This window comes from Dryobates pubescens, chromosome Z (assembly GCF_014839835.1).
Source record: "Dryobates pubescens isolate bDryPub1 chromosome Z, bDryPub1.pri, whole genome shotgun sequence".
NCBI lineage: Eukaryota > Metazoa > Chordata > Aves > Piciformes > Picidae > Dryobates > Dryobates pubescens.
This window is the reverse complement of record NC_071657.1, coordinates 137689598-137831677: the sequence shown is the minus strand read 5'-3', so window position 1 is coordinate 137831677 and position 142080 is coordinate 137689598. Positions and strand designations below refer to the sequence as shown.

Genomic DNA, 142080 nt, shown 5'->3' with positions numbered 1-142080 from the left:
TGAGGGAGGTTCCTGCAGCAGCAGCAGCTCCACAAATGTGTGCTGTGTTTTCCTGTGTGTTTTTGAGCACAACCTCTGTGTTTCTCTCCAATTCAACTAGAGCCTCTTGGTTTGTTACCTCCTTTGGGAGTAAAATGATTTCTGTCTGCTCTTTAAACGAAGACAACTGCCTGCTCAGAGGGCCTCTTCCAGCTCTGACCACCACCCACACACTGTGGGAGAAAGCACTTCCATTGCTTCCCAGTTTTCTCCCCTTTCATGGAAGCTTTCTGCTCCTTGATTAGAAACTACAGCCAAGAGCATTAAGCATTAAGTTCCCACAATTAAGTTCCCACTCCATTATCTTTCTCCTGCAGATGACCATCCCCTGGTTTCACATTCAGAGATCATAGAATAGCTATCAGCTTTCTCCTTGGGGGCAAAAAAGAGATCATAGAATGAACCAGCTTGGAAAAGACCTCAGAGATCGTCAAGTCCAACCTATTACCTCATACCTAACATCTCCTGACAACTAAACCATGGCTCCAAGTGCCACATCCAATCCTTTTTTGAACACCTCCAGGGGCAGGGACTCCACCACCTCCCTGGGCAGCACATCCCAATGGCCAATTCCTCTTTCTGGGAAGAACTGTCTCCTCACCTCGAGGAGATGAGCCCCACTGAATTTAGTTTCTGGCTTATCTATGTTTACAGCACTAAACCACCCCTTTGGTGCCAGCCATAAAACCTAGAGCACAGGCCATGACCGAGTGAAGTAAAAGAACTGAACTGAATTCTCCTCATTCCATGTCTCACCAAATCTCTCTGTTACTCTTTCTTGGATCTTTTCTATGTTCTTGAGATCACAGAATCACAGAAACATTCAGGTTGGAAAAGAGCCTCAGGATCACCAAGGCCAGCCCAGAACCCTGCTCTGCAAGGCTCACCCCTAAACCACAGCCCCAAGCACCACAGTCAAACCCCCTGCAAACACAGCCAGGCTTGGGGACTCCACCACCTCCCTGGGCAGCACATTCCAAGCCCTGACCTCTCTTGCTGGCAAACAAAAATTACAATAGTGAAGAAAACATTCCAGGTACATGATTTCTCTAGAGACACACACACCTTCCCCTTGTACTGCTCAGTTCAGGAGGTGCTCTCTCTATTTAATGAATTTTAGGAGTATTTAACATCATTAATGCATGATAACACAATCACAGAATGTTAGGGGCTGGAAGGGACCTCCAAAGCTCATCCAGTCCAACCCCCTGCCAGAGCAGGAGCACCTAGAGCAGGTCACACAGGAACACATCCAGGCAGGGCTGGAATAGCTCCAGAGAGGGAGACTCCACAACCCCCCTGGGGAGCCTGCTCCAGGCTTCTGTCACCCTCACAGGGAAAACATTTGCCTCCTGTTTCCAGGGCACTTCCTCTGCCTCAGCTTCCACCACTGCCCCTGGTGCTGGCATTGGGCATCCCCCAGCAGAGCCTGGCTCCAGCCTCTGGGCACTCACCCTGCACAGCTTTATCAGCAGCAATGAGGTCACCTCTCAGGCTGCTCCTCTCCAAGCTCCAGAGCCCTCAGCTCCCTCAGGCTCTCCTCATAAGGAAGATCTTCCACTCTCTTCAGCACCTTTGTGGCTCTGTACTGGATTCTTTCAAGCAGTTCCCTGAGGTACTTCTTGAGCTGAGGGGCCCAAGCTGGACACAATATTCCAGATGTGTCCTCAGCAGCGCAGAGCAGAGTGAGGAGAACCTCTCTGGACCTACTGCCCACAGCCCTTCTAATCCACCCCAGCCTGGCCTTGGCCTTCTTGGACATTACAACACATTGCTGGCTCATGGTCATCCTGTCACCCATTAGGACCCCCAGGTCCCTTTCCCCTTCACTGCTCTCCAACAGTCCCCAACCTCTCCTGCTCCATGGGGCTGTTCTTTCCCAGGTGCAAGGCTCTACACAGCTGCTGTACACCTCACTGATAAACAGTATTAAGAAGTTCTGGGTTCCCTAGCTGTGCATCACCCTTTGAAACAGGAGGGTATGTATGAGAAAGGAAAACAGAGCACTCTGAGAGCTTCCTAAATGGGTGAACAAGTGAGAGGAGTTGGAAAGCAGGAGAAGAGAGGAGTAGGAAGAAGAAGCAGTGGCTTTTTGAGATGAGAAAGTCACTTCCCTGAGTGCTGTGCTGCCCTCAGAGGTGCTCACACTGACAGTGCTCAGGATGTCAGTTCACTGGGCCAGAGCTGCTCAGAGCAGTGAGCTGTGGCACTGCTGCTTCCTGCAGTGTGACCTGCAAGGCAGGCAGGCTCCATCCTGGGACTGCTTCATTCTGAGCCCTGCACATCAGCAATTGCCACGACTGCAGGTGGACTGAGGGCTGGCTGGTCACAGGGACAGGGCAAACAACCAAAAGCCATGAAAGACAACACTTGGATGTGAAACAGCAGCTTGATTCTCTCCATGCATTCCTCAAGGTGACTTTGGATACATACCCTCTGTAAGATGCTTTCTCTCTGCACCTTATGCCTTTGGGGAGACACCAACTACAGGCACCTAAAATGCAGCCATCTGAGTCCTACCCTACAGGGGCTTCTCACAGACCCCTACTGTGGGCACAGTCTGCAGGGTGCTTCACTTAGACAGCAACTTCAGTAGAGCCCAACAGAGGCAGTCAATACTCCTGGTAAGCAGCAAGGCACAGAGAGACAGAGACCTGCTGGGGAGAGTCCAAGGGAGAGCCAGGAGGATGCTTAGGGGACTTGAGCATCTCCCCTGGGAAGAGAGACTGAGAGCCCTGGGGCTGTTGAGTCTGGAGAAGAGAAGGCTGAGAGGGATCTGATCAATGTCTATCAATAGCTGAGGGCTGGGGGTCAAGGGGAGGGGGCCAAGCTCTTGTGGGTGGTGCACAGCAATAAGCCAAGGAGCAATGGAGACAAACTTGACCAGAGAAGGTTTCAGCTCAGCATGAGGAGAAACTTCTTTGCAGTGAGGGTGGCAGAGCCCCGGAGCAGGCTGCCCAGAGAGGTTGTGGAGTCTCCTTCTGTGGAGCTTTTCCAACCCCACCTGGATGCATTCCTGTGTGGACTGCCCTGGGTGCTGCTGCTCTGGCAGGGGGGTTGGACTTGGATGATCTCTGGAGGTCCCTTCCAACCTCTCATGTACTGTGAGACTGTGCTACTGTAATGCATGCACCCAAAAGCCTGGATGCTAAAAATATGGACAAAAAATTAATTACTTCCTACTGGAAGGAGTTCTGCACCTCAGGGATCCTCATCAGTATGGATGGAGAGGAGGATTCATTGCAGAGGAGAGACATAACCCAGGGCTCTCAACAAAAGCTCCTGCAGACACGATGCTCAAACATGGATTTGCCAAAGCCACTTCCTTGTGCAAACACCAACTCCATCACACTCATTACACTGAAAATTCATGTGCACTGCCTCAATATTTGCAAATGATCTCCTTGCAGCAGAATCCTTCCTCTCTGTCTTTGCTCTTTCTGAACTGCACACACCCACAGAGTCACTTTGTGGCCAGAGAGGTTTCAACAGCAGCTGGCCCAAGCTCACACACATGAGGAGGGAGCTGCAAGAGAAAAAAAGGAGTTTAAAGAGCAGCTGGCCCAAGCTCACACACATTTGGAGGGAGCTGCAATTTCCTCAGCTGAATTCATTTCCCAACAGTGTATTTAAGGGCAGAAAGCAATTTCAAGGTCTAACGGCTGATAAAGTTAATGTGCAAGGGGGGGAGAAGCCAAAGGTGCTGCCGCTGCTGCAGAGGATTCCAAGGCAGATGCTTTCCACAGTCCCATGCTGAGATGTTTCTCAAACACACAACACACTCAGCCACCTTCCCTGAAGGGTGCCAGGGCTGTGGAGGGAGATAGGGAGCTTGCAGTGACAGGACAAGAGGTAATGGCTTTAAACTAGAGCAGAGCAGATTTAAAGTGGATGTTAGAAACAAGTTCTGCACCATGAGGGTGGTGGAACACTGGAACAGGATACTCAGGGAGGTGGTGGAAGCCTCATCCCTGGAGATACCCAAGGTGAGGCTGCACAGGGCTCTGGGCAACCTGAGCTAGTTGATGATGGCAGCAGGTTGAGCGAGGTGATTCTCCCCCTCTACTGCACACTGGTGAGACCCCACCTGGAGCTCTGTGTCCAGTTCTGGAGCCTCTATTACAGGAAGAATCTGGAGGTGCTGGAAGGTGTCCAGAGAAGGGCCATGAGGGTGAGCAGAGGGCTGGAGCTGCTCTGCTGTGAGGACAGACTGAGGGAGTTGGGGTTGTGCAGTCTGGAGAAGAGAAGGCTCCCAGGAGACCTCATTGTGGCCTTGCAGTATCTGAAAGGGGCTCCAAGAAAGCTGGGGAGGGACTTCTGAGGGTGTCAGGGAGTGATAGGACTGGGGGGGATGGAGCAGAACTAGAAATGGGTAGATTCAGAGTGGATGTTAGGAAGAAGTTGTTCCCCCAGAGGGTGATGAGAGCCTGGCACAGGTTGCCCAGGGAGGTGGTGAAAGCCTCCTGCCTGGAGGTGTTTGCAGCCAGGCTGGATGTGGCTGTGAGCAACCTGCTGCAGTGTGAGGTGTCCCTGCCCATGGCAGGGGGGGTGGGACTGGCTGAGCCTTGAGGCTCCTTCCAGGACTGACAATTCTATGGCTCTCTTATGCCGGACGTCTGCCTGCCTGAGGGGGAAAGTCCTTGGTACTGGGCAGGATATCTTCTTGGTTTTCAGCCTGTCCCTTGCACAACCCTGGCTTTGTCTTCCATGAAGTTTCTAAGTGCTACAGCCAGGTACCTGAGTGGGGAGGGGGGAAAGAACTTCCTCTCTGCTGCTGAGATTCACAACGAGACATCCTAACACTGCAAACAGTGCAACAGCCTAGGGAGACGAGTTATGCCATAAAATAAGCAAGTCATTAAGATGTTACATTCAAAAGAAAACCCCTTAGCCCTTGAAAAACTCATTAAAAAGTCATTATTAGGTGGGACCATCGCAGCAGAGGGAGGCGGATGTTTGGGTAATGGCCCTTGATGTGCGCAGAAGGACCTCCTGGCGATGCCATTAGGAAGCAGGATTACAGTGGCTAAACAACTTCACTGCCAGCCTGCAGGGACCCCATCCAGTTACAGAAGGGGAGCAGTGTTCTGTGTGCAGAATTCCCTCTGCTGATGACAAAAATAAGAAGAAAAAATAATAGCATCACAGAATGTCAGGGGCTGGAAGGGACCTCAAAAGCTCATCCAGTCCAACCCCCTACCAGAGCAGGAGCACCTAGAGCAGGTCACACAGGAACACATCCAGGCAGGGCTGGAATATCTCCAGAGAGGGAGACTCCACAACCCCCCTGGGCAGCCTGCTCCAGGGCTCTGTCACCCCCACAGGGAAAACATTTCCCTCCTGTTTCCATGGCACTTCCTCTGCCTCAGCTTCCACCACTGCCCCTTGTGCTGGCATTGGGCATCCCCCAGCAGAGCCTGGCTCCAGCCTCTGGGCACTCACCCTGCACAGCTTTAGCAACAGCAATGAGGTCTCCCATTAGTCTCCTCCTCTCCAAGCTACAGAGCCCTCCACTCCCTCAGTCTCTATTCCATTCCATTATATTCCATTCCATTCCATATCACCCATCTAAATCACAGAAGTAACCAGGTTGGAAAAGACTTCAGAGATCATCCAGTCCATCCAGCACCATCTAACCAACTAAACCATGGCACCAAGTGCCTCATCCAATCTCTTTTTAAACACTTCCAGGGATGGTGACTCCACCACCTCCCTGGGCAGTGCATCCCAATGGCCAAGCTCTCTGTCTGGGATGAACTTCTTCCTCACCTTCAGCCTAAACCTCCCCTGGCACAGCTTGAGCCTGTGTCCTCTAGTTCTGGTGCTGGTGGCCTGGGAGAAGAGACCAACCCCCACCTGGCTACAACCTCCTTTCAGGGAGCTGTAGAGAGCAAGAAGGTCTCCCCTGAGCCCCAAATAGAGCTGGACACTTGGAGAGTGCACAGAACAGAAATAGAGGGCAGCACAGTTTGCTAACACCGAAGTGCTTTCCCTGTCCTCATTGAACACTGAGCTGGGAAACAGTTTTTTTGGGAGCATTTGAGGGGGCCTTTTCCCTGTCCTCATGGGAAGATGTGTGCACTGCAGTGAACCTGCCAGCAGCTTGCTCAGAGCCCACAGTAGCCATGGAGCCTCCTGTTCTGTTAGGCTGCTCACAGCCCAGGGCCCTCTTGCAAAGCCTGTGCTAAAAGCTGGCAATTTTCTGTCCACCAGATTGTTTGTTGCACACAATCACACTCGGATTTAGTGCACTTTAGTGCCTTTTGGTTTCTGAGCTGAACACCATTGAAGCTGCAGAGGTTGCTGGAGGGAACTGAGGGCCCTGGAGAGCTGCAGTTACAAGGTATGGAGCCTCGACTGCTGTGCCAATGCTCCCAGCTGTGACCCTGCTGCTTGTTCTGGAAATGCTCTCACTGAAATGAGATAAAGCATCTTTGATTGAGACTGCACATCCACAGGATGCCAGGATGTCAGGGGCTGGAAGGGACCTCTGGAGATCTTGGAGCCCAACCCCCGTGCCAGAGCAGGAGCATAGAATCCAGCACAGGTCACACAGGAACACATCCAGACAGGGCTGGAAAGGCTCCAGAGCAGGAGACTCCACAACCTCTCTGGGCAGCCTGCTCCAGGGCTCTGGGACCCTCACAGTCAAGAAGTTCTTCCTCATGTTGAGCTGGAACCTCCTGTGCTGCAGTTTGCATCCACTGCCCCTTGTCCTATCCCAGGGCACAGTGAGCAGAGGCTGTCCCTGTGCCTTCCTTCCTGACCCCCAGCCCTCAGCTATTGACAGACATTGATCAGATCCCTCTCAGCCTTCTCCTCTCCAGACTAACCAGCCCCAGGGCTCTCAGCCTCTCCTCCCCAGGCAGTGCTGCAGTCCCTTCAGCATCCTTGTAGCCCTCCCTTGGACTCTCTCCAGCAGATCCCTGTCCCTCTTGAGCTGGGGAGCCCAGAACTGGATGCAATACACCAGGAAGAAGTTCTTCACTATGAGGGTGGTAGAATACTGGGACAGGTTACCAGGGAGGTGGTGGAGGTCCCATTGTTGGAGACATTCAAGGTCAGACTTGATGGGGTTCTGAGCAGCCTGACCCAGCTGGGGTTGCCCCTGCTGACTGCAAAGGGCTTGGACTAGCTGACCTCTAGAGGTCCCTTCCAACCCAGGGCATTCATGATTCTAAGGTGTGCAAGTGTCTAGCCTCAGAAGTTCCTGAATCATTAAAAGGTAGGGCAGCACATAACCTTTTTCTTCCCTGCACTGTGACTGGGGCTGCTCCATTTGCTCCCTGCAGCTGTGGCAGCCCCTGCACAGCAGCAGGAAGCCCAGGATCTGGCTTGCTGGGTTTATTTCTGGGCACCATCTGCTTTCCATTAGCCTGTAGCTGAGAGTTTACCTCTGTCTTGCAGAAAACCAGTAAGCAGACCATGGTGGTAGCTGGAAGAGAGTCTGGTAAATAATATCCACTTCCCTGATAGACAAACTGCAGAGTCTTTGCTTTTCTATTTCCATCCAGCTGCAGTCACCAGGGGGAAAAAAAAACAACAAACCAAACCAACCAACCAACCAAAACCCAACAACTTGCAAAGGTCAGGCAGATCTGCTGTTAGATCCAGAGGAACTCCTGACACCACCCCCCAGCTCACAGGAATATTTTCCCACCCATTTCCAAAGGCTCTGATGCTTTCTGTCCTGTGAGGACAGACTGAGAGAGTTGGGGTTGTGCAGGCTGGAGAAGAGAAGGCTCCCAGGAGACCTAACTGTGGCCTTCCAGGGGGCTAAAAGAAAGCTGGGGAGGGACTTTTGAGGGTGTCAGGGAGTGATAGGACTGGGAGGGATGGAGCAAAACTAGAAATGGGTAGATTGAGATTGGATGTGAGGAAGAAGTTGTTCCCCATGAGGGTGGTGAGAGCCTGGCACAGGCTGCCCAGGGAGGTGGTGGCAGCCTCATCCCTGGAGGTGTTTGCAGCCAGGCTGGATGTGGCTGTGAGCAACCTGCTGTAGTGTGAGGTGTCCCTGGCCATGGCAGGGGGGTTGGAACTGGCTGAGCCTTGAGGTCCCTTCCAGGACTGACAATTCTATGGTTCTGTGATCCACAGAAAACGCTGCCAGAGGCTGCTGGGTTGCTCACCCACCTGCATTGCACTGAGCCTTGGCCCTCTGGCCAGCCAAGATGCCTGTGGCAGCAGCAGTTTGGGGGACAGGAACTCACTTCTCGCTGTGTCCACACGGGAGAGGCTCTCTCCAGGTGTCAGAAGGGTTTCATTTGCTCACAGAAGGCAAACATCAGCCGAGGTAAGGCGCTGCCAGGCTGCACTCTGTGCTGTTCCACGTGCAAACAGTTACAACATTCCAATAATGGTGTAACTAAATATGCAATTAGAGTGGAGCCAAGTTTCTTGGAGTGCAGCTTCCCAATTTAGCTTTGCCTATAGCCCGAAATAGCTGCATGCAGGCAAAGCAGTGTTTGAGGAGAAAACATTTGCTCAGAGGGTTTGCCTGGGAACCTCCCACCTCAGGCAGGCAGCTCGGAGGGAGGGCTGACCACTTGCCAGGGCTTGTCCTGTTCATTGGATTGATTCCCAGAGCAACTTCAGGAAACTTCCTGGCTCTTTGGCATCACCCTCCCCTCTCCCTGTAAAAGGCTAAGCTTTACAGTACCCAGTGGGGAACGGTAAGGGCAGGCTCCCCTCTCACAGCCAGCTTGCCTGTCTCCTGCAGGGACGTGTGAGTGGCTCTCTTAAAACTCTCAAGTTGTCTACAACTACCTGAAGAGAGGTTGTAGCCAGGTAGGGATTGGTGTCTTCTCCCAGGCAAGCAGCACCAGAACAAGAGGACACAGTCTCAAGCTGTGCCAGGGGAGGTTTAGGCTGGTTAGGAAGAAATTCTTCACAGCAAGAGAGATTGGCCACTGGAATGTGCTGCCCAGGGAGGTGGGCATCACTGGAGGTGTTTAGGAAGAGACTGGATGGGGTGCTTGGTGCCATGGTTTAGTTGATTAAATGGTGTTGGATGATAGGTTGGACTGGATGATCTCAAAGGTCTTTTCCAATCTGGTTAATTCTATTCCATTCTATTCTATTCTAGATCTGGGAAGTGGGTGACAGCATAGAGCAGCAAGGAGGAAGAGAATGGCAGCAAGAAAGAAAATCCCTCCTTGCATTTCCTGGGCCCCCTCTCTTTCCACTTGCAAGAAATGAACTCACAGGGCTAAGCTCAGCCAGCTCACCTGGGCTTCCTCTGCTGCAACCACTGATTACAGTGAGGGGGTGAGCAAAGCTCTGACCTCAGCCAAGGTTATCAGCATGGACAAGCTGCTGACTGACAGCTCGCCAGGCAAGTTCTGCTTGGATCAGGGTGAAAGGCAGCACTCTGCACATCTGTAGGGGGCAGCTGGTTGTGTGGACCTGGCTGTCATGTTATAGACTCATAGAACTGTCAGGGTTGGAAGGGACCTCAAGGAGCAGCCAGTTCCAACCCCCCTGCCATGGGCAGGGACACCTCACACTATAGCAGGCTGCTCACAGCCACATCCAGCCTGGCTGCAAACACCTCCAGGCAGGAGGCTGCCACCACCTCCCTGGGCAACCTGTGCCAGGCTCTCACCATCCTCATGGGGAAGATCTTCATCCTAACATCCAATCTGAATCTACCCATTTCTATGTTCTTTTCCATTCCCCCCAGTCCTATCACTCTCTGAATCCCTAACAAGTCCCTCCCCAGCTTTCTTGTAGCCCCCTTCAGATATTGGAAGGCCACAACTAGGTCTCCTTGGAGACTCCAGAACTGGACACAGTGCTCTGCCCATTGCCCCTTGTCCTATCCCAGGGCACAGTGAGCAGAGGCTGTCCCTGTCCCTTCCTTCCTGACCCCCAGCCCTCAGCTATTGATAGACATTGATCAGATCCCTCTCAGTCTTCTCTCCAGAATAAACTACCCCAGGGCTCTCAGCCTCTCCTCCCCAGGCAGTGCTGCAGTCCCTTCAACATCCTTGCAGCCCTCCCTTGGACTCTCTCCAGCAGATCCCTGTCCCTCCTGACCTGGGGAACCCAGAACTGGATGCAGTATTCCAGGTGAGGTCTCAGCAGGGCAGAGCAGAGGGGGAGGAGAACCTCCCTGGCTCTGCTAGACATACTCCTCTGAATGCACCCCAGGACCCCCTTGGCCTGCTTGGCCCCCAGGGCACATTGCTGTCCCATGCAGAACTTGTTGTCCCCCAGCACTCCCAGGTCCTTCACAGGGCTGCTCCCACTGGAATACTTAGCTGCATTAACTTTTGTTACTGTTAAATGTTAATTAACAAAAGGGAATAAATGGGTCCTGCTTGCATGCCCTTAGGGGTGCAGGTGTGCAGTGATTAGTACATAAAAGGGGCTCTAGATGCAAATGCAAGCTTGCTGCTCTATTGGGACATCCTATATGCAATATGCTATACTTAAAGGCTTCCACATTATGAAGGAAAAGGGTAAGCTTTGTTTTGCCTCAGCTGATAGTGGGGGTTCTCCCTCTGTTCCTCCTTATGAGATCTGCCATGGGTCACAGGGCAGCCCACTTCAGGCAGAAGTGTCCCTACAGGTGCTGCTGGCAAGTTCCCACTCACAGCTCCCATAAGGCAGCAAATTTAACAGCCAGCTGAAGGTCTTCCCAGTGCAGAGCTTCCACAAAGGCCAAAGGCTTTTGGCTAAGCTGCTCACAAGACACATGATAGAACAGAACAGGCTGGAAGAGACCTCAGAGATCATCCAGTCCAACCTATCACCCAGCACCATCTCATCAACTAAACCATACCACCGAGTGCCTCATCCAGCACCATCTCATCAACTAAACCATGGCACCAAGTGCCTCATCCAGCACCATCTCATCAACTAAACCATGGCACCAAGTGCCTCATCCAGTCTCTTCCTAAACACCTCCAGGGATGGTGACTCCACCACCTCCCTGGGCAGCACATTCCAATGGCCAATCTCTCTGTCTGGGCAGAATTTCTTCCTCACATCCAGCCTAAACCTCCCCTGGTGCAGCTTGAGACTGTGTCCTGCTGAGAGTGCAGGTCTTGCCATTAGTGTATTCTAATTCACCACATGGATTTGGCTTGGACTTCATGCTAAGGAAAATGTGTTTAAAGTTTGGAAAGCTTAGGCAGTGCAGGCCTTTGGCAGTCAGACTCGAGAGGAGATGATTTGTGACCTGTGCAGAACATATCTATTGCTCTCAGCCTGCCTTGCACTTCAGGAATGGGTATCAGCATGTAGAAAGGGCTCAGGATCACCTCCTTGTCTTGTCTGTTGCATTGGTTAGGCCACAGTTCTGGGCTCCTCCATTCAAGAAAGATGTTGAGATGCTCAAAGGTGTCCAGAGAAGGGCAACAAAGCTGGGGAGGGGTCTGGAGCACAGCCCTGTGAGGAGAGGCTGAGGGAGCTGGGGTTGCTTAGCCTGCAGAAGAGGAGGCTCAGGGGAGACCTTCTTGCTCTCTCCAACTCCCTGAAGGGAGGTTGTAGGCAGGTGGGGGTTGGTCTCTTCTCCCAGGCAAGCAGCACCAGAACAAGAGGACACAGTCTCAAGCTGTGCCAGGGGAGGTTTAGGCTGGAGGTGAGGAAGAAATTCTTCCCAACAAGAGAGATTGGCCATTGGGATGTGCTGCCCAGGGAGGTGGTGGAGTCACCATCCCTGGAGGTGTTTCAAAAGAGTCTGGCTGAAGCACTTGGTGCCATGCTGATGAGATGGTGCTGGGTGCTAGGTTGGACTGGATGACCTCTGAGGTCTTTTCCAACCTGGTTAATTCTGTATGCTGTCCTTGAAGAGGAACCATTCCCATTCCTGCTTTTCACTGCTCCTTTACTTTCTTGGTTGTCCTGGCAGCTCTGCTGAACTCAGACCCCATTCAGGTGTGCAGCTGGAACGACCCTGCAGCAGCCAGGGGCCTTGCCCCAGATTTCCAGGGGTGTTCATGAAATCCAGAGCTGGGCCTTGGGGATTTCCTTTGCTCAGAGTCAGGGCAGCAGCAACTGCATGAGAGGGGGGCGATGCAGTTCCCGAGGCAGAAGTCAGTTCTAATAAGTAACTGCTATTTTCACCCCTCAGCAGTTCTTTGATCTTTCTGACAGTGCTCAGCAGGAAGAGCTAAGGTCTGGCACAGCTCCAGGATCCACAGGCACCCAGAGACTTTGCCTGGTGCAGCCTCTCACAGGGGCTAAGCTCCAGCCTCAGGGACAGCAGTGGGGACTTGCTCCTACCTCTTGCAGAGCCTGGAGCTCTCGGGGCATCAGATGCCCCACCAGAGCTGGGCAGGAAAAGGAGAAGCTTCCCTTCAGGAGCTCTCCCTGCTGCAGGGGGCACCCAGACCCTGCTGTTCCTGCTGGAGGCGAAGTACCAAGGGCATCGTGCTCAGGGAGAGGCAATAATTCCTAACCCAACCTGCTCCAGAGTGCCTGGGAACAGCAAGCCAGGGCACACACACCACTGAATGCCTCATCCCAGACCTAGGAGTGTATTCCCTTTCAGGCAGCAGCAGCATCCTCCTGCCACATTCCCCCTCCCTGGAGCCCTGAACCCCACTGCACTGGATGCTGTCCAGGTCCAGACAGATGCCAGCCTCTCACAGAAGTCAGCTGGCAGGAGCTGCATTGTGCAATGAGGCAAAACGTGCCTGAAAGGAACTGATCCCCTCTGGTCTCCAGGCTGACCAAAGGTGGTTTGCTGGACCCCTAGGACAAGAAGAGGGCTTGGAGTGGATGAGCTTTCAAGGTGCCTTCCAGCCCCTAACATTCAGTGATTCTGTGAAGAAAAGCTCCATCATTCAGCTGCTGTTTGCTGGAGGTAACTTGCCTTTTTAGGACACCCTTGCAACGTCTGCTTAGCTTTGGTCGTGCTGAGAAGCTGTAATAGAATGCCAAGCTACCATGGGCATATGCTGGCACTCCATGCCAGACAATACAGGAGGGCAAATGAAAAGCAGGGAAGCTGCAATCCAGAAATAAGAAGGAAACAAAAAATACCCCAAGTGTTTGGGCCACCAGAGCCAAGCTATTGTGCACCACACTGCTCTCTAAATGTGTTTAAAGGTGGTTTGGAGGTGGTGCTTGGGGATATGGTTTCAGGGTGAACCTTATACAGTAGGGTTCTGGGTGGGACTTGATGATCCTCTGTGCCAGGAAGGATCTGGAGGTGCTGGAAGGTGTCCAGAGAAGGGCCACGAGGATGAGCAGAGGGCTGGAGCTGCTCTGCTGTGAGGACAGACTGAGGGAGTTGGGGTTGTGCAGTGTGGAGAAGAGAAGGCTCCCAGGAGACCTCATTGTGGCCTTCCAGTATCTGAAAGGGGCTACAAGAAAGCTGGGGAGGGACTTCTGAGGGTGTCAGGGAGGGATAGGACTAGTGGGGATGGAGCAAAACTAGACAAGGGTAGATTGAGAGTGGATGTTAGGAAGAAGTTGTTCCCCATGAGGGTGGTGAGAGCCTGGCACAGGCTGCCCAGGGAGGTGGTGGAAGCCTCCTGCCTGGAGGTGTTTGCAGCCAGGCTGGATGTGGCTGTGAGCAACCTGCTGCAGTGTGAGGTGTCCCTGCCCATGGCAGGGGGGTTGGAACTGGCTGAGCCTTGAGGTCCCTTCCAACCCTGACAGTGCTGTGATTCTATGACCCTGAGGGTCTTTTCCAACCTGAATGTTTCTGTCATTCTTCATGAACCTCCTCAAAATGCCCTATGAGGAGAGGCTGAGAGCCCTGGGGCTTTTTAGTCTGGAGAAGACTGAGAGGGGATCTGACCAATGTCTATCAATAGCTGAGGGCTGGGGGTCAAGAGGGAGGGGACAGGCTCTGCTCAGCTGCACCCTGGGACAGGACAAGGAACAATGGATGGAAACTCCAGCACAGGAGGTTCCACCTCAACACAAGGAGGAACTTCTTCACTGTGAGGGTCCCAGAGCCCTGGAGCAGGCTGCCCAGAGAGGTTGTGGAGTCTCCTTCCCTGGAGCCTTTCCAGCCCTGTCTGGATGTGTTCCTGTGTGACCTGTGCTGGATCCTATGCTCCTGCTCTGGCAGGGGGGTTGGGCTTTACTATCTCCAGAGGTCCCTTCCAACCTCTAACATCCTGTGAGCCTGTGTAAAATCAGGAGAGGGTCCATCCATACCTGAGATGTTGGTGTGAACTGACTGCCCCTGAGCTGCACCAAAAAACCCAGCAAGGTAGTCCTACAGAGATCAAACAAAAGTGAGTTGCACTTTTCATCTCTAATGAGTACTTTCATGTCTGCAAACAGCCCTAGCAGCACTGGTTCCCACTGGAAAACTGTGTCTGCAGTCCTAATAAAGAGCTCAGTGAAATGGTTCTGTTTGCTGTTTTTCCTCTCCAGTGTGGAACAGATCAGAGGCTGCACCAGGCTGCAGGGGAGGCAGTGAGCTCTTACAACATGAGCAGCACAAAACCAGCACCAAATGTGCCACTCCAAGGCAGCCATTTAGGCTATGCTTCTGGAGACAGACAGCTATTCTGCTCTTGGTTTTAAACAGGACCCAAGCCCTGCAAAATGACGGCCTCCTCATGTTCATAGAATCAACCAGGTTGGAAAAGACCTCAGAGGTCACCAAGTCCAACCTACTACCTAATCCCAAACACCTCCTGACAGCTAAGCCACGGCTCCAAGTGCCACATCCAAGCCTTTTCTGAACACCTCCAGGGATGGGGACTCCACCACCTCCCTGGGCAGCACATCCCAGTGGCCAATCTCTCTTTCTGGGAAGAACTTTCTCCTCACCTCCTGCCTAAACCTCCCCTGGCACAGCTTGAGGCTGTGTCCTCTTGTTCTGGTGCTGCTTGCCTGGGACAGGAGACCAACCCCCACCTGGCTACAACCTCCCTTCAGGGAGGTGGAGAGAGCAAGAAGGTCTCCCCTGAGCCTCCTCTTCTGCAGACTAAGCAACCCCAGCTCCCTCAGCCTCTCCTCACAGGGCTGTGCTCCAGACCCCTCCCCAGCCTTGTTGCCCTTCTCTGGACACCTTCAAGTCTCTCAATGTCCTTCTTAAACTGAGGAGCCCAGAGCTGGACACAGGACTCAAGGTGTGGCCTAAGCAGTGCTGAGTAGAGGAGCTGAATGACTTCCCTGCTCATGTTAGTCCAAGAAAGGCTTCCCAGCTGCTGGCACTCATCCAGCTCTTCTTTGAGAGCCCTGCTGTAATGACCTCTGTGTCAGGAGGCACAACACTAGCAAATGTCATTTGGAAACAGGACTAGGGAAAAGGAGCCACAAGTAAGCAGAGCTCATCATTTGGGATCTCTACTGCCCTCCTGAAAAGACTTTTATCCAGGTGGGAATTAAGAGAGAATGCACACCTTGAGGAGTATGGCAGAATCACAGCATCAGGGAATCACACAGTTCTAGAGTCATAGCAACATAGAACCCTGGAACCCTGGCATCAGGCAACATGGCATCAAGGCATCACAAAGTCATGGAATCATAGCAACATGGCATCATGGAACCACAGCTCCATGGAACCACAGCTCCATGGAACCACAGAATCATAACCACAGAATCACAGAATGGTCCAGGCTGGAAGGGACCTCCAAAGGTCACCCAGCCCAACCTCCCTGCAGTCAGCAGGGACAGCCCCAGCTAGATCAGGCTGCCCAGGGCTTCATCAAGTCTCACCTTGAATATCTCCAGGGATTGAGACTCAACTGCCTCCCTGGGCAACCTGTCCCAGTGTCCCACCACCCTCAGAGTAAAGACCTGGTTCCTAACATCCAATCTCGATCTGCTCTGCTCTAGTTTGAAGCCATTGCCCCTGGTCCTGTCCCTGCAGGCCTTTGCAAACAGTCTCTCTGCAGCCTTCTTGTAGCCCCCTTCAGGTACTGGCAGGCTGCTATTAGGTCTCCCCTGAGCCTTCTCTTCTCCAGGCTGAACACCCCCAGCTCCCTCAGCCTCTCCTTGTAGCAGAGCTGCTCCAACCCCCTGATCATTTTCATGGCCCTCCTCTGGACCCTCTCCATCATGAGAAATCATGTTAAAAGAACAGGCATGCCCAGAAAAACAGGCAATGAGCTCCAAACTCTCAGCTGAATTCCCTGGGGTGTAGAAGGGGAGCAGCAACCTGAGAGGTGCTGCTCCAGGGGGGGCATTTGGCTGCTCTGGTAGGAAAGACAAAGTTCCCTTTCCCAGATCTCTGGGAGACATTCTGCACACTGCACTCAGTGCTGGTTTCTGAACTCTTGCTGATTACAGGGACTAAACGATTGCACCCTCCAAGCAGCCTGTTGAGAGTGGCAGCAAGGTGCCTGAATGCTGCTGACAGTGCCCCAGACCACAGGATGCTTGCTGCAAGGCAGTTTTTCTTCCCTTCCCTTCTGGTAAGTCAAGCAGATGCCTGAGTGAATGAGATCATCCCTGACTGAGCTGCAGCCCTGAGAGCCATTTGTGAAAGCAGTGCCAGGAGGCCAGCAGGTCTCAGGAAGGACAGTTGTAAGTGGCATTGCCACCTGGCTGGCCTGACTTGCTGTGTGAGGCATGCCAGGCAGTGGTTTCACAAGCTGCCTCTGACACTTGTGCTACAGGGCATGGATCTTGTCTAACAAGTACCAAACACACACTGGGAGCCAGGCAGAGTCACAGAATCAACCAGGGTGGAAGATACCTCCAAGATCATCGAGTCCAACAGATCACCCAACCCTGTCTAATCAACCAGACCTTTCAGCAAAGGGCTTTGGACTGCCAAGCTTATTATTAATGACCTGGATGAGGGCATTGAGTTCACCCTCAGCAAGTTCCCCTATGATAAGAAACTGGGGAGGGTGGCTGACACCCCCCAGGCTGTGCTGCCATCCAACAAGATCACAGAATCACAGAGTGTTAGGGGCTGAAAGGGACCTCCAAAGCTCATCCAGTCCAACCCCCTGCCAGAGCAGGAGCACCCAGAGCAGGTCACACAGGAACACAGCCAGGCAGGGCTGGAATAGCTCCAGAGAGGGAGACTCCACAACCCCCCTGGGCAGCCACTTCCAGGGCTCTGTCACCCTCAGAGGGAAATAATTCTTCCTCCTGTTTCCATGGCACTTCCTCTGCCTCAGCTTCCACCACTGCCCCTTGTGCTGGCATTGGGCATCCCCCAGCAGAGCCTGGCTCCAGCCTCTGGGCATTCTGGACAGGCTGAGAGCTGGGTGCAGGCAAACCTCAGGAAGTTCAAAACAGACAAGTGCAGGGTCCTGTATCTGGGGAGAAATAACAGCAGGCACCAGGACAGGTTTGGGGCTGCCCTGCTGGAAAGCAGCTCCATGGAGAAAGGCCTTGGAGTGCTGGGGGGCAGCAAGCTCTGCATGGGACAGCAATGTGCACTTGGGGCCAAGAGAGCCAAGGGGAGCCTGGGGTGCAGAAAGGAAAGTGTGGCCAGCAGGGCTGGGGAGGTTCTGCTGCCCCTCTGCTCTGCCCTGCTGAGACCACAGCTGCTGACTGCAGGGGGGTTGGAGGGGATGGCCTTTGAAAGTCCCTTCTGGTCTGCACCATTCTATGATTTGGTGTTTGGTTGGTTTGGGTTTTGTTTGGTTTGGGTTGGTTTGTTTTGTTTTAAAAACACCTTTGTATCTATCATACTTTCCCTGCTAGCTGAAAGAGTCACCTTGGGAGTCCAGCAGAACATGTAGAACACTCATTGAGCTCTTCCAGGAACTGAATCACTTGGATTTAGGCACTTAATTATGGATTTAAAAGCTTAGCTCCCAACATGACTGACTGGAAAGTGCAGCTATCTCCTTCCTGGTTATACAGAGCAGCTGTGAAAAGATAAAAAGGAGACAAGAGAATGTCCCTGAGACTGAAAGGCTCTGGGTTTGGCAGCCAAACCCAGCTTCTTCCAGGTGTGCATGGGCTGTATCTGTGCCTAGCTGCCTGAAGTGAACTGGCTGGATGTGAGACACTGAGGGTAGGAAGATCATAGAGTCACAGAATTGTCAGGCTTGGAAGGGACCTCAAGGATCAGCCAGCCCCAACCCCCCTGCCATGGGCAGGGACACCTCACACTACAGCAGGTTGCTCACAGCCACATCCAGCCTGGCTGCAAACACCTCCAGGGATGAGGCTGCCAACACCTCCCTGGGCAACCTGTGCCAGGCTCTCACCACCCTCCTGGGGAACAACTTCTTCCTAACACCCAATCTGAATCTACCCATTTCTAGTTTTGCTCCATCCCCCCCAGTCCTATCCCTCCCTGACACCCTAAGAAGTCCCTTCCCAGCTTTCTTGCAGCCCCCTTCAGATCCTGGAAGGCCACAATGAGGTCTCCTGGGAGCCTTCTCCTCTCCAGCCTGCACAACCCCAACTCCCTCAGTCTGTCCTCACAGCAGAGCAGCTCCAGCCCTCTGCTCATCCTCATGGCCCTCCTCTGGACACCTTCCAGCACCTCCAGATCCTTCCTGCAACAGGGGCTCCAGAACTGGACACAGAGCTCCAGGTGGGCTCTCACCTTGTTTGTCATGTCAAAGCCAAGCTTCATGTGAAATTTGTGTCCCAGATGAATCCACTGTTTCAAGTAGCCAATGCTCAGGCACATTAAAGCCTTGGAAGCTGAACTGCCCACTCCAGAAGAGCAGAAGGAAAGCAGGAGGACACAACACCTCCCTGCTGGCCTCTGGAAGCTCCATCTGCCCATTTTCCCAATTACAGAATCATTAAAGCTGGCAAAACACTCAAAAAGAAGCCTCATCCCTGGAGGGTTTTAAGGCCTGGCTGGATGTGGCTGTGAGCAACCTGATGGCACATTGCTGTCCCCTGCAGAACTTGCTGCCCCCCAGCACTCCAAGGTAGAATACAGAATAAACCAGGTTGGGAAAGACCTTTGAGATCATTGAGTCCAACCTATCACCCAACACCAATCAACTAAGCCATGGTACTAAGTGCCTCATCCAGTCTTTCTCCATGGAGCTGCTTTCCAGCAGGGCAGTCCCTAACCTGCCCTGGTGCCTGCTGTTATTCCTCCCCAGATGCAGGGCCCTGCACTGGTCCTTGTTGAACTCCATGAGGTTTGCCTGCCCCCAGCTCTGGCTGGCTGGCAGCACCCTCTGTCGCTGCATTTATCACTTGGGAAGTGTAGGAAACTGCCTGAGTCCTGATCTGATTTAAATGGTGATGTTGCCTAGTGAACCTCATCCAGACCAAGCACCTTTCAAAACCCCAAATCCCATATGCCAAGGATCCCAGACCAAGCTGGAGCTTGCCTGGGATGCCAGGACACCAGCCTGTTGTGCTCCTCCACAGCAGCCTGTAATTGTATCTGTCCCCAGACTGCTGCATACACCATGGAGGGGGCTGATCCATAAATAAAAAGGCTGCATTAATTTCAAGCTACATTAGGATCACAGGAGTAAACATAACCAGGGGCAGAGGGAGAGAGGAAAAAAAGAGACAAAATTAGAACCACCCTGACTGGGAGGTTTCCAGGGGAGTTACAGAGCAAGGAAGGAAAAGAAATGAAACTGGGGGAAGGCAAAGAAAGTTTGTTGTTGCTGCAGGATTGCATCCTGCATGTGGCTCGATGGCTTCCTGCTGCTCTTACACTTGGAGGTGTTGAAGCTGGAAAAGACCTTTAGGATCACCAAGTACAACTTGTCTCCCCCTCTGGAGATACCCAAAACCTGCCTGGATGTGTTCCTGTGTGATCTGCTCTAGGTGCTCCTGCCCTGGCAGGGGGGGTGGGCTGGATAGTCTCTTGAGGTCCCTTCCAGCCCCTAACATCCTGTGATTCTGTGCACTGTTAACCCAGCTCTGGCAAATCACCACTAAACCATGGCCCTGGGCACCAGGGCTGGAAAGCTGCTGGCAGAAAGGGACCTGGGGGCTCTAATGGACAAGCAGCTGAAGAGGAGCCAGCAGTGTGCCCAGGGGGCCAAGAAAGCCAAAGGCCTCCTGGCTGGGATCAGCAATGCTGTGTCCAGCAGGAGCAGGGAGGGGATTATCCCCTGGCACTCAGCCCTGGGGAGCCCACACCTCCAGTGCTGGGTCCAGTTCAGGGCACCTCAATCCAAGAGAGATGTGGAGGTGCTGTGTTTGCAGGGGGTTTGGCTGTGGTGCTTGGGGCTGTGGTTTAGGGGTGAGCCTTGCAGAGTAGGGTTCTGGGTTGGCCTTGGTGATCCTGAGGCTCTCTTCCAACCTGAATGTTTCTGTGCTTATACAATCACAGTGCTGGAAGGGAGGTTTTGAAGGCCAGGCTGGATGTGGCTGTGAGCAACCTGCTGCAGTGTGAGGTGTCCCTGCCCATGGCAGGGGGGTTGGGACTGGCTGATCCTTGAGGTCCCTTCCAACCCTAACAATTCTATGATTCTAAACCCCTCAAGTCCAAGACCCATTAAGCCACATCTCAAAGTGCCATTTCTGCACATTTTTTACCCCCCCTGGGGAATGGTGACTCCATCCCATCCCTGGGCAGCCACTGGAGGTCTCAGCTCTGTGGCTTCTTGTTGTTTTTGGAGGCACCCAGACTGAGCAGCCACGAGCTTTCAGCTGCATTTCCTGGAGATCCTTCCTGCTCTCATTAATTTTTATTGCTGGGTTCAGAGCCCTCTCTGCTCTGCTGAACAAGAGGCAAACAGAACATGTCCCAGTTTGAGCTGGGTGCCTTGAAAAAGGAGCCACAAAGTGCAGACCTCCTGAAGGCACAGAGTGTCCAGGAGGTGTCTTGGAAGGGGTAATCTTTGTATTTCCTCCCAGAAGTCCTCCAGCTCTATATAGCTGACTGCAAAGTTGTTGTCTTTCTTCTCCCTGGATGCAGTGAGCTCCCCTATGTGGTGTGGGGGGAGGATGGTTCCAGCCTTATCTGCAGCCTTCAAGGTCTGACTAATTTTCAGTGTGCAATCTTGGCCTCCCAGGGAATAAGGGAGGCAGTTTCAGCCTGAATCCAGCCTAGCAATAGGGGGGAAAGAGTGAGCCTTGGGGCAGAGGTTAAGCCCCAGGTGGGGTGAAAAGGAGTACTGGGTTTGTTGTCTGATGTGGTGGAGGTTTTGTGTGAAGGTTTTGGCTTAATCAGTGTCCAGTTCTGGAGCCCCTATGACAAGAAAGATCTGGAGGTGCTGGATGGTGCCCAGAGAAGGGCCACGAGGAGGAGCAGAGGGCTGGAGCTGCTCTGCTCTGAGGACAGACTGAGGGAGCTGGGGTTGTGCAGGCTGGAGAAGAGAAGGCTCCAAGGAGACCTCATAGTGGCCCTCCAGTATCTGAAGGGGGCTACAAGAAAGCTGGGGAGGGATATTAGTCCTGTGATTCCTAAGGAGTGAGTCTCACGTTCCAACCTGCCCCTCTTCCTGGAGCCTTCCTGTTCAGAGCTGATGGAGAAGTGAATGCATTTCCCACAGATGCTTTAGTGCTTTTTTTCCTCCTTTCCTTCTTTGTTTCTGAAAGGAAGCAGTGGCAGGGCAGGGGGTGGGGGTGTGAAGAAATGAGTCTGGAAATGAGGCACAGAAGCAGAGATGTATTGAATGATGAGAGCAGACTCCAGGGGCCTCCAGGTAAAAACAGTGAGGTTAGCATCACATCATCTGGCTGAGCTGCTCCACCACCACCATTCCTGCACCCATCCCACAGCCAAGACCCTCACCAGCCAAGACACCACCCAGAGGAGCTCAGCCCCAGTGAGGACACCCAGCCAGCACCCAGGGATGATATTGGAGTAGTCATCAAGCCTGGTCCTAACAGCCGGGGGGCCACCAGGCCCCCCGGCCTTTGTTGTCACCACCACCAGCACCCAGTGTGCACCAGGGGCACTCACCAGGGATGAGAGGAGGATCCTCAGCCCAGAAGGGCTCAGCTTGGGGCTGCTGCCCTTCCTGGGGGGGATTAAATAGGTGAGTGGGTGGGGAGGGCCAAGTGGCCACACCTGGGGTGGGAGGAGACGCCAACAGAGCCCAGGTGCTGTGGGGTTTGAGGGGAAAAAGGGCAGGTGAGGGACTTCAAGGGTGTCAGGGAGGGATAGGACTGGGGGGGGTGGAGCAAAACTAGAAATGGGGAGATTGAGATTGGATGTTAGGAAGAAGTTGTTCCCCATGAGGGTGGTGAGAGTCTGGCACAGGCTGCCCAGGGAGGTGGTGGAAGCCTCATCCCTGGAGATGTTTGCAGCCAGGCTGGATGTGGCTGTGAGCAACCTGCTGTGGTGTGAGGTGTCCCTGCCCATGGCAGGGGGGTTGGGACTGGCTGAGCCTTGAGGTCCCTTCCAAGCCTGACAATTCCATGATTCTGTGACTGTAAGTCAGTTGCCTCTTGGCTGTGGGTTGCTCCAGTGAGAAAGCACTGCTGATGGGATGGGGCAAGGGAGTGGGAGGGAGGTGAGTTACCTGCTCCTGGCAGGTTAAAGCTACAGCTTTTTTCCCCCTGCAGCCTTCACCATGCTGACATTGATGTCACCCTGTGCCAGTTTGTTTTCTCACAGTGCACACAAACAGCACTTGATGTGCATATTGTGATTTTCACAGCCCATATGGTGTCTTCTCATCTTCCTCAGGTGCCTGGCTGAAAGGGGCTGTTTAATCAGCAGCAGCTTAATTCATGACTCCTTGGGTGTCAAGGGATGCTCTCCAAGGAGGGTGAGTAGCTAATCCCAAGCCTAGTAGCAGCCTCCCTCTAGGATGGTTGATAATTGGCAATGGAGGAGCCTGGGGATAATTTAAGGGGAAAAAATAATAAAGAACCTCTCTGAGAAAAGAACAATTCCTGAAGTTGCTGTAATCATATGACAAACAGCTGCATGGCCATGGGGGAGCCCAGCTGGATCTACTGCTGGGGCCATAGAATTTTAACCCCTTAAACATGAAACTGATGCTGCTTGTCCAGAGGAAAGGGCACCAAAATCACAGAAACACTCAGGTTGGAAGAGAGCCTCAGGATCACCAAGGCCAACCCAGAGCCCTGCTCTGCAAGGGGTCTTCTTGCAATCATCTCCTTTCTCGTGCTTGACTTTGCAAGGTTGGGATTTATTTCCCTTCTTTCTGCACGGAAAAAAGATAAACCCACACAGAATCACAGAAACATTCAGGTTGGAAAAGAGCCTCAGGATCACCAAGGCCAACCCCTGCAAGGCTCACCCCTAAACCACAGCCCCAAGCACCACAGCCAAACCCCCTACAAACACAGCCAGGCTTGGGGACTCCACCACCTCCCTGCCCAGCACATTCCAAGCCCTGACCACTCTTGCCCTGAAAAAAGCTTTCCTAATGTCCAGTCTGAACCTCCCCAGGGGCAGCTTGAGGCCATTCCCTCTTGTTCTGTCACTACTGACCTGGGAGCAGAGCCCAGCACCAACCTCTCCACAACCTCCTTGCAGGGAGCTGTAGAGAGCCAGGAGGTCTCCCCTCAGCCTCCTCTCTTTCCCACTAACCATCCCCAGCTCCTTCAGTTGCTCTTCATCAGATTTCTTCTCCAGGCCCTTCCCAGCTTCCTTGTCCTCCTCTGCCCTGGCCCAGCACCTCCACAGCTCTCTTATATTGGGGTGCCCAAACCTGGATGCAACACTCAAGGTGTGGCCTCCCCAGAGCCACCATTTCCTTCTGCCTGGGGTCAACCCTCTTAAAAAGTGAGACTCTCTGGCTGAAGGAGCCCAGGAGGCAGGGGAATTTCTGCCAGGGGAGAGAGGCTGAGTAATCAGCCACATTAATTTGGGCTAAGTGAAGCATGAATGAGGCCTTTACCATTCATTCAATGTTAATCATATTGTTAGCTAGAATAACAAACCTGACTCTGTAGAAATCCACTCTAATTTCCTTTTGTTGTAAAGTTAATCCAACCATGTTGTTATTGCCTGGAAGCTCTGTCTTCCTCAAAGATCTTTGACATTGGGCTTAGCATCTCTTTCATACAGCTTAATTCTCCTGATTGAATACTGCTTTGGCATTTAGCAGGCAACTGCTCCATAGATTCTGAGCAAACAAACTGGTAATCATCTCCATCCCCTTGAGAAAGGGTAGACCTGAAACTCTGAAAGAATAAGCAGCACTCAGATGAGAAATAAGTCATGTGTCAAGAGGGAGGGGACAGGCTCTGCTCAGCTGCAACCTGGCATAGGACAAGAGGCAATGGATGGAAACTGCAGCACAGGAGGTTCCACCTCAACATGAGGAGGTGCAATACAGGTTGGAAGGGACCTCCAGAGATCATCCAGTCCAACCCCCTGCCAGAGCAGCATCACCCAGGGGAGTCCACACAGTAATGCAGCCAGGTGGGGTTGGAAAGGCTCCACAGAAGGAGGCTCCACAACCTCTCTGGGCAGCCTGCTCCAGGGCTCTGCCACCCTCATTGCAATGAAGTTTCTCCTCATGCTGAGCTGAAACCTTCTCTGGTCAAGTTTGTCTCCATTGCTCCTTACTGCTGTGCACCACCCACAAGAGCTTGGCCTCCTCCACTTGACCCCCAGCCCTCAGCTATTGATAGACATTGATCAGATCCCTCTCAGCCTTCTCTTCTCCAGACTCAACAGCCCCAGGGCTCTCAGTCTCTCTTCCCAGGGGAGATGCTCAAGTCCCCTCAGCATCCTCCTGGCTCTCCCTTGGCCTCTCTCCAGCAGGTCTCCTTCTCCCTGGAACGGGGGAGCCCCAAACTGGGCACAGGATTGCAGCTGTGGTCTGAGCAGGGCAGAGCAGAGGGGGAGCAGAACCTCCCCAGCCCTGCTGGCCATACTTTTCTTGCTGCCCCCCAGGATCCCATTGGCTCTCTTGGCCCCAAGGGCACATTGCTGTCCCCTGCAGAACCTGCTGCCCACTATATTATGAAAATACAGTTGGGAATTGGGCTGTTTTGTTTAACAGGGCTGTTAGCAGGTGGGATTGAATGTCCAAAGCTCTTTGAGTTCTGATTGAACGGGACCATAGTGCAAGGTTAATTGAGTGCCAGCTGATGTTTGCAAACAGTATGGGAGAGCAGGGATCCTGAAACACAAAAGCCAGCTGCAAAGTTATTAACCTTCCAATGCTTTTAATTAGCTGGCTTTTAATTAATCTGCAATTGTTACATGTTAAATGTCTTGTGATTGCTAAGTTCTAGTTAAACAGCAAATGATTGCTTAAAATAGAAGAGGGGAAACCAATCTGCTCCTGATAATGTCTTCCTCGAAGCATTGGTGTCTGCTGCCCTCCCTGTGCCCCTGCCAGCACTGTCCCTGCCTGAGAGCAGCAATATTTTCTGCTGGGGGCAAGGCTGTGTCTCACTGAGATGTAATTACACAGTAAATTAGTGCTGGTCACACAAAGGATGAAAACTCTGGAGCCCTTTGCTGGTGTGTGTGTGGTGAAAGCTGTTCTTGGCTGCTGGCTGAGGGTGTCTGCAGCTCTGCCAGCCCTGCTTGGGCTGGCATGGGAGATGAAGGCTTCTCCTGTGCCCACCCTGCTTAGCACCACACTATCCTTCCAGGACCAGGATGAGGAAAGTGCTTTGGCAGTGAGGAGTGTGGCAGACCTGGGGCTGACTTGGTGTGGCTGGAGATCCTCTGCCATGGGGACAGGCTGAGAGAGTTGGGACTGTTCAGTCTGGAGAAATGAAGGCTCCAAGGAGACCTACTTGTGGCCTTGCAGTATCTGAAGGGGGCTACAAGAAAGCTGGGCAGCCTGTTCCTTTGCTCTGGGACCCTTACAGTAAAGAAGTTCTTCCTCATGTTGGAGTTGGAACCTCCTGTACTGTAACAGTCACAGAAAACATCCAGTTGGAAGAGACCTCCAAGCTCATCCAGTCCAACCTTCAACCCAGCACTGAAGGGTCAACACTAAAGCATGTCCCTAAGCCCCAGCTCCACAGGCTGCTTAAACACCTCCAGGGATGGTGACTCCAGCACTGCCCTGGGCAGAGCATTCCAATGGCTGAGAGCCCTCTCTGGGAAGAAATATTCCCTAGCATCCAGGCTGAGCCTCCCCTGCTGCTGCTTGAAGCCATTTCCTCTGGTCCTGTTGCTTGATGCCAAGGAGCAGAGGCTGCTCCCTCCTTGCTCCAACCTCCCTTCAGGGAGCTGTAGAGAGCAATGAGATCTCCTCTCAGCCTCCTCTTCTCCAACCTGAACCCCCCCAGCCCACTCATCGCCTCCTTATAGCCCAGGTGCTCCAGGCCCTGTATTTTAGAATAGAACAGAATAGAATAGAATAGAATAGAATAGAATAGAATAGAATAGAATAGAATAGAATAGAATAGAATAGAATAGACCAGGTTGGAAGAGACCCTCAAGATCATCATGTCCAAGCTATCATCCAACACCACCTAATCAACTAAACCATCCATTGCCCCTTGTCCTATCACGGGGTGCAACTGAGCAGAGCCTGTCCCCTCCCTCCTGGCCCTCAGATATTCATCAACATTTATTAAATCCCCTCTCAGTCTTCTCTTCTCCAGCCTAAAAAGCCCCAGTGATGAATGAGAGCCAGCCCTGAGCATGCCTCCTGCTGGGAGACACAGTTCCCAGGGTGGTATGGCCCTCGCTGGGAGACAGGACCCAGCCTGGCATGGCACCAAGCAGCTGTGTCCCTGAGGTGACAGGGTGTGGGATCAGTGCTTGCCCTGGTGAGCCAGCCAAGACCTTCACGAGCTGCTGACAGGGATGATTTGAATGACAGCTTTCCCCCAGGGGACACTGGATTAATTTGCAGGAGGGATGGAGGGGAAAAAGCTGGAGGGGAGTGCTGGCAGGGCCCAGCAAGCGCTGAGCTGATGTGTACAGTCATGTAAACAGAACTGCCTGAGTGGCAGAGTACCTAAGGGACAGAGCTGGGGGGCTGGGGGGGGAATAAATTCCATGGGATTGTTGTTTTTCCTTTCAAGGAATTTGCTGCCCAGCTTACCAGAAAGGTGACTCCTGTCCTGTCATGCTTCATATCCAGAACTAACCAGGCTGGAAAAGACCTCAGAGATCACCCAGTCCAACCTCTCACCCAGCACCATCTCATCAACTAAACCATGGCACCAAGTGCCTCATCCAGGCTCTTTTTAAACACCTCCAGTGATGGTGACTCCACCACCTCCCTGGGCAGCACATCCCAATGGCCAATCTCTCTCTCTGTGAAGAATTTCTTCCTAGCATCCAGCCTGAACTGTAAAATTGTTTTAGAATCACATAATTGTCAGGGTTGGAAGGGCCCTCAAGGATCAGCCAGTTCCAGCCCCACTGCCTGATGGAGCTGTCTCTGTAGCTTGGAGAGGTGGTTGTAGCCAGGTGGGGGTTGGTCTCTTCTCCCAGGCAAGCAGCACCAGAACACGGGGACACAGTCTCAAGCTGTGCCAGGGGAGGTTTAGGCTGGAGGTGAGGAGAAAGCTCTTCACTGAGAGAGTCGTTCGTCATTGGGATGTGCTGCCCAGGGAGGTGGTGGAGTCCCCATCCCTGGAGGTGTTCAAGGGGAGATTGGATGTGGCACTTGGTGCCATGGTCTAGTCATGAGGTCTGTGGTGACAGGTTGGACTCCATGATCCTTGAGGTCTCTTCCAACCTTGGTGATACTGTGAGAGGAGCAGCCTGAGAGGTGACCTCATTGCTGTTGCTAAAGCTGTGCAGGGTGAGTGCCCAGAGGCTGGAGCCAGGCTCTGCTGGGGGATGCCCAATGCCAGCACAAGGGGCAGTGGTGGAAGCTGAGGCAGAGGAAGTGCCATGGAAACAGGAGGAAGAATTATTTCCCTGTGAGGGTGACAGAGCCCTGGAAGGGGCTGCCCAGGGGGATTGTGGATTCTCCCTCTCTGAAGATATTCAAGACCTGCCTGGATGCTCTGGCAGGGGGGTTGGACTGGATGAGCTTTGGAGGTCCCTTCCAGCCCCTAACACTCTGTGATTCTGTGTTAATGTCTTCCCTTAGTTACTTGTAGTCCTCACCACCAGTAGCTCCTCCGTAACAGTGGTTTGAGTCTCCCATGGATCTTCCTGGCATCTGCAGTGCACACATCAGTGGCAACCAGCACTAAATCAAATGCCCCCTGGGTGCTCTAAGATGAATGAGAGAAGAATGGGCAAGCATCCTAATACTCTTCCTGGCAAAACTCAACCCAGGCTTAATTTTCATTACTATCATCAAGATTATCTCTGCAAGGGAGAAAAGAAAGGGAGGGAGAAAAAAGAAAGAAAAAGTTTCTCCAAGGACATGCAGATAATTTTCATGGCAGAGCAAGACCTTGAGACATGCAAAGGACAAAGCTGTGATCAAGCTAAAGCCCTGGGGCTGGTTAGTCTGAAGAGGAGACTGAGAGGGATCTGATCAATGTCTATCAATAGCTGAGGGCTGGGGGTCAGGAAGGAAGGGACAGGGACAGCCTCTGCTCACTGTGCCCTGGGATAGGACAAGGGGCAATGGATGGAAATTGCAGCACAGCCCCAGGGCTCTGGAACAGAGCACCATAGCTTTTTCTGAGGACCAGGCTCAAACGCTGGGTGCTGGCACAGTGTTCCCCAGGCACACTCCAGGATGCGCAGCCCCAGGGCTCTCAGCCTCTCCTCCCCAGGCAGTGCTGCAGTCCCTTCAGCATCCTTGGAGCCCTCCCTTGGACTCTCTCCAGCAGATCCCTGTCGCTCTTGAACTGGGGAGCCCAGAACTGGATGCAATATTCCAGGTGTGGTCTCAGCTGGGCAGAGTAGAGGGGGAGGAGAACCTCCCTGGCTCTGCTGGACACACTCTGAATGCCCCCAGGATCCCCTTGGCCTTGTTGTCCACCAGGGCACATTGGCAGCTGTGCAGCCCCTCTGGATGTTTCAGTGACCTATTTTCCCCTGTGCACCCCTGGCAGAGCAGCACCAGTGCTGTGCCAGCGTCGTTTCTTCTGCTCACTGCAGCTTTCCACGGTACCCGCCGGTCACGTTGTGCATTGCAGGCAGGACCATTTCCAGCACATCCTCAAGCCTCAGCTGAAAGCACAGACCTTTGGCTGAGTGCTTGGGTGTCACCTTGGCTCTGACAGCCTCACCAGAGGGGTGTGAGGGATGGAGCAGCACAGCTTGGCTCAGCAGATGCACGGCTGTGTCTGCACAGCAGCGGGCAGCACGTGAGGCACGGCAGGAGCTCCCCGAGCAGGCACACTAGCCAGGAATCTAGGGCACTCTGCCAGTTAAATTATTCACCTCCAGGCATATTTAAACACACTGAACACACTCAGCTTTTCCAGCTTTGCTCCTTTTTGCCACAGTCATTAACACACACGAGTCACAGCCCTGTCCATGTCCAAAGGGGCTTTGTGCAGCCAGGGAAACAACTTTACAGAATACAGAATTAACCAGGTTGGAAAAGACCTTTGAGATACCAAGTCCAACCTAGCACCCAGCACCATCTGATCAACTAAACCATGGCACCAAGTGCCTCAGCCAGGCTCTTCTTAAACACTTCCAGTGATGGTGACTCCACCACCTCCCTGGGCAGCACATTCCAGTGGCCAATCTCTCTTGCTGGGAAGAATCTCTTTCTCACCTTGAGTCTAAACCTCCCCTGGCACAGCTGGAGACTGTGTCCTCTTGTTCTGGTGCTGGTTGCCTGGCAGAAGAGACCAACCCCACCTGGCTACAACCTCCCTTCAGGGAGTAGTAGAGCGCAGTAAGGTCTCCCCTGAGCCTCCTCTTCTCTAGGCTAGGCAACCCCAGCTCCCTCAGCCTTTTGTAATGGAAGGAATGTAAAGAATCACAGAATCAACCAAGTTAGAAGGGCCCTCCAAGATCACCAAGTCCAACCCATCACCCAACCCTATCTAATCAACTAGACCATGGCAGTAAGTGCCTCATTCAGACTATAAAGATTAAGTCCTGTCAGCAAATCATAGACTCATGGAATTGTCAGGGTTGGAAGGGACCTCAAGGAGCCTCAGCCAGTTCCAGCCCCCCTGCCATGGGCAGGGACACCTCACACTACAGCAGGTTGCTCACAGCCACATCCAGCCTGGCTGCAAACACCTCCAGGCAGGAGGCTTCCACCACCTCCCTGGGCAACCTGTGCCAGGCTCTCACCACCCTCATGGGGAACAACTTCTTCCTAACAGCCAATCTGACTCTACCCATTTCTAGTTTTGCTCCATCCCCCCCAGTCCTATCCCTCCCTGACAGCCTCAAAAGTCCCTCCCCAGCTTTCTTGGAGCCCCTGCAGATACTGGAAGGCCACAGTTAGGTCTCCTCAGAGCCTTCTCTTCTCCAGACTGCACAACCCCAACTCCCTCAGGCTGTCCTCACAGCAGAGCAGCTCCAGCCCTCTGCTCATCCTAGTGGCCCTTCTCTGGACACCTTCCAGCACCTCCAGATCCTTCCTGTAATAGAACACAGCAAGTAGCAGAGGACACAGCTCCCAATTCACTATCCAGTGCTCTATCCATCACATCACATTTCAATGTAGAGATGTCATTGCATGTGCCACCTCCCTCCTGCTAAAGTTGTGTGAGTTCAAACAAAGAGGCTAAGTGTGCAGGCTGTGCTTGTAGTAGAGGTGTTCCAGGCCCCTGATCATTTTCATGACCCTCTTCTGGCCCTCCTCTGGACTCTCTCCACCAGCTGATGATTAAGTGGGATTTTTCCCTAAGAGAACAATCTCCTTGCTTGAAGTTCAGCTTTGTACGTGGGTGAAGTTATTTGCACCTTAAAGTCATTGATCAGGGGCTTGGAGCACCTCTGCTAGGAGGACAGGCTGAGGGAGCTGGGGGTGCTCAGCCTATGCATATCAGAGTATCACAGTGAGGTTTCAATGGGCAACTGAATAGGAGCCAGCAGTGTGCCCAGGAAAGCCAACAGCATCCAGCAGGAGCAGGGAGGGGATTTTCCCCTGGCACTCAGCTCAGGGGAGGCCACACCTCCAGTGCTGGGTCCAGGTTTGGGCACCCCAACTCAAGAGAGATGTGGAGGTGCTGGAGCCAGGGCAGAGGAGGGCAAGGAATCTGGGAAGGGCCTGGAGAAGAAATCTGATGAAGAGCAACTGAAGGAGCTGGGGATGGTTAGTGGGAAAGAGAGGAGGCTGAGGGGAGACCTCCTGGCTCTCTACAGCTCCCTGCAAGGAGGTTGTGGAGAGGTTGGTGCTGGTCCCTCAGGTCATTAGTGACAGAACAAGAGGGAATGGCCTCAAGCTGCCCCTGGGGAGGTTCAGGCTGGACATTAGGAAAGCTTTTTTTCAGGCAAGAGTGGTGAGGGCTTGGAATGTGCTGGGCAGGGAGGTGGTGGAGTACCCAAGCCTGGCTGTGTTTGCAGGGGGTTTGGCTGTGGTGCTTGGGGCTGTGGTTTAGCCTTGTAAAGTAGGGCTCTGGGTTGGATTTGGTGATCCTGAGGCTCTTTTCCAACCTGAATGTTTCTGTGATTATATTTGACAGGGCATTTTGAGAGGCCTGGGGAAATACAAACTACTGTTACAGAGGCAGAGCAAAAGCAGCAGGCAAAACCCGGTGTTAAAAAGCTTCTAACAGTGACGAGTTTCCCTTACAGTCTCTCTCATCCTTGCCATGCCTGTTTCACACAGCTGTTGGGTGAACACCATCTCACTCGTAGGCTCTAGCACCACCTAGCTTGTGCCTAGGATAGCTAAGCTCCATCACTTTCTCCTCAAGTGGGCAAATCCTCAGTTGTGTCATTTCCTTCACACACAACAGCCTGTACTTCAGTTGTTGCAGTTACTTTGACATTTTAATCCAAACTAAAGTTAAAACCAAGGCAGCCTCACAGGATAAAGAGGCTCCTTCACAGATCTGTTCCTTCAGTTGCATTCTTCTCCATATGTCAGTCTCAGAATGACAAAATACCTGAGGCTGGAATAGACCTCTGAGACCATCAAGTCCAGCCTATGACCTAACACCACCACACCAACCAGACCATGGCACCAAGTGCCACATCCAATCTTGCCTTAAACACCCCCAGTGATGGTGACTCCACCACCTCCCTGGGCAGCCCATCCCAGTCTCTAATTCCCCTTCCCATCAGGAAGTGCTTCCTGACATCCAACCTAACCCTCCCCTGGCACAGCTTCAGGCTATGCCCTCTCCTCTTGTCACAAGCTGCCTGGCACAAGAGCCTGACCCCCACCTGACTGCAGCTTCCCTTCAGGGACTTGTAGAGAGTGATAAGGTCCCCCCTGAGCCTCCTCTTCTCCAGGCTGAACACCCCCAGCTCCCTCAGCCTCTCCTCATCACTCTCCCTCCAGTCCCTTCCCCAGGCTGGTTGCTCCCCTCTGGACCTGCTCCAGCACCTCAAGATCTTTCTATTCCCTCTTATTTGGTCTGTTCCTACTTACCTGGGCTGGGCTCCTGCCACAAATACACACATCTCTGTTAAACAGTAAAATTAAGATTTCAGATTTTGATTGCTTAAATAATGTTCCTTAGAGGAACTCCCTAAGAATAACAACAAACAGTGGGACAAGATAACACAACACTGATTCTTCATTCAAAAGGAAGTCCACATCCAGCCTGGCCTTCAAAACCCCCAGGGATGAGGCTTCCACCACCTCCCTGGGCAACCTGTGCCAGGCTCTCACCATCCTCATGGGGAAGAACTTCTTCCTAACATCCAATCTGGAGATCAGATACCCACCTTCTGTGTCTCTGGAGCTAAAAGATCTCCTCTTCCCATGACTGCATTTGCAGGGAGCATACCACACACCTGAGCAGGGAGATGACCTTCTGTGTGGCAGAGCTGGTGTCATGTGTGGTCAACAAAACACGTGCAGTGCTTCTTCCTGGGGGCCTTGCTCCTCTTCTTTCTTCTTTAATTCACAGAATCACAGAAATATTCAGGCTGGAAAAGAGCCTCAGGATCACCAAGTCCAACCCAGAGCCCTGCTCTGCAAGGCTCACCCCTAAACCACAGCCCCAAGCACCACAGCCAAACCACCTGCAAACACAGCCAGGCTTGGGGACTCCACCACCTCCCTGGGCAGCACATTCCAATGCCTGACCACTCTTGCCCTCAAGAAAGCTTTCCAGTCTAAACCTCCCCAGGGGCAGCTTGAGGCCATTCCCTCTTGTTCTGTCACTAATGACCTGGGAGCAGAGCCCAGCACCAACCTCTCCACAGCCTCCTTGCAGGGAGCTGTAGAGAGCCAGGAGGTCTCCCCTCAGCCTCCTCTCTTTCCCACTAACCATCCCCAGCTCCTTCAGTTGCTCTTCATCAGATTTCTTCTCCAGGCCCTTCCCAGCTTCCTTGCCCTCCTCTGCCCTGGCTCCAGCACCTCCACATCTCTCTTGTCCTGAGGTGCCCAACACTGGACCCAGCACTGGAGGTGTGGCCTGCCCAGAGCTGAGTGCCAGGGGACAATCCCCTCCCTGCTGCTGCTGGACACAGCATTGCTGACCCCAGCCAGGATGCCTTTGGCTTTCTTGGCCCCCTGGGCACACTGCTGGCTCCTATTCAGTTAACCCTGCTGTTTCTGACTCAGAGTCCACACACAATGTCCATGTCCTGCCTGGGGGTGCTGGGTCCCTGAGGGCACTGCCATCCCTGGGTAAGCAGCTCCCAGGGCACGCAGCCAGAGCAGAGTGACAGACAGCTCATCTCCTGACGGCGTTTGGCCGTGCAGGATGATTTCACAGAGGCTGCTCCATCTGTCACAGCCTTCTGCAGCAGAGCCTGACCTCCCTGTCAATAAGGAAGTCCCAGCAGATTAACATTTAATGATGCTTTCAGTTTCAGCCCTTGTAATTTTTCATCTTACAAGGGAGGGGGGCAGGCATAGCAGAGGAAGTCAGTCATCTGTGATGTACAGCACAGGGGTCTTCTTGCAATCATCTCCTTTCTCGTGCTTGACTTTGCAAGGTTGGGATTTATTTCCCTTCTTTCTGCACTGAAAAAAGATAAACCCACACAGAATCACAGAAACATTCAGGTTGGAAAAGAGCCTCAGGATCACCAAGGCCAACCCCTGCAAGGCTCACCCCTAAACCACAGCCCCAAGCACCACAGCAAAACCCCCTGCAAACACAGCCAGGCTTGGGGACTCCACCACCTCCCTGGGCAGCACATTCCAAGCCCTGACCACTCTTGCCCTGAGAAAAAAGCTTTCCTAATGTCCAGTCTGAACCTCCCCAGGGGCAGCTTGAGGCCATTCCCTCTTGTTCTGTCACTACTGACCTGGGAGCAGAGCCCAGCACCAACCTCTCCACAACCTCCTTGCAGGGAGCTGTAGAGAGCCAGGAGGTCTCCCCTCAGCCTCCTCTCTTTCCCACTAACCATCCCCAGCTCCTTCAGTTGCTCTTCATCAGATTTCTTCTCCAGGCCCTTCCCAGCTTCCTTGCCCTCCTCTGCCCTGGCTCCAGCACCTCCACAGCTCTCTTGGACTGAGGTGCCCAAACCTGGACCCAGCACTGGAGGAGTGGCCTCCCCAGAGCTGAGTCCCAGGGACAATCCCTGCACCAGCTTCCTTGCCCTATAATTCTCTACATCTATACATCTATTTTACTGCAGAAACAGAACATCAGCAGCTTCTTGTGTACAGAGCCCAGCCTGACTTTGATTTGTGCAACCACAATGCCTAATCCATTTCAAATAAGTGAGCACAGGGCATATAGGCTCTTGGGAGGTGCCTGAACACAAGCAGGGAAACCAAACCTCAGCAGGACAGATAGCCTGAGAGAGAGCCTCCAGGTCACTCTCTGTGGTGCCTTGAAAAATACATCACTTATTGCAAAAGGAGATCCTTGAGGGACAGTAATGTGACCCAGAAATGCAGAGTTTGCTTTCATTTTGTGAAGCAGTTCTGTTCATTTTCCCCCTGTGAAGCCTCCAGCTCGTACCCTGTGCTGAGCAGCATGTGGGCAAAGCAGCCAGAGCTGTGCTGTCCCTGAGGCCTCTTCCTTCATCCACAAGGAAGAACCAGCAGTGCTTCCTGGAGCACCACAGGCTCACAGGATGTTAGGGGTTGGAAGGGACCTCTGGAGATCTTCCAGTCCAAGCCCCCTGCCAGAGCAGGACTACAGAATCCAGCACAGGTCACACAGGAAGTCAGTGAGGCCACCCACAAGCACAGAAACCCACTGAGGAAACAACTACACTAAGAAAGCTCACAAAATATAGATCTGATGGATGGCTGGGCTGGACTTCTGGTCATTCAGCTCAGTAGCTGCAGGAAACTGTGAAGGAGAAGAGGGAATTGCATGAGAAAGCAGAGGGGGGAAAAAAAGCAATGGCCCTTAAAAAAAATGATGGCCCCAAAGGGAAGGAGAACCACAAGATCCAGCAGAAAGATCACAGAATTGTCAGGGTTGGAAGGGACCTCAAGGCTCAGCCAGTTCCAACCCCCTGCCATGGGCAGGGAGACCTCACACTACAGCAGGTTGCTCACAGCCACATCCAGCCTGGCTGCAAACACCTCCAGGGATGAGGCTTCCACCACCTCCCTGGCAACCTGTGCCAGGCTCTCACCACCCTCATGGGGAACAACTTCTTCCTAAGATGCTGGGGGGGGTGTTGGAATTAGATGATACCTGAGGTCCCTTCTAACCCTGCCCATTCTGTGCCTCTATGATACAGGCAGCATAACTACAGGATGCAACCACATTGACCATCCCTAACTCCAAAGACACCCAGCCCCCTCAGCAAGAGTGTCTACAGTCTTAATTAAGCTTCTGAGGGATCAGGGAAAGATAGGCTGTGCTTAGTTACTGCCTCATTTTGTTAACGAGGGCTAATTGAAAAAGCACATGCCAAAGTGATTGCCTAATCAGCACAGCAAATTAGTTTAGAAAATCAATTGCTAGTGATCAAATGTTTACAACAAAAGCAACAGCAACAGCATGCAGAGCTCATGATTTGTTTGGGGTAAAAGCTCTGGACAAACAGCCCCTGCAGAGCAAGGAAGATTGAGGCTGAGTCCAAGCAGCCTGCATGAAGTTTAGGAATCACAAATCACAGAACTGTCAGGGTTGGAAGGGACCTCAAGGAGCAGCCAGTTCCAACCCCCCTGCCATGGGCAGGGACACCTCACACTGCAGCAGGTTGCTCACAGCCACATCCAGCCTGGCTGCAAACACCTCCAGGGATGAGGCTTCCACCACCTCCCTGGGCAACCTGAATCAGAGCATCCTTCTTGTGGCTCCATCACCTTCCATGTGACAATGTTTGCCAGCCCCTGGCTGTGCATCCCAAGGAGCCTCTGACCCCTGGATCATTGCTCCCCCTTGCAGCAGTATCACAGTATCACTAAGGTTGGAAGAGACCTCGAGGATCATCGAGTCCAACCTGTCACCACAGACCTCATGACTAGACCATGGCACCAAGTGCCACGTCCAAGACCTCGTCTATTCTCCAGCTGCCATCAAGGTAAAGGCAATAAGGGTCCACACAAAGAGCTTGCATGAATAGCAGGATGAGGCTTGCTTCCCCTCTGCTCTGCCCTGGTGAGGTCCCACCTGGAATATTGCATCCACCTCTGGGCTCCCCAGTTCAGGAGGGACAGGGATCTGCTGGACAGAGTCCAACAGAGAGCTACCAAGATGCTGAAGGGACTGCAGCACTGCCTTAGGAGGAAAAGTCGAGAGCCCTGGGGCTGTAGAGTCTGGAAAGGAGAAGACTGAGAGGGATCTGATCAATGTCTATCAATAGCTGAGGGATGGGGGCAGGAAGGAAGGGACAGGGACAGCCTCTGCTCACTTGTGCCCTGGGGTAGGGCAAGGGACAATGGATGGAAACTCCAGCACAGGAGGTTCCACCTCAACATGAGGAAGAACTTCACTGTGAGGGCAACAGAGCACTGGAACAGGCTGCCCAGAGAGGTTGTGGAGTCTCCTTCTGTGGAGCCTTTCCAGCCCTGTGTGGATGTGTTCCTGTGTGACCTGTGCTGGATTCTATCGTCCTGCCCTGGCAGGGGGGTTGCACTGGAAGATCTCCAGAGGTCCCTTCCAACCCCTAACATCCTGGGATCCTCTGACAACAAAAAGTCCTCTGTCTCCCCTATCCTGCAGTGACACTCTCTTAATCCAGGTTTCCACAGGCTCCCAGGATGTTAGGGGTTGGAAGGGACCTCTGGAGATCTTCCAGTCCAACCCAGTGCCTTCATTGAGGAAATGTGTCAGCCAGATGCACAGTGCATTGTGTGTAAGCACTTGGAGCTGAAGAGCTGTGGCCCAGACTCAGGGAAGGCTCTGCAGATGTAGCAGAGTGTTCAGGACACAACTTGCTCTAGGAACCAGCAGCATGGCTGCTTTAGGCACAAGTCTGGATTGGTAAACACCACAGTCTGGCCCAGCAGATTTCCTTCCTGATAGACCATGACCAGTGCAGCATTCCTGGGCAAAACCCAGGCAGATTAATAAAGGGGTAAAAAAAAGAAGCAGAGAGAGGATTTTAATCAACACAGCCAGCTGGTCTGGGGGTTGGATTATGTTGTGGAAGGGAAAGCATTAGGAATGAATGAAAAATGCAAAGCACCCTTTACCCTGCAGAGCTTCCCTAGCAGCTCAATTAACACTGAACTCAAACTGGCAAATCCTCTGCTGAAATTGCTGCATGGAGTCAAGTGCAACATCTCTCACATCAACCAAGAAATTGAAACATCTGCCTTCGTGCTTTGTTTTTAAGTCCTCTTCATAAAGGTCACTTTCCTTCCTGCTCATCACCAAGATGCTGACCTATTTTGGGCCTCAGCCTGCGAAAGCGTTGCAGGCTTGCTTTGCTGGAGGGAGTAAAGCAGGGCACAGGATGGCTGGAAAGGGGGAGAGGAGAGAGAAGGGGGGAGGAGAGAGAAGGGGGGAGAGGGTAGAGAAGGGGGATGGGGGAGAAGGGAAGGGAGGGGAGAGGTTCGGGGAGGAGAGAGAAGGGGGGAGAGGGTAGAGAAGGGGGATGGGGGAGAAGGGAAGGGAAGGGAGCGGTCCAGAGAGGAGAGGTTCAGAGAGGAGAGGTTCGGAGAGGAGAGGAGAGGTTCGGAGAGGAGAGGTTCGGAGAGGAGAGGAGAGGTTCGGAGAGGAGAGGTTTGGAGAGGAGAGGTTCGGAGAGGAGAGGTGAGGAGAGGTTCGGAGAGGAGAGGAGAGGAGAGGAGAGGAGAGGAGAGGAGAGGAGAGGTTCAGAGAGGGGAGGAAAGAGGGGAGGGGAGGAAAGAGGGGAGGGGAGGAAAGAGGGGAGGGGAGGAAAGAGGGGAGGGGAGGAAAGAGGGGAGGGGAGGGGAGGGGAGGGGAGGGGAGGGGAGGGGAGGGGAGGGGAGGGGAGGGGAGGGGAGGGGAGGGGAGGGGAGGGGAGGGGAGGGGAGGGGAGGGGAGGGGAGGGGAGGGGAGGGGAGGGGAGGGGAGGGGAGGGGAGGGGAGGGGAGGGGAGAAGTGAGGGGAGAAGTGAGGGGAGGGAAGAGAGGGAGGGGAGAGGAGAGGGGAGAGGAGAGGGGAGAGGGGAGGGGAGAGGGGAGGGGAGAGGAGAGGGAGCCTGCTCAAAGCCTGGGAGCAGGGTGATGAAGGCTGCATTGGAAAAGTGGTCTGCAGGGCATCAGCCCTGGGTGCCTGGGAGAATGCATCTCTGGGAGAACTGACCCAGAGAGGCAGCAGAGGCTTGCAGTCTGCCTGTCTCTGGCAGCAGATGTAGGCTGCTGCCAGCTGCTGCAGGGGGGAGGAAGAAGGGAGGGAAAGGAGCTGGCTGGAGCCAGGCCAAGGAGCAACAAAAGGCTTGTGTGCCCCTGCCACATGGCCCTGCCCCGCTGACCGCCCAGCCTGCGGGGCGCCATAGCAACCAGGGTTAAAACTGGGTCAGGACTGCCGGCGTGAGACCTGATCTGATGAGTGTGGGGCTGGGGATGACACTGGAAATGTTCATTCGTGTGCTGTTTGGACAGGAAACATCCCCTGGGGGAAGCTGGAGCCAGAAGAGACTATTTGTAAGGATCTCACAGGATCCCAGGATGTTAGGGGTTGGAAGGGACCTCTGGAGAGCTTCCAGTCCAACCTCCCTGCCAGGGCAGGAGCATAGAATCCAGCACAGGTCACACAGGAACACATCCAGACAGGGATGGAAAGGCTCCAGAGAAGGAGACTCCACAACCTCTCTGGGCAGCCTGCTCCAGGGCTCTGGGACCCTTGCAGTAAAGAAGTTCACATGAGTTGAGGTGGAGCCTCCTGTGCTGGAGTTTCCACCCATTGCCCCTTGTCCTATCCCAGGGCACAACTGAGCAGAGGCTGTCCCTGTCCCTTCCTTCCTGACCCCCAGCCCTCAGCTATTGATAGACATTGATCAGATCCCTCTCAGTCTTCTCCTTTCCAGACTCTACAGCCCCAGGGCTCTCGACTTTTCCTCCTAAGGCAGTGCTGCAGTCCCTTCAGCATCTTGGTAGCTCTCTATTGGACTCTGTCCAGCAGATCCCTGTCCCTCCTGAACTGGGGAGCCCAGAGCTGGATGCAATACTCCAGGTGGGGCCTCACCAGGGGAGAGTCAAGAATGGGCTTATTTTCTTTACACACATACACTCCACTGGCTCACATCCTTCTGGAAGCAGCTCCTGCAAAGGTACAGTTGCAGTCCTTGTCACTTTATTTTTCTCCCCTTTTTGTTTATTTTCAAAGTGAAACAAACAAGAGAGTTCCCTGCAGCTCTGCAAGAGGCTGGAAACCAACACCCAGGTCCAGCCACACATCTCTTCTTTCCCTTCCGAGAGGCTCTGTGTCTTCTCCTCAAGGAACAGAACAGACTGATCAGCGACACCTCAGTTACACTGACGGTAAAAATAGAAGTAGTAGTCAGTGAAAAACAGTCCAGCAAAGTAAGGATCTGTCAGGCAGCTTGCAAAACCCTGCAGAAGACAAAAACAAAGGAGAATGCAGGTAAGGATCTTCCCTCCTTTCAAGCGCTGTTTGTCCTTTGCTGTGTCGCTGTGGTAGGTTCAGGCTGGTGCCTAGCAAGAGCTCTGCAGGTCTTGAACAGAAGGTGATAGAATCTAAATAATTAGCATTAAACAAATACCACTGGGTGTAACAAAGGGAAAATAATAATGTGCTGCCCAGGGAGGTGGTGGAGTCCCCATCCCTGGAGGTGTTCAAAAAAGGCTGGGATGTGGCACTTGGAGCCATGGTTTAGTTGTCAGGAGGTGTTGGGTGATAGGTTGGACTTGATGACCTTTGAGGTCTTTCCCAACCCTATTGATTCTATGATTCTATGATAAGGTCTAAATGATCATAGTACCAGCCATTAGCCATGAGGTTATGAGGAAAGGAGGACTTGCAGAACCATAGAATTGTCAGGGTTGGAAGGGACCTCAAGGCTCAGCCAGTTCCAACCCCCAACACCTCACACTACAGCAGGTTGCTCACAGCCACATCCAGCCTGGCTGCAAACACCTCCAGGGATGAGGCTTCCACCACCTCCCTGGGCAACCTGTGCCAAGCTCTCACCACCCTCATGGGGAACAACTTCTTCCTAACATCCAATCTCAATCTACCCATTTCTAGTTTTGCTCCATTCCCCCCAGTCCTATCCCTCCCTGACACTCTCAAAAGACCCTCCCCAGCTTTCTTGTAGCCCCTTTCAGATGCTGGAAGGCCAAAATAAGTTCTTGCAGCCTTAGATTGTAGTTTTGCTTGTAAATAGAGGTTCATTTGCTTTCTAACAGAGCTGGCCTGGCAATGTTGGGGGTGGGGTGTGTAATTCCCCCCCAGCAGAGCAGCCATAGGGAAAGGCTTACCGGTAGAGCCACACGGAAGTGGTACGCACTGTCATACAGCTGAGCCACGGGGAGAGGCCAGATGTGCTGATGTCCCTAGGTGATAAAGGACAGAGAAAGGTTAGATAACCTTCTGTCACATCACACTGGAGAGAAGGAAGAGCTCTGGAAATATTTCAGAGTCACAGAACTGTCAGGATTGGAAGGGACCTCAAGGACCAGCCAGTCCCAACCCCCCTGCCATGGGCAGGGACACCTCACACTACAGCAGGTTGCTCACAGCCACATCCAGCCTGGCCTGCAAAACCTCCAGGGATGAGGCTTCCAACACCTCCCTGGGCAGCCTGTGCCAGGCTCTCACCACCCTCATGGGGAAGAATTTCTTCCTCACATTCAATCTGAATCTACCCATTTCTACTTTTGCTCCATTCCCCCCAGTCCTATCCCTCCCTGACACCCTCAGAAGTCCCTCCCCAGCTTCCTTGTGGCTCCCTTCAGATACTGGAAATCCACAAGAATGTCCCCTCAGAGCCTCCTTTTCTCCAGACTGAACACCCCCAGCTCCCTCAGCCTGTCCTCATAGCAGAGCTGCACCAACCCCCTGATCATTTTCATGGCCCTCCTCTGGACCCTCTCCATCAGCTCCATGTCCTTCCTATATTGAGGGCTCCAGAGCTGGCTGCAGTACTCCAGGTGAGGTCTCTCCAGAGCAGACTAAAGTGGCAGAATCACCTCTCTGGATCTGCTGGCACTCAAGAGCATCATTCCAGGGATCATTACATTTTACTTATGAGGCTCCTATGTTGTTTGTGGAAAGCAAAGAGAAGCAATAGAAGGAAACACCATTCTGGAGAGCAAGGGGAAGTCAGTCACTAATGACTTCAGCACTGCAAGGCTTCAATCACCAAAAGTGCCAGAAAAGAAATGAGCAAAGCTCAATTTTCTTTCCACTACACTGCACCTTCAATGTGAGAGATGAGAGAAGGGCCACGTGCTGGGCAGTATATAACAATGATCCCCACAAGCAAGAGCATTGCTCCAGAAACCTTACCTGTGTGGTTGCTAGGAAGTTCTTCCCACCCTCTTGGCTTGAAGAATACCAGGAGCAATAATTGCCAAAAGTGACTTTGCAGAGGAAGATGATGAGAGGCTCTGTGGTGCTTCAAGAAACACAGGCAAATGAGGATCTCTCTGATTGCTCCTGGCACTTAACATCTGCCAGGTGCTGCACTTTGGCCACAGCAACCCTGTGCAGTGCTACAGGCTGGGGACAGAGTGGCTGGAGAGCAGCCAGGCACAGAGGAACCTGGGGGTACTGGGTGATAGTAGCTGAACATGAGCCAGCAGTGTGCCCAGGTGGCCAAGAGGGCCAATGGCATCCTGGCCTGCATCAGGAACAGTGTGGCCAGCAGGAGCAGGGAGGTCATTCTGCCCTGTGCTCAGCACTGGTTAAGCCACAGCTTGAGTCCTGTGTTCAGTTCTGGGCTCCTCAATTCAAGAAGGACATTGAGAGACTTGAATGTGTCCAGAGAAGGGCAACGAGGCTGGGGAGGGGTCTGGAGCACAGCCCTGTGAGGAGAGGCTGAGGGAGCTGGGGTTGCTTAGCCTGGAGAAGAGGAGGCTCAGGGGAGACCTTCTTGCTCTCTACAACTCCCTGAAGGGAGGTTGTAGCCAGGTGGGGTTTGGTCTCTTCTCCCAGGCAACCAGCACCAGAACAAGAGGACACAGTCTCAAGCTGTGCCAGGGGAGTTCTTCCCAGCAAGAGAGATTGGCCATTGGAATGTGCTGCCCAGGGAGGTGGTGGAGTCCCCATCCCTGGAGGTGTTCAAGAGGGGATTGGATGTGGCACTTGGAGCCATGGTTTAGTTGTCAGGAGGTGCTGGGTGACAGCTTGGCCTTCATGATCTCTGAGGTCTTTTCCAACCTTACTGAGTCTATCATTCTATGATTCAGAGTTTAGCTATGCACAGACTTGTCCCATTCCTCAGAACAGAGTCTAATGCATGTCACAACAGAAAGCAGGCAAGAAATTACTATCAAATGAAACTGACCATTCTCTTATTGTCCATGCATTATCCTTAATTGTACTTACTTTAGTTCCAGTGAGATTTCTACATCCATGGGTGTGTATTTGTTAACAGGAATAACATAGCTGTAATTTCCAAACCTGGAAAAGGGGACATTACATTACAGAGGATTTTAATGCACTTAGACAGCACCTTTAAAGAAACATAGACATTGCATTTCAGTATAAAAAACAACAACAAAGATAGTAAAAGGTAGAAAAACCTCCTGCATGCTAAAGGAAACAACTGTGAAAGGGAACCAGGCAAATAGCCATGATCCATTAATGACATTTTATTCCACCATAATCATAGAATCATAGAATGGTTTGGGTTGGAAGGGACCCCCAAAGATCACCCAGTCCAACCCCTCTGCAGTCAGCAGGGACATCCCTAACTAGATCAGGTTGCCCAGAGCCCTCTCCAGCCTCACCGGCTGGCCCCAACCACCTCCCCGGGCAACCTGTTCCAGTGTTCCACCACCCTCAGAGTAAAGAACTTGTTCCTCACATCCAATCTAAATCTGCTTCTCTCTAGTTTGAAGCCATTGCCCCTGGTCCTGTCCCTGCAGGCCTTTGCAAACAGTCTCTCTCCATCCTTCCTGTAGCCCCCTTCAGGTACTGGCAGGCTGCTATTAGGTCTCCCTGGAGCCTTCTCTTCTCCAGGCTGAACACCCCCAGCTCCCTCAGCCTGTCCTCATAGCAGAGCGGCTCCAACCCCCTGAGCATTTTCATGGCCCTCCTCTGGACCCTCTCCATCAGCTCCATGTCCTTCCTGTATTGAGGGCTCCAGAGCTGGCTGCAGTACTCCAGGTGAGGTCTCAGCAGAGCAGAGCAAAGTGTCAGAATCACCTCTCTGGCTCTGCTGGCCATGCATCTTTTGATGCAGCCCAGGCTGCCACTGGCCTTCTGTGCTGCAAGCTCACACTGCTCCTGTCCAGCTTCTTATCCACCATCATCCCCAAGTCCTTTTCCTCAGGGCTGCTTTCTGTCCCCTCCTCCTCCAGTCTGTATTGACAGTGAGGACTGTTCCAACTCAGGTGCCGGACCCTGCACTTGCTCCTGTTGAACCTCATGAGGTTCACCTGGGCACCACCTCTCCAGCTTGTCCAGGTGCCTCTGGGTGCCATCCTGTCCCTCTGGTGTATCAAGAGCACCAGCCAGCACAGCACACTGATTTTCCTACCTGCACTGCACGTGTGAGCTGCAATAGCGATTGTCGATGCTTTGCTGGGTTTCCAAAATCCGGATGGAACTGATTGTTGTATCAATCCCTAAAGAGGTGAAGAAGAATAGTTCACTCTTGATTGTTTTGGTGGTTTGTGGGTTGTTTTTTTTAATGTGTGTTGTTTTTCCTTCCCAGAAATCTTAGTTCAGAGCATAACAGCACTGCAGTTAATACACTGGCATCTACTACCAGCCCTGTGAGGAGAGGCTGAGGGAGCTGGGGTTGCTTAGCCTGCAGAAGAGGAGGCTCAGGGGAGACCTTCTTGCTCTCTCCAACTCCCTGAAGGGAGGTTGTAGCCAGGTGGGGGTTGGGCTCTTCTCCCAGGCAACCAGCACCAGAACAAGAGAACACAGTCTCAAGCTGTGCCAGGGGAGGTTCAGGCTGGATGTTAGGAAGAAATTCTTCCCAGCAAGAGAGATTGGCCATGGGAATGTGCTGCCCAGGGAGGTGGTGGAGTCCCCATCCCTGGAGGTGTTTAAAAAGAGCCTGGATGGGGGGCACTCAGTGCCATGGTTTAGCTGATCAGATGGTGTTGGGTGATAGGCTGGACTGGATGATCTCAAAGGTCTTTTCCAACCTGGGTAATTCTGTGCTCTATATTCCCTGAGGCAGATGAGCCTGTTGGAGAGTTCCACAGCACAAACCAGTGTGCTAACACAGCAGCACAGCTTCTGCTCTCACAGCTGGCACTGAGCTGCATCCTGAAAAGCTTATTTCTTCTGGATACAGCTACAGCAGCCAGTCAGTGCAGTCCACACTTCAGACCTGTCAGAAGAGACCAGCACCAGCCTCTCCACTACATCCTTTCAGGTAGTTGTAGAGAGCAGTGAGGTCACCCCTCAGCCTCCTCTTCTTCCAACTAAACAGCCCCAGCTCCCTCAGCTGCTCTTCATCTTGTGGGCATCTAAACTGGGGAATCTGTGGGAGTCCTGAAGGAGTTGAGGGATTCTCAGTGAGGTTTTGGGGTCTCTATGGAGTCCCTGGTGTGGCTGGGATCTGCTCAGGGATTGGTAGTGACTAAGTGCTCTGGTTCTGGTGGCTACAGGGCAGCAGGTACCTACAGGCTGGAGCCTTGCTTTATGTTCCACAGCTCTTGGCCAACCAGGAGCCACAGGGGGAGGGGATTTCAGCATAAGGATTTTGCTGTACGAGGGTTAGCTCTGTGGAGCACCTTACCAGACTTTAGCCCCTGTCAAGGAAAATGTCACTTGTCAGTTTATTGCTTCTGAAAGCCAAGCCTAAGATCTCTCTAGAGAGGGCAGCCAGCACGTCTGCAAAAACCTAATGAGGATGTAAGAACGAATTGGAATGACAAGAAAATGCTAAGAGTGCATCACAGACATCTAATAGATTGCTGAGTGCTAATTCCCTGTAACAAGCAGTGAAACTGAAGCTTCCAGCAGCAGAATCCCAAGCCTGCAGGTAGTTTACACCAAAGTTATACGGAGTTATGGGGTTGGGTGTTGGGGTTGGGTTTTGGGGTTGGGTTTGGGGTTTTTTATTGGGTTTGGTGGGGTTTTTCAATTAAACATGGGACTTACAGTCACTTCCAAGATAAGGTTTTCCACTAGATCTTTTGACTGGATCTCCTCCAGGGAACACATCACTTTTGTTTCCTGTAAAAGGATGGATGGACCCCAGGTTAGCCTTGCACAGTTGTAACAGCAAAGTATGAATACAACACCAGATGATGGCTTGTTAATTAGCTCTTGGATTAAAGCATGCATAAGCCAGGCAATCAGCACCAGAACAAGAGGACACAGTCTCAAGCTGCACCAGGGGAGGTTTAGGCTGGATGTGAGGAGAAAGTTCTTCCCAGAAAGAGTAATTGGCCATTGAAATGTGCTGCCCAGGGAGGTGGTAGAGTCCCCATCCCTGGAGGTGTTCAAGAAAGGATTGGAGGCGGCACTCAGTGCCATGGTTTTGTTGCTTAGATGGTGTTGGGTGATAGGTTGGACTGGATGATCTTGAAGTTCTTTTCCAACCTGGTTAATTCCATACTAGTGTGCAACTGCTGGACATTTTCTATACTGGTAAATCCCTGAGTTTTTAAACCAGAAACATTTTGAGAGGTGTATCTTAAACCTTGGCAGACTAAGCATGGTCCATAGGCCACACTGTTACTGTACTTAGAGAACCTAAAGAGGAGTAATGGAGGCTGCAAATGAATAAACAGTGGTAGTGGAATCTGAGGGTGCACTTAGTGGAGTGCTTTATGTCTGAATGTACAAGGAGGAGGGGAAGCAGCATTGACAAATTCAGGTTGGGTTGTTTTGAAGAGCAGTGTGATGCCTGACAGTGAAGCTAGCTGTAGTTGGTTGGGTTTCTTTGAAGCAGTAAAAAGGAGAGGAGTGCATAAGCCAGGCAATCAGCACCAGAACAAGAGGACAGAGTCTCAAGCTGTGCCAGGGGAGGTTTAGGCTGGAGGTGAGGAGAAAGTTCTTCCCAGAAAGAGTAATTGGCCATTGGGATGTGCTGCCCAGGGAGGTGGTGGAGTCCCCATCCCTGGAGGTGTTCAAGAAAGGGTTGGATGTGACACTTGGAGCCATGGTTTAGTTAGTCAGGAGATTTTAGGTAATAAGTTGGACTTGATGATCTCTGAGGTCTTTTCCTACCTTATTGATTCTGTGATAACCACAAGAGAAACCTTTGAATACAAAACACCTCCTATTGAGATGAAGATGTATGAAGTTTGTAGATAACAAAGAACCACTTCAAAATATTCTGCAATCCTACAGGATATATAAAGCATTGCAAAAAAAATATAGCCTAATAGGAAAGATTTTTATCCCCCACACAGAATATCTTGCATAGATATAACTAAAGAGCCAAAGCAAAAGTCAACATCCAGGCAAGCACTTCAGCACAAATCTGATCATAAAGCCAAATAAAGATCTTTGTATCTGAGAGCCCTGGGGCTGTTTAGTCTGCAGAGGAGAAGACTGAGAGGGGATCTGATCAATGTCCATCAATAGCTGGGGGTCAGGAAGGAAGGGACAGGGACAGCCTCTGCTCAGTTGTGCCCTGGGATAGGACCCAGGACAATGGATGGAAACTCCATTGTCCACCTCAACATGAGGAGGAACCTTTTCACTGTGAGGGTCACAGAGCCCTGGAGCAGGCTGCCCAGAGAGGTTGTGGAGTCTCCTTCCCTGGAGCCTTTGCAGCCCTGTCTGGATGTGTTCCTGTGTGCCCTGTGCTGGATTCTATGCTCCTGCCCTGGCAGGGGGCTTGCACTTGAAGATCTCCAGAGCTCCCTTCCGAGCCTTAACATCCTGGGAACTGCCACACAAACACAGGCCAGGGGAACAACTTTGCTCTTTGAATGTGAGATGTAAAATACTGAGGGCTGACCCAGATCAGACACAGTGCCTCAGAGAGAGAAGGATGAGTCACCAAACTGAAGAAACTCACAATACAGTTCTATCAATATGGTCATCATGTTCACCTCTGTGGCTTCAGACATTGAGCTGGGCTGCCAAATATAAGATGGTGATCTCTTTTATTTCCAGTTTTATTTTATTCTATTAATTTCCTCAGCACTTATCTAGAAAAGTGCACTTTAAGAACCTCTTGAATATTCATCCCACAGCACAGCCTGAGTAAGGCAGAAAGGCCCTTCCAGCCCATGGGACGTGGTGGAAAGCTATTCCTGTGCTTTCGCACTAATTGCCAGGCAGGAACCTGCTCAGTGCCAAGAAATTGGCACTGAGAAATGTTAATCTTGCCTAAATTAACACACTCCATCAAATACCTTTGAATCTGGGACAAAAACCAAACCCAACCCAATTTGCTAGCAGCCAGGCACCAGTGGTGTCCCCCAGGGATCAGTGCTGGGCCCCATCCTGTTCAATATCTGTATTGATGATCTGGACAAGGGGATTGAGTCCATCATCAGTACATTTGCAGATGACACTGAGTTAGGAGCAGGAGCTGATCTGTTGGAGGGTAGGTGGGCTCTGAAGAGCAACTTTGACAGGCTGGGTGGATGGGCAGTCCAAGGGCATGAGATTGAACACATCCAAGTGCCAGGTTCTACACACTGGCCACAACAGCCCCATGCAGAGCTACAGGCTGGGGTCAGAGTGGCTGGAGAGCAGCCAGGCAGAAAGGCACCTGGGGGTGCTGGTTGATAGTAGGCTGAACATGAGCCTGCAGTGTGCCCAGGTGGCCAAGAAGACCAGTGGCATCCTGGCCTGACATCAGGAACAGTGTGGCCAGCAGGAGCAGGGAGGTCATTCTGCCCTGTGCTCAGCACTGGTTAGGCCACACCTTGAGTCCTGTGTCCAGTTCTGGGCTCCTCAATTCAAGAGAGATGTTGAGATACTTGAATGCGTCCAGAGAAGGGCAACAAAGCTGGGTAGGGGTCTGGAGAGCAGCCCTGTGTGGAGAGGCTGAGGTTCAGGCTGGATATTAAGAAGAAATTCTTCACAGAGGGAGAGATTGGCCATTGGAATGTGCTGCCCAGGGAGGTGGTGGAGTTGCTGTCCCTGGAGATCTTCAAGAGAAGCCTGGATGAGGCACTCAGTGCCATGATCTGGTTGATTGGATAGGGCTGGGTGATAGATTGGACTGGATGACCTTGGAGCTCTCTTCCAACCTGGCTGATTCTGTGATTCTATGATTCAAGAGTGTATGTCTGAAATACCAAAATGCTCCATTCCCAAGTTTACCACCAGAAACATTCAGATCTCCTGTGTGGAGCAGGAGTCACTGCTCCATTGCACAAAAAGGTGTTTGACAAGAGTGTGGATCAAAATGCATCATTTCAACTGAGCCTGGAACAAGACAGCTGGTTTGAAGTTGCTCCTTTCTTACTCATTCCTGATTTTGGTTTTCATTTTAGTATTAGGAAACAAGAACATCCAGGCTCTTCTTATGCTTGTAGGTGACCAAAAGCATGGAACAGTATGAATTGGAATCTGAGGGCCCAGAAGCAATGCAATACCAAAACATCTTTGGGATTTCCATCATTTTGTGTTGATGCTGCTGCCAGTTATTCATAGAATCATAGAATGGAAGGGGACTAGCAACTAACCACAGGGCCTTTTAGATTGCCCAGCTGAGAGGGGATCTGATCAATGTCTGTAAATAGCTGAGGGCTGGGGGGCAAGAGGGAGGGCACAGGCTCTGCTCAGTTGTACCCTGGGATAGGACAAGGGGCAGTGGGTGGAAACTCCAGCACAGGAGGTTCCACCTCAACATGAGGAAGAATTTCTTCACTGTGAGGGTCACAGAGCCCTGGAGAAGGCTGCCCAGAGAGGTTGTGGAGTCTCCTTCTCTGGAGCCTTTCCAGCCCTGTCTGGATGTGTTCCTGTGTGACCTGTGCTGGATTCTATCGTCCTGCCCTGGCAGGGGGGTTGGACTTAAAGATCTCCAGAGGTCCCTTCCAATCCCTAACATCCTGGGATCCTCTGACAACAAAAAGTCCTCTGTCTCCCCTATCCTGCAGTGACACTCTCTTAATCCAGGTTTCCACAGGCTCCCAGGATGTTAGGGGTTGGAAGGGACCTCTGGAGGTCTTCCAGTCCAACCCAGTGCCTTCATTGAGGAAATGTGTCAGCCAGATGCACAGTGCATTGTGTGTAAGCACTTGGAGCTGAAGAGCTGTGGCCCAGACTCAGGGAAGGCTCTGCAGATGTAGCAGAGTGTTCAGGACACAACTTGCTCTAGGAACCAGCAGCATGGCTGCTTTAGGCACAAGTCTGGATTGGCAAACGACCCTGGGTGATGCTGCTCTGGCAGGGGGGGGTGGACTGGATGACCTTTGGAGGTCCCTTCCAACCCCTAACATCCTGTGAGCCTGTGGGACTCCAAAGGTCATCTGGTCCAACCCCCTCTGCAGTCAGCAGGGGCATCCTCAACTCTCAAATGGATCCCTGTCCCTCCTCAACTGGGGAGCCCAGAACTGGATGCAATATTCTAGGCAGGGCCTTAGTAGGGCAGAGCAGAGGGGGAGGAGAACCTCCCTCGATCTACTGGACATACTCTTAGTGCACCTCACCTACCAAATGTGGGGTCCTTTTTTATAACCCTCAAGCATATTCTGGTTTTCATTCACATGAACTGTAACAGTCCACAAGGAGTATGGCAAAAACCTGCTGCTGATTTCTTGTGCTGGTGGAGGTACCTTGCAAAGAACTCATTAACTACCATCTGAAGGTAAAAAATGCAAATGCATGAAGCTGACCAAAATCCAGCATGAGTCCTCACCAAGCTTTTACTGTGAAGGGAGATGCACAAGGCAGGAACAGCCTTCTAAGAGAAAGCAAGGACAGCCCTGGGTAGCTGGGATACTTAGCATGAAGGGGTGAGCAATGAACACTGATGGCATGGAAGCAGAGAGCAGAAAAGGCCCAGATGCTGAAGGGCATTCATGCTCCTCAGTTCCACTGAAATCAGCAGGAGTTTGAAAGCCTAAACCCTTCAGAGAAAGCAGTTCTCAGAACAAATATAGCAGGGGGAAAGAAGGCCACATTAAGCTAAACTGCATAAAGATGTGCTGAACTTCTGCTTAAGAAATGTTGTCTGGCTTGGGAAATGCTGTGGGTTTGACTTGAACCTTCCTCACAGCCTTCTCCTCCACAAATCTGAGAGCAAGGGATTAGGAGATACAATGGGTGTACTCAGTAGTAGCCTGCACACATGGAATTCAGGCATCACATGGTGGAACAGTAAAAGCTCTGTTAAATATGAACTCCTGAAGCAGCATCTAATTAAACATGAAGACAGATTGAGCCAGTTGGGGCCATTAGGTCTGGAGAAGGGAAGGCTCTGAGGAGACCTCATTGTGGCCTTCCAGGATCTGAAGGGGGCTACAAGAAAGCTGGGGAGGGATTTTTTGAGGGTGTCAGGGAGTGATAGGACTGGGGGGAATGGATCCAAACTATAGGAGGGGAGACCTAGATTGGATGTTAGGAAGAAGTTGTTCCCCATGAGGGTGGTGAGAGCCTGGCACAGGTTGCCCAGGGAGGTGGTGGCAGCCTCATCCCTGGAGGTGTTTGCAGCCAGGCTGGATGTGGCTGTGAGCAACCTGCTGTAGTGTGAGGTGTCCCTGCCCATGGCAGGGGGGCTGGAACTGGCTGAGCCTTGAGGTCCCTTCCAATCCTAACCACTCTGTAATTCTAAACAGCAACTTACAACTGTTTTCTCTTCCCATGGACCAGACTAATCAGGTGGTTCTAAGAGCTCTGCTGTTTATCTGGAGCATTCCTCATATTTAACTCTCAGCTTTTTTGTTCTGAAAACATTTCTCCTTTTCACTTTTCTTGGCTACTGCTACATTAAGCAGCTGATTGGTTTTCTTTCTGTCTGGATTCCATACTGACACTGTTACCTACCATTTGGGGATACATTCAGCTTCATTAAGCTTGTGCAGATCGTGCAGCACTGTGTGTGCTGTGATGATTTTTCACTCTTGGAGCCACGCTTAATGCTATTAGGAGCATAAGACCTTGAGAAGGTAATGCTTTGTGTTCACCCTTATCTTGTCTTTCCACCTAATGTCAAAAGCAGCCAGCTGAGGAGGGAGGATTTCCATATTTCATTTTCATCCTCCTACAGCCCTCATTTGTAAATGAGATTAATGTCTTTTTAATTAACCAGCGCTCTTTCAGGCTTCAGAGCAATCCAAGTCACTTAGGTATGACCTCCTGACAGCACTGGATTGAGCTGTGCCTGCCACAGGGCTTACTGCAGCACTGGTGCTATGATTCTGTGATCACAAGGACCACTTCTCTGCAGACAACAGCACTTTAAAGGTAGTATAAGGAACAGCCAGTGGGCAAATCCCACCCAAACAGCTCATGTGATACGAGTGTCAGCAGCTAGCAGTGCCTGCCCTGCCAGACACGTGTGCTTCAGTGGCTGAACTGCATCTGGCCTCAGTTTCACCTCTGCTTGCCAACTGTGGGCGATGCAAGCATTGCTCCCAAGGCCAAGGAAGGAAGATCAGGAATTGAAGGAAGAGCAGGGGGTTGGAGCAGCTCTGCTACGAGGAGAGGCTGAGGGAGCTGGGGGTGTTCAGCCTGGAGAAGAGGAGGCTCCAGGGAGACCTAATAGCTGCCTGCCAGTACCTGAAGGAAGCCTACAGGAAGGATGGAGAGAGACTGTTTCAAAGGCCTTCAGGGACAGGACCAGGGGCAGTGGCTTCAAACTAGAGCAGAGCAGATTTAGATTGGGTATCAGGAACAAGTTCTTCACTCTGAGGGTGGTGGAACACTAGAACAGGTTGCCCAGGGAGGTGACTGAGGCCACAGTAAGGCTTGATGAGGCCCTGGGCAACCTGCTCTAGCTGACTGCAGGGAGACTGGACTGGATGAGCCATGGAAGTCCCTTCCAGCCTGGACCATTCTATGATTCTATTCTATGACTGTGGATGCAGAGTTTAGTAATATTAACATTTGTCTCCAGATGGTGGTAAGGTCTGGGAAAGAGCAATACAGATTCCAACAACTTGTGCCTGCCTTTGAGTAGAAACTCCTTCTTGCATCATTAAAATTGTCCACAATAGACCTCCCCATACATTACACACACCAAATCTGGCAGGCAGTATCTACAAGAGAGTTGATTCCAGTGAAAGTAAATTATTTCCTAGAACTCTGCCTTCAAATAACATTTCTCTACTCAAAAACCTTGCCTGAAGGAGCAGAGGTTTAATTCCAAGCTTTATGTTTTCTAGCAGATGAATTTCTGTCTCTGCCCACATAAAAGATGCATCACCACACTGTGACACCATTAAGCATGTTCAGTTCTTCTACATCTAATTCACCCTCTACTACCCCCCAGTGAACTCAGGTCCAACTGTAGCCAAATAAGAGAATTAGTGACATTCTGGTTCACAGAGTCACAGAAACATTCAGGTTGGAAAAGAGCCTCAGGATCACCAAGGCCAACCCAGAACCCTGCTCTGCAAGGCTCACCCCTAAACCACAGCCCCAAGCACCACAGCCAAACCCCCTGCAAACACAGCCAGGCTTGGGGACTCCACCACCTCCCTGCCCAGCACATTCCAAGCCCTCACCACTCTTGCCCTGAAAAAAGCTTTCCTGATGTCCAGTCTGAACCTCCCCAGGGGCAGCTTGAGGCCATTCCCTCTTCTTCTGTCACTAATGACCTGGGAGCAGAGCCCAGCACCAACCTCTCCACAACCTCCTTGCAGGGAGCTGTCGAGAGCCAGGAGGTCTCCCCTCAGCCTCCTCTCTTTCCTACTAACCATCCCCAGCTCCTTCAGTTGCTCTTCATCAGATTTCTTCTCCAAGCCCTTCCCAGCTTCCTTGCCCTCCTCTGCCCTGGCTCCAGCACCTCCACATCTCTCTTGTCCTGAGGTGCCCAAACCTGGACCCAGCACTGGAGGTGTGGCCTGCCCAGAGCTGAGTCCCAGGGGACAATCCCCTCCCTGCTGCTGCTGGACACAGCATTGCTGATCCCAGCCAGGATGCCTTTGGCTTTCTTGGCCCCCTGGGCACACTGCTGGCTCCTCTTCAGCTGCTTGTCAATTAGAACCACATGAAATCACAGAATCAATCCCCTGTTTGGCTAGGAAGAACAATGACACCAGGACCCCAGACAATTAAAGATAACCAGGCCAGACCTTTCAAAAACATATTGACTGAAGTGGTGATCTGTTCTGTCTGGAGTTTTTTAAGTCCTCTGGCCTAGGCTCTTTTCAGGGAGCTTGAAAGATCCTTCTCCCTTCCCCCACACTCTTCATACAGTCTTTACTCAAGTGGTAAATAACCCAAATAAATGTCCCAGCTTACGTTTCTTCCTTGCATTGCTCTTCTCGTAGCTTAGAGGTCTGACTTTTGGCTGATGAATTGGACAGCAATAGACCTTGTCACAAGGCAAAATGTCACAGAAATCCACTTCAGGGATCCTGCTGATGGGTTGTGTGCTCTGAGGAACTGTGCTTCCCTCCTGCAATGCTAAAGGGAACAAAGAACAAATAAGAAAGGAGACCATCCCCACTGGGCTTTGTGCCTGTTTGTGTCAGCCAACAAGTCCAAGTGCTGGGCGCTGCACTTTGGCCACACCAACCCCAGGCAGAGCTACAGGCTGGGGTCAGAGTGGCTGAGAGCAGCCAGGCACAGAGGAACCTGGGGGTACTGGGTGACAGCAGATGAACAGGAGCCAGCAGTGTGCCCAGGTGGCCAAAAAGGCAAATGACATTCTGGCCTGCATCAGGAACAGTGTGGCCAGCAGGAGCAGGGAAGTCATTGTGCCCCTGTGCTCAGCACTGGTTAGGCTACACCTTGAGTCCTGTGTCCAGCTCTGGGCTCCTCAGTTTAAGAAGGACATTGAGACACTGGAAGGTGTCCAGAGAAGGGCAACAAGACTGGGGAGGGGTCTGGAGCACAGCCCTGTGAGGAGAGGCTGAGGGAGCTGGGGTTGCTTAGCCTGGAGAGGAGGAGGCTCAGGGGAGACCTTCTTGCTCTCTACAACTCCCTGAAGGGAGGTTGTAACCAGGTGGGAGTTGGTCTCTTCTGCCAGGCAAGCAGCACCAGAACAAGAGGACACAGTCTCAAGCTGTGCCAGGGGAGGTTTAGGTTGGAGGTGAGGAGAAAGTTCTTCCCAGAAAGAGTAATTTGCCATTGGAATGTGCTGCCCAGGGAGGTGGTGGAGTCACCATCCCTGGAGGTGTTCAAAAAGGGATTGGATGTGGCACTTGGAGCCATGGTTTAGTTAGTCAGGAGGTGCTGGGTGGCAGGTTGGACTTGATGATCTCTGAGATCTTTTCCAACCTTATTGATTCTTTGGTTCTATTAGCATTTTATAATAGCAGAGAAAGTGGAAGTCTGTTACTTGTATGCAGACCAGGAGAGATACAGTACCTGCTGCAGTGGTGGAGGGGGAGAGTAAGACAGAACTTGAGGTACTGCTGATGAAGAAAAAGAAAAACAATACATGAAGAGAGAGACATCAGAGCTATTGGCCCAAACAGAGTGGCCCAAAGAATTCTAATTCCCTAAGAGTGCTTGGAGTGCTTGCCTGTAAGTCGGGTAGTTTCCCAAACGCCGGTCCTGAATGCTGAGCAGATACAGGGTTGATATTGCCAAGGCACTGCAGAAAGAGAAGGTTCCTGTAGATTTTCAGTCACCTCTTATGCAACACAATATGAAAACCACCCCAGCAGTCCCTTCTCCAAGGGTAGTCATGTGAAAGTGAACTGCCTGATCGTTTGTCTTTGGTTTATTGGGATCGAGACAGATGCTCTTCACCCCTTCCCAAAGCAGTGAAGGAAATGCTCCACACAGGGTTGGAAGGAATTGGAAATTTAAATGGCAGAACTATTCACAACTAAGTATAGCCAGGTGGGGGTTGGTCTCTTCTCCCAGGCAACCAGCACCAGAACAGGAGGACACAGTCTCAAGCTGTGCCAGGGGAGGTTTAGGCTGGAGGTGAGGAGAAAGTTCTTCCCAGAAAGAGAGATTGGCCATTGGGATGTGCTGCCCAGGGAGGTGGTGGAGTCCCCATCCCTGGAGGTGTTCAAAAAAGGCTTGGATGTGGCACTTGGAGCCATGGTTTAGTTGTCAGGAGGTGTTAGGTGACAGGTTGGACTTGATGATACATAGAATAGAATAAACCAGGTTGGAAGAGACCTTCAAGATCATCGCGTCCAACCCATCACCAATCCAACACCGCCCAAGCAACTAACCCAGAGCACCAAGCACCCTGTCAAGTCTTCTCCTAAAAACCTCCAGTGATGGCGACTCCACCACCTCCCCAGGCAGCCCATTCCAATGTGCAATCACTCTTTCTGTATAGAACTTTTTTCTAACATCCAGCCTGAACCTCCCCTGGCGCAGCCTGAGACTGTGTCCTCTTGTTCTGGTACTGCTTGCCTGGGAGAAGAGACCAACATCTGTCTGTCTACAACCTCCCTTCAGATAGTTGTAGAGAGCAATAAGGTCACCCCTGAGTCTCCTCTTCTCCAGGCTAAGCAACCCCAGCTCCCTCAGCCTCTCCTCGTAGGGCTTATGTTCCAAACCCCTCACCAACTTTGTTGCTCTTCTCTGGACTCGTTCCAGCAAGTCAACATCCTTCCTAAACTGAGGGGCCCAGAACTGGACACAGTACTCGAGGTGCGGCCTAACCAGTGCAGTGTACAGGGGCAGAATGACCTCCCTGCTCCTGCTGGCCACACTGTTCCTGATGCAGGCCAGGATGCCATTGGCCCTCTTAGCTGCCTGGGCACACTGCAGGCTCATGTTCAGTCTACCGTCGACCAGCACCCCCAGGTCCCTCTCAGCCTGACTGCTCTCCAGCCACTCTGACCCCAGCCTGTATCTCTGAGATCTTTTCCAACCTTATTGATTCTATGATATTTTAAGTGAGTATCTCACTTTCCTAAAGCTACTTCAGCTCCACAATATCACCAGGCATGTTCACTGTGAGGGGTAAAACAGGGAAAAATACACAGGAAGGGTAAAAGGAAGTAAACCACAATCATCTCTCTGTTGAGACAGGAAGAAAGAGAAGGGAAGAAACAAGTCAAGCTGCTGCTAATGAAGTGGTACCATAGTGCCATAACAGCAAGCAAAGCTATTATGGTGGCCTGGAAAACCTTCACGGAGCAAGACTCTCTCGTCTTTGACAAACAAACCTAGGGAAGAAAAAAAGGGTTGATTAATTCCAGTGTCATAACCCACAAGTAGTAGATCAAGAAATACTACAGCAGTCTGACTTCAAGCTGACTTCTTCCTTTCAGGGGAGCCCTTACACTGGGGTCAACATCTAAAGAGAACAAAAATTAACACGTGAAAGACTGCCTGAAGCTGTGAGTGTGCTGCAGGCTCCTGAGAGTCTGGCAACACAAACATGCCACAGAAAGAAAGGATGGGTGAAAATAACTGCTGTCTCTCTTTTCTTCCTGCCATTCTTCAGACTCTTGAAGTATTAAAAAAAATCAAAGTAAGAACGCAGTAAGCAGTGGCCTCAACTCAAAGATGAGCAGCTTTCAGTATATGCTCAGGCTGTGTTGTACCAGGGCTGGTGTAAATACAGAGGAAAGGCACTTTGCAAACAATTAGGATGATCTTGGGTGCTGGAGCATTTCACATGATGGAATAAAGCACATTGGACCTATTATCTTCTCTTTTGCTGGGCACTGGCAAAAGCAAGGTAGACAAATGAGCACTGATTCATTTAGGACTAAGCAGCCTAGGAAGACTGTCTTGAGAAAGGTCAACATATATCCCTCAACTCACTTAACACCTGTGAAAAAGGCTCTCTTCTTTCTGTACAGGGATATCACAGAAATATTCAGGTTGGAAAAGAGCCTCAGGATCACCAAGGCCAACCCAGAGCCCTACTCTGCAAGGCTCACCCCTAAACCACAGCCCCAAGCACCACAGCCAAACCCCCTGCAAACACAGCCAGGCTTGGGGACTCCACCACCTCCCTGGGCAGCACATCCCAATGGCCAATCTCTCTTGCTGGGAAGAACTTTCTCTTCACCTCCAGCCTAAACCTCCCCTGGTGCAGCTTGAGACTGTGTCCTCTTGTTCTGATGCTGCTTGCCTGGGAGAAGAGACCAACCCCCACCTGTCTGCAACCTCCCTTCAGGGAATTGTAGAGAGCAAGAAGGTCTCCCCTGAGCCTCCTCTTCTGCAGGCTAAGCAACCCCAGCTCCCTCAGCCTCTCCTCCCAGGGCTGTGCTCCAGACCCCTCCCCAGCTTTGTAGAGGTGCCTCATACATCTTTTCTGTCTCAGCCCAGTGTCTAAGCTTCTAGCCTGACACTAAATAATTCTGGCTGAGGAACTTTATTCTACATTTAGAGACATGAAAGTTCCCCCCCAGTATTTCAGCAGTTACCCAAAGTGCCTGACAGGCATATTTCATCTCCAGAATAACTTCACTCACCTGTCTGGATTTTAGCAGGACTGATTTTTGGGATGGCAAAAGGCTAGCAGCTCGGCTATACCTGCTGCAAGAGACAAGACCTCTTTTAACATTCAAAATGCTGCAGCAGCTAATAAAGAGACATTTTCAGCAGGGTATTAATATCACTTGCTCTGGCAATTTTAGCACTGGAAAAGGGAAAGGCAGAGGTGTCATCAGGTTTTCAAGAACAAAGGCCTCCAGTTAATTCATTCAGGTGAATGTTATTAAATGCTACATTTGCTTCCAGAGAAAACTTGGGGAAATGGTTTAGACATAGGAAATGTTCATCACCTCCACTGAAGCCCTAATGAAGATTCTTCCTTGCAGAAGAAGCTCTGCAGATTGCACTGAGCAGCTATTGCCAAGCCCCAGGGCTGTAGCTGGACATAATCCACCCTTGCTTTATGCACTCGAAGCAGTTACAGAAGTGACTACAATTCAAGAGCCATTTCAGATACTGCCAGTGAATTCAAAGCTGTGAGAGAACTGCACTTCTTGGAGAGCTGCCATGCTGAAAATGAGCTGAACTCCACCAGTAAGAAAAATCAGGTTTCACTTCTACTGCAGAGACTGCTTCAAGAATTTCTGTGAGAAGGTGTCCAGAGAAGGGCCAGGAGGATGAGCAGAGGGCTGGAGCTGCTCTGCTATGAGGACAGACTGAGGGAGTTGGGGTTGTGCAGGCTGGAGAAGAGAAGGCTCTGAGGAGACCTTCTTGTGGCCTTCCAGTATTTCAGGGGGCTACAAGAAAGCTGGGGAGGGACTTTTGAGGGTGTCAGGGAGTGATAGGACTGGGGGGGATGGAGCAAAACTAGAAATGGGGAGACCTAGATTGGATGTTAGGAAGAAGTTCTTCCCCACGAGGGTGGTGAGAGCCTGGCACAGGTTGCCCAGGGAGGTGGTGGAAGCCTCCTGCCTGGAGGTGTTTGCAGCCAGGCTGGATGTGGCTGTGAGCAACCTGCTGTAGTGTGAGGTGTCCCTGCCCATGGCAGGGGATTGGAACTGGCTGATCCTTGAGGTCCATTCCAACCCTTATAATGCTATGATTCTAACTGTCAGAGACATCCCAGGCACAGGTACCTGACTTTGCTCTCTTCGCTGACTGTTGACTTCAAACTGCTCATCCGTTTCAGCTTGGCCAGTTTCCTGTTCCACTGTTCCAATTCCTCTATTCTGACTTCAAGGTTGTTGGTTAGTTTACAGAGCTGCTTTACAGCACCAACGTTCTCCATAAAGATCTGATCCTGAGAAGCAAAAGAAGGAGAAAAGCAGACACAGCCTATTCATCAATCCAATGTAACAAGCAGTACTGAGCACAGGATTCCCTTAGGTAAGGATGTATCAGATGTTTAAAATGCAAACACAAGTCATCTCCCTGTAAATGGGACACACAGACCTACCAAACTCTTCTGCTAGATGGTAAAAAGGCTGCTCATGTTCCATTTGCAGTGAAGTGAAAATCACAGAACCATTCTGGTTGGGAGAGACCTTTCTGATCAAGCCCGACCATTAGCCATGAGGTTATGAGGAAAGGAGGACTTGCAGAGTCATAGAATCACAGAATTGTCAGGCTTGGAAGGGACCTCAAGGATCAGCCAGTCCCAACCCCCCTGCCATGGGCAGGGACACCTCACACTGCAGCAGGTTGCTCACAGCCACATCCAGCCTGGCTGCAAACACCTCCAGGCAGGAGGCTTCCACCACCTCCCTGGGCAACCTGTGCCAGGCTCTCACCACCCTCATGGGGAACAACTTCTTCCTCACATCCAATCTGAATCTACTCATTTCTAGTTTTGCTCCATTGCCCCCAGTCCTATCCCTCCCTGACACCCTCAAAAGTCCCTCCCCAGCTTTCTTGTAGCTCCCTTCAGATACTGGAAATCCACAAGGTCTCCTCAGAGCCTCCTTTTCTCCAGACTGAACACCCCAGCTCCCTCAGCCTGTCCTCACAGAAGAGATGCACCAACCCCCTGAGTATTTTCATGGCCCTCCTCTGGACCCTCTCCATCAGGTCCATGTCCTTCCTATATTGAGGGCTCCAGAACTGGATGCAGTACTCCAGGTGAGGTCTCACCAGAGCAGAGTATTCATTACAATGAATACAGGCTCACATTCAGGGCATCATCCAGTCAAGACAAGGTTACCAATAAGTAAAAACTCCTTCCCATTATCAGCTGTCAGTGGAAAAGCCAGGATGTGGTCCTTGATCTGCAGTGAATCAGAGCCCAACAGAGGGGCTGCTCTGAGCAACGCTCTGGACAAGCACTGTCTTGTCTGCAGTCATGTGTGACTGAACTCTCCGACTGACAGCCCTGTTTCTACAGGAAGAGCAGGGAAAGGGAGCACAGGACAATAGACTAAGTCATTGCTTCCAAACTATGAGCATGGTGTGCCATAAACATTTTTTTAGTCTGTGATTTTGAAGTTCTAAAGAGAGTTTCAGATAGCCCCCAAAAAAACAAAACCTTCTTCCCACAGAGCTAGAATTTGTACTTGGATGCAGTGATTACAGCAAGATTAAAGAGGTCTTTACTTAACAAACAGAGCAGCAGCATTGCCCTAATTCACTTCTATAAGGCAATTAACAACTAAACACTTGCTGGATCAATGCTATAAAATCACTGTCCATTATTATTCAGCAAAGTGAGGCTTTCTCTCTTATTGTGGAGGAGAGAGACTTGGGGTGCTGGTGGACAAAAAGCTCAACCTGAGCTCTCAGTGTGCATTTGCAGCCTGGAAAGCCAATCAGATCCTGGCTGCAGCAAGAAAAGTGTGGCCAGCAGGGCCAGGGAGGGGATTCTCCCCCTCTGCTCCACTCTGCTGAGAGCCCACCTGGAGTGCTGCCTCCAGTTCTGGAGCCCCTATTACAAGAGGGATCTGGAGGTGCTGGGAGGTGTCCAGAGAAGGGCCACGAGGATGAGCAGAGGGCTGGAGCTGCTCTGCTATGAGGACAGACTGAGGGAGTTGGGGTTGTGCAGTCTGGAGAAGAGAAGGCTCTGAGGAGACCTCATTGTGGCCTTCCAGTATCTGCAGGGGGCTACAAGAATGCTGGGGAGGGACTTCTCAGGATCTCAGGTAGTGATAGGACTAGGGGGGATGAGAGAACAGAAGAGCTTTCTCTCTTACTGTGTGTTTATTTATTACTGGGACAAGATTTGAATGTAAATACTTCTTGTCATGAAAAGCTTCAGTCACATGCTACTACCTGGTGGTTCCATTGTCCTCAACCATTGGCCAGATCCTATTTTTGGACACGTAAGTGGAGGCCTACAGCTCTGTACAAAGCACAGTGCGTGCTTACAGCTCTGTGTACAAAAGGAATGCACACCTCCACCTTCTCTCTCAAGACCATACCTTGTCAACCATGAGGAAGTTTTCTATTTTTTCTCCATCATCACATGCAACATCTCCAGCTTCTCTGACAGCTTGAGGTAAAAGCTCCTTCACCTCCTGGGCTATTATTCCTGCTCACAAGATAACAGAAATTGAAGTCAGGAGGCACAGTGGCATATCAAGGTTGTGTGCTTTGACTGCCCACCCTAAAAGCTACAGGTAGGGCTAAATTCATTTCTCTGTAGTAGGAAAACACAGGATTTCTCTCTCTCTTTCTTTCTTCCTTTCTTTCTTCCTTCCTTTCTCTCTCTTTTTATCTATCTCTTTATCTCTCTGTCTATATATATCTTTCTCTCTATCTCTCTCTCTATATATTTCTCTCTCTTTCTCTTTCTCTTTTTCTCTCTCTTTACCTTTCTCTTTATCACTTCCTCTCTTTATTTCTTTCTCTCTCTCCTTATCACTTTCTCTCTCTTTCACACACTCTCTCTCTTTCTCTTTCTCTCTCTCTCTCTTTCTCTCTTTTTCTCTCTCTTTCTCTTTCTCTTTCTCTCTTTCTCTCTCTCTTTCTCTTCCTCTCTTTCTCTCTTTTTCTCTTTCTCTCTTTCTCTTTCTCTTCCTCTCTTTTTCTCTCGCTTTCTCTTCCTCTCTTCCTCTCTTTTTCTCTTTCTCTCTTTCACTTTCTCTCTCTCTCTTTTTCTCTTTCTCTCTTTCTCTTTCTCTCTTTTTCTCTTTCTCTTTCTCTCTTTCTCTTCCTCTCTTTTTCTCTTCCTCTCTCTCTCTCTTTCCCACTCCACAGAAAATAAACAGCAACCTTTGCATTCCCATTTCTCTGCAATAAGAACAAAACCCTTCTTCTTCACATACTTCATTCTCATTAAACTCCTGGAGAAAACAGCCCCCCTACCTTTAAAAACTGGCAGGGAGGTTGGAGAATTACCACTAATACTTAATTTTGGCATTTAGAGATCAGAAGATGAAGCGTGTACGTATCACAAGGGAAGCCAAGTGTGCAGTTGTAATATCCTAAGCAATGAGGATGAAAAAGCAGCATCGAAACGGCACAACGAGCAACAGAGGAAATCAGTGATAAAGGGGAATAGAGCTGCCTGCATACCTGTTTCATGAGTGTTTTTTATTCCCATAACAGATGCAAATTCAGGCTTGTAGTCATACTCCACCAGCCTCATTTGTGTTATTCTTCTCAGCTGCTCACTCGTATCGACCTAGTTGGGCAAATACCAAGATGCGTACGTTGAGACGCTACAGAATGTCACAGCCTCGCCGAGAGAGCTACGAGCCTGGCACAGCCCCTTGGCCAACCTTCACATCAAACATGATGGAACAACCTTCCCATTCACACCATCACAGGATGCTAGGGGGTGCAAGGGACCCCTGGAGATCTTCCAGTCCAACCCCTCAGCCAGAGCAGGACCATAGAATCCAGCACAGGTCACACAGGAACACATCCAGACAGGGCTGGAAAGGCTCCAGAGAAGGAGACTCCACAACCTCTCTGGGCAGCCTGCTCCAGGGCTCTGGCACCCTCACAGTAAAGAAGTTCTTCCTCATGTTGAGGTGGAACTCCCTGTGCTGGAGTTTCCATCCATTGCCCCTTGTCCTATCCCAGGGCACAAGTGAGCAGAGGCTGCCCCTGTGCCTTCCTTCCTGACCCCCAGCCCTCAGAATTCTAAGAAAGGATTGGATGTGGCACTTGAAGCCATGGTTTAGTCAGGAGGTGATGGGTGATAGGTTGGACTTGATGATCTCTGAGGTCTTTTCCAACCTTATTGATTCTGTGGTTCTGTGACACTGATTAGAACCCCTCTCAGTCTTCTCCAGACTAACCACCCCATTAGTGTTATTTGCACTTGTAGTGCCATCTTCCTTTCAGTCTAACCCCCATTTACTCAGCTATCCCCAGCTTCTATGGCTGGCCTCTAACAGATTCCATGGGTGATGGCTCTGTAGAGCACAACAGCACACCCCATTATTTCTTTTTCCAGGTCATTGTTTCAGCACACTCAGCACAAAGAAGCTGCTTCATGTGTCATAGAATCATAGAATCAATAAGGTTGGAAAAGACCTCAGAGATCATCCAGTCCAACCTGTCACCCAACACCTCCTGACAACTAAACCATGGCTCCAAGTGCCACATCCAATGCTTTTTTGAACACCTCCCTGGGCAGCACATTCCAATGGCCAATCTCTCTTTCTGGGAAGAACTTTCTCCTCACCTCCAGTGTGAACTTCCCCTGGCACAGCTTGAGACTGTGTCCTCTTGTTCTGGTGCTGCTTGCCTGGAGACCAACCCCCACCTGGCTACAACCTCCCTTCAGGGAGTTGTAGAGAGCCAGAAGGTCTCCCCTGAGCCTCCTCTTCTGCAGGCTAAGCAACCCCAGCTCCCTCAGCCTCTCCTCACAGGGCTGTGCCCCAGACCCCTCCCCAGCCTCGCTGCCCTTCTCTGGACACCTTCAAGTGCGTCCATGTCCTTCTTAAATTGAGGGCCCCCTCACGTGCGCTGTGGTGCAGGCACCACTGTATCACAGTAAGATTGGCAGTGAGGTCACCCCTGATCCTTCTCTTCTCCAGGCTAAACAATCCCAGCTCCCTCAGCCTCTTCTCACAGGGCTGTGCTCAAGGCCTCTCCCCAGCCTTGTTGCCCTTCTCTGGACACCTTCAAGTCTCTCAATGTCCTTCTTAAACTGAAGGGCCCAGAACTGGACACAGGACTCAAGGTGTGGCCTAAGCAATGCAGAGTCCAGGGGCTCAATGACCTCCCTGCTCCTGCTGGCCACATTCCTAATACAGGCCAGGATGCCATTGGCCCTCTTGGCCACCTGGGCACACTGCTGGCTCATGTTTAGGCGGGTGTCAATCAGCACCCCCAGGTCCCTCTCTGTTTGGCAGCTCTCAGCCACTCTGACCCCAGCCTGTAGCTCACCAATGCCCTGAACGCCGCAGAGGCCTCACCTCGCGGATGTTCTGCTTGGCTCGGCTGTCAGAGGGGTGCATGACCCTGCCCATGACTTTGGCGTTCCCGCAGACCACCAGCGCTTCGTCTGGGGCATCTGTGTTGATCCCTACTCGACCGTGGTAGGCGATCGTCTCCGGAACGTGGCCTCGCTGCCACACCGCATCGCCCTCATTCTCAAACTGCCCGGGGTTAGATGCCTGGGAGAGGGGGAAAAGGACAGTAATTGTGCTTAGAGAAAGGGGAGAGCAGAGATCACAGCATCACAGGGTGCTGGGGGTTGGAAGGCGCCTCTGCACACCTTCCAGTACTCTTTGCACCTATTATTTACACGTACTATTCACAGGCATTGCTTACACACACTGTTTACACATACTATTTGCATGTACTATCTACATGCACTATTCACATGCATTGTTTACACACACTGTTTACACATGCTGTTTACACACATTATTTACATCTACTATTTGCATGTGCTATTTACATGCACTATTTACATGCATTGTTTACACACACTGTTTACACATGCTGTTTACACACATTATTTACACATACTATTTGCATGTGCTATTTACATGCACTATTTACATGCATTGTTTACACACACTGTTTACACATGCTGTTTACACACATTATTTACACATACTATTTGCATGTACTATTTACATGCACTATTTACATGCATTGTTTACACACACTGTTTACACATGCTGTTTACACACATTATTTACATCTACTATTTGCATGTGCTATTTACATGCACTATTTACATGCATTGTTTACACACACTGTTTACACATGCTGTTTACACACATTATTTACACATACTATTTGCATGTACTATTTACATGCACTATTTACATGCATTGTTTACACACACTGTTTACACATGCTGTTTACACACATTATTTACACATACTATTTGCATGCACTCTTTACACATATTATTTACATGCATTATTTACATCCAAGTGCCAGGTTCTGCACATTGGCCACCGCAACCCCATGCAGAGCTACAGGCTGGGGTCAGAGTGGCTGGAGAGCAGCCAGGTGGAGAGGGACCTGGGGGTGCTGGTTGATGGTAGGCTGAACATTAGCCTCCTCTTCTGCAGGCTAAGCAACCCCAGCTCCCTCAGCCTCTCCTCACAGGGCTGTGCCCCAAATCCCTTCCCCAGCTTTGTTGCTTTTCTCTGGACACCTTCCAGCATCTCAACACCTTTCCTAAACCAAGGGGCCCAGAACTGGACACAGGACTCCCACAGTGTATGTGCACAAGCATCTGATTTCAATAATTCATTTTGCTAATTGTTAAACTTTCAGCTCAGGCTTTAAGACTTGAGCCTGAGCAGAATGATGCTGACAACAAGAAGCTGACACTCATTTGGAGGAGCCAGGCTTTCACAAGGCCTTGCCATCTGCAATGCATGGTGCTGTGCACTCACCACTGTTTGTCACAATTAGAGCATGAGCTGATGTGCCTGACAACCACTGCTCAGCTGGTTTTGTTCTGTTATTTATCTTATCTTGTGTCTTATGTCTCTTGGAATCCTATCAAGAAGCTCTCATCTCACACACACCAAAGGAGCTCTCTCTCTCGCCGGTTAAATTTGAATAGAAAAAGCCAACATAAAAAAAAGTGGTTGAAACCCATGAATTCCTAAACCTGACACAAAAACACATATCTTACAAGGTAACAATAACCCCAAGGGTGAGTCACGTGTGAAAATGCACCGTCTTCCCCACATCACCTCACAGCCACATCCAGCCTGGCCTTCAAAACCTGCAGGGATGAGGCTGCCACCACCTCCCTGGGCAACCTGTGCCAGGCTCTCACCACCCTGTCGTAGTTTGGGCTGGGTGCCCTCTGCTACAGGGGTGTTTCCTGTGTCCAGAAGTCCATCCCAGTGGGTGGACTCAGGAAATTAGGTATTTCTACCATAACCCCTTGCACCACTATAAATTTTGCGGTGGGGTCTGGCACTTCCTCTTTCCTTCCCTCTCCGAGACTTGGTAACTGGGGGAGAGATCTCCCGGCCATGGGCCTGATTGGGCCCAAGGCCACAGGGGGATGGGCAGTCTCAGGCCTGGCCAGCTGAGACTAGCCCAGCAGAGGGAGGGGGAAGAGGGAGCCCTGGGGGTTTTGGATGCACCCTCAGGTGGGGTTTGGAGTCTTTCTGGGTGTAATTTGGTTTCTTTCTTGTCACCATCTTTCCTTTTGTGCACACTCACTGTTCTCTATTTAAACTCTCCACTACTTTTGCAATCCGTTTGTCTGAGTCGTTATTTCTGCCTGTGGTGGGGAGGGGATCTGCCCCAACCCATTACATTTTGGCACGCCAACGTGGGGCCAACTGCAGCTCGGATTGCAAAAGATGGAGAGTTTAAATTTAGTCCTGGGCGTCGGTTTGGGTTTGGAAAGTTGGGGCTCAGGTTTTGTGTTACTGGGGCGACTGTGTGAACTCCTGTGGACTGCAGAAGGACACCTGGTGCGTGGCTGATGGCATGGAAGTCCCTCCTGTTGCTTGGTGTGGTGGGGAGGGGGTCTGCCCCAACCCATTACACACCCTCATGGCAAAAAACTTCTTCCTGACATCCTCCTCTAGCTTGGATCCATCCCCCCCAGTCCTATCACTCCCTGACACCCTCAAAAATCCCTCCCCAGCTTTTTTGGAGCCCCCTTCAGATACTGGAAGGCCACAATAAGGTCTCCTCAGAGCCTTCTCTTCTCCTGTGAATATCAAAACTGCAAATTCTTTTTCCATTAAATCCATAAATTGATTTACTAAACCAACACAAATTTCAACCTACCCTCACAATGATCCTTTCAGAGACACTTGCAGACAGCAGGTAGAGCTGGTCCTGGGAGACAGCATACAATCCAACTACCAGCATGAAGTACCTGATTTGAAATGGATTTAATCAAGACAATAATTGAAGTCATGCCTTCTTTCCAGAGAAAACATGGTGAAATGGTTTAAATAGAATGGCTAATAGTGAGATAGGGAAGGGAGGGGAAGGGGGAAGGGGGAAGGGGGAAGGGGGAAGGGGGAAGGGGGAAGGGGGAAGGGGGAAGGGGGAAGGGGGAAGGGGGAAGGGGGAAGGGGGAAGGGGGAAGGGGGAAGGGGGAAGGGGGAAGGGGGAAGGGGGAAGGGGGAAGGGGGAAGGGGGAAGGGGGAAGGGGGAAGGGGGAAGGGGGGGTTCAGAGAGAAGAGAAGAGAAGAGAAGAGAAGAGAAGAGAAGAGAAGAGAAGAGAAGAGAAGAGAAGAGAAGAGAAGAGAAGAGAAGAGAAGAGAAGAGAAGAGAAGAGAAGAGAAGAGAAGAGAAGAGAAGAGAAGAGAAGAGAAGAGAAGAGAAGAGAAGAGAAGAGAAGAGAAGAGAAGAGATTAAAGTAATTGTGACAGATTCAAGTAGTGAAGAGTCAAAGTTGAAGACCCTTCCCTCCCCAGAAGAAAATCAGCATTGTTTGATTTTGTTTTGGCTTCCTGAGTTTCTCAGCCATCATTTCCTGAAGCAATCTCTGACCACAAGGATGTGATTTAGGGTCTGGTTTTGTTTGTTCTGGTATCATCCTGTGACTCTAGAAGAGAGGCCTTTAAGCAGAGCCAAAGTATCCCAGAATGTGAAGTCAAATGACAGATTTGGCCAGAGTGAGATGGTTTTTTTGCAAACATCCTTCTCTTTTCCACTTCACACACACACAGAGAGCTCAACAAGCTACAGGGATACCTCTGCTCTGGATTAGGTTTCCCCCTTTTTCTCATATTATTTGCTGTTGTTTCACTGAAGTGCAGCCTTCCCAGCGTCACTTTAGTTATCTGGTCCCCTGGCAGGTCAACTCTACACACAGAAAAGGAAACAGGATCAGGGAAATAAGCATTTGGACACCTACCTGGCTTGAACTGTATTTCCTCAAGCTCATTAAAACAGCTTTGAGAAAAAGTGACAAATTAAACAAAGAAACAAACAAACAGGGCTCAAAGTTCCTTTTGGCATATTGTATTTTACAGCCTTTCTCTGGGCACTGACCTGTGAAACTTTACACTGTCCTCTTGTTTTCTGTTTGGAGGCTTATTTAATGCTTTCTGGACCAGAACAGTTCCAAAAATCAGAATCACAGAATGCTGGAGGTTGGAAGGGACCTCCAGAGATCATCCAAGTCCAAACCCCCTGCCAGAGCAGCATCACCCAGGGGAGGCCACACAGGAACACATCCAGACAGGGCTGCAAAGGCTCCAGAGAAGGAGACTCCACAACCTCTCTGGGCAGCCTGCTCCAGGGCTCTGGCACCCTCACTGCAAAGAAGTTTCTCCTCATGTTGAGCTGAAACCTTCTCTGGTCAAGTTTGTCTCCATTGTTTCTTGTCTTAATGCTGTGCACCACTGAAGAGAGCTTGGCCCCCTCCACTTGACCCCCAGCCCTCAGCTATTGATAGACATTGATCAGATCCCCTCTCAGCCTTCTCTTCTCCACCCTAAAAAGCCCCAGGTCTCAGTCCCAGTCAAGAAGGCACCTATGCCAGGGGAGCAAACATTGATCCTGCCAGAGAGTTAAGAGAGTTCCAGGGAGAAGCTGCATGGATGTTTCTAGCAGAGGCAATCCTCCTTCAAAGTATGGCAAATGCTTCTCCCCCTCTACTCCACTCTGGTGAGACCCCACCTGGAGTACTCTGTCCAGTTCTGGAGCCTCTGTTACAAGCAAGATCTGGAAGTGCTGGAATGTGTCCAAAGAAGGGCCACAAGGATGATCAGAGCTCCTGTGAGGACAGGCTGAGAGAGTTGGGGCTGTTCAATCTGGAGAAGAGAAGGCTCCAAGAAGACCATCATGTGGCCTTCCACTATCTGAAAGGGGCTACAAGAAAGCTGGGGAGGGACTTTTGAGGGTGTCAGGGAGTGATAGGACTGGGGGGGATGGAGCAAAACTAGAAATGGGGAGATTGAGATTGGATGTTAGGAAGAAGTTGTTCCCCATGAGGGTGGTGAGAGCCTGGCACAGGTTGCCCAGGGAGGTGGTGGCAGCCTCATCCCTGAAGGTTTTGAAGGCCAGGCTGGATGTGGCTGTGAGCAACCTGCTGTGGTGTGAGGTGTCCCTGGCCATGGCAGGGGGGTTGGAACTGGCTGAGCCTTGAGGTCCCTTCCAACCCTGACCATTCTGTGACTCGATCTCCTGCCCATGTAGAGAAGGAACACAACTGATGCTTTTTTAAGATGGAAATGCATCTGCCACACAGCTCCAACCAGCACACAGCTCCAACCAGCACACAGCTCCAACCAGCACACAGCTCCAACCACCACGCAGCTCCAACCACCACGCAGCTCCAACCACCACGCAGCTCCAACCAGCACGCAGCTCCAACCAGCACGCAGCTCCAACCAGCACGCAGCTCCAACCAGCACGCAGCTCCAACCAGCACGCAGCTCCAACCAGCACGCAGCTCCAACCAGCACGCAGCTCCAACCAGCACGCAGCTCCAACCAGCACACAGCTCCAACCAGCACACAGCTCCAACCAGCACGCAGCTCCAACCACCACGCAGCTCCAACCACCACGCAGCTCCAAACACCACACAGCTCCAACCAGCACACAGCTCCAAACACCACGCAGCTCCAACCACCACACAGCTCCAACCACCACACAGCTCCAACCAGCACACAGCTCCAAACACCACACAGCTCCAACCAGCACACAGCTCCAACCAGCACACAGCTCCAAACACCACGCAGCTCCAACCACCACACAGCTCCAACCAGCACACAGCTCCAACCACCACACAGCTCCAACCAGCACACAGCTCCAACCAGCACACAGCTCCAAACACCACACAGCTCCAACCACCACACAGCTCCAACCAGCACACAGCTCCAACCAGCACACAGCTCCAAACACCACACAGCTCCAAACACCACGCAGCTCCAACCAGCACACAGCTCCAAACACCACGCAGCTCCAACCAGCACACAGCTCCAAACACCACACAGCTCCAACCACCACACAACACTGTTGCTAGCTGAATATAAATATTTTGGTCAGGCATAGTTAACAGATTTCTCAAGCTGCTGAAAACATTCCTCAGTGAAGGGAGGGCAGGGATGCACTACTCCTGTGATTCTATGAGCACACCCAGATGGAACTGGGATAAAGATGAGGAAACTGGCTTAGACCTACTCTAAGTCTCCAAGAAAGAACTCTTTGATGTTTCAGACCAATCACACATGGAAGTAAAATGGAGTCACTTGCTCCAAACTCTTACTTGACAGGGTAGAAAGTTTTTTTGCTGCGGTCTGACTGAGACTGCTCGATAGCAACTGTTTGATTTGGAGCTTCCACCTATAAAGGCAAAAAGAATTCTCACAGACAAGGATATTAGCCACACTTTCTGTTATCAAACACAAGGGTATTAATCACTTACACCTTTAAATATTAATTAATAGGCAAGTTATGTCTGAACCTCTGAAATCTCTCTCACTTCTCATGGATCTCCCGAGGAAATAACACAAGATTTGACTCCTGTTCAATTCATAGAATCACAGAATCAATAGGGCTGGAAAAGACCTCAGAGATCATCAAGTCCAACCTATCACCCAACACCTCATGACTAACTAAACCATGGCTCCAAGTGCCTCATCCAATCCCTTTTTTCAACACCTCCAGTGATGGTGACTCCACCACCTCCCTGGGCAGCACGCTCTAAAGGCCAGTCTTTCTTTCTGGGAAGAACTTTCATCTCACCTCCAGCCTAAACTTCCCCTGGCACAGCTTGAGACTGTGTCCTCTTGTTCTCATGCTGGTTGCCTGGAAGAAGAGACCAACCTCCACCCAGCTCCCTCTGCCTCTCCTCACAGGGCTTGTGCTCCAGACCTTTCACCTGCTAGTCTGAAGCCCCAAATCATGCTGGGGTTTGGAGCACAGCCCTGTGAGGAGAGGCTGAGGGAGCTGGGGTTGCTTAGCCTGCAGAAGAGAAGGCTCAGGGGAGACCTTCTTGCTCTCTCCAACTCCCTGAAGGGAGGTTGTAGCCAGGTGGGGGTTGGGCTCTTCTCCTGGGCACCCAGCACCAGAACAAGAGGACACAGTCTCAAGCTGTGCCAGGGGAGGTTTAGGCTGGAGGTGAGGAAGAAATTCTTCGCAGCAAGAGAGATTGGCCATTGGGATGTGCTGCCCAGGGAGGTGGTGGAGTCTCCATCACTGGAGGTGTTTAAGTAGCGCCTGGATGAGGCACTTGGTGCCATGGTTTAGTTGATAAGATGGTGCTGGGTGATAGGTTGGACTGGATGATCTCAAAGGTCTCTTCCAACCTGGTTAATTCTATTCCATTCCATCCCATTCCATCCTATTCCATTCCACTTGATGATCTCAAAGGTCTTTTCCAACCTGGTTAATTCTGTATTCGGCTTCTGTATTCTATTCTATTCTATTCTATTCTATTCTATTCTATTCTATTCTATCCTATCCTATCCTATCCTATCCTCTAATCATACACTAATCAATTACAATAAATCATCACAAGAGAGGCTGAATACTTGCCTTTATTCCAAAAGCTTTCAAGCAAAACATTTCTATTGGTTTCCCCCCTAGCTGAGTTTTGACATATCTTGGATGGCCAGTGATTCTGATGTGGACTGTGATTTGGAAATGGTTCTTCTTCTGGCACACGAAGGCATCATCTGCTGCTGAAAAATTAAACCCTTTATCTGTGACAATGTGATATCCCACAGCAGGCCTGCAAGAAACAAGGAGAGAGAATAGCAGCTAAGGCAGATGCATTTGAGTGACACCTTGAGTCTCTTCTTTTTCATGTGGCCTGAAAATCCATCTGTTTTTTACTGACAAAACAGGAGCCAAAACAGATCCTTACAAGAGGCAGATCTTCCAGTATTTTCTTCTCTTAGAGATGGAAACACAAAGATGCCTATAAAATGTGCCCTGCTTTCAGTCTGACATATGTGACAGGCAGTGGTGGAGAAGCTTCCACAACCCTCACTTACAAACCTGGTGTAAAGGAACTTTGTCCACCTAAAAAAGCAAACCCAAACCTGTCAGTGTGTTCAAGCATTCCTAGGATCACAGCATGCTAGGGGGTGGAAGGAACCTTCAAAGATCATCAAGTCCAACCCCCCTGCCAGAGCAGGAGCATAGAATCCAGCACAGGTCACACAGAACACATCCAGACAGGGCTGGGAAGGCTCCAGACAAGGAGACTCCACAACCTCTCTGGGCAGCCTGCTCCAGGGCTCTGGGACCCTCACAGTGAAGAAGTTCCTCCTCATGTGGAGGTGGAACCTCCTGTGCTGGAGTTTATATGCATCACCCCTTGCCATATCTCAGTGCAATGGAGAGGAGTCTGCCCCTTCCCTCTTGACACTCAGCCCTCAGATAGTTATAAATATTTATTAAATCCCCTCTCAGTCCTCTCTCTTCCAGACTAAAAAGGCTCTCAGCTTCTCCTCCCAGGGCTGTGCTCCAGACCCCTCCCCAGCTTTGTTGCCCTTCTCTGGACACCTTCCAGCATCTCTACATCTTTCCTAAACTGAGGAGCCCAGAACTGGACACAGGACTCAAGGTGTGGCCTAACCAGTGCTGAGCACAGGGCACAATGACTTCCCTGCTCCTGCTGGCCACACTGTTCCTGATGCAGGCCAGGATGCCCTTAGCCTTCTTGCCTCCCTGGGCACACTGCTGGCTCATGTTCAGCCTACTGTCACCCAGTACCCCCAGGTCCCCCTCTGCCTGGCTGCTCTCCAGCCACTCTGACCCCAGCCTGTAGCACTGCCTGGGGTTGTTGTGGCCAGTGTGTAGAACCTGGCACTTGGATGTGTTCAATCTCCTGCCCTTGGACTCTGCCCATCTGTCCAGCCTGGCAAGGTCCCTCTGCAGAGCTCTCCTACCCTCTACCAGATCAACTCCTGCCCCCAGCTTGGTGTCATCTGCAAATTTACTGATGATGGACTCAATCCCCCCCTCCAGATCAGCAATAAAGATATTGAACAGGATGGTGAGGTGTTGGGTGATAAGTTGGACTTGAGGATCTCTCAGGTCTTTTCTAACCTTTATTGATTCTATTATTCTATGATAGATATAGGTATAGATATAGATATAGAATACATAGAATACATAGAATAAACCAGGTTGGAAGAGACCTTCAAGATCATCGCGTCCAACCCATCAACCAATCCAACACCACCCAAGCAACTAACCCACAGCACCAAGTACCCCGTCAAGTCTTCTCCTAAAAACCTCCAGTGATGGTGACTCCATATAGATATAGTTACATACACACACATATATGTGAGTGTATAGTTATTAAGACTGAGACTGTATGAGCCCTGCAGTAATGATAGGCATCTTCTCCTTCCATTTTTCTTTAATGTTCTGGGCCATTAGAGGGAAAGGTGCTATATGCTCAGTAATTGCTTGCCCCAGGGAGCTTGAAACAGAAGCAAAAACCAACAGGTATTTTAAGTCAGATTCATTACTCTTTTGCCTCCCAGTCCCCAGAGGGAAGTCAGCAAACCTGGCATGAATTTCAACCCATACTTAAGGTTCTGCTTGTCTCATACACCTGCAGAGCCCTATTCCATCATGCCTGCTCTGCCTCCTTCTCCAGTCTTAGTTCCAGTTAAGGAAATGAGGGGCTGTCAAATGCATCATTTCCTCCTGCACATCTATAACACCAGAAACCCACCCAAATCCCAAGGAGCCATTTGCAAGTCCAAACCTCACTGCTTACAGTTTCTCATAATTAGAATTAAATAAGCTGTGCCACTGAGAACTTTGGTAGGGTTGCCACGTTAGAGCTTGACAGCATCTTTCCAGAGCTGCATTCTGTCCATCACTGTCATACTCTTGCACTTCAGCTGCACAGTCCTTAACAGTTGCTGGAGAGAGAGAGAGAGAGAGAGAGAGAGTGACAATTCAGTTACTACTTTTGAGACTGGCCAAAAACCCTGCAGAAACATTTTGTACATAGATTTACATATAAAATATGTAAACACATACATTAAAAAAGCAGAAATGCAGGGCATGTACACTGAAATCTCATTGTCCTTTGCCCTTATTCCAGAACATTATGTTACATTCCTGTTCCACATCATGTTATATGCCCTAGAAAAGAAGATTTTCAGCTTCCCCCCCACCCTGATTTGACAAATATTACACAAATGGCAGTTACTAGTTTTCTTCTTTCAAAAAAGGATGGAATACTTTAGAATAGAACAGAACACAACAGAATAGAATAGAATAGAGCAGAATAGAGCAGAGCAGAATAGAGCAGAACAGAATAGAGCAGGATAGGACAGGACAGGACAGGACAGGACAGGATAGGATAGAACAGAACACAACAGAATAGAATAGAATAGAGCAGAATAGAATAGAGCAGAATAGAGCAGAGCAGGATAGGATAGGATAGGATAGGATAGGATAGGATAGGATAGGATAGGATAGGATAGGATAGAATAGAATAGAATAGAATAGAATAGAATAGAATAGAATAGAATAGAATAGAATAGAATAGAATAGAATAGAATAGAATAGAATAGAATAGAATAGAATAGAATAGAATAGAATAGAACAGAACAGAACAGAACAGAACAGAACAGAACAGAACAGAACAGAACAGAACAGAACAGAACAGAACAGAACAGAACAGAATTAACCAGGTGGGAAAAGACCTTCAAGATCATCCAGTCCAACCTATCACCCAGCATCATCTGATCAACTAAACCATGGCACCAAGTGCCTCATCCAGTCTCTTCTTAAACACCTCCAGTGATGGTGACCCCACCACCTCCCTGGGCAGCACATTCCCATGGCCAATCTCTCTTGCTGGGAAGAACTTCTTCCTAACACCCAGCCTAAACCTCCCCTGGCACACATTGAGACTGGGATTGTTTAGCCTGGAGAAGAGGAGGCTCAGGGGAGACCTTCTTGCTCTCTCCAACTCCCTGAAGGGAGGTTGTAGCCAGGTGGGGGTTGGTCTCTTCTCCCAGGCACCCAGCACCAGAACAAGAGGACACAGTCTCAAGCTGCGCCAGGGGAGGTTTAGGCTGGAGGTGAGGAGAAAGTTCTTCCCAGAAAGAGAGATTGGCCATTGGGATGTGCTGCCCAGGGAGGTGGTGGAGTCCCCATCCCTGGAGGTGTTCAAAAAAGGCTTGGATGTGGCACTTGGAGCCATGGTTTAGTTGTCAGGTGTTAGGTATTAGGTCATAGGTTGGACCTGATGATATCTGAGGTCTTTTCCAACCTGGTTGATTCTATCATTCTATGAAACATTGAATTTCATCTTCAGAGAGCTGCTTACCTTGTCTGGAGTCTTGAGGTCGGAATGGAGAATCAGTGGCATCTCCCAGTACCTGTGAGAGCTTCCTTTTGTGCCCTGACACTGCAGAACTACTGTTTTAAAAACATACATTGCATTACTCCCCTGGAAGGTCACAGACACACAGCACAGAATCAGAGCAAGAGGACACCCAGGGATCTCATTCTAACTGTACAGTCACCCAAATTCAGCTTTGCTGGGGGGAGGATAATGTTCTGGGCTCCTTAAAACTGAACTATGCAGAGTTTTTCCTTTCCAAAACACAAATTAGCTGCTTGGGTGTCTGGGGTTTTTCAAATCAAAGAAGCTGGTCTCCATTTAAAACAATTAGTCCCTTGACACAGTGCATAAGCTGCAGGGGGTTGCTGGCTCCTGGCATCTGCCCTAAAAAATCACAGGTTTGTCTTGACTCATTTCACTGCACCAAGCCAGCACTCACTTTTCTGCTTATCCAGGGGGTTGCTCTCTTCTCCCAGGCACCCAGCACCAGAACAAGAGGACACAGTCTCAAGCTGTGTCAGGGGAACTTTAGGCTGGAGGTGAGGAGAAAGTTCTTCCCAGAAAGAGATATTGGCCATTGGAATGTGCTGCCCAGGGAGGTGGTGGAGTCACCATCCCTGGAGGTGTTTAAGAAGAGACTGGATGTGGCACTTGGAGCCATGGTTTAGTTGTCAGGAGGTACTGGTGGATAGGTTGGATTTGATGATCTCTGAGGTCTTTTCCAACCTTATTGATGCTATGATTCTATGACAATTGAGCTCTATGCAGGTATTTCACTGGCTATTCATTATGGCTGGACACTTGCACCAGCCAGTGTGTTTGAAGTAAGCAAGCATACATAGAATATACATACAATATACATACATAGCATAAACCAGGTTGGAAGAGACCTTCAAGATCACCGCGTCCAACCCATCAACCAATCCAACACCACCCAAACAACTAACCCATGGCACCAAGCACCCCATCAAGTCTCCTCCTGAACACCTCCAGTGATGGTGACTCCACCACCTCCCCAGGCAGCCCATTCCAATGTGCAATCACTCTCTCTGTATAGAGCTTCTTCCTAACATCCAGCCTGAACCTCCCCTGGCGCAGCCTGAGACTGTGTCCTCTTGTTCTGGTACTGGTTGCCTGGGAGAAGAGACCAACCTCTGCCTGTCTACAACCTCCCTTCAGGGAGTTGTAGAGAGCAATAAGGTCACCCCTGAGTCTCCTCTTCTCCAGGCTAAGCAACCCTAGCTCCCTCAGCCTCTCCTCACAGGGCTGTGCTCCAAACCCCTCACCAACTCGGCATGCTGGGGGATGGATGTGGCAGATGGGATATGAAACACCTGAATACTTTTATGATGCAGTTATGAAGCACCTGGTGATCTCCCCACAGCCTTCTGCTGTGTTGAAAAATGAGATCCATCTCCACTTCCAACCTGAACTTCAGCCGAGGGGGTTTAAGCACCCTCAGGCACAAGCGGCTTAAAAATGTCTAAACACTGCCATCCTGTGGAAAATGCTACACCCACGGGGATTTCACACCAGCCTTAAAGCCACCAGCTGCCACCAGCTCTGCTTTCTCTTGTCCCATCCCTTGCAGAAAAGCTTCAGCATTTACCCAGGAATCTGAGATGCGTTTGGCTGAAGGCACGAATTAAAACCCAAGCAGCTGGAGGATGCAGAATGATTCCAAGGAGCCACAGCACTTTCTGTCTTCAGGCAGCAGCTCAGGGGGATGGTGCAAGGATCCCCATTGCCACTGGGGCCAGAGTAAGACTCCATGAACCTGCAGGGAAGCCTGCTGGGTGCCACAGCAGAGGGACATGGGGGCAGAGGCTGCAGCCTGCTGGGTCGTGCAGTGTCATACCATGGGGCTGCAAGAAGTAAACAGACAAGAAAGTAAGGACAAGGAAGAGAAGCTGGAAGAGACCTTCCTATGAGCTTGGGAGAGGCCCAGGTTCGTGTGACCTACTCTGGAGCTGTGGTGGAGAGCATGGTTCTGATCCAGAGTCTGGTGGGGAGTCTGGCAGCTGGCTTTGCCTAGGGATGAAAAAGAGATTTGCATTTCTACCAGGAGAAGACATGGTGGATGACCACAAGGCAAAGCTGAAAGCAGCTGGAAAGGGACACTTCCCTCTACATCAGGTTGCCTATCCCAGAGGTGACTGCTGTGTGAACTTGCCTGCTCATCCTAAGCTGGGAGAGAATCAGTTCCTCAGGACAGGGTGAGGTATGGCCTGTTAGTGAACTTAACTGTGTTACTCTGGGTTAGTTCTTTACTTCTGATCAAATGGGGCACTTGGGGGTTGGTCACTTCTCCTAGACAACCACAAACAGAAGGGGACACAGTCTCAAGCTGGAGGTGAGGAGAAAGTTCTTCCCAGCAAGAGAGACTGGCCACTGGAATGTGCTGCCCAGGGAGGTGGTGGAGTCTCCATCTCTGGAGGTGTTCAAAGAAGGCTTGGAGGTGGCACTTGGAGCCATGGCTTAGCTGTCAGGAGCTGTGAGGTATTAGGCAATAGGTTGGACTTGATGATCTCTGAGGTCTTTTCCAACCTGGTTGATTCTATGAATCATTGACAATGGACTTCCTGAAGCATTGCTCACCATGGTTGCTGCCCCTTCTCACAGGAGCAATGTCACTCACAGTTTGTGAGACCACCTTCTACAGCCCTCCACCACTCCCTCACACAGGGAGGCCCCATTCTTACCAGCTCTTGGTCACCCATCCCATCCCCCAAACTGCTCACTTCAATCCCCCTTCCTTCCTGTGAGCTGCTCTTCAGTTCCCTCCAGGCACAGCAGCATCTCTGCCTGTAGGGAGCTCACCAGGGCTTTAAGCCTGTTTCCTCCAGACTACAGGCTTAGCATCTGCATCCATGAGCCAATTTCTTCAGCTCTTCTTTTAGCCAAAGCTCCCTCAGTCTCCACCCGATGCCAGAAGGTCTCCATTTAGCACTTTGCTGACCACAAGAGGCAGCCCAAGTGCAGAGGGGAGCCCAGGGCTGCCACACAGGTGGGAAGCACATTTGCCCAGTTTAAAACAAGAGGTTTTACAAACTCACCAAGAAAGATGCAGGAGCTTCACATGGGGTTTCTGTGGGTGATAAGCTACCTTCCTTCTTTTCATCCCCACACAACCTTCCAGTTAGGATGTCAGAGGTTGGAAGGGATCATTGAAGATCATCAAGTCCAACCCCCCTGCCAGAGCAGGAGCAGAGAATCCAGCACAGGTCACACAGGAACACATCCAGGCAGGGATGGAAAGGCTCCAGAGAAGGACACTCCACAACCTCTCTGGGCAGCCTGCTCCAGGGCTCTGGGACCCTCACAGTGAAGAAGTTCTTCCTCATGTTGAGCTGGAACCTCCTGTGCTGGAGTTTCCATCCATTGCCCCTTGTCCTGTCCCAGGGTGCAAGTGAGCAGAGCCTGTCCCCTGCCTCTTGACCCCCAGCCCTCAGATCTTTATAGACATTCATCAGAGGGATATAGTTGGGGATGAATAAGTAAGAGCCTCAACATGTAGATTACAACAGAACTGAACATAAAGAGCACTAACAAGTTCCCAGCTGTGTAGTGCCCAGCCCAGCCCTAGCCCTTGACAGGTTTACAGAGACAATGCAAAGAAACAAACAAACAAAGGCAAACTCACAGGAAAGACTCAAGCCCAAACAAGGACCCAGCTCCGTCCCAACAGCTTGCTCAAGGAAAAGCTTCCAACCCAAAGCAAACCAAACCTGTCACTCATCACAGAAGACAAGCCACTGGGTTGTGTCTTAGCCTGAACACCACTGCTAAACCAGTATTTATAGCACCCGAGTTTATCACTGGGAAAGAATCACCACACACTGCCAACACCTCACTCAGAAACAGCTTGGCAGCCTGTGCCAGGCGGGTTCTGGGCACCGGCAGCCGCCTCAGGGTGCGCTGATGGGAGCAGGAGCTGATCTGTTAGAGGGCAGGAGAGCTCTGCAGAGGGACCTTGACAGGCTGGGCAGATGGGCAGAGTCCAAGGGCAGGAGATTGAACACAGCCAAGTGCCAGGTTCTGCACACTGGCCACAGCAACCCCATGCAGTGCTACAGGCTGGGGGCAGAGTGGCTGAGAGCAGCCAGGCAGAAAGGGACCTGGTAGGGGTTGGCAGCTATAAGATCTAACATACCTGAGCTACATAACTATACACACACAGACACACACACACACACACACATTTGTCTTTCTGCTGTTTTGTTTATAAGAGCAAAACAATCATAGAATTAATAAGGTTGGAAAAGACCTCAGAGATCATCAACTCCAACCTATTACCTAATACCCAACACCTCCTGACAACTAAACCATGGCTCCAAGTGCCACATTCAGTCTCTTTCTGAACACCTCCAGGGATGGTGACTCCGCCACCTCCCTGGGCAGCACATCCCAATGGCCAGTTACTCTATGGGAAGAATTTCTTCCTCACCTCCAGCTTAAACCTCTCCTGGTGCAGCTTGAGACTGTGTCCTCTTGTTCTGGTGCTGGCTGCCTGGGAGAAGAGACCAACCCCCACCTGGCTACAACCTCCCTTCAGGGAGTTGGAGAGAGCAAGAAGCTCTCCCCTGAGCCTCCTCTTCTGCAGGCTAAGCAACCCCACCTCCCTCAGCCTCTCCTCACAGGGCTGTGCTCCAGACCCCTCCCCAGCCTCGCTGCCCTTCTCTGGACACCTTCAAGTCTCTCAATATCCTGCTTAAATTGAGGAGCTCAGAACTGGCCACAGGACTCGGGGTGTGTTGGCATGCAGGAGTTAACAATCTGTTTAGCCTGCAGTGTGTTTAGTCACTCTAAAAATACCCTAAAAACAAAGGTTATTTATACACCACCACCTCATCCTTCTTTATTTTTATAGCATGGGCAGAATCAATTCAATATTTATGATGCAGAGCAGCTAGGAGCCTGCTTAGCCCACTGCAAGGGAATGTGTGTGTGCTGCTGAGTGTGCCTGGAATGAAAAACCCTCTCTTTAATTGTTTTTAAGGCATCCCCTCTTGCTCTGCTCCTTGGCAAGTGCAAGTGTCAGCCCATTAAGAGCATTTTTCATTGAGCAGCATCCTCTGACAGTTGTCCAGATGAAAGATTTGGGGTTGGAGTCTTTGACAGATCTATGCTGCATAACTTTTCACCCTTGACCATGACCCTTTGCATTATGCATCCTTTTTATCTCTGAAAGTTATCCTCAGGAGACAATAATGGACAGTTCCTCTGTTCTGCATGAAGCATTGGGATGGAAACAGCAGCCCTAAACTAGCACTTACAGGAACGTTAGACCAACATCTTTGCATTGAATGCCCCCATTAGCATCACAGCTGTGAATTATCCCAGGCTTCATTATCATTCATTCTGTTCAACAACACAAACATATTTCCATTACTGTCTGTGAGTCATTTTTCTAAGGCTTCTCATGCAGCTCCAGGTAAGTAACAGCAACCAGACAGCCACAGTCCTCTTAAATAGCAGATTTCATAGACTCATGGAATTGTCAGGGTTGGAAGGGACCTCAAGGAGCAGCCAGTTCCAACCCCCCTGCCATGGCCAGGGACACCTCACACCGCAGCAGGTTGCCCAAAGCCACATCCAGCCTGGCTGCAAACACCTCCAGGGATGAGGCTTCCACCACCTCCCTGGGCAACCTGTGCCAGGCTCTCACCACCCTCATGGGGAACAACTTCCTCCTAACATCCAATCTCAATCTACCCATTTCTAGTTTTGCTCCATCCCCCACAGTCCTGTCACTCCCTGACACCCTCAAAAGTCCCTTCCCAGCTTTCTTGTAGCCCCCTGCAGATACTGGAAGGCCACAAGAAGGTCTCCTCAGAGCCCCAACTCGCTCAGCCTGTCTTCACAGCAGAGCAGCTCCAGCCCTCTGCTCATCCTCCTGGCCCTTCTCTGGACACCTTCCAGCACCTCCAAGTCCTTGTTGTAATAGGGGCTCCAGAATTGGATGCAGTACTCCAGGTGGTGTCTCAGCAGAGTGGAGTAGAAGGGGAGAATCACCTCCCTCTGGGCTGCTCAGGGAGGTGGTGGAGTCACCATCCCTGGAGGTGTTTAGGAAGAGCCTGGATGAGGCACTTGGTGCCATGGTTTAGTTGATGAGATGGTGTTGGGTGATAGGTTGGACTGGATGATCTTGAAGATCTTTTCCAACCTGGTTAATTCTATTCTTCTTCTATTCCAGACCCCACCTGGAGCACTGTGTGCAGTTCTGGAGCCCCTATCACGAGAAGGATACTGACTGCTGTGTTTAGCTTTTATCATGGCACTAAACAAAACCAATTGAAGGAGTAGGAGTGGCTGTGACACTTACAAAGTTCCAAACTCTATGTCACTACTCAGGAATTCCTCCAACATGCTGGTATCCACCATGGGATTCTCCAAGGTTCCATGGACATCTTTCCCTAAGATTAAAAAAATGGGAAAAGGATAGAAATCATGAGAGTGGAATTCAGAGAGATTCATCAGGGAGTCAGGCCAAGCAGCACTGCCCCCACTCCTGCACAAAGGAAAACCAACTCTCTCCTCTCTGCTGTCTACCTGGTGGCTATGACCCTTCTGGTTCAGGCACTGGTGGAAGGGGTGACAGGTGCCTGGAGAGCAGCCAGGCAGAAAGGGACCTGGGGATACTGGGTGATAGTAGCTGAACATGAGCCAGCAGTGTGCCCAGGTGGCCAAGAAGGCCAATGGCATCCTGGCCTGCATCAGGAACAGTGTGGTCAGCAGGAGCAGGGAAGTCATTGTGCCCTGTGCTCAGCACTGCTTAGGCCACACCTTGAGTCCTGTGTCCTGTTCTGGGCTCTTCAATTTAAGAAGGACATGGAGAGACTTGAATGTGTCCAGAGAAGGGCAAGGAGGCTGGGGAGGGGTCTGGAGCACAGCCCTGTGAGGAGAGGCTGAGGGAGCTGGGGTTGCTTAGCCTGCAGAAGAGGAGGCTCAGGGGAGACCTTCTTGCTCTCTCCAACTCCCTGAAGGGAGGCTGTAGCCAGGTGGGGGTTGGTCTCTTCTCCCAGGCAATCACAACAAGAGGACACAGTCTCAAGCTGTGCCAGGGGAAGTTTGGGCTGGAGGTGAGGAGAAAGTTCTTCCCAGCAAGAGAGATTGGCCATTGGGATGTGCTGCCCAGGGAGGTGGTGGAGTCACCATCACTGGAGGTGTTCAAGAGGGGATTGGATGTGGCACTTGAAGCCATGGTTTAGTTAGTCAGGAGGTGTTGGGTGACAGGTTGGACTTGATGATCTCTCAGGTCTTTTCCAACCTTATTGGTTCTATGATTCTATGAAAAAGAGAGTAAATGAGGAGGTGCAGGAGAAGATGAAGGTGGCAGAGGAGCACCAGGCAATCAGCTGTTTGTGCACAGCTTTAAGGCTTCACTGATTTACCACAGCAAGAGAATGAAGGAGCCCAATCTATCAGTGCATAAAGGGGTTCTGAGGTCACTTCATACTCTGGGTGGTTGGGGGAAAGCTCAGAGGTTGTCTCATTCAGATCCAGTTTCCTCATTACTGCTTTGAGTGAGTTTCTGAAACACTCTTAAAGAGTTCACCACCCTGAGCTTAAAGAGAGCACAAATTAACCTTCTGAAATAGTCAATTGGTGGCTTCCTTTTGTTCTCTCCCCCCCAAAACCAGCCCTTTGATATGCTAGATGTATGGAAAGGTTCAGTACTTTGTCCTTTGTTGCTTGGTAACCGAGGGCTATAAAGAGATTTTATGATTATGAAGTCTCTGGAATTCACCACAACTTCTGCACAAAGTCAGCTGGAACCCTGAATCAAAAAAAAACCAGGCAAGGCAAACAGAAGAGCTTTGTAGGCTCCACACCTCCAGCCAGCCTTCCATAAATCCAGGTGTGGCCAGTCACAAAGCAAACAAGATAAGGACACTGAAGTCACTGCTCTCTCCAGCGAGTGCAGGGCTCTGTCCCACTGCCAGAGCCTGCCAAAGGGAGCAGCCCTTGTCCAGAGCCACATAGCTCAGACCCAAGCCATTGACACCAACCAATATTTCTTCACAGAGAGGGTTCTAAAACATTGCAATGTGCTGCCCAGGGCTGTGCTGGAGTCACCATCCCTGGAGGTGTTCAAGCGGTGTGTGGACCTGGTGCACAGGGACATGGTTTAGTGTTGACCCTTCCGTGCTGGATCGAAGGCTGGACTGGATGAATGGAATGGAATGGCATGGAATGGAATGGCATGGAATGGCATGGAATGGCATGGCATAGCAGAGCAGAGCAGAGCAAAAAGAAAAGCAAAGAAAAGAAAAGCAAAGAGAAAAGAAAAGCAAGAAAAGGAGAAGAGAAGAGAAGAGAAGAGAAGAGAAGAGAAGAGAAGAGAAGAGAAGAGAAGAGAAGAGAAGAGAAGAGAAGAGAAGAGAAGAGAAGAGAAGAGAAGAGAAGAGAAGAGAAGAGAAGAGAAGAGAAGAGAAGAGAAGAGAAGAGCAAAGAAAAAAGAAAAGAAGAGTTGGAAGAGACCTTTGAGATCACCCAGTCCAACCTATCACCCAACAGCATCTCATCAACTGAACCGTGGCACCAAGCACCTCATCCAGGCTCTTCCTAAACACCTGCAGTGATGGTGAGCTTGGAGGTTTCTTCCTACTGGAAGTCTGCTGTGATCTCCCCTGAGCTCTGCAGCACAGTGGGAGAACACAAACGGCTCATCCCTGTCCCTGAGCACAAGTAACTGCTCCTGGTGCTTTGGCTGTCTTCTCACTGCAGCAGCACTGCACAGGTGCATGGTAAGAAGCCATACTGCAAAATTTCTCCTGTTCTTTCACACAGTCACTGAATGTTAGGGGTTGGAAGGGACCTCCAAAGCTCATCCAGTCCAACCCCCCTGCCAGAGCAGGAGCACCTAGAGCAGGTCACACAGCAACACATCCAGGTGGGTTTTGAATGTCTCCAGAGAGGGAGACTCCACACCCCCCCTGGGCAGCCTGTTCTTTCCTCAGTGTCATTGTCTGGCAGGGTTACTTCCTGACCCAGTGTCTAGGCATTACAAAACTGCCACCAGCATCTGGAAGCCCATTTCCACCACCTTGCACAGGAATTCCCACCCGAGTCTGCCTTAATACACAAATTCACATTGCTAATAAACATCTCCTGAATTGCTTAGTGATCCCAGATTAATCCAGGCACTGCTTGCTTATTGCTGCTGCAGATTTCATCCAGCCTTGCTTCCCATCGCGAGACAGCAACTTGCAAGTGTGCCCCTGATAGGTTCTCACATCCCAACATACAGGCATTGTACACAGATGTGTTCTCTGCAGCTTAGAGGCCAGGTGCTGTATGTGCAGCACACTGGCAGCACATTTGTAACAGGGGAAGTTCTGAAGTAGCAGCAAAGCACTTTGCCAAACCAGCCTGAGAGCACTGAGGAGCCTGGCCCAACCTTGCTGGATTCTCATCCTTTTGTTCCTCCTATCTGAATTTAGGATAACCTCCTTGGATCTCAAACACCTCTTCTGTTGTTAATGTAGTCCACAGGAAAATGATTCACAGTGACACTGTACATTAGAGGCTGGAAGGGACCTCCACAGATCATCCAGTCTAAGCCCCCTGCCAAAGCAGCATCACCCAGGGCAGTCCACACAGGAATGCATCCAGGTGGGGTTGGAAAGGCTCCACAGAAGGAGACTCCACAACCTCTCTGGGCAGCCTGCTCCAGGGCTCCAACACCCTCACACCAAAGAAGTTTCTCCTCATGCTGAGCTGAAACCTTCTCTGTTCAAGTTTGTCTCCATTGCTCCTTGGCTTATTGCTGTGCACCACCCACAAGAGCTTGGCCCCCTCCACTTGACCCCCAGCCCTCAGCTATTGAGAGACATTGATCAGATCCCTCTCAGCCTTCTCTTCTCCAGACTCAACAGCCCCAGGGCTCTCAGTCTCTCTTCACAGGGGAGATGCTCAAGTCCCCTAAGCATCCTCCTGGCTCTCCCTTGGCCTCTCTCCAGCAGGTCTCTGTCTCTCTTGAACTGGGGAGCCCAGAACTGGACACAGGATTGCAGCTGTGGTCTCAGCAGGGCAGAGCAGAGGGGGAGCAGAACCTCCCCAGCCCTGCTGGCCACACTTTTCTTGCTGCACCCCAGGATGCCAATGGCTCTCTTGGCCACAAGGGCACATGCAGAACTTGGCAGAAGACAGGCCACCATTACTGAAAGTTCACAATGCAGGGGCACAGAGCCAGGGCATTTGTCCTCCCTGTACAGCTTCTCTTTTTCTTTCTGAATGTGCTTTCCAGGTCCATGGCATCACACGCTCACACTGGTGTCTGTTTCAGCAGAGGAGGAGCTGTTGGATCACAGGCTCACAGGATGTTAGGGGTTGGAAGGGACCTCTAGAGATCTTCCAGTCCAAGCCCCCTGCCAGAGCAGGAGCACAGAATCCAGCACAGGTCACACAGGAACACATCCAGACAGGGCTGGAAAGGCTCCAGAGAGGGAGAGTCCACAACCTCTCTGGGCAGCCTGCTCCAGGGCTCTGGGACCCTCACAGTGAAGTTCTTCCTCATGTTGAGGTGGAACCTCCTGTGCTGGAGCTGACATCCATTGCCCCTTGTCCTATCCCAGGGCACAGGTGAGGAGAGGCTGTCTCTCTCCCTTCCTTCCTGAACCCACCCCTCAGCTATTGATAGGCATTGATCAGATCCCTCTCAGTCTTCTCCTCTCCAGACTGAACAGCCCCAGGGCTCTCAGCCTTTCCTCACAAGCCACTTCAGCATCCTTGCAGCCCTCCCTTGGACTCTCTCCAGTCCATCCCTGTCCCTCTTCACCATATGCAAACCTATTTTCAGTGAAGGCTTCCATTTCACAGGCATTGGATCACAACAAGTACTTAATAGGTGCAGGCAGTGTAAGTGCCACTCACCTGCACATCAGGTACCTGCAAGAGCAGAGACCTGCAGCTATGTCATGGGACACAGCCTGCTGAGAGCCTCATGTGAAGGCAGCTCCCTGTGGGGAGCCGTGTGCCTGGCCAAGAGCTGCCAGGGGGCATGCAGTCAGCAGCTTGCACTCAAGGATCTCTCCTCCCAGTCCACACTCCGTGCTGCAGTGTGCCCAGACAGCTCTGGGTGACACCTTTCAACCTTAGCCTAATTGTGCTGAGGATTGCCAGCTGCCCAAGAAACTGCTGAAGATCAAAGCCCAGGAGCGTGCTGTGGTGAGGGTGTCACACACAGGTGTTTGCAGAGCAGAGACTGCAGTCGCAGGCAGCACACTGGCTGCACTTCCCCCTGCTGCTCCATGGCTCTGATATAATTTCTCCTTCAATCTGAAATCTAAAACCTGTCAGCTGTACCAGTGCTTCCATTTGCTTGGCCATTCTCACCCAGCCTGTCCCTGCTCCCAGCCCCAGGCATCTAAGCAGTTGTCTGAACTCCAGCCTCCTACTCTGGCAGTCTCTTGCTTCACAAAGCTGTCTTTGGCAGACATCCCCCTGCTTTCCTCCAGCCATTAGGCTCCCATCACTTGGCTCCTGGCCTTCACTTCATCATCCTGTAGTAAACAGTCTCAATCCCTCCATAACCTCCATGTAATGCCTTACATATGTCTGCAAGCAAATCAGTTGCCTACTTCTCAGTAGTATCTCATTGCAGAGTGAAGGATACAACAGAACAGAATAGAATAGACCAGGTTGGAAAAGACCTCAGAGATCATCAGGTGAAACCTATCACCCAACACCATCTCATCAACTAAACCATGGCACCAAGTGCCTCAGCCAGGCTCTTCTTAAACACCACCAGTGATGGTGACTCCACCACCCCCCTGGGCAGCACATCCCAATGGCCAATCTCTCTGGGAAGAATTTCTTCCCAACATCCAGCCTAAACCTCCCCTGGCACAGCTTGAGACTGTGTCCTCTTGTTCTGGTGCTGCTTGCCTGGGAGAAGAGACCAACCCCCACCTGGCTACAGCCTCCCTTCAGGGAGTTGGAGAGAGCAAGAAGGTCTCCCCTGAGCCTCCTCTTCTGCAGGCTAAGCAACCCCAGCTCCCTCAGCCTCTCCTCCCAGGGCTGTGCTCCAGACCCCTCCCCAGCCTCCTTGCCCTTCTCTGGACACCTTCCAGCATCTCAACATCTTTCCTGAACTGAGGGGCCTAGAACTTGTCCCATGGAATGGCATTATAGAGCCAACCCATAAGCTGTAGTGCTACAATTAACAGCTGTCTTTACATCCAATGAAGCTAGGAGAGCAGCCCTGTGGAGAAGGACCTACCTGGGAGTCCTCATGGACAAGTTCTGCATGGGACAGCAATGTGTCTTGGGGGCCAAGAAGGCCAATGGGATCCTGGGGTGCATTGAGAAGTGTGTCCAGCAGATCCAGGGAGGTTCTCCTGCCCCTCTACTCTGCCCTAGTGAGGTCCCACCTGCAATATTGATTCCAGTTCTGGGCTCCTCAGTTCAAGAGGGACAGGGATCTGCAGGACAGAGTCCAAGGGAGGGCTACAAGGATGCTGAAGGGACTGCAGCACTGCCTGGGGAGGAGAGGCTGAGAGCCCTGGAGCTGTTCAGTCTGGAGAGGAGAAGACTGAGAGGGATCTGATCAATGTCTATCAATAGCTGAGGGCTGGGGGTCAGGAAGGAAGGGACAGGGACAGCCTCTGCTCACTTGTGCCCAGGGATAGGACAAGAGGCAATGGATGGAAACTCCAGCACAGGAGGTTCCAGCTCAACATGAGGAAGAATTTCTTCACTGTGAGGGTCCCAGAGCCCTGGAGCAGGCTGCCCAGAGAGGTCCAAGAAATCAAATGGGATCCTGAGGTGCATTAAGAGGTGCATTCCATGGTTTAGTTGATTGGGTAGTGTTGGATGATAGGTTGGACACGATGATCTCGAAGGTCTCTTCCAACCTGGTCTATTCTATTCTATTCTATTCTATTCTATTCTAAGAGTGTGTCCAGCAGATCCAGAGAGGTTCTCCTCCCACTCTACTCTGCCCAGACACTGTTGAGGGAGAGAATCCCCTCCCTGGCCCTACTGGCTCTGCTTCTCTTGCTGCAGCCCAGGCTCTGCTTGGCTCTCTGGGCTCCAAGTGCTCACTGCTGGCTCCTGTTGAGCTTCTCCTCCCCCAGCACCTCCAATTCAGCTCTTCAATAAATAGCATGAAGAAAGCAAACGCTGCTGAAAGCCAAGCCAAGGAAGTTTGTTACCTTTTGATCTCCATGACTTAAAGTGAACTTTTAAAATAGGTCATGAGTTTCTTAACATCTCTGAACTAGTTTCTGCTGGCTTGCAGCCTTAGATTGTGATCCACTGATTTCTAATTCTTGGCCTAAATGCATTCTCTCAATCAGTGCTGGAGAATCTTGAACTCAAAAGCTGGAGCTGACACCTCATGGAGGCCAAGAAAGTGCCAGAAAGGGGTAGGGGGGGAATGAGAAAAAACCTAATAATGATAGAAACAAAACCACCAAAGGAAAATAAACCAACAAATCACAGAAAGAAAACACAGAAGGGAAAAGCCAGCAACAAAGAAGAACTGCTCAAGACATGAGAAATGCAGTTTTATTCTGGCTCCTACTAGGAAGGAAGCAGTGTGGTAAGAAAAAGGCAGGAGGGTCTGGGAAGTGCTTGAGTGCCAGTTGTCTTCCTGAAGAAGGCAGGAGGTAGGACAGGTCCCAGCCAGAAAATCAACCAAACAAACCCCACCTCTGTTTAGCTTCCCAGCAGCATCTGAGGATCCTGCCAACAACCCCCAGTGGTAACTGGGCAACTTCAGAGATAGGCTATTAGTGGAAGGAAAAGGCTCTTTAACCTGCCAGGGTTTGACAGGGCTGGCAGGGAGCTCTCTAGCATCATGAAAAGTGCTAAGATTCCAGAAGTGCTGAACTGCAGAGAGACCTCAGCCGCTTCCCCTTTTTGCTTCCTGGCAAGCACCGTGGCGGTGATGCCAGCTCTGCTGGGGCCACCTTGCCTTGGGTCTCCTGGCCAGAGCACAAAGGGACTGCAGAGCACCTGCACCATTTGCACCAAGTCATTCTGGCACTGCCTTCCACCAGATCCTTGTGCAAACAGAGCTTTGGGGGTCAGAGCTCTTCCTCCTTTCTTCTCCAGTTAACCCCAAACGATTACCACAGTTTTGCTGCCCCCAAAAATCGTGAGGAGTCTCTCTTTAAACTCCACTCTTACCTTCAAAGAACTGCTGCAAGGCCTCATTCTCTCCCACCACATCCATGAAAAGGCAGTGGAATTGTTTGGCTTCCCCTGCTGCTTGAAGAGTCCCACAGAGGAAACCGCACCGTGTCTCTTCAGATGACCATGAAGGTGCCTAGGCACACAGCAGGGCTTCCCTGGAGGCTCTGCAGACTTGGCCCCAGCTGATCTCACTCCTCCATCACTAGAGCCAGGGCTGCACTTCAGCTCTGCTGCATGGAAAGGAGAACTTGCCAAGGCCTTTGGGGCAAGGTGAAGAGGATGTGTGTTCTTCCATTCGGTGTGTCTAATGTTCTTGTGTCAAGGACCTTTGGTCCCAGGACTAGCCATGATTACACATGCGCTGGAGAACACGGCAATAAAAGCTGCTTATCTTCTCTCTGCACTTGCAGGTTCTCCAGAGTGTGATTAACACAACTGATGAAAGCAGCAGTAACCAAAAAGGAGGAGCAAAGTCATCACTGCTTTCACTCTATGCACCACCCCATTGAAGCAGCTAGGGTTGGCCTTGATGGTCTCCAAGGTCTTTTCCAACCTGGTTAATCCTATTCTGTTCTGCCCCAGACAAATTCTCCCTCAGCAGTTTGATTGTAAGGAAGCAGCACTTCCACACTGTCACCATCAACAAAACTACATCAACCTCTTTGTCTAAGGCAGTATTGAAAGACATAGAATACATAGAATAAACCAGGTTGGAAGAGACCTTCAAGATCATGGCGTCCAACCCATCAACCAATCCAACACCACCCAAACAACTAACCCATGGCACCAAGCACCCCATCAGACCTCCCTCTCTACTCTGCCCTAGTAAGGCCCCATCTGGAATAGCATCCACTTTTGGGCTCCCCAGTTCAAGGGAGACAGGGATTTGCAGGAGAGAGTCCAAGGAAGGGCTCCAAGGATGCTGAAGGGACTGCAGCACTGCCTGGGGAGGAGAGGCTGAGAGCCCTGGGGCTGTTGAGTCTGCAGAGGAGAAGACTGAGAGGGGATCTGATCAATGTCTCTCAATAGCTGAGGGCTGGGGGTCAGGAAGGAAGGGACAGGGACAGCCTCTGCTCACTTGTGCCCTGGGATAGGACAAGGGGCAATGGATGGAAACTACAGCACCAAACTTGCACCTCAACATGAGGAAAGTCTTCTTTGCAGTGAGGGTCCCAGAGCCCTGGCACAGGCTGCCCAGAGAGTTTGTGGAGTCTCCTCCTCTGGAGAATGTCAAAACCCCCTTTGGATGCATTCCTGTGTGGACTGCCCTGGGTGATGCTGCTTTGGCAGGGGAGTTGGGCTGGATGATCTCTGGAGGTCCCTTCCAACCTCTAATGTACAGTGTCACTGTGAATCATTTTCCTGTGGACTACATTAACAACAGAAGAGGTGTTTGAGATCCAAGCAGGTTATCCTAAATTCAGATAGGAGGAACAAAAGGATGAGAATCCAACAGGGTTGGGCCAGGCTCCTCAGTGCTCTCAGGCTGGTTTGGCAAAGTGCTTTGCTGCTACTTCAGAACTTCCCCTGTTACAAATGTGCTGCCAGTGTGCTGCACCTACTGCACCTGGCCTCTAAGCCAACCTCTAGCACCCTCAGCATCCTGTGACTCTGTGAAACACCCACAGCTATGTTCTTTGTAACCTAATCAACGGTCTGCTTTCATCTTCGACTGTGCCCAGGGGAACAAAAGACCACTTGAAGTGCAACAGCAGCACTTGAACAGACAAAGCAACTTCCTTAAGAAGCCAGAATCCTCCTTTGGGTTCTCTTTGTAGCAAATTGTGTGTGAAGAAGCTGATAACACTCAATGGAAATGGTCATCATCACATTAAAGAAATCACATAATGGATATTTTCCAGCTTCAAGGGGAGCCCTGGGAAATGGATGTATAAACCACTGGAAACTCAAACCACCAAAAAAGCAGGAGGAGAAAAAAAAAGAGATCGTTTAAAGGAATGAAAGAAATGTAATGACTGAAAATCAGAAGGGAATAGAAAGTTTTCAGCAGTCAATACAGGGGTCAGGACAGATTTTGAGCCAAAGAGTGGCCAAGGTAATTGTACTGCTCCTTGATGTTTGCAAAGCAGCCTGCTCTAGAGGGCAGACACCTGGATTCAGGGTGCTGTTGACTCTGTAACACAATGGAAGAAGAGAAACTTATTTGGCAATGAAAAACACAGACAAGCAGCACTGGATCATGGAATTGTCAGGGTTGGAAGGGACCTCAAGGATCAGCCAGTTCCAACCCCCCTGCCATGGGCAGGGACACTTCACACTACAGCAGGTTGCTCACAGCCACATCCAGCCTGGCTGCAAACACCTCCAGGGGTGAGGCTTCCACCACCTCCCTGGGCAACCTGTGCCAGGCTCTCACCACCCTCATGGGGAACAACTTCTTCCTAACAGCCAATCTCAATCTCCCCATTTCTAGTTTTGCTCCATCCCCCCCAGTCCTATCCCTCCCTGACACCCTCAGAAGTCCCTCCCCAGCTTTCTTGTAGCTCCCTGCAGAAACTGGAAGGCCATAGTAAGGTCTCCTTAGAGCCTTCTCTTCTCCAGACTGCACAACCCCAACTCCCTCAGTCTGTCCTCATAGCAGAGCAGCTCCAGCCCTCTGCTCATCCTTGTGGCCCTGCTCTGGACACCTTCCAGCACATCCAGGTCCTTCCTGTAATAGAGACTCCAGATCTGGACACGGTGCTCCAGGTGGGGTCTCAGCAGAGTGGAGCAGAGGGGGAGAATCCCCTCCCTCACCCTGCTGGCCAAATTTCTCTTGCTGCAGCCCAGGATGTATTGAAGGATTCCAAAGTTCTCCTAGGCTCCTGTTAAGTGTATCTGGCATAGACGCTTAGGAGAACACAAACATGCATCTAAACAGATGTTTGACTGACTTTTAGAATGGAATAGAATAAGGATAGGATAGGATAGGATAGGATAGGATAGGATAGGATAGGATAGGATAGGATAGGATAGGATAGGATAGGATAGGATAGGATAGGATAGGATAGGACAGGATAGGACAGGATAGGACAGGATAGGACAGGATAGGACAGGATAGGACAGGATAGGACAGACTGGAATAGAATGGAATGGAATAGAATGGAATGGAATAGACTAGACTAGAATAGAATAGAACAGAACAGAATAGAATAAACCAGGCTGGAAAAGATCTTTGAGATCATCAGGTCCAACCTATCACCCAACACCATCTCATCAACTAAACCATGGCACCAAGTGGCTCATCCAGGCTCTTCAGGGAGGCTCACATCATTCTGCACCAAAGAACAGAAGGCAGACACTGCTTCAGACTAACACTTTAATCAGAAGTTTTTGTTTCCAAATGTAAATTACAATCACTAATACACCCTCCAAGTGCTGACCACGTGGGTTCAACTAAGTGTTCTATGTAGGCATATACAGCAGAGGCCAGTTGAAAACAATCACAGTACTTCTTGAGTGCAATCTGCAAAAAGGAGAAAGATCTTGGACCCACTTTGTGGAAATAAATATCAAGTGAGGAAAAAAGAAGACAAAAAAAGAGAAAGACTGAGGAATTTGAGTGATGCACAGTCACTGGTGGTCATGCATGAGCAAGAGTAAAAAGATTTAGAGCTCTTCCTTGTAATAGCCAAGTTTTGCTAGTGACATCTCTCTTCTCAGCTGCATCACTTCCCAGAACATCTGATCCACTACAAAAGAAAAGGACAGAATTGCCATTAAATAACCATTCAGATCTTTTCTCAGCCTGCCAACACTTTAAGGGAACCTCAAAAGGAACCTGGAATATTGCATCCAGGTCTGGGCTCCCCAGTTGAACAGGGACAGGGAACTGCTGGATAGAGTCCAAGGGAGGGCTACATGGATGCCAAAGGGACTGCAGCACTGCCTGGGGAGGAGAGGCTGAGAGCCCTGGGGCTGGTTAGTCTGGAGAGGAGAAGGCTGAGAGGGGATCTGATCAATGTCTATCAATAGCTGAGGGCTGGGGGTCAGGAAGGAAGGGACAGGGACATCCTCTGATCACTTGTGCCCTGGGATAGGACCAGGAGCAGTGGATGTGAACCTCCAGCACAGGAGGTTCCACCTCAGCATGAGGAAGAACTTCTTTGCTGTGAGGGTCAGAAAGCACTGGAACAGGCTGCTCAAGGAGGTTGTGGAATCTCCTTCTATGGAGATATTCAAAACCCACCTGGATGTGCTCCTGTGTGATCTGCTCTCTGTGATCCTGCTCTGGCAGGGGGGTTGGACTGGATGAGCTTCCCACCCCTAACATTCTGTGATTCTGAGGCAATAGCAGTAAAAATCACACTTCCCTTTTGAGACAGGGGTTACTGAAGCCTTTCATGTATAACTTGAGCACCAGTCAAGAAACTTTGCCATGCCACAGCAGTGCCCAAGACCCAAGTCAGAAAATGCTTACAGAATGCTTTCCTGGTTACTTCTACAATTTCATAAAGTCAGTGATTTTTTAAGATTGTCATTCTTATCAGTTCCTCTGATAGCCACTCTGGCAGAAGCAGCTGCCTGCATCCTCAGTGAACAAAGGGAGAAGATCACAGAATGTTAGAGGTTGGAAGGGACCTCCAGAGATCATCCAGTCCAACCCCCTGCCAGAACAGCAGCACCCAGGGGAGTTCACACAGGAATGCATCCAGCTGGGGTTGGAAAGGCTCCACAGAGGGAGACTCCACAACCTCTCTGGGCAGCCTGCTCCAGGGCTCTGGCACCCTCACTGCAAAGAAGTTTCTCCTCATGCTGAGCTGAAACCTTCTCTGGTCAAGTTTGTCTCCATTGTTCCTTATTGCTGTGCACCACCCACAAGAGCTTGGCCCCCTCCACTTGACCCTCAGCCCTCAGCTATTGAGAGACATTGATCAGATCCCTCTCAGCCTTCTCTTCTCCAGACTCAACAGCCCCAGGGCTCTCAGTCTCTCTTCACAGGGGAGATGCTCAAGTCCCCTAAGCATCCTCCTGGCTCTCCCTTGGCCTCTCCCCAGCAGGTCTCTGTCTCTCTGGAACTAGGGAGCCCAGAACTGGACACAGGATTGCAGCTGTGGTCTGAGCAGGGCAGAGGAAGATGCACCAAAACACCAAGCACAAGAAGAATAAATGGCCCAGAACCTGAGTGAAGTTGCTTTGCTCTACAATGTTCCCATGTTCTGTGGGAGAGACCTTTCTTTGCTGTTTTTAATACTGTGTGGGAAAAAAATTCCTAACTCCTCTTGTTCCATAATTTTACATAGCATTTTCATACTGCATGTCCTGCTTTGAGGCCAGGCAGATCCTCTCTTGCCCCTGAGAGGGGCAAAAGAATGACACTCATCACACAGAGGGATTGCAGAAGTGATGGAAAGCTTAAATGGAGAAAGCAATTAGTGTTTTACAGAAGCTGCAAAGCCTAGTGGCAAAGATACCCCAAAGCATACAGAGCCCCTTACAGCACACCCAAAAGCCTCCCAGCACTTCCCTTCTGCCCACCTGAGGGTGCACCCAAACCCCCCAGGGCTCTTTCTTCCCCCCACACTGCTAGGCTAGTCTCAGGCTGGCCAGGGCTGAGACTGCCCCAACCCCTTCTCCTCCTGGCATTAGGCCCAGACAGACCTAAGAGGCCTTGAGACACTCCCCCTGCATTACCTGATAGGGAGCATCTCCCATGGGAGCAGAGAGGGAAGAAAGAGGCAGAGAAGGACTTTGCAGATGGGTTTGTAGGGCACAGGATATTATGGGTATGAAACAGGCTGTTGCCTGTGTCCACCTACTGGGTTGGACACTGAGGACACCAGAGATGTAACTTATGTGGCAGGAGCAGGAGGCACCCAGCCTGAACTGCCACACTGAATAACACAAAGGAGTTCTAAGGGGGAGCAAAAAATGACTGGGGATTTATTTAGCTTTATTGGAGAGTGGAACAGGACCAAACTCCTGCAACCCACAACAATGACTACTAAATGACCCAATTCTTGCAATCACAACAGTGACTACCAACAAACAGCTCCCCTGGCAGGTTTTAAGCACATGCACTGTGGAAAGGGCCTATTCCTGGATGCCAAATGCAGCTTCCCACTCACCATCTTGCTGCTTCAACAGGCCCTGCTGGATGTATCGAATATAGGTAAAGAAGTTGCACACAGAAGTGATCTGAATCCAGACAAAAGAAATACTGGGAGTTAATGTGGTGCTGTATAATGGTCTGGGAGGTGGGGAGGGGAAGAATAAGCTCCTCCCCTCCAAATGACTTCACAGCACATCTACTCACCCTGTAACGACAGAAAGGAGAGATGTAGTAATAGCTGCTGGAATCTCCTAGTTTGATTCTGTGCTTGCAGGACTTGCTCTGCCCACTCAGAGCACATTTCCTAGGGAACATCAAGTTTGCAAGGTTTAATAAACAAATCTGACACCAACATCTAACACCTCCACCTGTTTGAAGGTGTTGATGCCATTGCTTCCTATCACAGAACTGTCAGGGTTGGAAGGGACCTCAAGGAGTTCCAACCCCCCTGCCATGGGCAGGGACACCTCACACTGCAGCAGGTTGCTCACAGCCACATCCAGCCTGGCTGCAAACACCTCCAGGGATGAGGCTGCCACCACCTCCCTGGGCAACCTGTGCCAGTCTCTCACCACCCTCATGGGGAACAACTTCTGCCTAACATCCAATCTGAATCTACCCATTTCTAGTTCAGCTCCATTCCCCCAAGTCCCATCATTACCTGACACCCTAAAAGTGCCTGGTTTTTAAGTATCAGGCTGGTCTTCTCCAAGGAAGTGAATGTTACTTTTGAGGTCAGTGTCTCCTAAGTGAAGCAAACAGCTCTCTCTCAAAGGTTTGTTCTGTAATGCTCTTTTTTTCTAAGGCTTAAATTTATTCATTGCTTACTTGCCCCCTCAAAATTTCATCATAGCAGTCTTGAAGTCTATTGATAGCTGAGGGCTGGGAGACTCCAGGCAATAAAATGTAAAATACACACATATGACTGAAATGATGAGCTGAGAGCAGCTCTCTCAACCCAGGAGTTAATGAGTCAAGATTCCCCCTTCTGTCTGTTAAGCCTCAACATACTTTGGTCCTCCACATTCGACTGCAGAAGCTTTCACAAACCGAACAGGCTGCAAGCCAACAGGTTCAATGCTCAGGGTGTTGTTTTCAACAGCTTCCAGAACAGCTGAGGCCAACTGCAAGAGAAAGTTAGAAAGCAGTTAAAAACAGCTCTGTCTTCCCCCTTGCCTCAAAGCAGTGATGTATTTCTTCCCCTCTAAATTTAGGAACACTGAGGTGGGGAGAAGAATAATCAACCAACTCACCAAACAGAAACTCAGTTCCAAGTGAGATTTTGCTTTTGTTGTCAGCACTTCCTTGTGCTGCACTTCGGCCACAGCAACCCCAGGCAGTGCTACAGGCTGGGGTCAGAGTGACTGAGAGCAGCCAGGCAGAAAGGAACCTGGGGGTACTGGGTGATAGTAGCTGAATATGAGCCAGCAGTGAGCCCAGGTGGCCAAGAAGGCCAAAGGCATCCTGGCCTGCATCAGGAGCAGTGTGGCCAGCAGGAGCAGGGAGGTCATTGTGCCCTGTGCTCAGCACTGCTTAGGCCACACCTTGAGTCCTGTGTCCTGTTCTGGGCTCCTCAATTTAAGAAGGACATTGAGAGACTTGAAGTTGTCCAGAGAAGGGCAACAAGGCTGGGGAGGGGTCTGGAGCACAGCCCTGGGAGGAGAGGCTGAGGGATCTGGGGTTGCTTAGCCTGCAGAAGAGGAGGCTCAGGGGAGACCTTGCTGTCTACAGCTACCTGAAGGGAGGTTGTAGCCAGGTGGGGGTTGGTCTCTTCTCCCAGGCAACCAGCACCAGACCAAGAGGACACAGTCTCAAGCTGTGCCAGGGGAGGTTTAGGCTGGAGGTGAGGAGAAAGTTCTTCCCAGCAAGAGAGATTGGCCACTGGGATGTACTGCCCAGGGAGGTGGTGGAGTCCCCATCCCTGGAGGTGTTCAGGAGGGGAGTGGATGTGGCACTTGGAGCCATGGTTTAGTTGTCATGAGGTGCTGGGTGACAGCTTGGACTTGATGATCTCTGAGGTCTTTTCCAACATGGTTGCTTCTATGATTCTAAGAGGTCCCATTCCCAGGCTGCTGCTTAAATCCTGCCCTCCAAATAACCCTGCCTGCCTTCCCTGAGGCAGGAGAACTGCCTTTCCAGCTGGGAATGTAGTCAGGCATGTTTAAAAAGCTAACTGTGTTTTCAGTCCCTCCTCAGGAGCGTTTGTGCAGGCAGTGCTCACGTCACAGACTGAACACAGCACACACTTCCTTTAGTTCAAACAAAACTTGCTCTGCTGTTCTGATAGCCTATGGAAAGACCAAATGATGCAGCACATTACCTTGCAAAGAAAGAAAAACAATCAAGTAAATGCTATGTCACTGTGCTTCAGCCCAAGATAGCTTCAGAAATGTGTTCAAGCAAGTGAGACTAAACAAGAGAGAGAAAAGGCAACGTGGTATACAGCAGCCAGGATATATAGAAAGGCCCAGCTGCAACTTTCAAATGCGAATTAAAACACCACCACCAGGAAGCAAAAGTGCAACTTGCCTCAGGCCTTTGCTGCTAGGACATCATAAGACACCAGAAATACACTCACTTTGCTTCTCTGGACTCAGCACTTGCCCCAGACTACTGTTTAAATATGGACAAGGAACAGCCATGAGCTGATTTACAAGAAGGTGTAATTATTATTGCTAGCAAAGTAATTCTGTGCCCAGGCTCCCTCCACTCTCTGTTTTATCATAGAATTGTCAGGGTGGGAAGGGACCTCAAGGATCAGCCAGTTCCAACCCCCCTGCCATGGGCAGGGACACCTCACACTGCAGCAGGCTGCTCACAGCCACATCCAGCCTCGCTGCAAACACATCCAATCTGAATCTCCCCACTTCTAGTTTTGCTCCATCCCCCCCAGTCCTATCCCTCCCTGACACCCTCAGAAGTCCCTCCCCAGCTTTCTTGTAGCCCCCTGCAGAAACTTGAAGGCCACAGTAAGGTCTCCTCAGAACCTTCTCTTCTCCACACTGAACAACCCCAACTCCCTCAGTCTGTCCTCATAGCAGAGCAGCTCCAGCCCTCTGCTCATCCTCATGGCACTTCTCTGGACACCTCCTAGCACCTCCAGATCCTCCATATCCACTACACTCATCCACAAGAGGCTACTGAGAGTGAATGCAAGACTTCAACCCAGCTGCATTCCCAGTGATGCAAAACCACAAGGCATGTTTGGTTTAGCTGCACATGAGTTCATTGATCTTCAAGTGAAAACAGTCACTGTGCACAGCAGCTAGAAACAATCACTGATCATAACTGACAGGTCCTGGAAGCCTCTTTCTTTCCTCAGGAGGAAATGCAAACCTGCAGCCACTACAGGAGGAGGAAATGCAAACCTGAAGCCACTGCAGGAGGAGGAAATGCAAACCTGCAGCCACTGCAGGAGGAGGAAATGCAAACCTGCAGCCACTACAGGAGGAGGAAATGCAAACCTGAAGCCACTGCAGGAGGAGGAAATGCAAACCTGCAGCCACTACAGGAGGAGGAAATGCAATCCTACAGCAATTATATCATCACTGAAGCAGGAAAATAAATAAGTTAGTTGCTGGGAAACGTAGCAGGATGGCCTACTTCTACCTACTGCAGAAACATTTTGATTTCCATAGCAACCAAGTAAAGTTTTTAGTGGGAGAGGTTGTTATGCTGCTGTGTAGCCATCATAATGAATTGGTATGCAATGGACTAAAAGACTGAGGGTCAGCAAGTAACAGCAGGTGGAAAAGCATGGGGGACAACAGATAAATGTCATGAAGACAACAGAGCATCTTCCAAGTGAAGTATTTCATTCTAATAGGGGGAAAAAAAGTCTGAGGGGCTTTAAAATGTGTTCTTATTTGAACAGAGATCTCATAATATGGTCCCTTTCCCCTGGGGACTGGTATCACAACTGCAACCTGTAAGTGCTACTGAAGAACCAAAAGCAGAGTAAAGCACTTGAAGCCAGAATCAGTTTGACCTTATTCCCAGGAGAGGAAAAACCTCCTCCCTTTCCTTGTAATTTGGTTCATCTAAGACCTTGTTCCCAAACATAAAATCCCTAAGTGCCTAATTCCTGTAAGCAAAGAAAACATCCAGGCTGTGCCTGCAGCCTGCCATGAGGGATACTGGAGAGCAACAGTCCATAAAATCATATAGATATGAATTATATACAATGGCACCTAGCTAGCTGCTGGTCTCTAGCTGCTGCTGCTACCTAGTTGATAATATATCTATAGGTAATATACATACTTACCTGAATACAAGACTTCTATATAAATGATACATCTATACAGAAGCAGCTGTGCCACTGTTTCCATAAAACAGTATCTTAAAAATATCAGGGGGAGGGGAAAAAAAACCCCAAAGCCAAAACACAAACCATTCCTACAACCTCTGCATCCAGAGGAGAAGACCTAGAAGGGCCATGTGTGGACTAGCATCACAGTGGAGAAAAGGCAGAACAAAAGATCATTTCAGCACTCCAGATACTTCAGCGCTTTGCTGTAAAGTGCTGCACCCCAAGGAAACAAACAAACAAAAAGGTGAAACTTCACACACAACCATTTTCATGCAGGCTGTTAGCTTCATGTAGAAGAGTGAAGGGGAAAGGGGCAGAGGCCACATTGAGTCTGCTTCCCTTTACCTCACTCTTGGAGAAGGTTAAACATGGAAAAATATCTTCCCGATAGATTTTGTCCAAGAAAGGGCAGGTCCTGTCCATGGTAGGCTCATCCTTCCAAGATCTGAAGTCATTGTACAAAGACAGGTCAGCCTAGAACACAAAGATTCACATGTTTCAGTGCTGCAATTCCTACACTGGTGTGCAGCATCTGCAAACATCCACAGGCAAACAAGGAGCATTCCAGCTGAGTGCTTTCCACTGCAGAAGAAGAAATGCTCTCACAGAATGGGCTGGGTTGGAAGGAACCTCTGAAGCTCATCCAGTCCAACCCCCTCTGCAGTCAGCAGGGACATCCCCAACTAGATCAGGTTGCCCAGAGCCCTGTCCAGCCTCACCTTGAATATCTCCAGGGATGGGGCCCCCCAACCACCTCCCTGGGCAACCTGTTCCAGTGTTCCACCACCCTCAGAGTAAAGAGCTTGCTCCTAACATCCAATCTAAATCTGCTCTGCTCTAGTTTGAAGCCACTGCCCCTGCTCCTGTCCCTGCAGGCCTTTGCAAACAGTCTCTCTCCATCCTTCTTGTAGCCCCCTTCAGGTACTGGCAGGCTGCTGTTAGGTCTCCCTGGAGCCTCCTCTTCTCCAGGCTGAACACCCCCAGCTCCCTCAGCCTGTCCTTGTAGCAGAGGTGCTCCAACCCCCTGATCATTTTCATGGCCCTCCTCTGGGCCTGCTCCATCAGCTCTATGTCCTTCCTGTATTGAGGGCTCCAGAGCTGGCTGCAGTACTCCAGGTGAGGTCTCACCAGAGCAGAGCAAAGTGTCAGAATCACCTCTCTGGCTCTGCTGGCAATGCTGCTTTGGATGCAGCCCAGGATGTGATTTGCCTTCTGTGCTGCAAGCTCACACTGCTCCTGTCCAGCTTCTCATCCATCAGCACTCTCAAATCAGCTTTCTATCCCCTCCTCCCCCAGTCTGTATTGACAGTGAGCATTGTTCCAACTCAGGTGCAGGACCCTGCACTTGCTCTTGCTGAACCTCTCCAGCCTGTCCAGGTGCCTCTGGATGCCATCCTGTCCCTCTGGTGTATCAACAGCACCACTCAGCTTGGTGTCATCTGCACACTGCTGCTGGTGCATTCAATTGTAGTTGAGATAAGAGGAGAAAGAACATGTGCTAAAAATTAACATATTTGACTACCAAAAGTACACTGCTCTGAACCAGCCTCTTCCAGGCTCTTGCTCTTTCACCCCTTCTCTGAGCTGCCAGCACTTTGCCAGGTTTATTTTTGTAACACCAATATTTTGGGGAACTCTTTTGTCCTTTCTGTTGCCTTTCAATCCACACAGAAAAAAAAAATTAGACTGGCAAATTTGTTTTTTCCATGAGAGCTACTCACCTTACACTCAGGAGCAATCAGGAGCAGCCATCTTAATTAAGCCAGTCCATAAATGTGCTGGTTGCTAAGCCACCAACCTCACTGTACACACGAAACTCAAGAGGTGTAACTTGCCCCCCCTAAAGGAATGTCTCTCATACCTCAAAACTCATCTCAGGCCTGGCTTGAAAATGAATGCAATCAGGAGACACCAAGCAGGGGGGAGGAAAAGAAAGTCATTTTTGATTTGTACTCTAGGAGTCTAAAAAATACAGATGGATTTCTGATTAGCTTGGTTACTTTCTAGATTTAACTCAACAGGACAAGGCTCTGAGGAGGCCTTATTGTGGCCTTCCAGCATCTGAAGGGGGCTACAAGAAAGCTGGGGAGGGACTTTTGAGGGTGTCAGGGAGTGATAGGACTGGGGGGATGGAGCAAAACTAGAACTGGGGAGATTCAGCTTGGATGTTAGGAAGAAGTTCTTCCTTGAGGTCCCTTCCAACCCTGACAATTTTATGATTCATTCCAATGTTTCAAACCTTCTCTCATCTCCTCATGACTTAAAAGGTAAACAAAAGCTGGAAAAAAATCACCAACCATTGGTATGAAGAAAAATTCCTTCTTCAATGAACAAATATCTCTAAACCAGTCAGCATTAGATGAAGATCTAATGTATCCCAGGTTTACTGTAAAACAAGAGAGCAAAGCCACCCTCTCAGCAAAAAGAGGACAATCCTTGCAGCATTACCTCTTTACAGTCCTTTACAATTGGCTGCATCATGGTAAGGTCCTGATGACTGCCACCCATAGCGCTGCTTGTACTCTTGTTCCTTGCATGGCCTTTCTTAAAGGGAGTTTTTCCACCAGACTGAAACTCCTTGGTTGGAGATGTAGGTGAAGTGGACAGTACCAGTGTTTTCAACGCTGCTACTTCAGCCTGGAGGACATCAATCTTTGGGGGGAGGGAAACAAAGTCATTAACAACCCACAATGCCATCTTAGGCTACATTAAGCCATGTAATAAAACTTCCAGTTAGCTTTGCTCAAATCACAACTTCATATGCACCTTGCTGAGGAGCCAGCTGTGTCCATAGGTGTCAGCTAGGACACAAAACAACTAAAATAGTAAAGTTTACAGGGAATGCTCTGTTTACATCTTTATGACTCACACTTTAAGTTTATAATTGTGGGGGGGGAAGCAGCAAACAAGTTGGACAGAACTCACTTTTCCTTGTGCTTCTTTTAACTGCTTTTCAGCTGCAGCTTGTTTGACATTAGCTTCTTTAACCATTTTGTGTGCTTCCTATACAAAAAAAAGTAAAATGATGTTTAGCTGATGTAAGTACTTCACACAAGCCTAGAACCACCAGTACAAAACCCAAACAATTAAGGACATACTTTTGCTTCATGAAGACTACCCATGACTAGTAAGTTGAACAACAGTTTGAAATAGTTACATACCAAAAAAACCCAATCCCTACAAACCTATCACTTGAATTCATCACTGCCCCACCAAAGCTTATGCTACTTGGTCCTGAACCCAGAATTCAGCAACTTCCCCCACCCTCCTCCAGCAGGAACAATACCTCTCTTCATGAACACCAGGCTCCAGTCATGCTTGGTGGCTGCCAAGTTCCTTGACCCCCAAGAGAAAGACTCAACCAGCAGCAACAAAAGCAGCATGGGCACAGTAGCTCACTCAAAAGAACTTCTCCCTTCTAGCCAGAACAACCAGTTGCAGGCAACTGGAAAGTCCTGCATGAAGGAACCGGTCAGGCAACTATCAAGTTTCAACTCTTACCATCAATAAAACAAAGCAACAGCTTAAAAGTAATCTGTGGAATAATAAACATTTCTTGAGCAGGACTAATAACCAATCCAAACCAAGACACATGACCGAGCCAATAAAGCAGAAAGCATAAAAGGGCTGGGGTTGGGTTTTAGGCATTCTTTTCACCTCATACCTCTAAGCCTTTTGTCTGCATAATGTGTTAGTTCTGGGCTCTGACCCAGCAATTTGGCATCAAATTCCTGTTCTTATTTGGTGTTTACTGAAGGCAACAGAGATTAAAACATCAGGGCCCCCAGCTACAGGACTTGGGCTTAGGAGCCCTCTCATATCTGTAAAGCGCCTAGCACGTATCTGGACGCTATATAAATAGAACAAAAGAAGTTCATACAGCACCAGACCAAAAGACCTGACTCCCACTGGCATACAACACAGCTGTTACCATATGGGTTTGTAAAAACTCTTCTCCAGTAACAACAGACACATGCAGGGATGGGCACATACACATTTATACAATGTGTACAGATACATTTAACATCGATCATGCAGGGTCCGCTGGGTGACGCAGCTTGGGAAGCAAAGCAGGGTACGGTGCCTACTGCAGTGCTCTGATGGAGTAACTACACAAACTCAGCTGTGCAAAACAAGCCTGGAGCCTCCACTGAGGTGCATCAATATAGAAGCTATCCTAGCCACTGGCATGGTCGCTGAAGTCAGTGGCAATCAGAGCAGAAGGTGAATTGAAGGGCTGTGGATTCCAGCGCAAGCATCGAGAAACCTCAACGCTGTGCTCAGTTAGGGTCTCTTAAGTGAAGCCAGACCAGCACAGGGTATTCAGGTGACATGCCCATGACAGTGCTGAGTAATTAAAACTTCAATTAGTACTAATCATGTGCTAGATTTCAAACAGAGCTTTAACAAACTGATGCACTGTTCTAAGTCAGGAAGTGACACTGATGGAGAAGAACCTCACTGATAATTCTCTGTTCCCCTACAGTTAAAATACCTGCCCAAGGCTTTCCTCCCCTCCCAACATACACAAGCATTTCTGCTAAAAAGTACCTCTCCAGTCTCCCATTTGCTCTCTACACAGAGGAACTGCTTAATATCTTGAGCAACTCTGCCCTAGTACCAGGATGACAAAATAAAATGCATTGCCAACCCACAGAGCAGTTTGAAATGTGATTATTTTGGGGGTTTAGTGTCAGCCTTAATCATCACTTTTATACCAATTCAACATCCTAGGCTTAAATGCTGCTTCTAAAACCTACCTAATCTTGTATCTTTATGTATATGGGGGGGGAAAAAAAACCACCCACCCAATGTTTATAATTTGATAAATGTATAAATCATCCTCAGATTATGAAATGTATTCTGACACTTACAGGCATCACAATTTAGCCTATATATATAGAGAGAGAGGCTAAATATATTTTCCTATATATATTCCTATGATAAAATGAGAACTGATTATGCTTCAAGTATGGATTTAAGACTACTTTTTTTGCCCTGTATAATCCAAGCTCAGAATCTTTGCCAGAACTACTGCCTCTTTCTCAAAGTGAAAATAAAAAGGTCCCATCTGAAGTTCAGGCTTCTCCCTTGGTAACCAGGTTCTACCCTGGTTGGTCACTGGAATGGGCTGCCCAGGGAAGTGGTGGAGGTGTTTAGGAAGAGCCTGGATGAGGCACTTGGTGCCATGGTTTAGTTGATGAGATGGTGTTGGGTGATAGGTTGGGCTGGATGATCTCAAAGGTCTTTTCCCACCTGGTTAATTCTACCCTATTATATTCTACCCTATTCTATTCTACCCTACCCTATTCTACCCTACCCTATTCTATTCTGTTCTGCCCTGTTCTGTTCTATTCTATTCTACCCTGTTCTACCCTATTCTTATTCTATTCTACCCTGTTCTGGTCTATTCTATTCTACCCTGTTCTGGTCTATTCTATTCTACCCTGTTCTGGTCTATTCTATTCTACCCTGTTCTGGTCTGTTCTACCCTGTTCTATCCTATCCTATCCTAATCACAGTATGAATGCTTCAAGTCTGTGTTGGCAGCATGCTGCCAGAGCCAAGATTCAAAAGCTGAATGCCACAGTTGCATTCTTGCTGCCTCCATTGATCTGGAACCAAGTTTGTGGTTGGTTTTTCTTTTTCATTCAGTCACCATGGCAACCCCAAATTTAGCTCTTATCTAGCTAGCCTTGTTGTCAGACAGAGAAGCTGTCTCAAAATAGTTATGCCAAAAAAAAAAAAGCCAAAAAAGCCTAAACAGATTGAATCTTTCTGGAGTTATTTTCTTGATTCTCTTCGTTTTGTGTCTAGGCAGCCTGACGAGCTCACCGCGGTCTCCTTCCACTACAGGAAAAGTCTGCTGCTTGCTCTCAAGCCTCTACTTCAACACCCCCAGGTCTTCAGGACACAGATCCCTTCAGAAGCTTACTGCAGAAAACTTTGGCACACAATGTGCTGATTCTCCATGAAACATCTGGCTCAGCTTCCTTTAAGGATATCACATTGAAGACTCCAACACACCTCAAACAGACTAGCTGTAAGTTCTTCCAACTCCTGTCCAAGTTGGTCTCGCACTTTAGAAAGCCTTTCACATTCTTCATCTTTTAACTTCAGCTCCTATGGAAAATTGAAAGTTATTTATTCTGACTGAGAGTAGTAAAGTTGGCCTATTAAAGCTAACACCACAAGGAAGGGGGAGAGAAAGAAGCAGGAAAGAAAAATAAAGAATCAAGTAAAAATCAGAGGAACATGAAACCTTTCTAGGCAAAGCCTTGCAAATCATCACTCTTAACACTAGAAGCAATTAGTTACTGCTGTACACACAGAGCTACTTTTTCCTGCTATACAGAAACCTCAGTATGAGAACAGACTGAGGGAGCTGGGGCTGTTCAGTCTGGAGAAGAGAAGGCTCCAAGAAGACCTAACTGTGGCCTTCCAGTATCTGAAGGGGGCTACAAGAAAGCTGGGGAGGGACTTTTGAGGGTGTCAGGGAATGATAGGACTGGGGGGAATGGAGCAAAACTAGAAATGGGTAGATTGAGATTGGATGTTAGGAAGAAGTTGTTCCCCATGAGCGTGGTGAGAGCCTGGCACAGGTTGCCCAGGGAGGTGGTGGCAGCCTCATCCCTGGAGGTTTTGAAGGCCAGGCTGGATGTGGCTGTGAGCAACCTGCTGCAGTGTGAGGTGTCCCTGCCCATGGCAGGGGGGGTTGGAACTGGCTGCTCCTTGGGGTCCCTTCCAACCCTGACAATTCTGTGATTCTATGAAACATACCAGGCCAAGCTAAAGGAACTCTAAGCTACACAGCAGCATTTCCAAAATACTCTTGAAGTAAAAAAAAGGATACAGAGATCAAATGAAATATTGGGAAAGACAGAATATTAGTTTCTCTTAACCCATTCTCAGGGGAGACCTTATTGTTGTCTACAACTACCTGAAAGGAGTGAGGGTTGGTCTCTTCTCCCAGGCAACCAGCACCAGAAGAAGAGGACATAGTCTCAAGCTGTGCCAGGGGAAGTGTAGGCTGGAGGTGAGGAGAAAGTTTGGAGATTGGCCATTGGAATGTGCTGCCCAGGGAGGTGGTGGAGTCCCCACCCCTGGGGGTGTTTAAGAAGAGCCTGAATGAGGCACTTGGTGCCATGGTTTAGTTGTCAGGAGGTATTAGGTAATAGGTTGGAGTTGATGATCTCTGAGGTCTTTTCCAACCTGGTTGATTCCAGGATTTTAACAGACACTTGAATGAAGCCATTCCCTAACAGACACTTAGAGTAATCCTTAAAGCAAAAAGTAAAACAGCTTCCTCTGAAGGTAGTCCCCGGTTCTAAAAGAACCTTAAAGCCTATTTTACCATAAAGATTGTACCCTACCTATCCCCTTACCTCTAGCACAACTCCAAAATCATCTTGTAATTATATCCTTGCTCTTAGGTAACCAAATTAAAGCAACTTAATGAAATCCAGAATGCTGTTTGTCTACACTGCTGACATTTGAGCCAAGGCCTGACCAGACCAGTTTTACAGTAAGATTTTAACACAGATTTGGCAGGGTCAGTGTCACACATGCCCAGTCTCATCTGTACTATCCCAAAGCTGAAGGAATGAGGAGGAATTTCTTCACTGTGAGGGTCACAGAGCACTGGAACAGGCTGCCCAGACAGGTTGTGGAGTCTCCTTCTCTGGGGACTTTCAAGACCCATCTGGATGTGTTCCTGTGAGACCTGTGCTGGATTCTATGGTCCTGCTCTGGTAGAGGGGTTGGACTGGAAGATCTCCAGAGATCCCTTCCAACTCCTAACATCCTGTGAACTGCTAAAACACCTTCAGAGAGCCAACTCATCTTTAACAATCACAAGCCAGTGGCCTTACTATTCAGCTGCAATTTTGGTTTAGCAAAGTTTGAAAGCTTACTGTTCAGCAGAGTTCTAGGAGAGATTAACCTGCTTCTGGCTGACCTGGGCCTGGCTGCATTGTTTAGTTAAGTCTAACCCATTGCTTTCTCTCTGCTCTTGGGACAGGAGGGTAGAGGGGTGGAGTGAAACAGCTTCCATGGGCTCTGACCAGGGGGATTTTTGTGTTGTTTGCTGATTGTAAATATCTGTAGAGTATTGCAAATCCTGTAATTTTGCACACAATCCTTGCATTCCATTGCAGAGTGCAGCTCTTGCTTGTAAACACAGCTTCCATTTGCTTAATGGCATCCTGGCTTGTACCAGGAACAGTGTGGAGCAGGGAGGTCATTCTGTGACAACAGGCCTTTAAAAATGATGAATGTACTGTACAGTACCATTGAAATCCCTTGGTGGTCACTGGAAATCTATTTACTCATTAATCCATGCAGTGTTTTAAACTGTCATGTATTGCTGTGTAAAAGTGCAGGGACTTAACCACCAGTGTTAGCCTGAGCAGAAACACTCCACTAATCACAGAATCACAGAACAGGCCTCTGAGATCATCAAGCCCAGCCTATGACCTAACACCACTGCATCAGCTAAACCATGCCACCAAGTGCCACATCCAGTCTGGCCTTAAACACCTCCAGGGATGGTGACTCCACCACCTCCCTGGGCAGCACATCCCAGTCTCTCATTCCCCTTTCCATCTGGAAATGCTTCCTAATATCTAACCTAGACTTCCCCTGGCACAGCTTCAGGCCATGCCCTCTTGTCCTGTCACAAGCTGCCTGGCAGAAGAGCCTGACCCCCACCTGACTACAACTTCCTTTTAAGTAGTTGTAGACAGTGATAAGTTCCCCTCTAAGTTCCCTTAATAGCCTCTGTTAGACTGGCACCTTTGATGATACAGAGAGAACAATAACGTGGGGAGAGGGGAGAATCTACTTCATACCCTACATTCAACACACAAGACACCAAATTATGACATCCAGTTTGTTTCTGCAATGAAGCAAGCATGCAGAGGTTGAAGCCTTTGAAAAATAAATAAGAAACTCCAAATTTGAGGATCAGGTTCTTAAAGTAAATGAAATTTACAGTCCCAACAGCCTATACTACCACCTCCAGAAGAATCAATGATTCAGTGTGGAAAAAGCTTCCCAATTTCACTCTAGTAGGGAAATATCAACAAGTCAGACTTCACAGAATCAACCAGGTTGGAAGAGACCTGCAAGATCATCCAGTCCAACCTATCACCCAGCCCTATCCAATCAACCAGACCATGGCACTAAGTGCCTCATCCAGGCTTTTCTGTGTCAGTTCTGGGCCACTCAGTTTAGGAAAGATGTTGAGATGCTGGAAGGTGTCCAGAGAAGGGCAACGAGGCTGGGGAGGGGTCTGGAGCACAGCCCTGTGAGGAGAGGCTGAGGGAGCTGGGGTTGCTTAGCCTGGAAAAGAGGAGGCTCAGGGGTGACCTTGCTGCTCTCTACAACTACCTGAAGGGAGGTTGTAGCCAGGTGGGGGTTGGTCTCTTCTCCCAGGCAACCAGCACCAGAACAAGAGGACACAGTCTCAAGCTGTGCCAGGGGAAGTTTAGGCTGGAGGTGAGGAGAAAGTTCTTCCCAGACAGAGAGATTGGCCACTGGAATGTGCTGCCCAGGGAGGTGGTGGGGTAAATGTCCATGGAAGTGTTAAAGAAAAGCCTGGATGAGAGACATAGAGCCACAGGGAAGAAACAGGGAGGGAAAAAAATCAGATGGTGGATCCCTATGCTTAGAAATTCCTACTTCCCATCTGATCACAACTACAACAAATTCAAATCCAGCTTTAATATCATAGAATTGTTGGTGTTGAAAGGGACCTCAAGGATCATCCAGTTCCAACCCTCCTGCCATGGGCAGGGACACCTCACACTGGAGCAGGTTGCTCAGAGCCACCTATATATAACAGCAGCATACAATTTGGGTATGAAATTCAGAACAAGTGAGAAGTGAAAGAGCAAATCTGTGTTTACTTTGTCTACTCCTGGAAAGCTTGTCATCTGCAAGGTTTCCAGGTTCAGTGAGCTCACAAAATTCAAGTGCTATTTCCAACTCTCATCTTTCTCCCTGTTCCTGATAGACAGCACAGAGACTTGCAGAGAATTTAAAACCATTCTGCAAAAAAAAACCCCACCCAGGCAGCTGTACACAGGCACTACCTATTCACTGTATCCCTACAAGGTTTTAAATCAAGCACTTATTAACAAAATTAGTATCCTTAGAAGTCTGAAAGACTGCAAGACATACTGAATACTGCAGAGCATGTATAGCTCTATGCAGACAGTCCTGACTTTTGGAAGAAAGCAATCAGAGATCAATTAGGGCTAGAAAAGGCTAGACAGGAAGTCAAAGAGAGCAGATGCTACAGAAGGAATAGGGTTTGCTGTTGCACAGTCTGTAAACACTCCTGCTATGATTCCTCTGTTACTAAGCAGTGCAAATTTAGTATAACACTGGTAAGATTACCCTGTTGGGTTGAGAATTAGCAAGAACTTCGATGTCAGCAGCCTCAGGTCAGTGCTGATCTGGTTTTGTTAAGACCCCAAGGGTCTGAAAATGCAGAGCATGCAGCTAGTATGTCCTAGCAGCCCTAATGCTATTTCCTTTAAAACCAGCTTAATTAATTTTCAGAGTGAAATAGAAAGCATTTAAATCTCTGAGAGAGAGAGGTACCTTGGCATGAGATATTCAGATAATGCCGAGGTAACAGTAGCAGAACCAAGCTGTGGTTTTCCAGCCTGTTAGCTGTGCTTTGGTATGTTGTCAGGAGCTGGAAGAGCTTTTCTAAGTTTAAACTTTAATTTGTTCTTAGATCCTAAGGTTCCAATTTTAATCACTAGGATTATACACTGGCATGGCAAGGTCCTCAAACTTGGCTCACCTTAATGTCTCCTTTCGGTGTTCAAATGCCAAGCAATTGAACACATCAGCAAAGGAAGCAACCACTCAGCAACAGAACAACAGAACAATAGAGTCCATATCTAAGAGTCACATTGACAAGCACAAATGTAACTATGACAGAGATGATGACTACATTGGACAAGATGATGCAACGACCAGGAAAGCAAACAAGTTCAACCAAGGTGAGAGAGAGCTCGAATCTACACAGGGGTGGAACCACGGAGAGGAGAGGGAAAGAGCACAAAGACAAAGAGCACAAAAAGTCTACTGCACAAGTTCTAGCACAGAGGGATGTTAGAATGAGAAACAATGGCTTTGCATTTATATAGCACCATCCATCCAAACAAGACAAAGCGCTTTACAAATATTAATGAACTGAGCCACAGCCTCTCCAAATGTATCCACGTTCAATTGGAAGGGTGGTGTAACAATAACTCTAAGTAAAGGACACCAGTGACATCTTTATTGCTTCCTTTCTATGCAGGCATTCCCTCATGAAGCACCAGAAGTACCCCTGGCTCTAAAGCATCTCTATATTCCGTGACACCTGCTACGCTTTTATGTTCTGGGAGGAAAAGGTTCGAGAGGTCTATCAGCAGCATCTATAAAACTTACACAGGAACCATGGACTGAGAGGGGGGAAAAAAATCACCCCTGTTCTCAAATAGCAAAACAAAGGAAGGATCAGCTTTTCAAAGGAAAAAAAGCCTCTTTAACCACCTACTGCAGCAAGAGCTTTCCAAGGGCAGCATTCTCAAGGAACGGTTCTAAGACATCAGCGCTGCACACGTGCAGAAAACTTTACATAAACCAATCCTGTAAGGCATCAGTAGGCTCAGACTGCACCTTCTGGCCCATCTATCATTCTGCAACATTAAAACCACTCTGGAGAGAGAGAAAGAGAGAGAAAGCAGGAGGAGACAAGACAACAGGCCTTACCCTCTGAGCCTTTGCAAGCTCCTCTTTCAAGCGTTCGTAGCCCTTTTCTCGTATTTCCAGTACAGATGGGCTCCGTAAGTGAGATAAACTGTCTGCACTCAACCCAAAAATATCTTCATTTCCTTCAGCAACATCTGCTACTGTAGCACCCTGCAAAAACTCTCTCTCTACGTTATTGCTCTCCTTCCTGGAATGATTGTGATTGAACGACCCAGCCTGGGGTCCAGAGGTAGAACACAGCACTGCGTCGGTAACATTGATGCTGCAAAGAGAGGGACACAGCTTTTAGTCTTCAATTTACACAACACATCACAGAAGAAACACTTGAGAAATGGCAGCAGAGGGGTTGGAACGTGCCATTATGGACACCATTTAGCCTTACAACATTACTTTAGTGAGGAGGTGTTTTTACTGTCACATGCAACAAACCAGCAATCTCCATCGGGGGCACAGGGAACTTACCTGTAGCAGTGTTGGGAGGTGCCATTATGGACACCATTTAGCCTTACAAAATTACTGGAGTGAAGAGATGGTTTAACTATCACTTACAAATTACTTTAGTGAAGATATGTTTTTAGTATCACTTACAAAGTTTTTACATGCAGCAAACCAGCAATTTCCATCAGGGGACACAGGGAACTCACCTGTAGTGGTGTTGAATGTGCCGTTATGGACACCATTTAGCCTTACAAAATTACTGGAGTGAAGAGATGGTTTAACTATCACTTACAAATTAATTTAGTGAAGATATGTTTTTAGTATCACTTACAAAGTTTTTACATGCAGCAAATCAGCAACTTCCATCAGGGGACACAGGGAACTCACCTGTAGTGGTGTTGAACGTGCCGTTATGGACACCATTTAGCCTTACAAAATTACTGGAGTGAAGATATGGTTTAAATATGACTTACAAACTACTTTAGTGAGGAAATGTTTTTAATACTACTCACAAACAGTTTTTACATGCAGCAAACCAGCAATCTCCATCAGGGGACAAAGGGAACTTACCTGCAGCAGTGTTGGAAGGTTCCATTATGGACACCATTTAGCCTTACAAAATTCCTTTAGTGAGGATATGGTTTAACTATCACTTACAAATCCTTTTACTGAAGATCTATCTTTAATATCACTTACAAATCCCTTTACTGAAGAGCTATCTTTAATATCACTTACAAATCCCTTTACTGAAGATCTATCTTTACTATCACTTACAGATTCCTTTACTGAAGATATGTTTTTAATATCACTTGCAGATCACTTTAGTGAGGATATGTTTTTATTATCACTTACAAAGAGTTTTGACATGCAGCAAACCAGCAATCTCCACCAGGGGACACAGGGAACTTACCTGTAGTGGTGTTGAATGTGCCATTATGGGCATCATTTAGCCTTACAAAATCCCTTCAGTGAAGATATGTTTTCAGTATCACTCACAAACAGTTTTTACATGCAACAAAGCAGCAATTTCCATCAGGGGACACAGGGGGAGCTTACCTGACACCTGATGCTTCTGCACAGTTCAGCTGCCTGGGAGATGAATAAACAGGTTGTGTGGGAAGGTCAGACACGTTTAAAGCATTGGGCTGGATGGGTGTGGAGGACACAACAGAAGGATGTGGTCTGTAGATAACGCTAGGTGAGGTAGTTTGTTCCTGAGTCCCCGGCTCCTTCACTCCAAGCAGATCTGGGGTGGTAGGCGAAGCAAGGTTCACTTCATGAAAGCCTTCCAAGGGGTCACTGGCCATAATAAAAACCTCATCATATGAAACCCTGAATTAAATAATCACATTGTCAGAATGCAAGCAGGAAATCACAGTACCACAGTACATTAGGGGTTAGAATGGACCTCCAGAGATCATCCAGTCCAACCCTCCTGCCAGAGCAGCATCACCCAGGGGAGTCCACACAGGAATGCATCCAGGTGGGGTTGGAAAGGTTCCAGAGGAGACTCCACAACCTCTCTGGGCAGCCTGCTCCAGGGCTCTGGCACCCTCACCATAAAGTGTCTCCTCATGTTGAGGTGAAATCATTGTTCAAGCTTGAAGCCATTGTTCCTTAGCTTATTCCTGTGCACCACTGGGAAGATCTTGGCCCCCTCCACTTGACCCCCACCCCTCAGATATTGATACACACTGATGAGACCTCTCTCAGCCTTCTCTTCTCCAGACTAAACTGCCCCAGGGATCTCAGTCTCTCTTCACAGGGAAGTATTTCATCCCATCTGACAACTATTTCCATTTCAAAAAAGCACTCAGACAAATGTATCCAGAATATTTCATGCTATAATGGAAACCCTGGATAAATCTTGCCAAAGTATTAACTTTGACTACCAAATATGTTTTTAGCATACACTGGACTGCTGAGTCCAGCAGATTCAATAGGAGACTCCACATGTAAATGGGATGATGAAATCCAGAACACAGAAAGAAACATTTCACAGAATCACCAAGGTTGGAAGAGACCTCAAAGATCATCAAGTCCAACCTGTCAGCACAGACCTCACGATTAAACCATGGCACCAAGTGCCACGTCCAATCCCCTCTTGAACACCTCCAGGGAGGGTGACTCCACCACCTCCCTGGGCAGCACATTCCAATGCCTAACAACTCTCTCAGTGAAGAACTTTCTCCTCACCTCCAGCCTAAACTTCCCCTGGCACAGCTTGAGACTGTGTCCTCTTTTTCTGGTGTTGGTTGCTTGAGAGAAGAGACCAACCCTAATATCCATCCTGAAACACATTCTACTATCAAAAAGCAAAGTCATCTTGAATACAGCCTTGAGCTGGTTTGTATCAAAACACAAACAGATGACACTCGTGGAAGAGGGGAAGACCTGGGCACTGGTAAGAAGAAGAATGAATAGCCAAATCTAAAGCTTCCACTTCTAACTTCAATTAAGCAAATAATCTAGAGCCAGAAATCAGTCAGCCTTCAAGTAATTTATAGTCCATAGTGATTTCAGATGAATTACACATCTGATCTTGTAAGAGTAGACTGAAAACACAGAATCTGTCCATAAGACTTCTCATGAAGTATGAGGATGTCTAGTTAATACGACACATGATTAAATGATGATGAAAACCCTGAATAAGTATCACACCAAAAATATATTACAGGGAAAAGAGTACTAGGAATTAGCAACTCAACTGACAGTATCTTTCTTTATTTTTTTAAATCACATTTGGTTTTCAATGGATCAAGAGAAAACAAGTACAATACATGGGTTTTTTCAAGCCCCAAGAGAAAGCTGTTTTCACAGAACCACAGAATATTCAGGGTTGGAAGGGACCTCAAGGATCATCTAGTTCCAAACCCCCTGCCATGGGCAAGGACACCTCACACTAGATCAAGTTGCCCAGAGCCACACTGGACATGGCACTTGGTGCCATGGTTTAATAGCCATGAGGTCTTGGGTGACAGGTTGGACTTGATGATCCTTGAGGTCTTTTCCAACCTTATTGATTCTGTGAGTCTATCCAGCCTAGCCTTAAATACTTCCAGGCATGAGGCTTTCACCACCTCCCTGGGCAACCTGTTCCGGTCTCTCACCACCCTGGTGGGGAAGAACTTCTTCCTAACATCCAATCTAAATCTCCCCTCCTCTAGCTTGGATCCATTCTCTCCATTCCTATCACTCCCTGAGACCCTCAAAAGTCCCTACCCTGCTTTCTTGTAGCCTCCTTTAGACACTGGAAAGCCACAATAAGGTCTCCTTGGAGCCTTCTCTTCTCCAGACTGAACAACCCCAACTCTCTCAGCCAGGCCTCATAGCAGAGAAGCTCCAACTCTCTGATTGTCCTTGTGGCCCTTCTCTGGACACAGTTTTCCAGCAGTTTATCAGAGACCACAAAAATCTTCCCATGATACAACACTGTAAGTTGGAAGTAGTATGGACAACTTTATGAAGCAGTTGCTTAGCAGTGAATATTCACTGCAAAAAAAAGCATTTTCCCTGCTATATGAATAAAGAAGAGTGAAACTTAAGGCTTCACAAAGGTACTTAACATGCACAAAAAATGAAGTGCAGTATCTACATGAAACACTTTGCATTTCACAGAGAAATCTGCTTAGATCCAACCTAGAGGAGGGGAGATTTAGGTTAGATGTTAGGAAGAAGTTGCTCCCCATGAGGGTGGTGAGAGCCTGGCACAGGTTGCCCAGGGAGGTGGTGGAAGCCTCATCCCTGGAGGTGTTTGCAGCCAGGCTGGATGTGGCTGTGAGCAACCTGCTGCAGTGTGAGGTGTCCCTGGCCATGGCAGGGGGGTTGGGACTGGCTGATCCTTGAGGTCCCTTCCAGCCCTGACAATTCTTTGACTCTGTGAAAAAAAATCAACCACCTCTGAGAAACTGTCCAGATTTAAGGGATAAAAATGACTTTCTATGAATAAAAAGGGATGAGAGGTTTTTGGTTGTTGTTTGGCATTGGGGGTTGTTTCTGGGTTTGCTTTCTGGTCTTCTTTTCATCTTTAGGCATCAGTTTGGTTTCTTTTGAACTGCTAACAGCAGTTTCTGTTACACCAGAAACACACAGTCACAGTTTTGTGCTTTAGCATTTTCCACTGTAACACAGGGGTGAAGAGCTCCTTTTCAAGTTTCAGACTGAAAAATATTCTTGTTTGTTTTCCCTGTAAGTCCTTCTTGACTATCTTAAGTATTCTAGTTACATGCTCTACATGAGGATAAAAACCTGTTGACCCAACAAATGAAAATGGAGGCACGGATGGTGCTAGAGGACATTTCTTCAAGGTTGAATTTCACAAGTGTTTTCAGCTCTACAGTGCAACTACTGCATGTCATGGTTTCACTTTCAACGAGCTAAAATACTGGCAGCTTGGAAAAAAAAACCCCACACACCAAAGCAGCCATTTAAACTCCATCAGCCCAGCTGAAAAAGACATCCATCTTGGCAGGCTCAGAGTCAGGCTCACATCTACAAAGGCATTCGCTTCTGTTGTTCCCACTCTCTCCTCTTTCTCGACCACCAGTAAGCCTTCTCACAGAATCACACAGTTGTCAGGGTTGGAAGGGACCTCCAGGATCAGCCAGTTCCAACCCCCCTGCCATGGCCAGGGACACCTCACACTGCAGCAGGTTGCCCAGAGCCACATCCAGCCTGGCTGCAAACACCTCCAGGGATGAGGCTTCCACCACCTCCCTGGGCAACCTGTGCCAGGCTCTCACCACCCTCATGGGGAACAACTTCTTCCTAACATCCAATCTACCCATTTCTAGTTTTGCTCCATCCCCCCCAGTCCTATCCCTCCCTGACACCCTCAGAAGTCCCTCCCCAGCTTTCTTGTAGCCCCTTTCAGATACTGGAAGGCCACAATGAGGTCTCCTCAGAGCCTTCTCTTCCCCACACTGAACAACCCCAACTCCCTCAGTCTGTCCTCACAGCAGAGCAGCTCCAGCCCTCTGCTCATCCTCATGGCCCTTCTCTGGACACCTTCCAGCACCTCCAGATCCTTCCTGGAACAGAGGCTCCAGAATTGGACACAGTGCTCCAGTTGAGGTCTCACCAGAGCAGAGTAGAGGGGGAGAACTTAGGCTAGTTTATCAAGTAAACCACAGGCTCAGAGATGCCTGCATTCCATATCTTTAAGCTAATTCACATAAATTCAGCTACATTATGAAGTGCAGAAAGTGGTGCTGGCTCACATGGAGAAAACGGATCAGAAGTCTACTTATTACCATCCACATGCTTAAATGCATTTGCAGCTCTCTCTCTCCAAACCATCAAATTAATCTGTGAGAAGCAGATACTTGTAAAAGAGATAATTACCAACAAACTTTCTATTCTAACTACCTGCTCCTACTCCAGTGAGAAACGTTCCACTTAACTCCTTCCCTACAGCCTTGCCACCTAAGCTGCCTATAGCCTCAAGTGTTTTTAACAGTTAAGACCAAAATAAAATGCCCAAACTAGGAAGATGATGGAATCTGTGAATTATCATTCTGCTTATACATTAAATATCAACACATACACACACAAAAGAAAGAAATTCTCAATTATCAGAACCCAAGCTCTTTCTGATACAGTAAGTAAAAAACTTATACAAGTTATTCCTGGAGGAGCTGAAAATAAAGTCCCTCAGCTAAACTCTTCCCAGAGCCTGTCAAATGGGCACTCAGAAGCACACCATCTGTGTAAAACACTTCCCATTCACAACTCTTTTCCTTCCTAGCATTAATTCTCACTTAGCAGTGAGCAGGCAGAAGCCGGGCACAGCACCCATGCAGGACCAAGAAGCCCATATTAAATATCAGCTCTGGGCTCCCCAGTTCAAGAGAGACTGGGTTCTACTGGAGAGAGTCCAACTGAGAGCCATGCAGATGATTAGGGGATTTGAGCATCTCCTCTGTGAAGAGAGACTGAGAGCCCTGGGACTGTTGAGTCTGGAGAAGAGAAGGCTGAGAGGGGATCTGATCAATGTCTCTCTCTGCCTGTCCTTGTAGAAGAGGTGCTCCAACCCTCTGATCATTTTTGTTACCCTCCTCTGAACCCTCCCCATCAGGTCCATGACCTTTCTATACTGAGGGCTCCAGGGCTGTACACAGTACTCCAGGTGAGGTCTCACCAGAGCACAGCACAGTGGCAGAATCACCTCTCTGGCTCTGCTGGCCACACATCTTTTGATGCAGCCCAGGCTGCCATTGACCTTCTGTGCTGCAAGCTCACACTGCCTGCTCCTGTCCAGCCTCTCATCCATCAGCAGCCCCAGGTCCTCTTCCCCAGGGCTGCTTTCTATCCCCTCTTCCCCCAGCCTGTACTGACAGTGAGGATGGCTCCAGCCCGTGGAGCGCACGGTAAGCAGAGAGCTTTACTAGGAGGCAAGCTGACAATGTGTAAAGAGAAGCAGTGTTGACACAGCACTCTTCAGTAGTAATTCTGCTACTGCCAAGAAAAGCTGATACCCTGACATTTCAGGATTTCCTTAATACTTTTCCCACCATATGGTAATATGGTGAAAGGTTGAAGTAGCATCAGCACCTACCCAGTAAGTGGTTATCGTTGTCTGAGTTGATAGGATGCCATTTGGATCACAGAACATCAGGGCTTGGAAGGGAACTCAACAGATCATCTAGTCCAATTCCCCCTGCCAGAGCAGGATCAACTGGAGCAGGTCACACAGGAAATGATGTGCAAAATTCAAATAATGTAGTAAATCAGGATGAAACAACAAAATAAAGTGATTTTGTCACACCTCCATCTGGAAATACTGCAAATTTGGTGGAAGCTGGCAAAATGTTGCAGGTTTTCATTACCTCCCCACTGCTACACCTGCATTGCTCATTACCCACATAACATCATGATGAAACAATGCTCAAATCTGCTGTTGTATGCACACAGGCTCACAGGATGTTAGAGGCTGGAAGGAACAGAATCACAGAATCACCAAGGCTGGAAAAGACCTCAAAGATCACCAAGTCCAACCTGTCAGCACAGACTTCATGACTAAACCATGGCACCAAGTGCCATGTCCAGTCCCCTCTTGAACACCTCCAGGGAGGGTGACTCCACCACCTCCCTGGGCAGCACATTCCAATGGCTAACAACTCTCTCAGTGAAGAACTTTCTCCTCACCTCCAGCCTAAACCTTCCCTGGCACAGCTTGAGACTGTGTCCTCTTGTTCTGGTGCTGCTTGCCTGGCAGAAGAGACCAGCCCCCTCCTGGCTACAGCCTCCCTTCAGGGAGTTTTAGACAGCAATGAGGTTGCCCCGGAGCCTCTTCCTCTCCAGGCTAAGCAACCCCAGCTCCCTCAGCCTCTCCTCACAGGGCTGTGCTCCAGACCCCTCCACAGCCTCGCTGCCCTTCTCTGGACACCTTCAAGAGTCTCAATGTCCTTCTTAAACTGAGGGGGCCCAGAACTGGACACAGGACTCAAGGTGTGGCCTAACCAGTGCAGAGTCCAGGGCAGAAAGACTTCCCTGCTCCTGCTGCCCCCACTATTCTTGATGCATGCCAGGATGCCATTGGCCTTCTTGGCCATTTGGGCACACTGCCTCTGGACATCTTTCAGTCCAAGCCCCCCCTGCCAGAGCAGGAGCATAGAATCCAGCACAGGTCACACAGGAACACATCCAGACAGGGCTGGAAAGGCTCCACAGAAGGAGACTCCACAACCTCTCTGGGCAGCCTGCTCCAGGGCTGTAGGACCCTCATGGTGAGGTGGAACCTCCTGTGCTGTAGTTTATATCCATTAGCCCTTGTCCTATCACAGGATGCAACTGAGCAGAGCCTGTCCCCTCCCTCCTGACCCCCAGCCCTCAGATATATATAAACATTTATTAAATCCCCTCTCAGTCTTCCCTTCTTCAGACTAAAAAGCCCCAGGGCTCTCAGCCTCCTCTCACAGGGCATGTGCTCCAATCCCTTCATCATCCCACTACAAAGAGATCAGTGTAACAGTGGTCAGTCTAACAGGAATCAAGAACTATGGATGTTTTCAACAGCAGTCAAATCAAATTGCTTCACCTAATTCTCCTCTAAGAGGGGCTCAGCTTCTCGTTTGAATCAAAGCAGTCAATAACTAAATACTACAAAACCCCCTGAAAAGCAGAGGTTTAGTGTGGTTTATTCTCTTTGGGGGGAAAAAAATAACAATAAAAAGAATAACAATTTTTAGCTTTAATAATAAGGAGCATCACATCACATCACATCACAAAAGAAGGGTCAGCTGCTCCAGTGAACAAAACAAAAAGTCATAGAAGAAAAATGTTACTGCTTGTGGACACCTTGAAGCAAAGGAAATTCTAGTTAGTATTTACCCTGCTGGCCTACAATGCCAATGGCATCCTGGCTTGGATGAGAAACAGGGTGGCCAGCAGGAACTGGGAGGAGATCATCCCCCTGTGCTCAGCACTGCTGAGGCCACAGCTCAAGTACTGTGTTCAGTTCTGGGCCCCTCAACACAGGAAGGACACTGAGGGGCTGGAGCAGGTAGGTCCAAACTGCACCAGGGGAAGTTTAGGCTGGAGGTGAGGAGGAAGTTCTTCACAGAGAGAGTTGTTAGGCAATGGAATGTGCTGCCCAGGGAGGTGGTGGAGTCACCATCCCTGGAGGTGTTCAAAAAAGGGACTGGATGTGGCACTTGGAGCCATGGTTTAGTTGTCAGGAGGTGTTGGGTGACAGGTTGGACTTGATAATCTTTGAGGTCTTTTCCAACCTTATTGATTCTATGATTCAAAGAAAAGCAACAAGGCTGGAGAAGGGCCTGGAGCATATGGCCTGCAAGGAGCACCTGAGGGAGCTGGGGGTGTTCAGGCTGGAGAAGAGGAAGCTGAGAGGAGACCTCACTGCTCTCCACAGCTCCCTGAAAGGAGGTTAGAGCGAGGAGGGGGCAGCCTCTTCTCCTTGGTGTCAAGCAACAGGACCAGAGGAAATAGTTTCAAGCTGCACCAGAGGAAGTTCAGACTGGATGCTAGGGAATATTTCTTCCCAGAGAGGGCTCTCAGCCATTGGAATGCTCTGCCCAGGGCAGTGCTGGAGTCACCATCCCTGGAGGTGTTTAAGCAGCCTGTGGAGCTGGGCCTTAGGGACATGCTTTAGGACTGACCCCAAACTGGGTTGAAGGTTGGACTGGATGAGCTTTGAGATCCCTTCCAACTGGATGTTTTCTGTGATTCTGTATAGGTGCCTAGAGCTACAGTGTTTTAATCTTCACAAAAATGTAATGAAGGAAGTGTCAAGGATTTCACTTGCTAGACTCCAACATCTGCTTCAGGTAATTTGGGAGAGGACAGAAAGTGGATTACTTGCAGCAGTTTCTCAAGGGACTGGCACCAGCCCACCAACTGGCCTGCAATCTTCTCAGTGGGTTTAGGAATAAAATAAGAGCTTTGGAATATTTGGCATTATACAGTGTGGAATGTAATACATTTTAAGCTCTAAACAGCTCAGCAGGGAATTAAAGAAGTGGACTAATGCCTTTTAAAGAAATAGTGCAGTTAAGTACTCCATTCCTATCAGATGCAAACAGGCTGTTTCAATAGTGAAATTGGTCTAAGGCACATGCAAACTGAAATGTAAAGTTCACAACCAATTCAATTACAAATACTCATCAGATGTTAGCATGGGACAAAGAGGTTTGGTGCATAGTTGAGCTTTTTTACTTGAATTATTTTGTATTCAAGCTTAGCCAGAGAATTCAAGCAAGCTTAAATATGGTACTTGTCACAGGGTGCTCCAAACCCCCCTTCCCCCCACCTCCATCAGCAGAGGTTTGAACAGGAAAAGACAAAGGTGAGAAATTGTCTTCCCCTGGGGACAGGTAAATGGTGCCCAGGGGCAGAGGTCCCTCACAGGTATTTACCCATAGGAGAAGTCCCCTGGGTTTGGATGACACCAAGCTGGGGGCAGGAGAGCTCTGCAGAGGGACCTTGCCAGGCTGGACAGATGGGCAAAATCCAAGGACATGAGATTGAACACATCCAAGTGCCAGGTTCTACACATTGGCCACAGCAACCCCAGGCAGTGCTACAGGCTGGGGACAGAGTGGCTGAGAGCAGCCAGGCAGAAAGGGACCTGGGGGTGCTGGGTGACAGCAGCTGAATATGAACCAGCAGTGTGTCCAGGTGGCCAAGAAGGCCAATGGCATCCTGGCCTGCATCAGGAACAGTGTGGGCAGGGAAGTCATTCTGCCCTGCACTCAGCACTGGTTAGGCCACACCTTGAGTCCTGTGTCCAGCTCTGGGCTCCTCAGTTTAGGGAAGATGTTGAGATGCTGGAAGGTGTCCAGAGAAGGGCAACAAAGCTGGGGAGGGGTCTGGAGCACAGCCCTGGGAGGAGAGGCTGAGGGAGCTGGGGTTGCTTAGCCTGGAGAAGAGGAGGCTCAGGGGAGTCAGATTTTTGATTTTCCTGAACTGATTATTTAAACTTTTTTTGTTTTTTTAACTTTATTACAGAGCTATCTTCAACTAGAAAGATACAGGTGCAGGCAGCAAGTGGCTCTCTTCACAGAATCAAGAAGCACATGAGATTCAACGACCTATATTTATGAAGTGCTTGTGAAATCTATAAATAAACATGTTTGAGAGTCTGGTAAATAGTACACTTCTTACTGGGAAGTAAAATCAGCACTTTGCAAGGTAGAGTACTGCAAACTCTTGTTGTAAACAAATGCTCAATGAATGCTGCTCAGCTCACAAAGACTCTCTGAACCAAGTGAATTTAACTACAAACACTTTGCTCTTTTCAAGACACAGCACTGCTCTGCCTTATCTTGGAAAGCTTCACAGCTCCCTCTCAGGTTTAACACTGACCACAGTGCCAAGACTTAGAATAATAGAATTGCTTTGGGTGGAAAAGACCTCCAAGATCATCAAGTCCAACTGTCGACTTAACAACACCATGGCCATTAAACCATGTCCCAAAGTGCCGCGTTTACATGTTTCTTAAACCACCACCACAACCTCCAGGGACAGTGACAACACCACATCCCAGGGCAGCCTATTCCAACACCTGACCACTCTTTCAGTAAAGATTTTTTCCCTGGTATCCAATCTAAACCTTTCCTGGCACAATTTGAGGCCACTTCCTCTTCCTGGTGTCCCTGCCCATGGTGGGCAGCTGGAACTAGATGATCCTGGAGGTCCCTTCCAACCCTGACAATTCTGTGATTCCATTATTTGATACTAGGGAGAAGAGACTGATCCCTGCCTCACTACAACTTCCTTTCAGGTAGAGAGCAATAAAGTCTCCCTTCAGGCTCCTCTTTTCCAGGCTAAACAACCTCAGTTCCCTCAGCCACTCCTCGAAAGACTTTTTTCTCCAGGCCCTTCACCAGCCTCACTGCCATTGCCTGGATGTGCTCCAGCACCTCAGTGTCCTTCTTGTAGTGCAGGGCTCAAAGCTGAACACGGTATTCGAGGTGCAGCCTCACCAGTGCTGAGTACAAGAGCATGATCTCTTTCCTCCTGCTGCTGCTCACAGTATTTTTGATCCAGGCCAGGATGCTGTTGGCCTCCTTGGCCACCTGAGCATATTGTTGGCTCATGCTCAGATGGCTGTCAACCAGCACCCCCAGGTCCTTTTCTGCCAGGCAGCTTTCCAGCCACTCTGCCCCAAGCCTCTAGCATTGCATGGGGCTGTGGTGACCCAAGTGCAGGACCTGGCACTTGGCCTTGTTAAACCTCATTCAGCTGACCTCAGTCCATAGATCCAGCCTGTCCAGGCCCCTCTGCAGATCTGACCTTCAAGCAGCTCAGCACTGCCACCCAATTTAGTGTCACCTGCAGACTCAGTGAGGGTGAACCCCATGGATAAAGACATTAAACAAGACTGGACCCAACATAGAGCCCTAAGGAACACCACTTGTGACTGACCACCAACTGGATTTAACTCCATTTGCTACCACTCATTGGGCCTGGCCATCCAGGCAGTTTTAACCCAAGGAAGCATCCTTGGACCTGAAGGCCCTTCTCATTTCTCAGTTAACACTGAAAATATTCAGTTAGTAAACTGAAGAAAGAACAAGCACAGTTTCCATGATATGCAAAAGCTTTCTAAACATATCTGTAAATGCAACTTATTAGAGAAACCTTTCCTCCATTCCTGAAAAAAAATGTTTAGTGTGCAGCTGCCTAACAGAGGCCTTAGTTAAGCTACATTAAGACAAAAAATTTAAATGCCATATTAAAAATGGTCTTAAAAACCCCAAAAATCTGAAGTGCATAATCCTTTTCTGTGGATACCCATAAACACAAGCAAAGCAGTGAGACACCAGCTCATAGTATCATAGTATCAGTCAGGGTTGGAAGGGACCACAAGGATCATCCAGTTCCAACCCTCCTGCCATGGGCAGGGACACCCCACACCAGATCAGGCTGGTCAGAGCCTCATCCAGCCTGGGCTTAAATACCTCCAGGGACGGGGCCCCAACCACCTCCCTGGACAACCCATTCCAGGGCTTCACTCTCATGGTGATGAACTTCCTCCTCACCTCCAGCCTGAACCTGGCATTTCACATGAATTTTAAAGCAAGTCAATACAAAGCTATGAAGATAGCTGCAGTCTATAATCAAAAGGCTTCTTGTGACTGTTCTTCCTCTAGAAAAAAAGGAAAATTCCCCTTTTAAACCCAGTGTCACAAGACAGATATTTCAGTCACAGCTGTGAGGTGCACTCCCATTTGTTATTTATTAAAAGCATAATGAGAGTGGTAAATTATTTATCCTCCTTTGCTCACTAGGTAAGGTTAACCAAGCACAGCAGATGAATGACTGCCAAGACACAAACACAGGAGGCCTAACTTTAACCCTTCCCAGAACTCATTAAGCAGATCTACAATTTGAAAAAGACAATAAAAATATTAAAAGGAGGAAGACCTCAGGTTTTGCCCCATATTTTACTGACAAATATCTGAACAGATGGTAGCTGCCACTACATGCTCCTAGAGTGAATAACCTTCCATCTGCTTGAAAAGTGCAGCTGATAATTTCACGGTTGTGGCAAGTCTGCGGAAGGTTAATTAGTTTAGCTAGCCAGACTACTGGTCTGGAGACTCGACTTGGTGATCCTGAGGGTCTTGTCCAACCTGAATGTTTCTGTGACTCTGTGAGACTTCCTAAGAACATGCTTAGAAATGCACACAGCAAACAAATCAAGCCGTGTAAGAAATCTTAGTGCACCATCCACAAACAAAACGGACGATGCTCTCAAACTGATGAAGACACTGTTGCTTTTTTTTCCCCTCAGCAAGGCAAGCATTCAGGTCCTTGAGGTCCCTTCCAACCCTAACAATTCTACGGTTCTAAGCCCTGTATCACCAAGGTTTTGGCCACCCGGTGTGTTCTCCTGCTTCCAGAGTCCTGCCGAGTCGAGCATCAGCACTTCGGCAGCACAAATTTCTGCACTGCTCATCACTTGCAATCAACTTGTAAACAGAATTTCCTTCCCCAGCCTTACTCTCTAACGTAACTGCATGACGAAATTGGGATTAACTGAAATCTCCTGCTACTTAAAATACTTGAGCTCACAAGACTATTTATCGCCGACCTAGTATTAATATTGCTCGAAGACCTTTAAAGCTACAGGCGAGCACAGCTCCACAGTCCCACAAAGCAACACTCCCCTCCGGTCTCCAGCCGCGCAGGTTCTGGCACCCCTCGGCACCGTCGCCCCGGGCCCGGCTGTCGAGGGCGAAGTCTGTGAACCCCCCCAGCGGCCCTGCGCCCCTCCTCTGCCGCCGCACCTGCCGGACGAGAGGTTTGTGAGCGGAGGAGACTTCAGCACACACTTCTCACAAGCCCCCCTACTCCTCATTTCAGTCCTCGCCTGGACGCCCTACCCCTCGTCAGAGCGGCCCCCACGCAGGCAGCCCCGAGGGGAGGACGGCCGCTCCGCAGCCAGCAGCTCCGGGCGTGCGACGCCTTTGTCCGCAGCCGGCTCTCCCGGGGCAGGTGCGCCCGACACGGCCAGGGCTGATCGCTGAGAACTACTTTTTGCCACTTCTGCCTTCGACCGCGTTTGGGGCCACGCACATCCCGGCCACCGGCTGCCCGCTCCGCGCCCTCGCAAACCTCGACGGGGCCGAGGGCGCCCGGGCCGGCGGCTCCTCCTCGCCGCAGACGGCCACAGAGGCACGGCCCGGGCCGCCACCTGCCACCGCCGTATTCCTTGGTGGGGGGTGGAGGGAACGCAAGATTCCCACTCCCTGAAGCTAAGACGGCCACAGCGGGAGGGCGATGGCTTCGCCGCGGGGAAGACCACCCCCGCGCCCGGCCACCGCGCCCCGGCAAGGGGTAACCCTCCCAGGTGGCGCCGGCTCCGCCCGCCGGGCCGGGCAAGGGCTCCCGGGAGCGCGGCACCAGGCAGGTGCTGCGGCGCTAGCGGGGCTCCGCCGGCGGACAGGACGGACGGACGCCCCCCTCTCTCCAGCAGAGCCGAGGCCGCGCAGCGCCCCTGCCACGTACCTGCCGAGCCCAGTCCGAGCGGCTGCCGCCGCACCGCGTCCCCTCGCTCAACCTGTGGGGGCGGGGCGCCGGGCAGCCGCCGCGCATGCGCCCCGCAGGCGCACCGCCCGCAGAGGGTGGGGGGCAGATGTGCGCGACCCCCGCCACCGCCCCCTAGCGGGGGTTGGCGTAGCCGGCCCGCGGTGGGTGCGCGCTGCGCGCCGGGGTCCGCTGGGGCCTCCCGGGGTCCGCTGGGGCCTCCCGGGGTGCGGAGGAAGGAGCGCCTGGCCGCGGAGGCCAGGTCCCACCCCAGAAGCCGAGGTGCAGGGCTGGGCAGAACAGCTTCCTGTCGGTGGTGGTGCCTGGGCCTCGCTGTCTGCCCGCACCCGTCGGTGACCCAAAATACCTATGAGGGACAGTATCGGGGAGACGTTTCCGTCACCATTCTGACACTCGGCCATGCTGCCAGTCGGGATGTCAGAGGCCGGAAGGTCTGGCAAGAGGAGGCCTGAGGCTGAGGGAAAGCAGATGTGTTGCACAGGTGCCATCTGTGTGTGAAGGGCAGAACCCCCCTGCTCCAAGCAGTGCCAGGGCGGCCTGTGGCAGACACTGCAAAATGCAGGCAGATCATTTCTTTAGGGCATGGCTGGAAACGTCCTGGCACAGCACAAGGCACAACTGCTGTCCAGCAGTGCATTTCACAAGACAGGAGGCTGCAAACCCTTGTAGCTTTGGGAGAGATTGGCCAACAGTGGTGTGCCTTCACTCATCGCCTGGAAGAATCACATCGTCAGGGTTGGAAGGGACCTCAAGGATCATCTGGTTCCAACCCCCCTGCCATGGGCAGGGACACCTCACACTACAGCAGATTGCTCACAGCCACATCCAGCCTGGCCTTCAAAACCTCCAGGGATGAGGTTGCCACCACCTCCCTGGGCAACCTGTGCCACGCTCTCACCACCTTCATGGGGAACAACTTCTTCCTAACATCTAATCTAACTCTCCCCTCGTCTGGCTTGGATCCATTTCCCCCCAGTCCTATCACTCCCCAACACCCCATAAAGTCCCTCCCCAGCTTTCTCATAGCCCCCTTCAGACCCTGGAAGGCCACAAGAAGGTCTCCTCAGAGCCTTCTCATCTCCAGACTGAACAGCCCCAACTCCCTCAGTCTGTCTCCATAGCAGAGCAGCTCCAGCCCTCTGCTCATCCTCGTGGCCCTTCTCTGGACCCCTTCCAGCACCTCCAGATCTTTCTTGTAATAGGGGCTCCAGAACTCCAGAACTGCACACAGTGCTCCAGTTGGGGTCTCACCAGAGTGGAACATTCACAGGCAGGTGAGGACAGGGCTATTAAAGTCTGAATGTGTTGTTAATATGAAAAAAAATGAGGAAGTTAATAATTCTGCATTAATAACGGTGTGGAGTAACAAAAGCACAGGATTACACAATTAAAACTGAGAAAATTAAAGCATATGCCAGAACATTATCCACTGATTTTTCATTCACAGGGCATGCACTGCTCCAAATCAGCTTCTGAACCTGCCCAATGTGTGTGGTAATTAAAGAAGGAGCTGTAATTCATATGCACAGAACTGGTGAAATAAGGCCACACAGAGAGCTAAACTAGGGCTCACCTGCTAAAAAGATGTGGTTTTCCAGCTCTGCTAGTTTGTCTGACAAGGATATATTACTACAACAACCTCCCATCTTGGCTTGCCTCTCTCCTAAACCTTCATTACTGCCACCCTGACAAAGGCACAGCAGTTGGGGCAATTTTCTACCTTTTCAGAGGAACAAGCAGCATTCACTTCCTTCCTTTTGATGTCCTGATCTGTACTGTCTTTGTGTTTCCTATGTCTTTAGAAAACCAGCAGGCAAAACGTTGGAAAGCTGCTATCAAACAAGACTCCATTTTACCTCTGGTTCCGGTTGCAGTGCCAACAGCCACGCTTGGAATGACAGCAGTGTTGGCTGGGCAGCGTGCAGCTGAACTGAACCATGTGCTGCAATGGTGAGGAGCTTCAGCAAAAAGCTAAGGTAAACAAAATCTTGTCCCATTCATCCGTTCAGGAATCCAGGCCACATTCCAGTCAATAATTGAAACGTTAATTATCTCGACAGCTTTCCACTGAATGTGGAAGAATCCCGTTTGGCCAGTCCTGCAGGACATGGTCACTAATCATTTTCTGACTGGCACCTCCGTGGTAGCATCCACTAAGCAAGAAAGTTCATAATATCACAGAATCACAGAACATTAGGGGTTGGAAGGGACCTCAGAAGATTGCCCAGTCCAACCCCCCTGCCAGAGCAGGAGCACCTAGAGTAGGTCACATGGGAGCACATCCAAGTGGGTTTTGGATGTTTCCAGAGAAGGACATTCCACAACTCCCCTGGGCAGCCTGTTCCAGTGTTTTGTCACCCTCAGGATGGCAAAAGGCTAATGCATCAATGCCCCTGCACTCAGCACTGGTTAGGCCACACCTTGAGTCCTGTGTCCAGCTCTGGGCTCCTCAGTTTAAGAAGGACACTGAGATGCTGGAAGGTGTCCAGAGAAGGGCAACAAAGCTGGGGAGGGGTCTTGCTTGAGCACAGCCCTGTGAGGAGAGGCTGAGGGAGCTGGGGTTGCTTAGCCTGGAGAAGAGGAGGCTCAGGGGAGACCTTCTTGCTCTCTCCAACTCCCTGAAGGGAGGTTGTAGCCAGGTGGGGATTGGTCTCTTCTCCCAGGCAAGCAGCACCAGAACAAGAGGACACAGTCTCAAGCTGTGCTAGGGGAGGTTTAGGCTGGAGGTGAGGAAGAAATTCTTCCCAGCAAGAGAGATTGGCCATTGGAATGTGCTGCCCAGGGAGGTGGTGGAGTCACCATCCCTGGAAGTGTTTTAAAAGAGGCTGGATGAGGCACTCGGTGCCATGGTTTAGTTGATGAGATGGTGCTGGGTGATAGGTTGGACTCTGACCTTGAAGGTCTTTTCCAATTTGGTTAATTCTGCATTCTGTATTTACTTCAGTAAATATGTTTGCCTATAAATAGTAATAACTCCTAAATTCCTTTCCAGTATGTAAATCTACAGTGGCTACAAGGGGGTTCAGGCAGCAAAAATGGCTGCATCAAATCACTGTCTACAGCTTTTCCAAGAGCAAGCTGAAAACTAAGGAAGCAAGCTGTGCCCAAAGTAGAATATTCAAACAGCAGGATAATTTGAAGTTTTCTGAGAAAAAGCCTGAGGCAGCAGAGATGTTCAGCTTGAAGAGCTCAGACCCTTACAATTATTTCATTTACTAACCCTGACATCCAGTAGAACCCAAGCAGCGCTATCAGAACGCAGGTTTGCCACATTAGAAAGGCATCAGGAAGTTCATTAAGAACGTGATTGCAAAAGAGACATGACAAGTGGAATCAGAGGTTACAAACAATGTCTTAAGACACAACAAACTGACATGAGTCTATAATTAGGATCTGTAATCCTATAGTTCTTAATCCTGTACAGTGACTGTACTTAGCATGACAATTTGCTCTCTTAACCAGATTAGACATCTTGCACTTCAAGAAATAAAAGCAAGGCACTTCCAGAGAGGTTTGGCTGTGCTAAAATTAATCACCAACAGATTTATTTTGCCAAAGCACTCCTGTATTTTGCTGTATGCAATGCTTTAAAAAGGCAGGCAGCAACAAACCACAGGGAAAATGACTTCTATGGTTAAAATTAGAAGTTGAAACAATCTGAAACTTCTTTACTGTAAGCGTGACAGAGCCCTGGAGCAGGCTGCCCAGAGAGGTTGTGGAGTCTCCTTCTCTGGAGCCTTTGCAGCCCTGTCTGGATGTGTGTGACCTGAGCTAGATTGTATGGTCCTGCTCTGGCAGAGGGCTTGGACTCGATGATCTCTTTGGGTCCCTTCCAACCCCTGACATCCTGTGATCCTGTGAACTTCTGTGAGGACTGGCATGTGGTTTCATTTATCTTTAGAAGCAAGGCAGGGATGGATCCAGAGTAGGATTAAAAATAGTACAATGTGTTCATCCCTAGCTGGAAAACAGCAGAGATGCCAGACCTGGATTCAGAATTGGGGGAAATCAAAATACAGAATACATTTTCACCTGAAAATTAATCCCCCCCTGGAAGCCAAAAAAACACTTTGTAGCTCTGGCAAAGTTCCTATAGTTCTCAGGAGGAGAGGGGTTAGAAAGGACCTCTGGAGATCTTCCAGTCCAACTCCCCTGCCAGAGCAGGAGCACAGAATCCAGCACAGGTCACACAGGAACACATCCAGACAGGGATGGAAAGTCTCCAGATAAGGAGATTCTGCCACCATCCTGGGCAACCTGTGCCAGTGTCTCACCACCCTCATGGTGAAGAAGTTCTTCCTAATCTCCAATCTAAATCTACCCATTTCTGCCTTGGAGTTTTGCATCTCTCCCCCAAAATACTCAAAGCATGGCTTTACCCAGACAAACTCCCCAGCTGGCAAGAGAGAATGGCTTGAAGCTTGAGGAGGGCAGATTTAGACTGGAGATTAGAAATTCTTCACAGTAAGGGTGGTGAGACACTGGAACAGGTTGCCCAGGGAGGCTGTGGATGTCCCCTTCCTAGAAGTGTTCAAGGCCAGGCTGGATGAGGCCTTGAGCAATATAGTCTAGTGTGTCCCTGCCCATGGCAGAGGTGTTTGCACTATATGATCATTAAGGTCCCTTCCAACCTAAATCATTCTATGGTTCTATGAGAAATTGTAATACAAACATTTTGGATATTCTTACAAAAGATGTGAGGAAAAAACCCACCTTCTTTCTCAAACCTAACTGCCTAAAAAGGGCAGGAGACATTGACAAATACATCAGAATTACTGTGGACAGCAGGTTGAGGGAGGTGATTCTCCCCCTCTATTGCACTCTGGTGAGACCCCACCTGGAGCACTGTGTCCAGTTCTGGAGCCTCTGTTCCAGGAAAGATCTGGAGGTGCTGGAAGGTGTCCAGAGAAGGGCCATGAGGATGAGCAGAGGGCTGGAGCTGCTCTGCTGTGAGGACAGACTGAGGGAGATGGGGTTGTTCAGTCTGGAGAAGAGAAGGCTCCCAGGAGACCTAATTGTGGCCTTCCAGTATCTGAAGGGGGCTACAAGAAAGCTGGGGAGGGACTTTTGAGGGTGTCAGGGAGTGATAGGACTGGGGGGAATGGAACAAAACTAGAAATGGTTAGATTGAGATTGGATGTTAGGAAGAAGTTGTTCCCCATGAGGGTGGTGAGACACTGGCACAGGCTGCCCAGGGAGGTGGTGGAAGCCTCATCCCTGGAGGTGTTTGCAACCAGGCTGGATGTGGCTGTGAGCAGCCTGCTATAGTGTGAGGTGTCCCTGTCCATGGCAGGAGGGTTGGAACTGGCTGATCCTTGAGGTCCCTTCCAAACCTGACAATTCCATGATTCTATGCTAATGCATTATAATGCCTGCTTAGTGTTATGTGGCTCAGGCTTAGCTTCTTACAAGACTTCTTTGCCTTTCTTCTGCAATACAATCTGCCTCTCTTGTGAGTACAGAGAGAAGGAGCCACGTTTTCAGTGGCACAGGCTGTTTATCACCCATCAGTATTCTTCAGTACCCACAACAATACAGAATTCTGTGGAATCCTTCATTAGAAAAGAAAGAGAGAAAAAAAAAAAGGAAGAGAAGAAATTAGCTTTGCTTCATCCTGCATGTACAAAAGGATGACTATGCAAATGGCTGTGCAACCAGCTGCATTTCTAAACAAGGAAATACTGAATGCCTGACATGGTGCAAGAAGTTTTGAACCCTAAGTCATCTTGCAAAGCAGGATGATGCTGGCTTCAGAAGAGTCAACCTGTAGAGCAAACTCAAGCACCTCTCCTGCACTTGCCCTTCTGACCCTTTAGCTGTCACTTTAGCTGAAGCTACATTAGCATATGATAACCAACCCACCCATCCTCTTTCAGCTAACAAGATAAGTAGCACATTGTAGAGGTTTGTCTTAAGCCAGGAGAAAGCACTGCCAGTCAACCCAGGTGTTGACTTTTGAGCCTAGTTTCATAGAATCATAGAATTTTCAGGGTTGGAAGGGACCTCAAGGATCAGCCAGTTCCAACCCTCCTGCCATGGACAGGGACACCTCACACTATAGCAGGCTGCTCACAGCCACATCCAGCCTGGCCTTAAAAACTTCCAGGTATGAGGTTTCCACCACCTCCCTGGGCAACCTGTGCCAGGCTCTCACCACCCTCATGGGGAAGAACTTCTTCCTGACATCCAATCTGAATCTACCCATTTCTAGTTTTGCTCCATTCCCCCCAGTCCTATCACTCCCTGACACCCTCAAAAGTCCCTCCCCAGCTTTGCTGTAGCCCCCTTCAGATACTGGAAGGCCACAAGAAGGTCTCCTGGGAGCCTTCTCTTCTCCAGACTGCACAACCCCAACTCCCTCAGTCTGTCCTCATGGTAGAGATGCTCCAGCCCTCTGCTCATCTTCATGGCCCTTCTCTGGACACCTTCCAGCACCTCCAGATCTTTCCTGTAACAGAGGCTCCAGAACTGGGCACAGAGCTCCAGGTGGGGGTCTCACCAGAGTGGAACAGAGGGAAAGGATCTCCTCCCTGTCCCTGCTGGCTCTGCTTCTCTTGCTGCAGCCCAGGCTCTGCTTGGCTTTCTGGGCTGCAAATGCTCACTGCTGGCTCCTGTTGAGCTTCTCCTCCCCCAGCACCCCCAAGTCCTTTTCTTCAGGGCTGCTCTCAAGCCAGTCCTTGCCCAGCCTATATCAGTGCTTGGGACTGCCCTGACCCAGCTGCAGGACCTTGCATTTGGTCTTGTTGAACCTCATGAGGTTGGCTTGGGCCCAGCTCTGCAGCCTGTCCAGGTCCCTCTGGACATGGTTTTTTGGTGTGTGTTGCTTTTCTTTTGATCCCATCCTCTGTCTGACAAGCCCCACGCCGTAACAACAGTTTGCTTTGGTGTGTCTGTGCCTTCCAGCAACAAAATGATTGTTGAGGCTGGTAACAGTCCCAATAACAATAACAAGGACAACAATATTTCCAGTATCAAGCTCAGCAGTGCTGCATAACAAACGATGTTTATTTCATTACAAGGAAGTTGCAAAGCCAAAAGTGTTTCTGAATACAGTTTTTACAGTGCTGGGAGAATTAATCTTTTAGGGCAGCAGGCTTTATCCTGCAGACAAATTCATTTCTAATCCTCTGAAGTACTCTACCACATGACTCCCAGAGATAAAAGAGCCTCCTTTAAAGTATATTTCCACAACCCACACCGAGTGATGCTAAGGATGGTGGTATCTCTCCCACTAGATTAACTTAATTATTGCAATTTCTCTCATGAAAGAGACTCTAAGATACCACAGCAGCTCCTCTACACATTTGCTCCATGAGCAGAGGATATCTTATGTTAATTTGCTCATTTGTTTAAGACAGGAATTCCAGCAGCTAGTGACAGTAAGTAGAAAATTAAAGCAAACCTCAGTACATTCTCAGCTGAGAAAAAACCTGACAGTGACTTCTGTAGCACTGCCCCCTCCCCAGTGCTTTAATTATTCACTTCTGTGCAGTGAGAAAAGTCTTTCATGTTGTTCAGGCCACGTTTTCAGCCTGGCTGTTATGGCCTTTCTTTGGATGCTGGCACTGCATGTTGTTGTTACAGCTATTGACGTGTTGGCTTGAAGCTCCACTGACAGCACAGCGTGAATTAATGTCTCCCCTCTGCCCCTGTGAATGGGCACCAAGATCAAGAGGGAAGGGGAGCAGGAAGCACAAACACATGAAATAACTCCCATTTGATGGATTTCTACCATCTGCTGCACTGCACTTTCATGTTAAACACCCGTGGATGATATTAGCAGGGACCTGCCTCGTTACACAGGGCTGAAATGTTTTTGTCTCTGTGTGATCTGGAAGTACCCAAAAGCACATCAAGAAAACAGGAGTGCAAAGAAGCTCCATTAGCAGAGCTGCATGTGTGGAGGAACTTCTGAAAGCTGTGGTGGTAGCTGAGACATCTGAAATTCTTGTCTGCCACATACACCTGTGTGGTGGGTTGAAATCACACACACACACCCAGAATAAAATTTGCCAGACCAGCTCAGTTGGGAAGCAAATGAAGCTACACTTACAAGCACACTGCAGTCTAGAAATGTGGAATGCAATGGGTATGTACAAAATACACAGTAGTTACATGTATTTACAATTGATAAACAACACAAGAACCCCCCCTGGACAAAACCAGGGGGCTACCAAGAGCTTCCCCCTCCTCCCCCCCCTCCACTCCCCAGTGATGAAGACCATTCAGCAACAGAGATTTCTTGCTAGGCAGGTTGGAAGGAGGCTGCCTGAAAGAGCCCTGCTCAGGAGGGCAATTTGTCATGAGGGAGCAACTCTGCTCAACCTTGAGTGGTGACTGCTGCTCCCCAGGAGCAGGCCAGCAGATCAGCAGTGCTCAGGAAACTGTTCCCTGCATCACTCTCTGTGCCAGCTCCATCTCTGCTGCCCAAGATGGGCATTGGGCACTGTTTCCACTCCTACTGCAGCCATGTAATCTCTGGCCACTGTCATGTGCTAGACAAGCACTGGGGAGAGGAGGAGGAGGAGGAGGAGGGGGAGAAGGTGGGACAGTTGTGCCCAGTGTTTCTCACCCCTGGTGCTGTAACACCTGCAATCCTGTGTCCAGTTTTGGGTTCCCCAGTTCAAGAGAGACAGAGACCTGCTGGAAAGAGTCCAAGGGAGAGCCAGGAGGATGCTTAGGGGACTTGAGCATCTCCCCTGTGAAGAGAGACTGAGAGCCCTGGGGCTGTTGAGTCTGGAGAGGAGAAGGCTGAGAGGGATCTGATCAATGTCTATCCATAGCTGAGGGCTGGGGGTCAAGTGGAGGGGGCCAAGCTCTTGTGGGTGGTGCACAGCAATAAGCCAAGGAGCAATGGAGACAAACTTGACCAGAGATGGTTTCAGCTCAACATGAGGAGAAACTTCTTTGGTGTGAGGGTGGCAGAGCCCTGGAGCAGGCTGCCCAGAGAGGTTGTGGAGTCTCCTTCTCTGGAGCCTTTCCAACCCCACCTGGATGCATTCCTGTGTGGACTCCTCTGGGTGATACTGCCCTGTCAGGGGGTTTGGACTGGATGAGCTCTGGATGTCCTTTCCAACCTCTAATGTTCTGTGATACTACAACACCCCTGTAAGCCTGCAGCCCCGTGGTGGAGGGGCAGAGGAACAGATGCCACAATCCTGGTTTTGCCCCAGTGCCTCCCTGCAATTCTGCTTAGCTGTGTGCCCCCTGCAGCAGTGTCCTGTGCACAGCTGCCTTGCCAGCAGCCCTCCAAATCCACAGCAGGCATTTTGTGTACAGCAGGACTGTCACAGCCATGTCAACATCACCCAGAGCAAAGGAGTGTGATTGTCATTACCCAGTGTTTCCTCAGTCTTTAGCCTTAGCTGACACTTCTGCCAAGCTGGGAAAAGCATTCACTGCTTTATTTTTTTACTTTCTCCCCAGTCCCCTTCTTTATACAGAATACAGAACACAGAATTAACCAGGTTGGAAAAGACCTTTGAGATCATCCAGTCCAACCTATTGCCCAACACCATCCATTCAACTAAACCATGGCACCGAGTGCCTCAGCCAGGCTCTTCTTAAACACCTCCAGTGATGGTGACTCCACCACCTCCCTGGGCAGCACATCCCAATGGCCAATCTCTCTTGCTGGGAAGAACTTCCTAACATCCAGCCTAAACCTCCCCTGGCACAGCTTGAGACTGTGTCCTCTTGTTCTGGTGCTGCTTGCCTGGGAGAAGAGACCAACCCCCACCTGGCTACAACCTCCCTTCAGGGAGTTGGAGAGAGCAAGAAGGTCTCCCCTGAGCCTCCTCTTCTCCAGGCTAAGCAACCCCAGCTCCCTCAGCCTCTCCTCACAGGGCTGTGCTCCAAACCCCTCCCCAGCCTTGTTGCCCTTCTCTGGACACCTTCCAGCATCTCAGTGTCCTTCTTAAACTGAGGAGCCCAGAACTGGACACAGGACTCAAGGTGTGGCCTAACCAGTGCTGAGCGCAGGGCACAATGACTTCCCTGCTTCTGCTGGCCATGCTGTTCCTGATGCAGGCCAGGATGCCATTGGCCTTCTTGGCCACCTGGGCACACTGCTGGCTCATGTTCAGCCTACTATCACCCAGTACCCCCAGGTCCCTTTCTGCCTGGCTGCTCTCCAGCCACTCTGTCCCCAGCCTGTAGTGCTGCATGGGGTTGTTGTGCCCAATGTGTATCCTCTGCCTCTAAAGCACAAGGCAGCTTCTAGTGTCCTGGGGGTGGAAAAGGGATTTTTTTGCAGAGCTCTCTAGCTAGTCCTTAGTGAAACAAAGAAATTACTGTGATGGCTTTCACAGCCCTTCTTGTAATAAATGAGCTTTTGGGGCCCACCACCAATGTATTGTTCACCTTGCCAATGTAAAATACTAATATAAAGCTAAGCTAAAGCACTGAACTGAAATGTGAGGCTGCCTGAAAATTTACAGGAGAGGTCTTCACTTACTCCTGGGTTTAAGAAGAGCCTGGATGAGGCACTTAGTGCCATGGTCTAGTTGATCAGTTAAGGTTGGGTGACTGGTTGGACTTGATGATCTTGGAGGTCTCTTCCAACCTGGCTGATTCTGTGATGCTGTGAAAGATATCAGCATCAGCTCAAAAAAAGTAGTCAGCTCATGAAGTGGGAACTTTGCAGTAGCATTGACAAGCTCTCACTCCCTCCCACATGCAGGTGGACCCAGGCAACCTATCAGGACTGGACTCCCAAGTGTCCTCTAAAATGGGAATGCTGTTAGCTGGGAAAGAATTTGCCCAGCCAAGTCAGAGGGTGCAGTAAAGCCACACAGCAGCCTCTGTTAACAAGAGCTCTACACCAATCAATCTGCTTCCCTTGCCCAATGCCAGCACAAGGGGCAGTGGTGGAAGCTGGGGCAGAGGAAGTGCCATGGAAACAGGAGGAAGAATTACTTCCCTGTGAGGGTGACAGAGCCCTGGAGCAGGCTGCCCAGGGGGGGTTGTGGAGTCTCCCTCTCTGGGGATATTCAAAACCTTCCTGGATGAGTTCCTGTGTGATCTGCACTGGGTGCTCCTGCTCTGGCAGGGGGGTTGGACTGGGCTTGGGCTGGATGAGCTTTTGAGTCCCTTCCAGCCCCTAACATTCTGTGATTGTGTGAAATGGAGGAGAGAGAAGAGCATTGCCTGGCTTTGGGAAATATCCAGCAAGGGCTTAGGGGGACCTCAGTGATAAACCAGGAGTCATTTCCTAGAGGATCAGTCACAATGGAGCTGCACAGCTGGAAATCTGTATTTGTTTCTGCCTGTGGACACACAGGAGCTCTGATTCTCCTGTCTGCTGCAAAACAGCTCAGAGGCAGCGGAGCAATCTCGGCTGCCGCAACCCGCGGCAAGACCGAAGAGCTGCCAGGAAAACCACCTGACAGCCACTGGCACAGAGGTGCTGTTATTTACTGCTTAGCATGGCCACTGAGCAATTAGATTCAGCAAAGCAAAATGTTTTGGGGCCTCAGTAATTAGCCAAGTGACCTTCCAACGATGGCGTTGTGAGGAGTTTTCCTTGCAGAGGGCAGTCGGTGTAATAGGATCAGGGCAGGAGGTTCCTTCCTGCCAAGTCACTGAATGCTGGAATGATTTGTCATCCTTTGCCACAGGCCACTGCCTGACACACACATGCCACAGCCTCATGCCTCGCCTCGTTTGACATCTAAGTGTCTTCCTTCTGCCCCTGCCAGCGAGCAGGCAAACTACAGCAGCAATTTTTCTCTTTCTGAGAGACAGCTGTAATCAAAGAAGTGGTCTCAAATAGCTTAATGGGGCTTAGGCAAGGGGGGGGAGGGGGAAGAAAAGGCCCCTCTCATCATGAAATATATTAAAGCTATAAATCTTGCTCAGCCTCTCCCCCTGCATTATTTATTTTATTTTATTTATGTTTTATTTTATTCATTGTCAGATTATTTCATCCTCCATAGAGATTTATGGCAGCATTATGAGAGACACTGGCACAGGTTGCCCAGGGAGGTGGTGGAAGCTTCATCCCTGGAGGTTTTGAAGGCCAGGCTGGATGTGGCTGTGAGCAACCTGATCTCATGTGAAGTGTCCCTGCCCGTGGCAGGGGGGTTGGAACTGGCTGATCCTTGAGGTCCCTTCCAACCCTGGCAATTGTATGATCTCCTGGGCTTTCAGTCTATCACCTTTTACAGCTTCCTCTTAATGCCACGGGTCATGAAAAGACAGAGTTCATCTCCTTATGCAAAGGGGAAGAGGGGAAGAAATGCTGTACAGATTCCCCAGCTGCAGAAAGGCTATAACACACTGAAGTCTGCCAAGGTTCAAGTCTTTTGGTAGCAGCAGCTCTGCCTGTTTTGAGGGGTGGGTGATTTCTACAGCACACCCCAGAGTCATAGAATCACAGAATTGTCAGGGTTGGAAGGGCCCTCAAGGATGATCCAGTTCCAACCCCCCTGCCATGGGCAGGGACACCTCACACTGTCCTGATTTTCCAGTCTGAATCAGCATTACAGCAGCAGAGGTATGCTCCAGGGTGGGATGGAGGTACAGCTAGGGCACATTGCTGAAGTATAGAATCATAGACTTGTTAAGGTTGGAAGGGCCCTCAAGGATCACCTAGTTCCAACCCCCCTGCCACGGACAGGGACCCCTCACACTGGATCAGGTTGCCCAGAGTCACAGCCAGCCTGGCCTCAAAAACTTCCAGGAGTGAGGCTTCCACCACCCCCCTGGGTACATGGTGGGATTGTTTCCAGTCCAGTCCCATGTAGGTGCAGTCAGTGCTGTTCGCTGCTGTGCCTTTGCAGGGCTGGCCCAGAGAGATTGCTCTGTTCAACAACAGCCCCCGAGGAAAATCCTCCCTTCTGGTGCATGCCAGTTTGGGGATGGGGAAATGAAAAAGCAGAGGAGTGGAGGTGCCAGGCAGAGCGCTGCAAGATTCTCCATGCAAATGCAAGGGGTCCTCCCGATGGCAAGTGGCGTTATAATTATAGACCAGGAAAGAGCAAGATCAGCAGCTGCTGCTGCTGCTACTGCTGCTTGTGTTTGTTCCCTCTGTAACTGACAGGACAGAGGACTTGGCAAAAACAGCCTTCCAGAAGTGGAAAGACATTTTAACCCCTGTTCTTGTCAGTCCACTCCTCCTGCAGCTCGGCAGCAGCAACCCCTTGCTTCAGGTTAAGGGAAGAGCAAGGTGACTACTGCAGACCAGAAGGGGACTTGGCTGGGGACGTCTGACACAGAGGAGGGGTACAGGATTTGCCTTCGGGCTTGGATTGCTGAATCAAAATAGCAGGTCAGTGGCTACAGCACCATCCTAAAGTGCTTTTCTGTAGTTGGCTTAACTCGAATCCCTCTTGCTCCTTTTCCCTGCTGTGCTATAAACCCAGAATTAAGGTGGTACAATGACAAAGGGGCAGGTCTGCTCAGGGGCACCAGGGATTTATACACTCTCTAATGTGCCTTTCACGCTCAGTTAGGAAACTCTGGTGGCTGTGATTGTGTTTTTACTGTGGTTTCTCTTTGAATCCTAATGCATCCTGAAGTTCTCAGCCAGGCAAGAAGCCCACTTATACTTTGGCTCAATATTAAAGGGGGGGGTGGGGAGCTGGGGAAGAATCTTTTATTTGTATGTACAATCTTTCATTTTCTATGTATGTATCTTTTATTTTATATGCACAAAGGCTTCTGATGATTTTATGATCTTGGAGTCTCCTCTGGAGACTTTCAAGACTCGTCTGGGTGTGTTCCTGTGTGACCTGCACTAGATTCTATGGTCCTGCTCTGGCAGGGGGGTTGGACTTGATGTTCTTCAGAGGTGCCTTCCAACCCCTGACATCCTATGAGCCTGTCATCCCCTGATCTAGTGTGAGGGGTCCCTGCCCATGTAGGGAGGATGGAACTAGATGACCCCTGAGGTCCCTTCCAACCCTGACAATTCTATGATCCTATGATCCTGTGATCTTAGCTAAAGTGGAGTAATGTGCAGGTCACATTTGAACCTGAAAGTTTCAGAAGGGGAACAAATACAGAGCAAAAGGAAAAGCAGAGTCTTAGACAGGAGCCAAACTTTCTGCAGCCATAAAGTAGACTTAACTTGTGTTATGTCCTCAAAACTCACAGATCCATGCCAGCAGGAAGCCAAGCCCTGTATCTTCTAAGGAGTTTAAGGGCAACACAATTAATAGGAAAGTCTTTCATGACACCAGTGCCTGTGGTATCTGATCTAATGCTGCCTGTCCTTTCTGTGGCCCAGCCAGCAGAGTGCTCAGGCAGGAATGTGCTGGGGGACATTGTTGTGCTTTGCTCTTCCTGTCCTTCTCAGTTTTAGCTTTTTAATTTCCTGTGACCATGAGGAATGCTCTCAGGGTAAGCACTGCCAGTCAACATGCTGCCCACAGACTTAGGACCACCATGCAAGAACCAGACCCAGCACAAGGCTTTATGCCAAAACTTCCTATTGGAAGAAGGAGCAGTACCCAGGTGTTATGGTTGTTACTAGGGGAGGGAAAGAAGAAGAAAAGCAAATGCAGATGTAAACCTGTGCTTGCTGTGTTGTGAAAACTAATCAGGCAGGCTGTCTTTCATGGCTTCATGTAGTTTTAAAGGGTTCTTACATCACCTAACCTGACCTAATGTATATTTTAGGACACTACATTATATTGGCCTGAAGTCCTCATATGAACCCAGTGATAAATACTCAGTAAAGCAACTGCTTAGCAGGAAACTAAAACACAGTGCAGGGCAGGGCAAGGAGACCAAGGCACTGAAGCCTGAGCCTGCTGTAGCAGTCCTGCTTCTCTTTGCTTCAGTTCAGGGGCAGAAAGAAAAAGGTGCAGGTGCCCAGTGCCTCCCAGGCTCATATGAAGAGTGGTCTCTTCTCCCAGGCAACCAGCACCAGAACAAGAGGACACAGTCTCAAGCTGCACCAGGGGAGGTTTAGGCTGGAGGTGAGGAAGAAATTCTTCCCAGCAAGAGAGATTGGCCATTGGAATGTGCTGCCCAGGGAGGTGGTGGAGTCACCATCACTGGAGGTGTTTAAGAGGAGACTGGATTAGGTGCTTATTGCCATGGTTTAATTGATGAGATGGTGTTGGGTGATGGGTTGGACTTGATGATCTCAAAGGTCTCTTCCAACTTGGTTAATTCTATTCTATTCTGAGCCAAGAGCATCAATTAAAGTCCTAAGAGAGAGAGCTGGAACCTGTTTAAGTGAAATAAAGTTGCTTGAATCAAGCAGGCAAATTGCACTTTGTGTAGAAGGTTCTCCTATCCCCACCTAATGTGGGAGGAAATATTCTTTCTCCTGAATCCTATTATCATTACAGCTCTGCAATTGTGGCCAAACCCCATCACTAGGTCCTGCAAGACAGGATTTGCTGCTGGAGGTGGACCCACCCACTTTGGCCAGCTCAGCTGGTGGGCAATTTCTGGCACAGGCCAGCCCCTGATGCCTGGGAGGACAACTCCTCCCTCAACCCCATGCACAGCATCATAGAATCATGGAATTGTCAGGGTTGGAAGGGACCTTAAGGATCAGCCAGTTCCAACCCCCCTGCCATG

General features: G+C 49.9%; 2 protein-coding genes across 4 annotated transcripts; both read right to left on the bottom strand.

Annotated features, from left to right (window-relative positions):
• Window positions 1-39566: 39566 nt before the first annotated feature.
• On the bottom strand, window positions 39567-89495 carry MYRFL (myelin regulatory factor like). Its single transcript, XM_054178951.1, has 25 exons — window positions 89450-89495; window positions 81636-81726; window positions 77274-77341; window positions 76920-77175; window positions 75293-75384; window positions 73724-73871; window positions 71521-71716; window positions 70250-70326; window positions 67729-67839; window positions 66811-66901; window positions 63999-64199; window positions 62143-62251; window positions 61047-61156; window positions 58773-58936; window positions 57675-57738; window positions 56329-56414; window positions 54800-54871; window positions 54643-54689; window positions 53572-53736; window positions 45352-45426; window positions 43769-43856; window positions 42613-42687; window positions 41572-41680; window positions 40542-40616; window positions 39567-39653 (listed from the first exon to the last, which is right to left on the bottom strand). The coding sequence occupies exons 1-25, from the start codon at window positions 89493-89495 to the stop codon at window positions 39567-39569; spliced, it is 2703 nt and encodes a 900-aa protein (XP_054034926.1).
• A 3274-nt stretch (window positions 89496-92769) lies between these two features.
• Window positions 92770-126614, bottom strand: RAB3IP (RAB3A interacting protein). 3 transcript variants are annotated; one of them, XM_054178953.1, is made up of 11 exons: window positions 126505-126614; window positions 113086-113361; window positions 111592-111853; window positions 105844-105939; window positions 102742-102819; window positions 102265-102468; window positions 100162-100290; window positions 96519-96631; window positions 95712-95811; window positions 95524-95593; window positions 92771-93147 (listed from the first exon to the last, which is right to left on the bottom strand). In XM_054178953.1, exons 2-11 carry the CDS (start codon window positions 113334-113336, stop codon window positions 93065-93067), a joined length of 1386 nt encoding a protein of 461 aa, XP_054034928.1. In that variant the 5' UTR covers window positions 113337-113361; window positions 126505-126614; the 3' UTR covers window positions 92771-93064. The 3 variants fall into 3 exon arrangements, with proteins under 3 accessions (XP_009904697.1, XP_054034928.1, XP_054034929.1); XM_009906395.2 differs by lacking the exon at window positions 126505-126614 and having other exon boundaries at window positions 92770-93147; window positions 113086-113358; XM_054178954.1 differs by lacking the exon at window positions 105844-105939.
• Window positions 126615-142080: the final 15466 nt, after the last annotated feature.

Coding starts and splice junctions, on each gene's coding strand:
- MYRFL (XM_054178951.1), bottom strand. CDS start 89,495: ATGGATGTGGTGGGAGAGAATGAGGCCTTGCAGCAGTTCTTTGAAG. Junction 57,739..58,772: donor AGCGAAGAGAGCAAAGTCAG/GTACCTGTGCCT, acceptor TGTCTCTTGCAG/CAGGTATAGCCGAGCTGCTA. Junction 42,688..43,768: donor AGCTCACACGTGCAGTGCAG/GTAGGAAAATCA, acceptor CCCCTTTTCCAG/GTTTGGAAATTACAGCTATG.
- RAB3IP (XM_054178953.1), bottom strand. CDS start 113,336: ATGGCCAGTGACCCCTTGGAAGGCTTTCATGAAGTGAACCTTGCTTCG. Junction 111,854..113,085: donor GCAGAAGCATCAGGTGTCAG/GTAAGCTCCCCC, acceptor CTCTCTTTGCAG/CATCAATGTTACCGACGCAG. Junction 93,148..95,523: donor CCTGTTGAAGCAGCAAGATG/GTGAGTGGGAAG, acceptor TTTCTTTTGTAG/TGGATCAGATGTTCTGGGAA.